This window comes from Microcaecilia unicolor, chromosome 1, assembly GCF_901765095.1.
Source record: "Microcaecilia unicolor chromosome 1, aMicUni1.1, whole genome shotgun sequence".
Lineage (NCBI taxonomy): Eukaryota > Metazoa > Chordata > Amphibia > Gymnophiona > Siphonopidae > Microcaecilia > Microcaecilia unicolor.
The window spans coordinates 137,602-244,761 of NC_044031.1; the positions used below are offsets into that span (position 1 = coordinate 137,602).

General features: G+C 45.5%; 1 protein-coding gene across 1 annotated transcript; it reads right to left on the bottom strand.

The window, feature by feature from the left end:
• Positions 1 to 13,743: 13,743 nt before the first annotated feature.
• Positions 13,744 to 100,806, bottom strand: LOC115460003 (regenerating islet-derived protein 4-like). The gene is made up of 8 exons (XM_030189865.1): positions 100,716 to 100,806; positions 79,302 to 79,439; positions 78,953 to 79,002; positions 45,744 to 45,826; positions 39,865 to 39,962; positions 17,901 to 18,038; positions 17,321 to 17,435; positions 13,744 to 14,023 (listed from the first exon to the last, which is right to left on the bottom strand). The coding sequence occupies exons 1-8, from the start codon at positions 100,740 to 100,742 to the stop codon at positions 13,956 to 13,958; spliced, it is 717 nt and encodes a 238-aa protein (XP_030045725.1). The 5' UTR covers positions 100,743 to 100,806; the 3' UTR covers positions 13,744 to 13,955.
• Positions 100,807 to 107,160: the final 6,354 nt, after the last annotated feature.

Sequence of the window (107,160 nt, forward strand, 5' to 3'; positions counted from 1 at the left end):
AGCATCAGTTTCCAGCTCAGAGTGGGTTGCAGCTGGAGATGAGAAGGGCACATACGCTGTAGGAATGAAACATGTGAAAGTGGCGATGCAGCTGCTTGATGAAGGGCCTAGCTTCCTACTACTACTTGTTCCTATAGCGCTACTAGATCGACCTACCAACTAGAAACACATCCGAATCAACATGAACGTACCTAAACCTGCATTACCCAAGCTGCAAAGGACTCAAATAGAAATCAACTTACACATCCAGTTTCTCCTACATAAGCACACAACTGTGGAACGCACTACCAAAAGCCGTGAAACCTACGTACGACCACTTAAACTTCTGGAAGAGACTAAAAACTAACCTGTTTTAAAAAGGCATACCCTAACAATCCACCATAAATGCCTGATCTCTGCAACACAACAAATCCAAAATACGTAATGAACATATTTATGTATTTTATTTATTAGGATTTATTTACTGCCTTTTTGAAGGAATTCATTCAAGGCGGTGTACAATAAGAATAGATCAAACTTGAGCAATAGACAATCACAGCAGTCAACATATTCAAACAACAATACAAAGTATGGCATGGTATACTATTTGCAATGTCAACACAATATGTACTAGAACATTATAATTGGTAGTGAAGGGTAAGGCAAAGTTGTAACATATAGATGAGTAAGAAAGTAGGAAGAATTAGAAAGTAAACTGATTGATTTGAAGAAAGTTGCACATGAGGTCAGAGAGATGGTTAAATTTATTTATTTATTGCATTTGTATCCCACATTTTCCCACCTTTTTGCGGGTTCAGTGTGGCTTGCAATATGAGATGAATGATGGAAATACAGTTTGTTACAAATTAGTTATGGATTACATTGTGCAGATTTATGCGAGACAATCGAAGTGTCGTTAAGGAATGTAACAATGGAACACAAACGTTGGAAGGAGACAATGGGAGCTTAAAGGGCGATAATAAGGTATAAAGACATATGGTATGCATATTTCTGTGAGTAAAGGTATGAGTGATGTGAGATTACGGGGGATGAGAGTTCAGAAGTTGGATGTATGATGCATTAGTGAACAGTGAGTGAACAGCTAGGGTAGGAGTGGATAAACATGTCCCACTGCAGTATGTGCATAACACAACTCTTCCGTTGTACGATGCCCTTATGTGGCTGTACCACATGAACTTTATCTTACCTCAACATCACTTTTGTATTTGTTTACACTGGAGTCTGCAATCGCATCTCCGGTACTATGTAAGCCACATTGAGCCTGCAAATAGGTGGGAAAATGTAGGATACAAATGTAATAAATAAATATGCAGTGCAGTACACAGTATATGTAGTAAGTAGAGGGCTCACAATCTAAGTTTTTTGTACCTGGGGCAATGGAGGGTTAAGTGACTTGCCCAAGGTCATAAGGAGATGCAGTAGGACTTGAGCCCAGGTTGCCAGGATCAAAGCCTGCTGTACTAACCATTAGGCCACTCCACAGCCTCAATCCTGCTTTGCTAAACTCTGCCACCCACCACATGGTAGAAATCTTACCCAGGGCCCACATCAGACAGAAAAGGAACTGCAATAGCAGAAAAATGTTGGAGTGGCCTAGTGGTTAGGGTGGTGGCCTTTGCTCCTGGGGAACTGAGTTCGATTCCCTGCACAGGCAGCTCCTTGTGGCTCTGGGCAAGTCACTTAATCCTCCATTGTCTGCCGCATTGAGCCTGCCGTGAGTGGGAAAGCACGGGGTACAAATGTAACAAAAAAAAAAATAGGGTAATACAGCATACAAAGAAAATATACAAACACAAAAAGCACAACTGGGCCTTCAAGACTGACACAACAGGAGTCCTTTATTAGTGAACTAGAAAAAAATGCCCGTTTCTGAAGGGAAGGAAACGGGCACTAGCAAGGCCATCCCCCACCCTCCCTCGCTGTTCCAGACTCTGTCCTCCCTCTGCTTTCACCCCCTGCACCACGTTACGGACCCCTGTACCCTCCTTCCGTGACCCTGTCGACCCCCCCCCTTCTCGGCAAAAACCGTCCCCCGCCGCCATGGAGTACCTGTGCTGATGGGGGACCCCAACCCCCTCAGCCGAAGTCCTGTGTTGGCCTTCACGGCGTTGCTTCCTCAAAGATCTTCTGTTGAAGTTCCTCTGCATGCGTCTGACGTCAGATGCACTCAGAGGAATTTCAACAGAAGATCATTGAGGAAGCAACGCCGCGAAGGCCAGCACAGGACTTCGGCTGACGGGGGTTGGGGCCTTCCGTCAGCAGAGGTACTGGACAGCGGGAAGGGGGTACAGGGGGCCGTAACGAGGGGGGGTGTTGAAATCGGAGGGAGAGCGGAATGTGGAACTTGGTGGGAAGTGCGTGAGGGGACACGGGGTGTTGATGCTCAACGGGTGGGGGGGGCGGGTTGGTGATGTGGTAAGGGGGGGTTCTGTGTTGCCCCGCTCCCTGCCACTTGCTCCGAAGTGGCAGGGAGCGGCGAACTGACAGCTGAGTCCCATGCAGGTGGAGGAGTACTCCTTCTTGCTTTGGAATCAGCTGTCACTGACGTCAGTGCATGCCTGCCTAGCAGACCACCTCTGAGGGAGGCACGGTCCCAGGCACATTAGAATATTGGAGGTGAGAATTATTATATAGGATGACCCGACATGGGCCGCGTTTCGGCGTCAACAACGCCTGCCTCAACAAAAACATGAAATTAAAAAATAGAAACAATATTAAAAACATATAATATAATCATACAAAGCATCACATTACCAAATAATTTAGGAGATACTTAGTATCTTTTGCTGGTATTTTATAATATTAGTGCAATATATATGGAATATATGTGTTGTCAATTTGTTGATTTAATATTGTTGATATAGTTACACATTTTGTGTATATTTAAATGCATCTCTATATTATATTTTTGATAGTTAATGTCTATTATTTGACTTGTCTACTGTATATATTTTAATTTTTGAATCAAGGGACTCTCAATGTTTATAATTCATATTTGTTTTTTATATTATAGTTCATATTGATGTTTTACATATTTTTAGACATATGCATGATTCATGTCTGTTTCACATGTATATTATAATTTATAATGTCTTATCTATTTTAGATATACATATATATACTTTTAAGAATTTTCATGTTTTATAATTTGACATGTTTTATAATTTAATATGTTTATCGTTTATTATAGCCCCTGATGCAGCCCTATCGTTGGGCGAAACACGGCCTGTGTCGGGCATTTGTCTTATACACGGTATCTTCAATAATGTTTTTTTGGATATTATACTAATAAACATCCATATCCAATAATGATGAATAATAAATCAACATATAGATCTGAGTTGAGATTGCTGTGCCATGCTTGATAAAATAAACAGAAATAAACATGCTAAAAGTATCTATATATATAAAAGGCAACCCCAATGTTCTGAAGCCTCCACGGAAGTTGAGGCGCCCGAGATATCCAGTGTGCCCTGGAGTATCTGCACCGCCCTCGCGTCAAAACGTCATGACGCTGAGGGCGGAGCTATTGACACTCGAGGGCCGAAACGGCCCACAGCGAACAAGGCAAGTAGCTTCGACGGACGGAGGGAGGGGGCCCCTTGCTAGTGCCTGTTTCATTCCAATCAGAAACGGGCATTTTTTCCTAGTATAATAATAATAGAGGAATCACTTCTTACAAACTTAAAATACATTCCAAAATAATTACTTGAAAAAATATATCCAAATTTCGTGAATTGAAAGATATAACATCCAAATAATGAGTAAAGACATTCAGAACATCAATCATCATAAATCTAATACACTGAAAGAAGAGAAGTAGAGGGTATTCTTACCAAAATGTAATTATAAAATATGCAAAAATGATGAAATTCAAATCCTATGGAGCGAAGGGAAATATCAACGGGAGCTGAAAGGAGATCTACTAGGTGCGGTATCTTTGAATGCAGAATGTCAAGTCTCAATACAAGGAGTGAGTCTTATATTAACAATATCGTGATCATCGATAAATGTGCCACACACAGTTATTATGTGCTGGAAACAGAGACTAGAGGTGTCACGTCTCAAAACAAAATCAACATATATTCCGCATAACTATATAAGAAGAAACGTAAAGTCATTTCGTGATTTAGTTGTGATGGTACAAACATAAGTTGTAGTGAATGGCAGAGCTGGAGTCTTAAGGACTAATAAAGTGTATATCGTTCGCAATCTAATTCGAGAATATATAGCTGTTATTAAAGTATTAAGATGTATCGCAGTAGAATGCAAAGTTCAATTAAATCTACTGTCTGAAGTGTTATACTCCTGGAGCATGGCAATTCCTAGTCCACCAGCAATTTAAGTAATATAAATAAAGACGCCATCAATGCGTTATCTAAACATTATCAACTTTTTAGGGATAACAAAAGCAGTTGAGGACGCCCAAAATTGGCTTTTGATTATGCCAATTTGGGCGACCTTGCGAGAAGGATGCCCATCTCCCGATTTGTGTCGAAAGATGGGTACCCTTCTCTTTCAGTTATGCCCCTGATAGTGTACAAACCCTTTTCCCATAATTTTAAACTGAAATTTTCTCAAGAAACAGGCATTTTCCCCCCATAGTTTTCAAATGAAACCTTTTGTAGAGGTAGAAACTAAACAGCCAAAAACTCTTGTTCTAAAAGGCAGTTATTTTCTGTTCCTTGGCTGCTGGAGAGGTAGCTCATCCAGTGACCTCAATTAAGTGTTAATTAAGGTGTGGGGAAGTAGAATACTTGCATAGGTTGCTGAGTCAGCTTCAAGGACCCTGTTTAAAAAAAGGCCCCTTAGATTCAAAACTATATAAAGAGGAAAGATCCTACTGAACTTTCTTTCTGAGAAGTTCCAAGAGAAGAGGACATTTCTCTGGTAAGTGAACGCTATTTTGCTTTGTGCTTTGGGAACTTAAAGATTGGGGTTTAAAGGAGGAATTGTAGGTTAGTGTTAGGCAAAATAAAAAGTATAAAAAGCAATTTTATCAACTAATCTCCATAGATTTTTCCACTTAGTTTTAAAAACTTTGTATCACATCATCAACAGATAGAATCTAGCAGGCACTGCAGGATCTAGTTTAGTCTTCCCACCACTCTTCATTTATAGTCAGTTATTGTAATTAGGGTAACAAGCAAGGAGTGCTCTTACAGAGTTTTAAATACATTTCATTACCATCTAAGAAGGAAATACTAAATAAATCATACAATATACTATATAAACTAAAAGACATTTTTATGTTAGGCTAATATCCTTAATATTGTAGCAAGCTTTAAATGATTGAAAAACTCAAAAACGCTAAGATGGAGTTGGCAGTCCAGCAGCGAGAGGGGTGCTATCCAGTCTTTTGCACTGAGTGTCACATGTATGATTATCTCCTAGTTGGTGAGATGTCATATGTGTGTGCCCGATGCAAAGAGCTCCTAGCTCTCAGAGAACGTATCCGTTCTCTTCAGGCTAGAGTAGCAAACTTGGTGGAGCTGAGGGAGACAGAGAGGTACATAGAGGAGACCTACAGGGATGTTGTAGAGAAGTCCTAACTCCAGTCTGGTAGCCCCTGTGCTACCTTGGAGGAGGGAGGTCTCCTAGAAGGAAAGCAGCACCCTGGTGAAGTAGGAAGTACTCCTGTAGCCAGGACCTGCCCACCAGGGGATATACTATCATCTCCTACTGAGGATATGTCTCCAAGTGCTGCCCATCTTTCATTTCGATAATACGGTCGGGGATGCCCAAATCAGCAAATTTAGGTCGACCTTAGAGATTGTCGTCGCCAGCAGAGATGGTTGTCCCCAGAACTTGGTCATTCCTGATTTTCGGCGATAATGGAAAGCGAGGATGCCCATCTCAGAAACGACCAAATCCAAGCCATTTGGTCATAGGAGGAGCCAGCATTCGTAGTGCACTGGTCCCACTAACTGAACGGAAAAAGCCCTTCCCTTACCGATCTCTTAGCGATTCGGAAAGGAACGGGCATGCATGAAAGAAATCGCATGCAAATAAGCTGCTCACTGTAAGCTCATTTGCACACGATTTCCTTCCTAAGGAGGGGAAGCCAGTGCAGAGCACCAAGTATTATGCGTGACTGCTCTGCGCATGCCAAAGATGACTTCATATATGCAGACAAGCTGCGTGTATAATAGCCATCTACAACCTTAAATAAATTGTCATCTACTACCTTAGAAAAATGCAAGTCCAGGTGAAAATGTCCAAGTGTTTGTCAGGAATGTCTCTTTTTTTTTGTTACATTTGTACCCCGCGCTTTCCCACTCATGGCAGGCTCAATGCGGCTTACATGGGGCAATGGAGGGTTAAGTGACTTGCCCAGAGTCACAAGAGCTGCCTGTGCCTGAAGTGGGAATTGAACTCAGTTCCTCAGGACCAAAGTCCACTTTTTTGTTTTTTTTGAGTATGGGTGAAGGATGTCCTTCGCTATGCCTCCGTCCCTGCGATGGCAGTTGAGGATGTCCAAAATGTGATGTTTCTGTGAGAAGGACGTCCATGCCTTTGCTGTGCCTCTGACACCCCTTTTATTTGGATATTAGATCACAAGGCACAGCAGTGGGATTTACTAGGGTGTGTGTGTGTGTGTGTGTGTGTTTTTTCCAAAATGTTTGAAAGAAGGACGTCCACGCCTTCGCTATGCCTCAGCTGACACACACATACCTCCGTTCCCCCTCCCCAGGGACCTGCATACTGCTGCGATGGACCTCAGTATGACATTTCAGGCTGGCAAAAAAAGTTTTTAAACTTATTTTTTTCAGGGTGGGAGGGGGTTAGTGACCACTGGGGGAGTCAGGGGAGGTCATCCCCGATTCCCTCTGGTGGGAAAAAAATGGCCCAAGTAAAGTTGCCCATGTGCTCATCAGGGACGCCCTTCTTTTTTCCATTATCGGCCGAGGACGCCCATCTCTTAAGCACGCCATAGTCCCACCTTCGCTACGCCTCCGCCACGCCCCCATGAACTTTGGTCATCCCTGCGATGGACTGCAGTTGAGGACGCCCAAAATCGGCTTTTGATTATGCCGATTTGGGCGACCCTGAGAGAAGGATGCCCATCTCCCGATTTGTGTCAGAAGATGGGCACCCTTCTCTTTCGAAAATGCCCCTGATAGTGGAATTAGAAAAGGTGCATAGAAGGGTGACGAAAATGGTAAAAGGGATGGGATGACTTCCCTATGAGGAAAGGCTAAAGCGGATAGGGCTTTTCAGCTTGGAGAAAAGGCGGCTGAGGGGAGATATGATAGAGGTCTATAAAATAATGAGTGGAGTTGAATGGGTAGATGTGAAGTGTCTGTTTACGCTTTCCAAAAATACTAGGACTGGGGGGCATGCGATGAAGCTACAATGTAGTAAATTTAAAACGAATCAGAGAAAATGTTTCTTCACTCGACGTGTAATTAAACTCTGGAATTCGTTGCCAGAGAATGTGGTAAAGGCGGTTAGCTTAGCGGAGTTTTAAAATGTTTGGACGGCTTCCTAAAGGAAAAGTCCATAGACCGTTATTAAATGGACTTGGGGAAAATCCACTATTTCTGGGATAAGCAGTATAAAATGTTTTGTACATTTTTGGGATCTTGCCGGGTATTTGTGACCTGAATTGGCCACTGTTGGAAACAGGATGTTGGGCCTGATGGACCTTTGGTCTTTCCCAGTATGGCAATACTTATGTACTTATATCTGTAAAAAAGGAAAACCACAAGTGAATCCTTCACTTACTCCTCAACAAAAGAGGAATTAGAAGTAAACAACTCTCATTACACATGAGATACATAAAGAACCATGAAAAATAGTCCATTAGAGGCCCTATATTTATTTATTTATTGCATTTGTATCCCACATTTTCCCCACCTATTTGCGGGCTCAGTGTGGCTTACAATACATTGTGAATGATGGAAATACAATTTGTTACAATTAGATTATGGGTTACATTGTGAGGGTTATGGGAAGACAAAGTCAAAATATCATTAGGGGAATAGAACAATCGAATGTAAGAATGGGAAAATGATAGGGCGATAGAACAATAGTAAGAAACATTCGGGTATAACAATTTTATCTGTGGGTAGTGTTTTAAATGTGGTGAGAGTACGGGGGAAGAGAATTCAGAAGAGAGTGTATTGATACATTTCTATTAGTGTGTATGGACTTCATGTGTTTTGATCCTTGCTATAAGTTTTATCAAAGAGATGAGTCTTCAATAGTTTGCGGAAGTCGGTTAATTCGTAGGTCGTTTTCAGGTTGCGTGGTAGTGTATTCCAGAATTGCGTGCTCATATAAGAGAAGGTTGATGCGTGCAGTACTTTGTATTTTATGCCTTTGCACTTCGGGAAGTGGAGATTGAGAAGAGTTCGGAATGATCTTTTAGCTTTTCTGGGTGGCAGGTCTATTAAATCAGACATGTATGCAGGGGCTTCCCCGTGAATGATTTTATGAACTAGGGTGCATACTTTAAAAGTGATACGTTCCTTGAGTGGGAGCCAGTGTAGTTTCTCACGTAAGGGTTTTGCACTTTCGTATTTTGGTTTTCCGAAGATGAGTCTGGCTGCTGTATTCTGGGCTTTGAAGTTTCCTCAGTATTTGTTCCTTGCAGCCTGCGTATAGTGAGTTGCAGTAGTCCAGATGACTGAGTACGAGTGATTGCACTAGGTTGCGGAAGACAGATCTTGGAAAAAATGGTCTTATTCTTTTCAGTTTCCACATGGAGTAGAACATCTTTTTGGTTGTGTTGTTCGCGTGAGTCTCAAGTGTTAGGTGGCGGTCAATAGTGACTCCAAGTATTTTTAAAGTTTCTGAGATTGGCAGATTTAGTTTAGGTGTGTTAATAGCGATAAAATTTTTGTGTTGTATTGGGAGGTAAGTATGAGGCATTGAGTTTTTTCTGAGTTTAGTTTCAATTGAAATGCATCTGCCCAGGTGTTCATGATGTGTAGACTTTGGTTGATTTCGTTGGAGATTTCTTTAATGTCTTGTTTGAAAGGAATATATATCGTTACATCTTCGGCGTATATGTATGGGTTAAGGTTATGGTTTGATAGAAGTTTTGCCAAGGGGATCATCATTAGGTTGAAAATAGTTGGTGAGAGGGGGGATCCTTGCGGTACTCCACATTCAGCTGTCCATGCAGCAGACGTACTACTACTACTTAACATTTCTAGAGCGCTACTAGGGTTACGCAGCGCTGTACAAATTAACAAATAAGGACGGTCCCTGCTCAGAAGAGCTTACAATCTAAAGGACGAAATGTCAAGTTGGGGTAGTTGAGATTTCCTGAGAAGAGGTGTAGTGATTAGGTGCCGAAGGCGACATTGAAGAGGTGGGCTTTGAGCAATGATTTGAAGATGGGTAGGGAGGGGGCCTGGCGTATGGGCTCAGGGAGTTTGTTCCAAGCATGGGGTGAGGCGAGGCAGAAAGGGCAAAGCCTAGAGTTGGCGGTGGTGGAGAAGGGTACTGAAAGGAGGGATTTGTCTTGAGAGCGGAGGTTACGGGTAGGGACGTAAGGGGAGATGAGGGTAGAGAGGTAAGGAGGGGCTGCAGATCGAGTGCATTTTTAGGTGAGTAGGAGAAGCTTGAACTGTATGCGGTATCTGATCGGAAGCCAGTGAAGTGACTTGAGGAGAGGGGTGATATAAGTATATCGGTTAAGGCGGAAGATAAGACGTGCGGCAGAGTTCTGGATGGACTGAAGGGGGGATAGATGGCTACGTGGGAGGCCGGTGAGGAGTAGGTTGCAGTAGTCAAGGCGAGAGGTAATGAGAGAGTGGATGAGAGTTTGGGTGGTGTGCTCGGAGAGGAAGGGGTGAATTTTGCTAATGTTATAGAGGAAGAAGCGACAGGTCTTGGCTATCTGTTGGATATGCGCAGAGAAGGAGAGGGAGGTTGCGGGCAGATGAGACGGGGACGATGAGGGTGTTATCAACTGAGATAGAGAGTGAAGGGAGAGAAGTGGGTTTGGGTGGGAAAACAATAAGTTCAGTCTTGGCCATGTTCAGTTTCAGGTGGCGGTTGGACATCCAGGCAGCAATGTTGGATAAGCAGGCCGATACTTTGGCCTGGGTTTCCACAGTGATTTCTGGTGTGGAGAGATAAAGCTGGGTGTCGTCAGCATAAAGATGATAGTGGAAACCATGAGAAGAGATCAGGGAGCCTAAGGAAGAGGTGTAGATTGAAAAAAAGAAGGGGCCCAAGGACAGATCCCTGAGGAACTCCAACAGAGAGCGGGATAGGGGAGGAGGACAAACCATGAGAGTGTACTCTGAAGGTACGATGGGAGAGATAAGAGGAGAACCAGGAGAGGACAGAGCCCTGGAACCCAAAGGAGGACAGTGTGTCAAGAGGTAGGTTGTGATTGACAGTGTCAAAAGCAGCGGATAGGTCGAGGAGGATGAGGATGGAGTAGTGACCTTTGGATTTGGCGAGGAACAGGTCATTGCAGACCTTAGTGCCATTTCTGTCGAGTGTAGGGGGTGAAAGCCGGATTGAAACGGATTGAGGATGGCATGAGAGGAGAGAAAATCAATGCAGCGGCTGTGAATGGCGCGTTCAAGTATCTTGGAGAGGAAGGGTAGGAGGGAAATGGGGCGGTAGTTGGAGGGACAGGTAGGGTCAAGTGATGGTTTTTTGAGGAGTGGTGTGACCACAGCATGCTTGAAGGTGTCCGGGACAGTTGCAGTGGAGAGAGAGAGGTTGAGGATATGACAGATGGTGGGGGTGATAGTAGGAGTGATGGTGTTAAGTAAGTTGGTGGGGATGGGGTCTGAGGAACAGGTGGTGGATTTCGAGGAGGAGAGGAGATGGGCGGTTTCCTCTTCGGTGATAGCAGGAAAAGAGGAGAAGGAGGCCTGGGTAGGTTGGTTGAGAGAGTGGGTTATAGGATGAAGAGGAGGAGAAGGTTTGGTGGTGAATTCGAGGTTGATCTTCTGGACCTTGTCACGGAAGTAGTCGGCCAGAGATTGAGGAGAGAGTGAGGGAGGGAGAGCGGAGGGCACTTTGAGGAGGGAGTTGAGGGTGGCGAAGAGACGACGAGGGTTAGAGCTGAGGGAATTAGTCAGTTGGGTGTAATAGTCCTGTTTAGCGAGGAATAGGGAGGATTGGAAGGAGGATAGCATGAATTTGAAGTGAATGAAGTCAGTATGGGCGCGAGATTTCCCCCAGAGGCGTTCAGCCGAACGGGCGGAGGAGCGAAGGTATCAGGTGCAAGGGGTCAGCCAGGGCTGGGGATTGGTACGCCTTGTGGGACAGGAGATGGATGGTGCAAGGGTGTCTAGAGCAGAGGAGAGAGTGGCATTGTAAGTGGAGACAGCTTTGTCAACAGATTTGGAGGACATGATGGAAGGGAGGAGATCAGAGATACTAGAGGATAAGGTGGGGGGGTCAACAGCCTGGAGATTTCTGGACGTAGTAGTTAGTGTTGGGCGAGATTGAGGGGGAGGGTGCTGAAGTGTGAATGTGATTAGGTGATGGTCAGAGAGAGGAAGAGCTGAAACGCAGAAATTGGAGGGTGAGCAAGTAGAAGAGAGGACAAGATCAAGACAGTGGCCAGATTTGTGAGTAGGGGTGGTGGGGCTCAGTTGGAGGTTGAAGGAGGAGGTAAGAGTGAGGAACTGAGAAACATATGAGACGGATGGGTTATCAGTGTGAATGTTGAATGTTTGTAATTACTGATTGTATTTTGATAATATACCCTTTTACCTTTTTATTATGGATTATGATATTTTATATTTTTATGATTTGTGTTGATTGCTTTATTTGTGTAGTTGTTTGTAGACCCCTGGTGCAGGCCGGTAGGACCGAAACACACCTCGTGTTGGGTTGCTTTTTGCTTACTGTTTTTGAATAAAGAGCTTTTTTAAGGACACCATCTGAGCAGTGGCGTACCAAGGGGGGGGGGGGGGCGGTCCACCCCGGGTGCACGCCGCTGGGGGGTGCCGCAGCGCGCGCCTGTCATCTCCGAGTTCGCTAACTTTGCTCGTTCGCTGCAGCTCCCTCTGCCCCGGAACAGGTTACTTCCTGTTCCGGGGTAGAGGGAGCTGCAGCGAACGAGCGAAGTTAGCGAACTCGGAGATGACAGGCGCACGCCGCGGCACCCCCCCCCCCCCCCAGTGGTGTGCACCCGAGGTGTCATTTCGCCAGGGGGGGAGGTGTCATTTCGCAGGGGGGGCACGCTGCCCGGGGGGGGGGGGGGGCGCATCGGCGATCCGCCCCAGGTGTCATCCAGGCTAGGAACGCCACTGCATCTGAGAAAGGTTGTTTTTCTTCACTTGTTCGCTTGGCATTGATCTTCAGTGGAGAAGTTACCTTCTGTTGGAGTTGACTTTGTAACGTGCTGTCCCACACAGGTGGCATCCTGGTTGGCATTGGAATATTTAATATTGTATCTATGTAAATTGAGCCTCTGGCTTGTTTCTCAATTATAGCACCCTTTTTCACACTTTTTGCATTGAATTATTGAGGATGAGCATGCAAAGGATCCCTTTATGTTGAAAGTTTTTCACATGTTCTCATTCATTATGTTTTATTGTTCATCCAAAATAAATGCAGATCCCTATTACTGGCTAAGGACCAAAGAAGGGAGCATGGTTTTCTGCAGCCGAAGCTTGTATGGCTGACAGTAGTGTGGATGGGGTTAAAGGGTGAGGAATGAAGGATGATAGCCACAGTTACAACAATGTAATTGGTCAAGCCTGTACAACTTACAGGACATAACTTTAACTGGTATAGTATAGAGAGAGGCAACTGGACTATCCAAATAATCCTTTTACATCTCATTCACCAAAATCCAACGCATACATCACAGGGAGCATCACAGCATATGAAAGATGAGTCATGTTTTGTACCCATATGCATTTTATTCAGAGCGGAGACAGAGCTCAGGCACAGGGGTAATTGAATTTGTGTGTGTCAGAATCACTTCCCTTGTAAAAGTCTGGCACACTCTGTGGGTCCTTGCAGACTGCCAACTGACTGACTCACTACACAGTCTCTCCTCTAATACTGGAAATGGTTGTGTTCTGAGCGTTGGGAGTTTTCGTGCTGAAGCTGGTGACACTTCAGCCCCCTCTTGGGGTCTTCATTCCATCATTGGAGCCATAAGTACATAAGTACATAAGTAGTGCCATACTGGGAAAGACCAAAGGTCCATCTAGCCCAGCATCCTGTCACCGACAGTGGCCAATCCAGGTCAAGGGCACCTGGCACGCTCCCCAAACGTAAAAACATTCCAGACAAGTTATACCTAAAAATGCGGAATTTTTCCAAGTCCATTTAATAGCGGTCTATGGACTTGTCCTTTAGGAATCTATCTAACCCCTTTTTAAACTCCGTCAAGCTAACCGCCCGTACCACGTTCTCCGGCAACGAATTCCAGAGTCTAATTACACGTTGGGTGAAGAAAAATTTTCTCCGATTCGTTTTAAATTTACCACACTGTAGCTTCAACTCATGCCCTCTAGTCCTAGTATTTTTGGATAGCGTGAACAGTCGCTTCACATCCACCCGATCCATTCCATTCATTATTTTATACACTTCTATCATATCTCCCCTCAGCCGTCTCTTCTCCAAGCTGAAAAGCCCTAGCCTTTTGCTCTTTTTTTTTTAATAAGGAGAGTGGGGAGAATTAGACCATATGAAAAGGGACAGGACGAGAGAGGAGATGTTATATTCTTCTGGAGAAAGGAGAAGCATGAAAGGAACAATTCAACAAAAACAAATTCTGTGAGACCCTCAATGCCAGTCAGAGTTTATTAACATAATATTATACTCAAAAATCTCCAGTAATAGTGTTCTTATAGATTACAGGCTTATTCAGTTATCACAACTGGTTTACAAAAGTGTAAAGATTCCACTGGGCACCAATCACATTCACTTTTTATGAAATAAGAGACTTGTGTGTTTTATGTAATGCACAGAAAATATGGATCAGCTATATCAAAGCAATCATCATTTTCCTCCTATGGTTTGAATTTGCAGATGAAATGACTAGCTGACTCACAAGGACTGTCATTCCATTTTAGAAATTCTGCAAAAGAAAAACAAAGATTTATAAATATTTAACTTTTTGGTTAAAATCTCTTTTCAAATCTAAATGAGACATCATCAAGTTGAAGAGAAGCTATTGAACACAGAAACAGAGATAAATGTAGGCAGATAAAACCATATGGCCTATCCATGCTGTCTAATAAGTACATAAGTAATGCCACACTGGGAAAAGACCAAGGGTCCATCGAGCCCAGCATCCTGTCCACGACAGCGGCCAATCCAGGCCAAGGGCACCTGGTGAGCTTCCCAAACGTACAAACATTCAATACATGTTGTTCCTGGAATTGTGGATTTTTCCCAAGTCCATTTAGTAGTGGTTTATGGACTTGTCCTTTAGGAAACCGTCTAACCCCTTTTTAAACTCTGCTAAGCTAACCGCCTTCACCACGTTCTCCGGCAACGAATTCTAGAGTTTAATTATGCATTGGGTGAAGAAACATTTTCTCCAATTTGTTTTAAATTTAGTACACTGTAGTTTCATCGCATGCCCCCTAGTCCTAGATCCTATGCACTTGTCCAAAGCTCTCTTGAATTTTAGACCCTGTTTTTGTTGCCACCACTTCCACTAGAAAGCCGTTCCACAAAGAAGTATTTTCTCAGGTTACTTCTGAGTCTGTCCCCTCTCACCTTCAACCTGTGCCCCCTCATTCCAGAGCTTCCTTTCAACTAAACGAGACTCGCCTCCTGAGCATTTATGCTGCATAGCTATATAATTGTCTCGATCATATCTCCCCTCTTCTGCCTTTCTTCCAAAATCTACATATTGAGATCGTTAAGTCTGTCCCCATACGCTTTATGAGGAAGACCAGTGAATGCAGGAATCATTATTATTATTATTATACACTAGTAAAAAAGGCCCATTTCTGAAAGAAATGAAACGGGCACTAGGAAAATGATGATGTAATTGCAATTATCTTTTTAAGGGAACCATTACCAAAAATCAGGGTATATAATGAGTAATATCATGTTTTTTAGAAAATTGTATGTATAGTATTTTACTATTTAAACAATTTTTATTGATGACAGTTCCAAGTACACAAAGCCAACATTGTAAATAATATGTACAGGTAACCTTCTACCTAATACAACAAGTTATCTTTTAAAATAAACAAAAATCGCCATCAATTTTTAAACTTTAACAGAAGGACCCCCTTTTTTTTTATCCCTATCCATCTATGTTATGTATGTAAACTGATAGTAAAGTTATCAAAAACATCATCAACTAATTCCCAACGCATTATAACACCCTATCGCAGCCCTTAACAAAATCCACAGTGCGCTGGATGTTTATTCTCAATATGGATTGAAATATCCCCCTCCTCTCCTCCCCCCCAACCCTACTCATCCACTTCTCTCTTAGCTTTATTGTACTTCTTCCCTCCCCCCCCTTTCCCCCCCTGAGGCATCAGTTTCCTTAGTCACAGGGATGTATGGTCACCTTTTATGTTAGAGTTTGTCATGTAGGAATGCGAGGGTCCCCCAACCGGTTAACAATATAGCTACGGGCGCGAGGCGCAAGGGCATGTATATAATTTTTCTAAGTAAGATATAGTTCTTTTTGTCTTTTGAATCTCAAAGCGACAGCTCGGACGTCCATTAACAATAAGGCGTGAAATCTGTTACGCCATTGCCAGTATGTAGGAGGCTCCTGTTTAACCCAATTGACCAGTATGCATTTTTTACCTACTAAGCAGGGCCGGTCTTAGCAAGTGCGGGGCCCTATGCAGACCAATTTACGGAAGTTACATCAGAGGGCGGGACTTGAGGGAAGGCCGGCCAACGACGAAGCGAGTTTTCTTCTCTCAGACGCGAGGCACCGCCGCTTGGAGGTTTTTTAAAAATGCTGGGTCAGGTGAGGTGCGGGCGGGTCGGGTGGCAGAAGAGGGTCGTTTGGCGGGTCGGGGAGGGGGAGGCTCAGACGGGAGGGGTCTCAGGTGGCTGGAGGGAGGGGGAGCAGCAGGGGAACGAAGAGACTCGCGTGGCGGGACATGGGTGGAGGGCAGGCGAGTGTGGTCAGAGAGGTGAGGCAGAGGCGAGGCAGAGGCGAGGCAGAGGCAAGGCGCGGGGCCCTATGCGGCCACCTCGGTCGCCTCTGCCTAAGACCGGCCCTGAGTAGTGGAGTGCCTCAGGGATCGGTGCTGGGGCTGATTCTGTTCAATATATTTGTGAGTGACATTGCTGAAGGGTTAGAAGGTAAAAATTTGCCTTTTTGAGGATGATACTAAAATTTGTAACAGAGTGGATACCCGGGAGGGAGTGGGAAACATGAAAAAGGACCTACGGAAGCTAGAAGAATGGTCTAAGGTTTGGCAATTAAAATTCAATGTGAAGAAATGCAAAGTGATGCACTTAGGGTGTAGAAATCCACAGGAGACGTATGTGTTAAGCGGGGAGAGTTTGATAGGTACGGACGGGGAGAGGGATCTTGGGGTGATAGTAGCTGAGGATCTGAAGGCGACGAAACAGTGTGACAAGGCGGTGGCCGTAGCTAGAAGGTTACTAGGCTGTATAGAGAGAGGTATGACCAGTAGAAGAAAAGAGGTGTTGATGCCCCTGTACAAGTCGTTGGTGAGGCCCCACCTGGAGTATTGTGTTCAGTTTTGGAAGCCGTATCTTGCTAAGGATGTAAAAAGAATCGAAGTGGTGCAAAGAAAAGCTACGAGAATGGTATGGGATTTGCGTTACAAGGCGTATGAGGAGAGACAAGGCGGACAGATTAAGAAAAAACTATGAAGCGCCTCGCATCTGCTCTGCTCTGCTGTAAAGGAAGCAAATCGCCTCATCACGTCGGCCTTTCCCTCACTGTGTCCAGCCCTCGTGGAAATAGGAAGTTACATCAGAGGGCAGGACACAGTGAAGGAAGGGCCGACGTGACGAGGCGATTTGCTTCCTTTACAGCAGCGCAGAGCAGATGCGAGGCGCTTCATAGTTTTTTTTTAAGGCTGGGTGCCGGATGGCAGGAAAAGAGGGTCATCTGTCACACCAGTGGAGCACCCCCTCACCTGCTGACACCTGGGACAGACCGCCCCACCCTTGGTACGAGGGTGTTGGCTGGGCAGGCCTGGAGGGAAAGTGGCTGGGCCTGGGCCCGTCCAGGCCCGCCCGCGGCTACGCCCCTTTTTATCATCTTCATGCATACCTGTGAACTCTGCCTGTGCTCTCCTCAAACTCCACCCCTCTACACGCCTACTGACAAGTACAAGTTCACAGTTTTAATCTTGAGTTTTCCACCAGGTCTCCTCCGTCTCTCCTTCTCCCAGTTCATTAATGTACTCACTTTCATTGCACCGTAACTCCACACAGTATTCATTGTTTTCATGGTTGTCTGGTTGTTGTGCTTCCCAAGATCTGTAGTTATACATGGAACCATCAGCCCATTTCCAGCGACGGTTCTAGAAAGATCAATCCAGGAAGAGCAGAATCTTAAGATCACGTTATCTTACAACGGTGATCAGTGAACAGCATATTCCCTTGAGAAATAGATCTTTCCAGTGTGTGTTAGGCTAAGAAAGATATTTCTTAAGAAAAGGTTACCCTACCAGTGTGTGTTCATAAAATTATTCTTAAACAATAATTTTTTCATTTTTCGAAGAAATTATGGAGGAGTAGCCTAGTGGTTAGTGCAGTGGACTTTGATCCTGGGGAACTGAGTTCGATTCCCACTGCAGCTCTTTGTGACTTTGGGCAAGTCACTTAACCTTCCACTTTGAATGTAGTTGCAAAATACCACAGAAAGGCAGTATATCAAGTCCCATTTCCCTTAATAAAAAAGGGCTCTGATAAGAGCAGATTAATATAAGCATTCATTATCCTAAGGTAAAGGTTTGCCTTGAGAAAAAGAATTAAGATCACAATACCTCCTCAGGATCATGCAGCCCAATCCACACAACCTGATTTCTTTGATAGGCTAAAATATGTGACGCTAAGATGGCTGCCTCAGACGAGTCAAGAATGGAAGCCAAGTGTGCTCCGTGCCCATAGGACTGGCATTCGAACTGTAGGAAAAGAAACAAATTCTCCAGTCAGCTATACAGAAAGGAGAGAGTAGTCAGTGTACATACTTACAATGACAGGAGGCAAAGGGGAGAGATATTAGAACATAAGTATTGCCATACTGGAACAGACTGAAGGTCCATCAAGCCCAGCATCCTGTTTCCAACAGTGGCCAATCCAGGTTATAAGTACCTGGCAAGGTTCCAAAACAGTACAATACATTTTACAATGCTTATCCTAGAAATAAGCAGTGAATTTTCCCCAAGTCCATTTTAATAATGGCTTATGGACTTTTCTTGTAGGAAATTATCCAAACCTTTTTAAAACCCCGCTAAGCTAACTGCTTTTACCGCATTCTCTCGCAATGAATTCCAGAGTTTAATTACACGTTGAGTAAAGAAATATTTTCTCAGATTTGTTTTAAATTTGCTACTTTGTAGCTTTGTTGTATGCCCCCTAGTCCTAGTATTTTTGGAAACAGTAAACAAGAGATTCACGTCTACCCATTCCACTCCACTCTTTATTTTATAGACCTCTATCATATCTCCCCTCAGCTGTCTTTTCTCCAAGCTGAAGAGCCCTATCCGCTTTAGCCTTTCCTCATAGGGAAGTCATCCCATCCCCTTTCTCATGTTCTTTGCCCTTCTCTGTACCTTTTTTGAGATGCGGTGACTAGAACTGCATACAGCATTCGAGGTGCGGTCACACCATGGAGCGATATAAAGACATTGTAACATTCCTAGTTTTGTTTTCCATTCTTTTCCTAATAATTGCTAACATTATATTTGCTTTCTTAGCCGCCGCTGCACATTGAGCAGGGGTGACAGGGGCAGTTGGACAGGGCCCCACGCTCCTAGGGGCCCCGCACCTCTGGCACGTCTGTCCTGCTGTCTTGGAACAACTCCCTGCTCCGTTCCTTAATGTGCATCCACATTTCAGTAGAGAGCATCAGGCAGCGGGAGCGATTTTCATATTACTATAAATCATTTCTACAGCGCTACCAGTCATACGCAGCGCTTCACAATTGAACATGAAGAAAAGACAGTCCCTGCTCAAAAGAGCTTACAATCTAAATAATACAGACAGACAAGACAATTAAGGGCGAGGGAAGTACTGGGTGAGAAGGAACAAGGGGGGGGAGGCAAATGAGTAGTGGCTAGGAGTCAAAAGCAGCAGTGAAAAGGTGGGTTTTCAGCATAGATTTGAAGACAGGTAGAGCTGGAGCTAGACGCACAGGCTCAGGAAGTTTATTCCAGGCATAAGGTGCTGCGAGAGAAAAGGAACGAAGCCTGGAGTTAGCAGTGGAGGAGAAGGGGGACAGCAAGAGAGATTTGTCCAGCAAGCGGAGGTCACGGGAAGGAATGCAGGGAGAGATGAGAGTGGAGAGGTAATGGGGGCTGCAGAATGGATGCATTTAAAGGTGAGTACGAGAAGTTTAAACTGAATGAGGAAGCGGACAGGGAGCCAGTGAAGTGACTAGAGGAGTGGGCTAGTGTGGGTATAACGATTTTGGCGGAAAATAAGCCGTGCTGCAGAATTTTGGACGGACTGGAGAGGAGAGAGATGTCTGAGCGGAAGACCAGTAAGAAGTAAATTGCAATTATCCAAGCGAGAGGTGACAAGGGTGTGGATAAGGGTTTTGGCAGTGTATTCCCTTATCCTTATTGATCCTGTCTGTTTGTCCTGATTTAGATTGTAAGCTCTTTTGAGCAGGGACTGTCTTTCTTCATGTTCAATTGTAAAGCGCTGCGTACGACTGGTAGCGCTATAGAAGTGATTTATAGTAGTAGTAGTATTCAGAAAGGAAGGGGCGAATTTTGCTAATGTTGTAGATAAAGAAACGACAGGTTTTGGCGATCTGTTGAATATGTGCAGAGAAGGAGAGAGAGGAATCAAAGATGACACCAAGATTACGAGCCGAGGAGACAGGGAGGATATGAGAGCCATTAACAGAGATAGAGAATGGGGGAAGAGGGGAGGAGGGTTTAGGGGGAAAAATGAGAAGTTCAGTTTTAGTCATGTTTAGCTTCAGATGACGAAGAGACATCCAAGCAGCAATGTCAGACAAGCAGGTTGAAATTTAAGGATGAGATTTCAGGGGTGGAGATGTAGATTTGAGAATCGTCTGCGTAAAGATGGTACTGAAAGCCGTGGGATGAAATCAGGGTACCAAGGGAAGAGGTATAGATGGTGAAGAGGAGGGGTCCAAGGAGAGAACCCTGAGGCACACCAACTGTAAGAGGGATGGAAGTTGAAGAGGAACCGCCAGAGTGAACACTGAACGTGCGAAGTGAGAGATTGGAGGAGAACCAGGAAAGAACAGGACCCTGGAATCCAATCAAGGATAGCATATCTAGGAGTATGTTGTGGTCAACAGTGTCGAAAGCAGCAGATAGGTCAAGAAGGATAAGGATAGAATAGAGACCTCTGGATTTAGCCAGCAGTAGGTCATTAGAGACTTTGGTCAGTGCAGTTTCAGTAGAGTGACGAGGGCGGAAACCAGATTGGAGTGGGTCAAGGATAGGTTGAGAAGAAAGAAAGTCAAGACCTTTCTTCCCAAGGACTGTTTTCCCCGTAATCTGGTACAATCAATGGTGCTCAGTCATCTAGACTACTGCAACGCACTCTACACCGGCTGTAAAGAGCAAATAATCAAGAAACTTCAGACAGCCCAGAACACTGCAGCTAGACTCATATTCGGTAAAACAAAATATGGAAGTGCCAAACCTCTACGAGTAAAGTTACACTGGCTCCCACTTAAAGAGTGCATCACGTTCAAAGTATGCTCCCTAGTTCACAAAATCATTCACGGAGACGCACCAGCCTACATGTCAGACCTGATAGACTTACCACCCAGGAATGCTAAAAGATCATCCCGCACATTCCTTAATCTGCACTTCCCCAACTGCAAAGGTCTAAAATACAAACTAATGCATGCGTCAAACTTTACCTACTTGAGCACACAGTTATGGAACGCATTGCCGCGCAACTTAAAAATGATTTACGAACTAACCAACTTCCGCAAACTACTGAAGACCCATCTCTTTAATAAGGCATACCACAAAGATCAACAAATGTGAACATACACCACTCCTCCATATATACTCAGAACTGTCTTATAATATCTGCTTGTTATATTATTATCATGTTCTAACACTATCTTGTTACCCATGATTCTTCTGTAATACTAAATGTCTAGTTTCTAATATATCTTCACCATTCACGATGTATTGTAAGCCACATTGAGCCTGCAAAAAGGTGGGAAAATGTGGGATACAAATGCCATAAATAAATAAATAAGACAAGGGCAGTGAACAATGCATTCAAGTAATTTTGAGAGGAAAGGGAGAAGGGAGATGGGACGATAGTTGGAGGGACAGGTAGGGTCAAGTGAGGGTTTTTTAAGGAGTGGAGTGACAACAGCATGTTTGAAGGACGTAGGAACAGTTGCAGTGGAGAGTGAAAGATTAAGGATGTGACGGATGACAGGAATGATAGTAGGAGAGATAGTGTTAAGTAGGTAAGTGGGGATGGGATCAGAGGAACAGGTATTACATTTAGAGGAGGAAAGAATAAGGGCAGTTTCCTCAGTAGAAACTTCTGAGAAGGAGGGAAAGGAAGGAGAGGAAGGAGAGTAGGGGGTGAGGACTAAGGGAGAGAGAGGTGGGGAGGGTTTGGATGAAAATTCAAGGTTAATCTTACGGATTTTATCGTGGAAGTGCTCAGCTAGGGTCTGAGGAGAAAGAGATGGGGGAATTGGGGGCGGAGGTACCTTGAGAAGAGAGTTCAGTGTGGCAAAGAGATGTCGAGGGTTAGAGCCAAGGGAATTTGTCAATTGGGTGAAGTAATCCTGTTTGGCCCATGAAGGGGAAGACTGGAAGGAGTTAAACATGAATTTGAAATGAATGAAGTCAGCAAGGGTGCGGGATTTAAGCCAAGAACGCTCAGCAGAGCGGGCACAGGAACAAAGGTAGTGGATTTTAGAGGTCACCCAAGGCTGGGGTTTGGTACACCTAGTAGGACGGGGCATGGAAGGGGCAAGAGTGTCCAGAGCAGAGGAGAGGATGGTATTATAGGAAGAAACGGCTTCATTGACAGATTTAGATAGAGTGGTGGAAGGGAAAAGGTAAGAGACACAGGAGGACAGAGTAAGGGGGTCAATAGCTTGAAGATTCCTAGATGTGGGGGTTGAGATTGGGTGGGGGTTGAGATTGGGTGGGACTGGGGAGGAGGGAGCATTAAATGTCATCTGCCATTTAGATGCCCAGTCTCCCAGTCTCGTAAGGTCCTCTTGTAATTTTTCACAATCCTCCCGCGATTTAATGACTTTGAATAACTTTGTGTCATCAGCAAATTTAATTACCTCACTAGGTACTCCCATCTCTAGGTCATTTATAAATGTTAAAAAGCAGCGGTCCCAGCACAGACCCCTAGGGAACCCCACTAACTACCCTTCTCCATTGAGAATACTGACCATTTAACCCTACTCTCTGTTTTTTATCTTTTAACCAGTTTTTAATCCACAACCGATATACTCATATCACCCTTCTCCTCAGGTCACTTCACTGGCTTCTAATCAGATACCGCATTCAGTTCAAGCTTCTCCTTCTTACCTACAAATGCACTCAGTCTGCTGCCCCTCAATATCTTTCTACCCTCATCTCCCCTTATGTTGCCGCCCGTAATCTCCGTTCACAGGATAAATCCCTCCTCTCAGTACCCTTCTCCACCACCGCCAACTCCAGGCTCCGCTCATTCTGCCTCGCCTCACCCTCTGCTTGGAACAACCTTCCTGAGCCCTTACACCAAGCCCCCTCCCTGCCCATCTTCAAGTCTTTGCTTAAAGCCCACCTCTTCAATGCTGCGTTCGGCACCTAACCCTTACCGTTCAGTGAATCCAGACTGCCCCAATTTGACTGCCCCTATCAGACTTACTGTTCACGTGTCCTTTAGATTGTAAGCTCTTTGAGCAGGAACTGTCCTTCTATGTTAAATTGTATAGCGCTGCGTAACCCTAATAGCGCTTTAGAAATGTTAAGTAGTAGTAGTAATAGGACACTACCTCCTTTTGAATATGCTTTGTAATTTTGTTCTTTATAATAGTCTCTACCATTTTACCCAGCACGGATGTCAGGTTCACCAGTCTATAACTTCCCGAATCACCTCTGGAACCCTTTTTAAAAACTGGCATTACATTGGCCACCTTCCAGTGCTACTACTACTACTTAGCATTTCTAAAGCGCTACCAGGGTTACGCAGCGCTGTACAATTTTAAACGAGGAAGGACAGTCCCTGCTCAAAAGAGCTTACAATCTAAAGGACAAGTATGCTCTGGTACCATGCTTGATTTAACTGCTGGACCTGTAGTAAGACTATTTTCTTGCAATGTATTTAGTTTAAATGTTTAATAGTATGAATCAATGATAATGCTTCTTTTTATTATAAGACATACCCCTTTTCTCACATCAAAGTTTTCACCTTCCCCCGATGAAGCTTATGGTGAAACATTACTGTTGATGCTTTAATTATTTGTCCATTCAAGAACTGAGATGCATTTCAGTGAGTCCGTCATCGTCAGTGGCATTGAACACTGTTCGGTTTATACAGCAGAAGGCTAGCTGCACTTTGATTTCTTGAATTACATCTACCATAAGAGAGCGTATGTGAACTGAATGTTTTAGCTGTTGGTACAATGTGCTGTGAACAACATTTGCCATCTCATTCAATTAATATGTGGCTTACAGAGTATGGAAATGAAAACATCGTTACATGATTTGAAAAAAAAAAACAGTCAATCATAAGCTGAGGCGAAAGAGGAATTCAGATGGAAAGGTGTTAGGTAAGGTCGTGTGAGAGGTGTCTTAGGTGTACTTGGGTAGTTTAAGGAATGATTTGTTTCATTGAGGGTGACTTTTGTAGGCTCTGTTGAAGAGATGTGTTTTCAAAACTTTGCGAAAGCTTGTTAGATTGGTTATGGTTTTCAGGGCCATGGGTAGTAACATAACATAGTAGATGACGGCAGAAAAAGACCTGCACGATCCATCCAGTCTGCCCAACAAGATAACTCATATGTGCTACTTTTTGTGTATACCCTACTTTGATTTGTACCTGTGCTCTCCAGGGCACAGACCGTATAAGTCTGCCCAGCACTATCCCCGCCTCCCAACCACCAGCCCTGCCTCCCAACCACTGGCTCTGGCACAGACCGTATAAGTCTGCCCAGCTCTATCCTCGCCTCCCAACCACCAGCCCCGCCTCCCAACCACTGGCTCTGGCACAGACCGTATAAGTCTGCCCAGCTCTATCCTCGCCTCCCAACCACCAGCCCCGCCTCCCAACCACCGGCTCTGGCACAGACCTTACAAGTCTGCCCAGCACTATCCTCGCCTCCCAACCACTAGCCCTGCCTCCCGATCTTGACTAAGCTTCTGAGGATCCATTCCTTCGGCACAGGATTCCTTTATGCTTATCCCACGCATGTCTGAATTCCGTTACCGTTTTCATTTCCACCACCTCCCGCGGGAGGGCATTCCAAGCATCCACTACTCTCTCCGTGAAAAAATACTTCCTGACATTTTTCTTGAGTCTGCCCCCCTTCAATCTCATTTCATGTCCTCTCATTCTACCATCTTCCCATCTCCGGAAAAGGTTCGTTTGCGGATTAATACCTTTCAAATATTTGAACGTCTGTATCATATCACCCCTGTTTCTCCTTTCCTCCAGAGTATACGTTTAGTTCAAGTAGTGCGTTCCAAGACTGTGTGCTTTTGTATGCAAAGGTAGTAGCATAAGCCTGTTTGTATTTCAATCCTTTACAGCTGGGGAAATTCAGGTCGAGGAATTTGCAGGCCGATCTTTTGGCATTCCTGGGCGGTAAGTCCACTTGGTTTAGCATATAGAGTGGGGCATCTGCATGAATGATTTTGTGTACAGTCGTGCAGATCTTGAACTCAATTCGTTTCTTGAGCAGGAGCCAGTGCAGTTTCTCTCTGAGGGGTTTCGCACTTTCATATTTAGGTGTTCCAAAAATGAGTCTGGCTGCGGTGTTCTGGGCTGTCTGGAGTTTTTTGATGGTCTGTTCTTTACAGCCTGCGTACAGAGCGTTACAGTAGTCCAAGTGGCTTATTACCAATGACTGTACTAGGGTGCGGAAGATGTTTCTTGGGAAGAAAGGTTTTATTCTTTTGAGTTTCCACATCGATTGGAACATTTTTTTCGTCGTATTCTTCGCGTGGGTGTCAAGAGTGAGGTTTTGGTCAATGGTGACTCCAAGAATTTTCAGATTTTCTGAGATAGGAAGTGTGCAGTAGGGTGTGGTTATTGTAGGGTAGTTGTTTGTATTGTATTGGGAGGTGAGAACTAGACATTGAGTTTTTTCTGCGTTGAGTTTTAACTTGAATGAGTCCTCCCAAGAGTGCATAGTCTGGAAGCTCTGGTTGATCTCATTGGTTATTTCATTTAAGTCGCTTTTGAACGGGATATGGATCGTAACATCATCGGCATATATGTAGGGGTTAAGGTTTTGGTTGGCTAGGAGTTTGGCTAGTGGTATTATCATTAGGTTGAAGATAGTTGGTGAGAGGGGGGATCCTTGGGGAACTCCGCATTCTGGTCTCCAAGGTGGTGATCTGTCCATATTCGTTATTACTTGGTAGGATCTGGTGGTGAGGAATCCTTCAAACCATTTGAGAACTGGGCCTCCAATTCCGAAGTACTCTAGTAGGTGTAATAGTATTCCATGATCCACCATATCGAAGGCACTAGACATGTCGAATTGTAGAATGAGTATGTTCTTGCCGGTTGCGATCGTTGTTTTGAATGTGTTCATTGCCGACACTAGTACAGTTTCAGTACTATGATTTGATCGAAATCCTGATTGAGACTCATGTAGAATTGAGTGTTTGGACAGGTATTCCGTGAGTTGTTTCATCACTATGCCATCCATCAATTTTGTTGTGAGTGGGATGGAAGCAACTGGTCGGTAGTTGGTTAAGGCCATTGTGCTTTTCTTGGTATCTTTAGGCAGAGGAGTGAGTAGGATATTTACATTTTCCATGGTGAAGAGTCCGTTTATGAGTCTGTACTACTACTATTTACTACTATTTAGCATTTTTATAGCGCTACAAAGCATATGCAGCGCTGCACAAACATAGAAGAAAGACAGTCCCTGCTCAAAGAGCTTACAACCTAATAGACAAAAAATAAATAAAGTAAGCAAATCAAATCAATTAATGTGAACGGGAAGGAAGAGAGGAGGGTAGGTGGAGGCGAGTGGTTACAAGTGGTTACGAGTCAAAAGCAATGTTAAAGAGGTGGGCTTTCAGTCTAGATTTAAAGGTGGCCAAGGATGGGGCAAGACGTAGGGGCTCAGGAAGTTTATTCCAGGCGTAGGGTGCAGCGAGACAGAAGGCGCGAAGTCTGGAGTTGGCAGTAGTGGAGAAGGGAACAGATAAGAAGGATTTATCCATGGAGCGGAGTGCACGGGAAGGGGTGTAGGGAAGGACGAGTGTGGAGAGATACTGGGGAGCAGCAGAGTGAATACATTTATAGGTCAGTAGAAGAAGTTTGAACAGGATGCGAAAACGGATAGGGAGCCAGTGAAGGGTCTTGAGGAGAGGGGTAGTATGAGTAAAGCGACCCTGACGGAAGATGAGACGGGCAGCAGAGTTTTGAACCGACTGGAGAGGGGAGAGGTGACTAAGTGGGAGGCCAGCAAGACGCAGATTGCAGTAGTCTAAACGAGAGGTGACAAGGGTGTGGATGAGGGTTTTGGTAGAGTGCTCGGAAAGAAAGGGGCGGATTTTACGGATGTTGTAAAGAAAGAAACGACAGGTCTTGGCAATCTGCTGGATATGAGCAGAGAAGGAGAGAGAAGAGTCAAAGATGACCCCAAGGTTTCGAGCTGAGGAGACAGGGAGAATGAGAGAGCCATCAACAGAAATAGAAAACGGGGGGAGCAGGGAGGTGGGTTTGGGGGGGAAAATGAGAAGCTCGGTTTTGGTCATATTTAATTTCAGGTGGCGTTGAGACATCCAGACAGCAATGTCAGACAAGCACGCTGAAACTTTGGTTTGGATGCAAGGTGAGATATCAGGGGTAGAAAGGTAGATTTGGGAGTCATCAGCATAGAGATGGTAGGAAAAGCCATGGGATGAGATTAATGAGCCAAGGGAAGAAGTGTAGATAGAAAAGAGGAGGGGACCAAGAACAGAACCCTGAGGTACGCCGACAGGCAGAGGGATAGAAGTAGAAGAGGATCCACCAGAGTGAACACTAAAGGTGCGGAGGGAGAGGTAGGAAGAGAACCAGGAAAGGACAGAGCCCTGGAATCCAAGTGAGGACAGGGTATCGAGAAGTATGCTGTGATCGACAGTGTCAAAAACAGCGGAAAGATCAAGAAGAATGAATATTGACCTCTGGATTTAGCCAATAATAGGTCATTGGAGACTTTAGTAAGCGCAGTTTCGGTTGAGTGGAGAGGGCGAAAACCAGATTGTAGTGGGTCAAGAATAGCATGTGAGGAGAGAAAATCAAGGCAGCGGCGGTGAACAGCACGCTCAAGTAATTTGGAGAGAAAAGGAAGGAGGGAGATGGGTCAGTAATTAGAGGGACAAGTAGGGTCGAGTGAAGGCTTCTTAAGGAGAGGTGTGACCACAGCATGTTTAAAGGCAGCAGGGACAGTCGCAGTGGAAAGTGAGAGGTTGAGAATGTGACAGATAAAAGGAATAAGAGTAGGAGAGATGGCATTAAGAAGGTGGGTGGGAATGGGATCAGAGGAACAGGTGGTACATTTTGAGGAAGAAAGGAGAAGTGTAGTTTCCTCAATAGTAACTTCAGGAAAGGAGGAAAGGGAATGAGGGGAAGGAGAGAGAGGGGAACGGACTAGTGGAGGGAGAGCTGGTGAGGTAGAGAAAGCAAGGTTTATCTTTTGAACCTTGTTGTGAAAGAATTCAGCAAGGGTCTGAGGAGATAATGCAAGTGGCAGATGAAGTTCAATGTTGACAAGTGCAAAGTGATGCATGTGGGTAAGAGGAACCCGAATTATAGCTACGTCTTGCAAGGTTCCGCGTTAGGAGTTACGGATCAAGAAAGGGATCTGGGTGTCGTCGTCGATGATACGCTGAAACCTTCTGCTCAGTGTGCTGCTGCGGCTAGGAAAGCGAATAGAATGTTGGGTGTTATTAAGAAGGGTATGGAGTCCAGGTGTGCGGATGTTATAATGCCGTTGTATCGCTCCATGGTGCGACCGCACCTGGAGTATTGTGTTCAGTACTGGTCTCCGTATCTCAAAAAAGATATAGTTGAATTGGAAAAGGTACAGCGTAGGGCGACGAAAATGATAGTGGGGATGGGACGACTTTCCTATGAAGAGAGGCTGAGAAGGCTAGGGCTTTTCAGCTTGGAGAAGAGACGGCTGAGGGGAGATATGATAGAAGTGTATAAAATAATGAGTGGAATGGATCGGGTGGATGTGAAGCGACTGTTCACGCTATCCAAAAATACTAGGACTAGAGGGCATGAGTTGAAGCTACAGTGTGGTAAATTTAAAACGAATCGGAGAAAATTTTTCTTCACCCAACGTGTAATTAGACTCTGGAATTCATTGCCGGAGAACGTGGTACGGGCGGTTAGCTTGACGGAGTTTAAAAAGGGGTTAGATAGATTCCTAAAGGACAAGTCCATAGACCGCTATTAAATGGACTGGAAAAATTCCTCATTTTTAGGTATAACTTGTCTGGAATGTTTTTACGTTTGGGGAGCGTGCCAGGTGCCCTTGACCTGGATTGGCCACTGTCGGTGACAGGATGCTGGGCTAGATGGACCTTTGGTCTTTCCCAGTATGGCACTACTTATGTACTTATGTACTTATAATGAAGGGGGAGTTGGGGGAGGGGGCACCTTGAGGAGAGAGTTCAATGTGGTGAAGAGAAGTTGAGGATTAGAGCCAAGAGAGTTGGTCAGTTGGATATAATAACCCTGTTTGGCACGTAAAAGAGCAGATTGGAAGGAGGTCAGCATGAACTTAAAGTGTAAGAAATCAGCAAGGGCCCGAGATTTCCACCAGAGGCGTTCTGCGGAGCGGGTACAGGAACGTAGGTAGCGGATATTAGAAGTCAGCCAAGGTTGGGGTTTTGTACGCCTTACAGAGCGGGTCATCAAAGGTGCAAGAGTGTCTAAGGCAGAGGATAGAGTATTGTTGTAAGAAGAAACAGCCTCGTTGACAGACGTGGATGGTGCCACAGTAGAGAGGAGGTTTGAAACATGGGAGGATAGAGATGAAGGGTCAATATCGTGAAGATTCCTAGATAAATTAGATAGGATAGGATGGGACTGGGAGGGAGGAGATTTAAGTGTGAAAGTTATAAGATGGTGATCAGAGGAGGGATGATCAGAGGCAAGGAAACTAGAAGGTGAACAGTTGGAGGAGAAGATGAGATCAAGACAGTGACCATTTTGATGAGTGGGGAGTCTGTAATTTATTTGGTTCATGAGGTCTTGTTTGAATTGTTTGGGTACGGATCTTATTAGGCTGGTAGGGCAAGTGTTATTTGCATTGAGATTTGGCATATTTACTGAGCCAGTGTGTGAATTCATTTATTGAGATCAGGTCAAAATTGGTCCATGATCGATCGGCTGGGTATTCCCCAGGATTTGGGTCTAAGCATTCAAGGATGCTTGTGTATTCAATGGTATTGCTCGGTATCATGCATCGTAACTTTGTAATTTTTTCGTTGAAATAGTTCGCTAGTTTGGTTGCCGATGGGGTGTCTGTGCTATTCGAGGTGACCCGTGTGGTATTTAGGAGATTGTATACAAGTGAAAAGAGTTTGTGCGTGTCTTTGTAGTTTGGTCCTTTTATAGTTTTGTAATGCGTTCTTTTGGTATGTCTGATTTTGTATTTGTATTTTCTTTGTACTTGTTTCCACTCTTTGAGTGTGTGTTCATCTTTTTTTTTGCTCCATACTCTTTCTAGTCTTCTGACCTGTGTTTTTAGTTCTTTCAGTTCTTCATTAAACCAAGGGATTGAGTTGTTCCTATGTGAGGTTCTCGTTTGGAGCGGTGCTATTTTGTCTAGCACTGTTCTGCATCTGTTGTCCCATTCTTGTAGGAATTGGGATGATTCTGTAGTTGTACTCCATTCCTCAGTATATATTTGTTGCCAGATTGTTAGAGGGTCTATTTTGCCTCTCGTAGTATAGGTTTTCTTTTCTTGTTTTAGTTGTTTCTCTTTTGTTTTCCAGAGGAGGGAGGTGGTTGCCTTGTAGTGATCTGACCATGGTGTGATTGTCCATTTTGTATCCCTGAATATGAGGTTCGCTTCTGATGAAAATTTATGAGTTATGATGTCTAGTGTGTGTCCTTTTTTGTGGGTGGGTTGCATGTTGTATTTTATTAAATTAAATTTAAGTTTCTGACATAATTAATTACCCTTCATAATTTTTAGATAAATAGTATTTCTAAATAACAGGTTTGTTGTGATTTTCTCCCACAGTTTGTAGAATAAAGAATGGACTAAAGTCTTGACATCCAGAGGTAGCCGGTTCAGTTCCCACTGCTGCTCCTTGTGATCCTGGGCAAGTTACTTAACTCTCCATTGCTGCACCGGAAAATGATCTAGGAGTCATTGTTGATGATACTTTGAAACCTTCTGCTCAGTGTGCTGCGGCAGCTAAGAAAGCAAATAGAAAGTTAGGTATTATTAGGAAAGGAATGAAAAATAAAAACAAGGATGTTATAATGCCTTTGTATCGCGCCATGGTGTGACCGCACCTCGAATATTGTGTTCAATTCTGGTCGCTGCATCTCAAAAAAGATATAGTGGAATTAGAAAAGGTGCAGAGAAGGGCGACAAAAATGATAAAGGGGATGGGACGACTTCCCTATGAGGAAAGGCTAAAGTGGCTTGGGCTCTTCAGCTTGAAGAAAAGGTGGCTGAGGGAAGATATGATAGAGATCTAAAAAATAGAGTGGAGTGGAATGGGTAGACGTGAATCGCAGAATGGGTAGACGTGAATCGCTTGTTTACTCTTTCCAAAAATACTAGAACTAGGGGCATGCAATGAAGCTACTAAGTAGTAAATTTAAAATAACCCAGAGAAAATATTTCTTCAGTTAACGTGTATTTAAACTCTGGAATTCGTTGCAAAAGAATGTGGTAAAAGCAGTTAGCTTAACAGGGCTTAAAAAAGGTTTGAATAATTTCCTAAAAGAAAAGTCCATAAACCATGATTAAAATGGACTTGGGAAACTACACTGCTTATTTTAAGCAGCATAAAATCTTTCAGTTCCTCTGCATTGTCACCCTTGAAAACCATCTCTGGCACATCTTTTTCAGTAAAGGCCAAGGGAAAGAATTCATTCAGCCTCTCTGCTATGGCTCTGTCCTCCCAAAGGGTCCCTTTTACTTTTTGATGATCTAACGATCCCACAGAGTCCCTCAAAGGCTTTCTGCTTCTGATATAGCTGAAAAAGTTATTACTATGAGAGTTTGCCTCTGAGGCAAGTTTCTTTTGAACCACATGTAAGCCAGTTGAAATTATTGGACTGAGACCCCTTCTTGGTCCCGAGAGAGATGTCTGGCCACAAAATCTTTATCCTCTCTGGCACCAAGATGGCAGCCTGAGCCGGCAGCCCCCCACTCACTGGGACAAACAACAAGGTATTAGTGGCAACCTGCACCTTGTAAGGTGCCCATCATCACTGGATGAGCCCCCACCAAATCAAGCGGAATAGGTATTGAACTGAAGTGGGTCAATCCAGCTCAGTTCTCATGTTCAGTGACTGAACGGGCACAACGCATGGAGACAGGCAGTATGGTGAAGACTAGAACACAGGCAGGACAGGTCAGACAGCGGCTGTGACCGCCCCGATCCCATGCCCTTACCTCACACCACGGAGAAAGTGGAAGGTCGCTGCTTCTATCGGGCAGCACCAACTGATAATGGAAAAAAAATAGCCGTTTTTAGCGAGAATTTAGGGCACTTTTTTTTTACCCTTTTTTTTTCACGAACAAGTTCCAAAAAAAGTGCCCTAAATGACCAGATGACCACCAGAGGGAATCGGGGATGACCTCCCCTGACTCCCCCAGTGGTCACTAACCCCCTCCCACCAAAAAAAAAACAACTTTTAAAACTTTTTATTTCCAGCCTGTATGCCAGCCTCAAATGTCATACCCAGCTCCCTGACAGCAGTGAAAAAAAAGGGTGCCCTAAATTCTTGCTAAAAACGGCTATTTTATTCCATTATTGGCGAAAGCCACCCATTTCTCTTCGGCCGATAACCACACCCCAGTCCCGCCTTCACCACGCCTCCGACACGCCCCGTCAACTTTGGCCGTTTCTGCGACGGAGTGCAGTTCAAGACGCCCAAAATTGGCTTTCGATTATACCGATTTGGGTGCCCATGGGAGAAAGACTCCCATCTCCCGATTTGGGTCGAAATATGGGCGTCTTTCTCTTTCGAAAATAAGGCGGATAGTAACCGTGATGGCGATTGCCAGTTCCGGTATAGCAGATACAGAGTGACAATGTAGAAGGTTCGTGTAGGATAAGCACATCAGGGAATAAGGAGGGATTCGAGTCTTAGTTTCATTGTGTTGTGGGATTGAGGCATTTAAGTTGGGTCATCAGGGTATGCCTTTTTGAATAAGTACGTTTTTAGTGATTTCCGAAAGTTTGATAGGTCGTGCGTTGTTTTCAAGGTGTTTGGTAGTGCGTTCCATAGTTGCGTGCTTATAAAGGAGAAGCTGGATTCATAGGTTGATTTGTATTTAATTCTTTTGCAGCTTGGGTGGTGTAGGTTTAGGTATGTGCGTGTTGATCTTGTGGTGTTTCTGGCTGGAAGGTCAATGAGGTCTGTCATGTATCCCGGGGTCTCACCATGGATAATTTTATGCACTAGAGTACAGATTTTGAAGGCAATCCGTTCTTTGATCGGGAGCCAGTGTAGTTTTTCTCGTAGGTGTTTGGCACTTTCGTATTTCGTTTTTCCAAAAATCAGTCTGGCTGCGGTGTTTTGAGTGGTTTGGAGTTTCTTTATGATTTGTTCTTTACATCTCGCGTAGATTGCATTACAATAGAAATACAATACATCAGAAACTTGATCAGATTGAGAACTTTAATAGACTTTTAAATCTCAGAATTTTGAATTTTCCTAAACCTATTGGGCTTTGTCCCTTGGATTTGTTGAAGAAATTTCAGTTTACATCATATTCCTCCATTAAATAGAATGTATTATTAGCCAGTGAAGAAATTTGCAGAGAAGGCCCAGGTACAAGGTCAGCAAATGTTAGAACAGAAGGAAGATACAGACTTAAAAGATTTGTCCTGCTATATTAGAAGATTCTCTTTCGGATTTCTCTACTAGAGCAACTTTATTGATTTCATTTGTATTTGAGCAGGATTTAAATGTAGAACTACGACTCCATTTTAAGAACTCTCCAAAGTTATTTTGCAGTCAGAAATTGTAATGTTACTAAGTTAATTTGATTTTAAAAAAATTGCCCAAGTACTTTAAAATTGCTTCACTAAATTGATAGGTGAACCTAGTATAACCCCCCTGTTATATGGGGTTACTAAGAGGATAGAGCCCTGGTATAAGGTCACTGGAGGGAGTATCCTGGAGGTCCCTGGGTGGGGAGTAAGGTCAGCCCAAGGGGATGGGTTAGGAAATAAAATGCTGAAAGATGGTGCATTAGGAGAGATGAGTGACATGTTGGGAGGAGTTAGGAGGAGATGAAAGTGTTATCATATGCTTTGCACATGGGTCTGTTGGTTGCCCTAAAATTCCCCTGCCATTAGATCAGAGAGGAGGAGAAGGGGAGTCCCTGGTTAAGATTTGGAAACCTTTGGCTAGAGAAACTGAGGAGTCATTGCCAGCAAAAACAGAAACTGATGAGTGAACCCTGAATAGGGGTCAAGAAGACCAAATCCAGGAGTGGAAGATGGGATCTAAGGAGAGCCCCATCTCATAAATACGTGGAGGGGCATAATCGAACGGAAACGCCTATCTCCAAGGACGTTTATCTCCGAGAACGGGTCCGTGAAGGGGCGGACCAAACCGAATTTTCAAAAAATGGACTTTTTGAGCTGGGCGTTTGTTTTTTTTTTAGCAATAATGGAAACTAAAAACGCCCAGCTCAAAAACGTCCTAATCCGAGCCATTTGGTCGTGGGAGGGGCCAGGATTGGTAGTACACTGGCCCCCTTGATATGCCAGGACACCAACTGAGCACCCTAGGTCAGTGCGGTGGACTTCAGAAAAAGCTCCCACATGCATAGCTCCCTTACCAAGGGTGCTGAACACCCAACCCCCCTCCCCCAAAACCCACTATCCACAAATGTACAACACTACCATAGCTCTTAGGGGTGAAGGGGGCACCTACATGTGGGTACAGTGGGTTTTAGAGGCCTCCCATTTACCAGCACAAGTGTTACAGGTGGGGGGGATGGGCCTGGGGCCACCTGGCTGAAGTGCACTGCGGTACCCACTAAAAGTGCTCCAGGGACCTGCATACACGCTGGCCTCTAGGACTTGTTGCTGCTATATAACATTGGCACACCAGCTGACACCTGAAGACTAATCTCTCCGAAAACGTCCTTTATTGGAATAAGCACGCTTACTCACAGTTAACTGCAGATCAGAGGTTGTGCCCCACTGGCAACGAGTCTCCCTGGTACTGAGATTAGCAGTAGGTCAGAGCTGGCAGAATGCTGTACAATGCCCTCTTTCAGCCACATTCAAGGTAATAACTAAGTTCTCTAACATGGCTAACACATGGAAGGGATCTAAAACTGGCTTACAAAAATGGCCACTACCTCATGGACTACCGGAAACAAAACTGGACACACTCTGACCCAGTAGGCAGGGGGAAAGCACCATGGGAGAAGAGCCTACCAACTACCAACATCATGAGACTGTAACACAAGCTAATGAAATCACGGAGCCCAATACCCTACACCCACCACAATGCACCCGAGAGCCACATCTGACCCAGGGAAAGGCTGACAGGATCGAACACATTCTGCTGTCATGGAGGTGGGTATGGCATTTGAGGCTGGCATACAGGCTGGAAAAAAAGTTTTTAAAGTGGGTTTTTTTTTGGTGGGAGGGGGTTAGTGACCACTGGGTGGGTCCGGGGAGGTCATCCCCGATTCCCTCCAGTGGTCATCTGGGCAGTTGGGGCACTTTTTTGGGACTTGTTCATGAAAAAAAAGGGTCCAAAAAAAAGTGACCCAAAATCGCGGTAAAAACGCCTTTTTTTTCAATTATCAGCTAAAGACGCCCATCTCTCCTCAGCTGATAACCACGCCCCAGTTCCACCTCCACCACGCCTCCGACACGCCCCCGTCAACTTTATTCGTTCCCGCGATGGAGTGCAGTTGGAAACGCCCAAAATCGGCTTTCGATTATACCGATTTGGGCGCCTTTTGCGAGACAAACGTCTATCTCCCGATTTAGGTCGCACTATAGACGTTTTTCTCTTTTCGAAAATAAGCTGGATAGTAACATAATATTAGTAACATAGTAGATGACGGCAGAAAAAGACCTGCACGGTCCATCCAGTCTGCCCAACAAGATAAACTCATATGTGCTATTTTTTGTGTATACCTTACCTTGATTTGTACCTGTCCTTTTCAGGGCACAGACCGTATAAGTCTGCCCAGCACTATCCCCGCCTCCCAACCACCAGCCCTGCCTCTCACCACCAGCTCTGGCACAGACCGTATAAGTCTGCCCTGCACTATCCCCGCTTCCCAACCACCAGTCCCGCCTCCCACCACCGGCTCTGGCACAGACCGTATAAGTCTGCCCAGCACCATCTCCGTCTCCCGCCACCGGCTTTGCCACCCAATCTCGTCTATGGGTCAGATGAGGTCAGATACAGAGATCCGGACCAGAGTGAGAAAGGAGTATAGCCATTTGGGATTTATTGCCATCAGAAGGGACGGGCAAGTAGAGGAACTGTATAAAATGTTCAAAGTTGTTTTGGCAGTCCTGTAAATATTTTCACTACGAACAAGCTAATTTCACTTTTGGCTGTGTTGGACAATTATCCACTTTTGGATTGACTGAGTTGCAGATGCTGAATTAAATACATTTCCAGTTATTTTTCATATAATCACTTGGACAGTAGAGTGATTTAATTCTTGGAGGCACCTTGGAAATCAACGGCTCTCTTGGGTCGGTTTTATTAATTGCCTCTGTCGTGAGTGGAGGAGTGGCCTAGTGGTTAGGGTGGTGGACTTTGGTCCTGGGGAACTGAGTTTGATTCCCACTTCAGGCACAGGTAGCTCCTTGTGACTCTGGGCAAGTCACTTAACCCTCCATTGCCCCAGGTACAAATAAGTACCTGTATATAATATGTAAGCCGCATTGAGCCTGCTATGAGTGGGAAAGTGCGGGGTACAAATAAAATAAATATATATATATTGCCTGCTTGCATCCCACAGAGAGTTTTTACCCAAGCGGAGAAGAGGGTCTCTAAACCCAATAACCACTTCTTTTTCCCAGCTTGAGGCACTGAGCGTCAACTGTGAAGATAACGAATCCTAAGGAGTCTGCCTAGCGTGGAGGCTTCCCACCCACTCAGACCCCGGACCTGGAGAAGTGCCCGAAAACGGGTGTTTCACTAGTAAGGTTGGAGCCAAGGGGGGAAACAAAGGTATATCAGTAATCCAGAAGGCAACAGATTTAGAAGGATTTAAAACCAGACGGTGAGAAAGAAGCCAAGAAGATAAACAGTCTTCAAGCTTTGCGATAACAGAAACTAGTGAGTATGAAAGTATGAAAAACCATTTTCAAACTGGTTTAATTTTGACTGCTTTTGCAAACCTTTTGCAATCCCCCTCCCATGAGCTGCCTGAAGTCAGTAGCGTGCTTTCCAGCCGCCAATGCAGGTACACTCCACCCATGCTTAGTTCATGCTCCCTGCCAGTCAATCAACAGGTGCTGCAGTGTTGGAGGAGGCCTAAGCCCAAAGTGGTCTAGGCCCCCTGTAGCTCTCCAGCTCATTTTCGAAAGAGAAGGGTGCCCATCTTTCAACACAAATTGGGAGATGGGTGCCATTTTCGCAAGGCCACCCAAATCGGCATAACCGAAAGCCGATTATTTGACACCCTGGACAGCTTTCCGTCACGGGGACGACCAAAGTTCAGGGGGGCGTCTCGGCAGGGTAGTGAAGGCAGGACTGGGGCGGGACTGGGGCGTGATTAGGAGATGGGCGTCCTCGGCCAATAACGGAAAAAAGAAGGGCGTCCCTGACGAGCACTTGGCCGACTTTACTTGGCCCATTTTTTCTTGTGACCAAGCCTCAAAAAGATGCCCAAACTAGATGACCACTGGAGGGAATCGGGGATGACCTCCTCTTACTCCCCCAGTGGTCACTAACCCCCTCTCACCATAAAAAACAGGTTTAAAAAACTTTTTTACCAGCCTCTATGCCAGCCTCAAATGCCATACTCAGGTCCATCGCAACAGTATACAGGTCCCTGGAGCAGTTGTAGTGGGTGCAGTGTACTTCAGGCAGGCGGACCTGGGGGGGAGCGTTGGGGGGCTCAGCACCCAAGGTAAGGGAGCTATGCACCTGGGAGTAATTTCTGAAGTCCACTGCGGTGCCCCCTAGGGTGTCCTGGCATGTGAGGGGGACCAGTGCACTACAAATGCTGGCTCCTCCCACGACCAAAGGGCTTGGATTTGGCCGTTTTTCAGATGGATGTCTTTGGTTTCCATCAACGGCGAAAACTGAGGTCGGCCATCTCTAAGGTCGACCTAAATGGCAAGATTTGGGCGTCCCCGACCGTATTATCGAAATGAAAGATGGATGCCCATCTTGTTTTGATAATACGGTTGGGGACGCCCCTTTACGGGGCCGTCCTTAGAGATGGGCGCCCCCGTTCGATTATTCCCCTCCATGTCACTGATCTGCATATATAACCATAAACAGCCGTGTAACTCTATGAACAGGCTTCACATGTAGGAAAACCTTTATAAAGTTACTCCAAGGGTAGGGAATTTTCAAATAACCCTTTTACCTGGTACCCTACCACTTAGAGCAATGAGCTGAGAACCAAAGAAGCCAGGCTCAAATTGCTGCTCCTCGTGATCTTGGGAAGTCACTTCACCTTGCATTGTCTCAGGTACAAATTCATTGTAGTAGGTCCTGCCTGGATAAATTCTGCTTATCTGGAGCCACCCTTTGATTTTCAGCAGGCATCGTTTGAACAATTCCACTGAAAATGATTACTGACGGCACCAGTGCGATCTGGAAAGCACCAAGAGTGATCTGGGTGCAGGGATTGGGCAGAGTTTACAGTTAAGCTGTTAGTGGTAATATTCAGTCCTCTAACCTGGATAATGTTAGAATAGCAAAAAAAAGTTGTGATAATTTTATTCAGAGAGTTATCTAGATATCAGTCTGAATGTCACCTGTATCGGGATAACCGCCAGCATCTGCCTTATACCAGGATTTTCAACCTGGTGCTGAAGATCCAGGCATAAATTATTGAAGTCAACATTTGAAATCAATTCTGACGCTGGTGTTTATATTGTAAGCCCTCCAGGGACAGGCAAATACCTCCTGTGTATGAATGTAACTCAACTTGAACCACTGAGAAAGGTGTGAGCAAAACATTGATTGTAATCCAGAGACAGTAACATACATAACATAGTAGATGACGGCAGAAAAAGACGTGTATAGTCCATCCAGTCTGCCCAACAAGATAAACTCATATGTGCTACTTTTTGTGTATACCTTACCTTGATTTGTATCTGTCATTTTCAGGGCACAGGCCGTAGAAGTCTGCCCAGCACTAGCCCCGCCTCCCAACCACCAGCCCTGCCTCCCACCATTATGAGCTTTGGTTTCATTGTGTTGCAGGGTACAGGCATTTAAGTTGGGTCGGTGGGGTATGTCTTTTCGAACAGGTTAGTTTTTAATGATTTCCGGAAGTTTAGGTGATCATAAGTTGTTTTCACGGCTTTTGGTAATGAGTTCCATAGTTGTGTGCTTATGTAGGAAAAGCTGGATGCATAGATTGATTTGTATTTGAGTTCTTTGCAGCTTGGGTAGTGGAGATTTAGGTATGTCCGTGATGATCCAATTGTGTTTCTGGTTGGTAGGTCTATGAGGTCTGTCATGTATCCTGGGGCTTCGCCGTAGATAATTTTATGAACCAGGGTGCAGACTTTGAAAGCAATATGTTCTTTGATTGGGAGCCAATGCAGTTTTTCTCGGAGGGGCCTGGCACTTTCGAATCGCGTTTTTCCAAATATAAGCCTGGCTGCCATGTTTTGAGCAGTCTGAAGTTTCTTTATAATTTGTTCTTTGCATCCCGCATAAATTCCGTTGCAGTAATCTACTAGGACTAGGGGGCATGCGATGAAACTACAGTGTAGTAAATTTAAAACAAATCGGAGAAAATGTTTCTTCACCCAACGCGTAATTAAACTCTGGAATTCGTTGCCGGAGAATGTGGTGAAGGCGGTTAGCTTGGCAGAGTTTAAAAAGGGGTTAGACTGTTTCCTAAAGGACAAGTCCATAAACCACTACTAAATGGACTTGGGGAAAAATCCACAATTCCGGGAATAACATGTATAGAATGTTTGTACGTTTGGGAAGCTTGCCAGGTGCCCTTGGTCATGGACAGGATGCTGGGCTCGATGGACCCTTGGTATTTTCCCAGTATGGCATTACTTATGTACTTATATGACTTAGTGAAGAGATATATCCTTGATGGAGCTGTTATCACACACTCTCTGATCTAACAAGGTGCTGAGTCTGTGTAGGAAGTATCATAAGATCACATGGAACAAGAGTTGTGCTACCTACCTCAGCATCAAACCATGAAGCTTTAAACCGAAAGTATCCATAGCAGTTAGATTTGTAGTAGAACCATCCAGGTGGGCAACTGGATCGAGCTGCAGGTCCTTCATGATAGAAATGAAGAAACAAGAGTGTCAGGTAGCCGCTCACAAAACCCAGGAACTCCAGATGCACCTTACAATTGGTTAACACGATTAAAGCGTAAAGGAGAAACATTAAAAGGCAGAAACTGTTAGAGGTGTATTTGCATTTGAAACAAAACAGGACATTAAAGTTTCCCATTTCATTTCGAAAGAATAAAAGCAATACCAGACAGTGGCTGTTAAATTAGGCATGTAATATTCAGCAATGCTATCTGAATACCACTGCTTTCTTTAGTTATCAGGAATGCTGGGTAAGGGGTACAGCCCCTGGCCACAATTTAACCTGTGCATCACAGAACTTAATCTGGCCAAGCTCCTGTTGCAGGCTCATGATGTCACATGGATGCTCTGTGCTAAATGACTTTTACCCTACCTTGCATCAGATAAGGGTAATGGCTGTAACCCTGATGAAACCATCTATCCAGTGACCCAATGAGGAATCAAATTGGAACAATGCAGACAACCTAGGATAAGGACAATTGTTTATGCAGATCCACTGGTTACCCTAGTATTGGGGATATCTGGAGAAGATGTGAGGAAGATTCCTGTGGTTAGGCTTAGTCACAACGAAAGGCCACACACCACCCTTTCCCAACATGGAGAAGATGTACTCGCCAGCTGACCATGTCCTTTTTCAAACTCACCCAGCTTTGGACTATTTCTACCTGTTCAACTACCTTCTCCTCCCCCTGCAATACAACTACCTCTCTTCAGATCTCCACCTCCCACAGCCTCCAGATTCAGAAGTCTCTGTATCCTGAACATCTATCTGTGAGTAAATTATCTGTGATTTATTCAATAAAGAGACTTTATAAAATAATAGAGACTTCAGGTGATTGCTGTGCCAGGGTTATACTCCATGATATTGGGGCTTCTAATTACCAAGCTCCAAGAGTCATGACATGCCTTCCCTGGCAATGTGCTCCCCAGCCCTTGAGGCTGGCATCTGTTACCACCAGGCACCAATTGGGAAGGGCTAACGGCATTCCTTGCCGCAGCATGCTGTCTGAGAGCCACCACTCCATGCTGAGTCGGGCCGCAGGGAGCCACATGAGTCTGCACTGGAAATCCTGAGATATTGGACACCATCTTTGAAGCAGGGAACTCTGCAGAGGTCTCATGTGCGCTCTCGACCACGGCACCACTTCCAAGGTGGCCGTCATTGACCCCAACAGCTGGACAATGTCCCAAGCTCTTGAGCGAGGCATCCTCAGGAGCTGACAGACCTGGTTCTGAAGTTTGCACCGCCTTTGCTCAGGTAGAAACACATACCCCAAGGCTGTGTCGAACCGGACTCCCAAATATTCCAGAGATTGAGAGGGAGTCAGGTGACTTTTGGCTATATTGACGACCCAGCCCAGAAACTGCAGTACTGAGACCACTCTGGCTGTTACATTTCATTTTATTACATTTGTACCCCGCGCTTTCCCACTCATAGCAGGCTCAATGCGGCTTACATATTATATATAGGTACTTATTTGTACCTGGGGCAATGAAGGGTTAAGTGACTTGCCCAGAGTCACAAGGAGCTGCCTGTGCCTGCAGTGGGAATTGAACCCAGTTCCCCAGGACCAAAGTCCACCACTCTAACCACTAGGCCACTCCTCCACTCTCTTCTGCAGAGTCCACTCTGAAGAGCCAGTCGTCTAGGTACGGGTGAACCCGGATACCCTCTCACCTGAGAAAAGCAGCTACTACCACCATAACCTTGGAAAAGGTTCGGGGAGCTGTGGTGAGGCCAAAAGGCAAGGCCCAAAACGGGAAATGTTTTCCCAACACCGCAACCCGGAGAAACCGTTGGTGCGGGGGCCAAATAGGAATGTGCAAGTAAGCTTCTTTCAGGTCCAGAGACGTGAGAAACTCTCCTGGCTGTACCACAGCAATGACGGAGCGCGGGGTTTCCATGTGAAAATGCCGCACTCTTAGAGACTCGTTGACTTTCTTTAAGTCGAGCATGGGTCCAAAAGACCCGCCTTTTCGCGGCACCACAAAGTAAATATTGTAACAACCGAAGCCGTGCTCAGCGGGAGACACAGAGATCATCACCCCAAGGTGCAACAAGACTTGTAAGGTCTCCTCTACCGCCGCCCGTTTGACGGCAGTGCCGCATCGGGACTCCACAAACACGTCTCTCACCGGGGCGCATAATTCCAGACGGTAGCCTTCTCTGATCAGGTCCAAAACCCACTGATCTGAGGTTAATTTGGTCCAGTCCTCGAGGAAGAGGGAAAGACGTCCTCCTGCAATAATCGAGGAGTGGACCAGCGCACCATCATTGAGAGGGTCGCCCTTGAACTCCGGGCCTTGAGCCACCTGCTGCAGAACGTTTGTTCGAACGAAAGGAGTTCCTCTGCTGAAAGAGGGCACGACGAGTGAACCCAGCAGAGCGCCCCGGGCGATACCTACGAGCTTCACGGAAGCGAGGTCTTGAAGAGGAGGGAACCACTTGACCCTTGGAAGAAGGCCGTGGCCTATCCTCGTGGCAGCCTCTGGGGTTTAACTTCTCCCAGGTCTTTCACAATTTTCTCCAACTCCTCTCCGAACAGGAGAAGGCCCCAGAAGGGCAACTTCATCAACCTTTGCTTAGAGGCCATGTCAGCCGCCCAATGCTGTAGCCATAGAAGGTGGCGGGCAGCCAACGCCACAGACATCTGTTTAGCCGAAGCTCTGACCAGATCATAAAGGGCGTCAGCTAAAAAGGACAAGGCCGACTCCATTCGCGGTACCACCTCCGCACCATCTCCGGGCTGTTCCACTGCCTGTTGCAACCAAGAAAGGCAGGCTCTAGCAGCGTAAGAACTGCACACAGACGCCCGTAAGGTAAGGCCTGAAATCTCAAAGGACCGCTTAAGTGCTGATTCCAGCCGCCGGTCCTGCATGTCCTTCAGGGCAACCCCTCCCTCTACTGGGAGGGTGGTCTTCTTTGTTACTGCAGTGACTAAGGCGCCCACTTTAGGCATCCCAAAAGGGGCCAAGTGCTCCTCACTCAGAGGCCCCTCGGGGTCAGCCCATTGAGCCGAAAAAAGCTCTTGGATGGAGTCATGCAAAGGAAAGGCTCGAGCAGGCTTCTTAGTACTCGTCATCCTCGGATCACCAGAGGAGGCCTCGCCAACCGCAGGATCATCAATAGAGAGGGCCTGCAAGGCGTCAGACATAAGTGCTGGCAGCTCATCGCGGTGGAAAATCCGAACCGCAGTGGGATCATCCAGATCCAGTGGCAAACCTGCACCGTCCTCTGGCTCCTCCGGCCACGAAGGCCTGCCAGATCCCTCAGAGTCTCCACACCCCGACCATGGGGGGGGGGGTGCACCACTCTCCGACGGGGAATTCATCCGTCTGCACTTAGCGTGCATCCAACACTCAGGGGAAGCCACATCTACCAGCAATCCCGGGCCATCATCCCTTAGGGGGGAACCAGGCAGCAACGCAGTGCCAAGCAGAGCCGGTGGTTGGGAGATGGGGATAGTGCTGTGCAGACTTATACGGTCTGTGCCAGAGCCGGTGGTGGGAGGCGGGGCTGGTGGTTGGGATGCGGGGATAGTGCTGGGCAGACTTATACGGTCTGTGCCCTGAAGAACACAGGTACAAATCAAAGTAGGGTATACACAAAATTAGCACATATGAGTTATCTTGTTGGGCAGACTGGATGGACCCTGCAGGTCTTTTTCTGCCATCATCTACTATGTTACTATGTTATATGTTACCTGCGGCAGGGCTGTTTTTAACATGAAGACTTTATGCAAAAGCAGCACAAACTCAGGGGAGAAAAACTCACCCTGGCCTCCCGGTTCCATTGCAGGAGTTGTGGGGAAAGAAGCCCCTCTGGTCAACTCAGCCCGACACCCCCCCCCCCCCGCCTCTGACTCCACCACCACCGCAGAAGTCGTGCCATGCGGCGCATCCAAGATGGCGCCGGCTGCCAGGTCCGTCGAGTCACGAGTGGGAATAAACATCATTCACCATGCTTGTTCTGGCTCTACCGTCTGAAAAGCACGCTTTACAGAGCCCCGCTGCATTTTTGCGCTTGCCACAAACGGAGCAGCGCTTTATATTCTCAGCAGCCATCGCTGAAAATGGCGGAAAAAAAGTCAAGATGGTGGAATTCGCCCCAAAATCACCCCATAACGGGACCTCCCCGGAGGAGCAGGAAAAGCGCTCTTACCTCAAGAACCGAGTCCAGGTGCTTCGGAGACGCTGTACAACAGAGAATCAAGCCTCAGGAATAAAAGCGCTAAAGCGCGTTTTTTTTTAAACGCTGTGAGGAAAGTTGGAGGCAGACAGCTAGAGAGGTACTCCGGAGGCAGAGAAGGGTGGGAAAGGCAGGGATAGGGTGAACCTATGTGCCTGCTTCCACACACGGGTAGGAAAAGGCAGGGAAAGGGCAAGCCTATGTGCCTACATCCACCCTGGGGGGAGGGTAAGGCAGGGAAAGGGCGAACCTATGTGCCTTTAAAGTGGGCTCTCAAACAATTACAGAACCACAGCACCCCTGCTACAACTGGCAAAAGCACAGGAGCCACCCCAGGCAGAATTTTGCAGGAGCTGAACAAGCTGCATCCGATCCACCCTGCTGGGGAGACAGAGAAATACTGAAAGGCAGATGAAGCTAGCCGTCCTAGAGGCACTATGTTTTTCAGTGTTCTCTATCTCCCCCTGCTGGTAGGTGGACACAACCCATTCGTAATGGATTCACCTGCTTGTTGACAAGGAAATGCAGATGAGCTACAAGTCCTCCTCAGCACCTGAAAGGCAGCCGGTGGTAGAGCTGGGCACCTCTCAGCCGAGGAAAGGCTTACCAGGGGTTAGGCCGAAGTCAGACTTCCTCCCCCTGAGGGGAGGAATGCTGGCTTCGGACTTTCTGTTGTATGATGAAAGGCTACAGACGGTAAGGCTCCAGCTTGGAAAACAGACAGGGGAAATATGATTGAGGTCTACAAAAGCCTGTAGACCTCAATGAGTCTACAAGTGTAGAATGAGTAGAACTCAAATCGATTTTTTTAATCATTCCAAACATACAAAGACTAGGGAATACTCAAAGAAGTTACATGGAAATACTTTTAAAACAAATAGGAGCAAATAGTTTTTTCACTCTACGAATTGTTAAGCTCTGGAACTCTTTGCTAGAGGATGTGGTAACAGCGGTTAGTGTATCTGGGTTGAAAAACGTTTTGGACAAGTTCCTGGAGGAAAAGTCCACAGTCTGCTATTGAGACAGACATGAGGAAGCAAATGCTTGTCCTGGGATTGGTAGCATGGAATGTTGCCACAATTTGGATTTCTGTTGGAAACAGGATACTGGGCTAGTTGGACCATTGCTCTGAACCAGTATGGCTATTTGTATGTTAAGTCTTAAATATTCCAGTTTATTGGCATGGCGAGCAGGCACTTCTGATGAATGGCGACTGGTGCTACCTTCTCTGGGGGGTGGGGGGGGGGGGGGACTGTGTATGCAATGGCCCCAGTCTGAGCTAGAGTTAGGAATCAAATTCAGATTGCCCTGATGTTGTAGGAAGAGCAGTATATCATTTTTTTAAAACCCATAAACATCACTTGCACGGTACTGCAGAAATCTACCACTGTGAGTGCTGAGGAAGTTAAATGGTTCTAGCAAGGTCACAGGATGAGTGATGGATGAAAAACAGTGTAATCTGGGTCTTGAGGGTTGTCAGATCTCACCATTATGCTACACCACCAGTTTAACCTCACTGATGTGTAAAACCAAGAGGAGAAAAGAAGACTCACCAGCAAGGACTTCGGTGAGAGCGATACAGCTCAGCAACAACCCAAGGAACATGACAGACATCATTATCAGCAAAGTCTTCTCCCTGTAAAAATCAAACAAATACTCAACATTTGAAAATGGATTCAAATTAAGAAGCTTTATTGGTATGGCAATTTGTGCAGGGAGAAGTAATTCATTAATGCACCATGAAAGGACAAGGAATGGAAGTTGCATGGAGGAAGGTTCACATGAAACACAAGAGAATACTTCGTCTTCATATGTCGATTATCAAGTTTATTTGATATAAGGAGGGGGCAGGGAAGGACATACACAGAGACTGGGGTTAGACAGATTGCAGTGGAAGGACAACAAATGGGAAGATTACAATATTATTGTTCAGGACCATAAGGAAGAGAAAAACTATAGTATGGGTTGATGCTCCCGTCAATGAGAGCAGGGTAGGCCAAGAGGAGAGGAAGAGAAGAAATACTCTCACAGAGGGGCATAATTGAACGGGGACGACCATCTCTAAGGACGGCACCACAAAGGGGCGGGGAAACCCGTATTACTGAAACAAGATGGATGTCCATCTTTCATTTCGATAATACAGTCAGGGACGCCAAAATCTCAACATTTAGGTTGACCTTAGAGATGGGTGGCTGCAATAGCACAATCTCTTTTCTTTATGTATCACAGGGCCCTTTGGACGCCTAGAAAGAGTAAATTGTCTGGGTCCTCTAAGTGTGATTTGTGTTTGTCATGCAAAAAAACCACCGGAACTCTTGTACATCTTTTGCTTGAATGTCCTAATCTTGTATTATTTTGGTCAGATGTCTGGGGAAAATTAAAAGAGATATTTGGGTTTCAAGAATCTTTCTTACCCAAGTATATAAATCCATTTGCATTCCATTTCTAAAGTACTGTTTGACTTCTTGGTCTCAGTTGCACTGAAACTGATCATATCGCATTGGAAAGACAATTCTCAAGTTAATGTTGTTGTTTGGTGGAACTGGATTTTACTATACAAAAAAAATATGAACAGTGCGCATAAAACTGGTCTTCAAAAATGGAGAACTTTAGACCTTTTTCTTTCATCTATGGAGTAACTTTCCGGCTTGGACTCAGCTTTTTGTATTTTCTTCTGTTGTACTAAAGTACATGTTGTTGTTTTTTTTTTCTGTTTGATATATCTTTAATATCTAATAAAAATGTTTAAAATAAAAAAAAAGCAGTCTGATAGCTTTGCTCTGTACAAGTTGGAATCTTCTAAGTAGTGTAACCCCAATCTTGCTCCCACTGGCTTAGCTCCCTGGGCCGTACGTGACCAGGACACACAAAACACACCACGCCAGACTGGGAGCAGCGCAGTCTGGGTCTAGATGAGCTGGTAGGATGAAAGGTACTCTCTACGGTCACATTTTCATTCACTTTCACCCCCCAAAAATAGTCAGCAGTCTCTGTATTCAAACTTCAACATGTTTTGCTAAACAGTAACTTGGAAAAAAGTTTAGAGCTTGCCAACTTACTACTACTACTACTTAACATTTCTAAAGCGCTACTAGGGTTACGCAGCGCTGTACAATTTAACATGGAAAGACAGTCCCTGCTCGAAGAGCTTACAATCTAAAAGAAGAGCTTACAATCTTGGTCTGTACAAAAACCACAGTTCAGTTCCACCTTAATCTCCTCTATTTGCAAGCCAGAGAAACAGTATGTGGTAATATCTGAACCATTTCTCTTTCAGTCCTTAATCATCTCGACACAATTCTTTCAACTCTTCTGTCCCATCAAGCACTCTGACTCCCATCTCTTCTACCTGGGGTGTCTTTTCCCCCCAACCACTCTAACTAGTCCCCAAGCCGGAAAAACACCACAGCCACCCTCTGCCCTCTAACAGGGGCTCTGAATGCCACACACTGCAAACATTACCTGTTCACCCTGATGCTAGGCTCTTGGCGGGGTGGACAACCAAAGACCGCACAGTTAGAAAATTAGTAACTTTTACACCCTCCTTCCCTCATCCACTTGGGCTGGACTTCCTCCTATTCTCCCCCTGGTCTGTCAGTTCCAAACCTGTTTCCTTAGTGACCCCCCCCCCCCCCACCAGAAAATACTCCCACCTCTAGCCTTATGCCAGAGCTCTCTTTTTCGGGGGGGGGGGGGGGGGGGTCGGGGACACAGTATAATAACTTGTAAACCATTATAAATGGGAGGAAACAAGGCAAAGGGATGTCTTATTAAAATGGCCACCCAGACTTCCTTGCAGAGTAAAGGAGTAGCCTAGTGGTTAACGCAGTTGACTGTAAACAAAGGGACAGATGTTCAAATCCCCACTGTAGCTTTTTTGGCAAATGTAATCTCTCCAGAAACAGAAAAATATCTACTGAACCTGAATTTACACCACAGCAATAGTCTTCAGGTTTGCAGGTGTCTTATATATTTAGATACTGTGAAGAAAGTGTGTTTTAAGCCTGTAAAATGTATTGGATATTTTCCTCCAGCAACAGGAAAAAGTGGGTGATGGAACGTCATTATACTACAGTGAGACCCTCCTACAGTCCCTTATTCACCCTCTCTGATTATACTACAGTGAGACCCTCCTACGGTCTCTTATTCACCATCTCAGATTATACTACAGTGAGACCCTCCTACAGTCCCTTATTCACCATCTCAGATTATACTACAGTGAGACCCTCCTACAGTCCCTTATTCACCCTCTCTGATTATACAACAGTGAGACCCTCCTACGGTCCCTTATTCACCATCTCAGATTATACTACAGTGAGACCCTCCTACAGTCCCTTATTCACCATATCAGATTATACTACAGTGAGACCCTCCTGCGGTCCCTTATTCACCATCTCAGATTATACAACAGTGAGACCCTCCCTACTGTCCCTTACTCACCATCTCTGATTATACTACAGTGAGACCCTCCTACGGTCCCTTATTCACCATCTCAGATTATACTACAGTGAGACCCTCCTACAGTCCCTTATTCACCATATCAGATTATACTACAGTGAGACCCTCCTGCGGTCCCTTATTCACCATCTCAGATTATACTACAGTGAGACCCTCCCTACTGTCCCTTACTCACCATCTCTGATTATACTACAGTGAGACCCTCCTGCAGTCCCTTATTCACCCTCTCTGATTATACTACAGTGAGACCCTCCTACGGTCCCTTATTCACCATCTCTGATTATACTACAGTGAGACCCTCCCTACATTCCCTTATTCACCCTCTCTGATTATACTACAGTGAGACCCTCCTGCGGTCCCTTATTCACCATCTCAGATTATACTACAGTGAGGCCCTCGTACATTCCCTTATTCACCATCTCTGATTATACTACAGTGAGACCCTCCCTACAGTCCCTTATTCACCCTCTCTGATTATACTACAGTGAGACCCTCCTGCGGTCCCTTATTCACCATCTCTGATTATACTATAGTGAGACCTCCCTACTGTCCCTTATTCACCATCTCTGATTATACTACAGTGAGACCCTCCTACGGTCCCTTATTCACCCTCTCTGATTATACTACAGTGAGACCCTCGTACAGTCCCTTATCCTTTTTCTCACATCATATTGCAGTAAGGGTTTTTCCGTTTGGTGATCTCACCCTTTATCTAATGTTTAAGTTTTACCTGGGTCTCCTGTGCAGCTGTGTTGGTTTTCCCTCCTTCTTCCCTATCTGCAGTCTTGTGGAGCAGGTTGCCTTAATCCTTTAAATACTCTTTCTGGAGACTTCGATTTTGCCCATAAAGTAAATGATCATAAAATTATAAAGAAAGTTCTTGAAATTCCTCTTGACTATAAAATGGTTTATCTGGGACCAAGCCTATGATCACTAACCTGTAACATTAACGCCCTGTGTTATATACCATCTGCTGTCTAATTTGTAATTTACTTCTGAAACATTTATTTATTTACATTAATAATATTTGAAGAAACCAAACCCTTTGCAGATCATGTATCCATATCAGCAATAAACATAGGAAGATCCTAATATAATCTATGGTGTCCGAAATGAGGAAGCCACACCTGATATAGTGTGCTCAGATACTGTTCTCTCCTCCTAGATCCCCCTCCTATACGGTAGATTTTACAGCCTTTCTTCCTAGGTAGAAAGGGAAGAGTAGAGTTGGAGATTCGGGCGGGGGAGGTAAATGTTGCTGTTTTGTAGGGTTTTTCATAAACACAGGCCACCTCTCAACATGTGATAGTTAATGATGTGGTGGAGTCATTTCCTACTGAGGTTCAGATGAATCCTTTCCTCTTTTCCATGCTAGTCTTTTCTAATATATTTGTGAGCGACATTGCCAAAGGGTTAGAAGGTAAGGTTTGCCTTTTGTGGCTGATACCAAGATTTGTAATAGGGTGGACACCCTGGAGGGAGTGGGAAACATGAAGTAACCCAGGTCTCACTTCCAGCATAGCATCTTCGAGCACCAACTTGTTCCTGTCGAGGTCAGGTACCCCTTGACCTGGGCCACAAAACAAATCTCTCTATATATCTCTATATCTCAAAAAAGATATAGTGGAATTATACCCTGAGGTATAGTGGCCTAGTGGTTAGAGTGGTGGACTTTGGTTCTGGGGAACTGGGTTCAATTCCCACTACAGGCACAGGCAGCTCCTTGAGACTCTGGCCAAGTCACTTAACCCTCCATTGCTCCAGGTACAAATAAGTACCTAGGCCGCATTGAGCCTGCCATGAGTGGGAAAGCACAGGGTACAAAAAAAAAAAAAAGGTACAGAGAAGGGTGACGAAAATGATAAAGGGGAGTTGGCAACTTCCTTATGAGGAAAGGCTAAAGCATCTAGGGCTCTTCAGCTTGGAGAAGAGACAGCTGAAGGGAGGTATGATAGAGGTCTATAAAATAATGAGTGGAGTGGAACAAGTAGGCGTCAATCACTTATTTACTCTTTCCAAAAATACTTCCAAACCTTTTTTTTACACCCAGATACAATAACCACTGTTACCACATTCTCTGACAGCAAGTTTCAGAGCTTAACTATTCTTTGAGTGAAAAAATATTTCCTCCTATTTGTTTTAGAAGTATCTCCATGTAATTTCACTGTGTCCCCCAGTCTTATATACTCGACCATGGTTCAAGTACATAATAGAGGATGGACAATGGACAGTCCACCACAGGAACGGAACTAGTGCTTAATAGATACTTTATTTAATGCTTGTACAGCAGGAACCGACGCGGTTCGTGTTTCAGCGTGATAAAATGCTTACCTCAGGGGGTCACAATGATGTTCTAAAAATATATAAAAGAAATAAAATCATATCTTGCAATATAAATATATAAATATCATAATCAAAGAATGTATACTTCACATAAAAATACCACATGTAGGATATGTAAATATAAAATTAAATATGAATAAAACACATAAAAATGCAATATAAAAGGACAATATGGATGGATCATTTTACACTCACGTGAATAATCATGAGATCCCATTATGAAAAATATGTCAATGACATTCTTCGCTTTTTGTTTTGTTGCTGTGTACCTGACACTGCAGTTTTTTCCCTCTATTTTTCTGTTCATATCATGGTTTCATTTATTTATATTTGTCATTGACATATTTTTCATTTTGTTTCCCCATTGGTGCACTGTCAGGCTTATTTTCGAAAGAGAAGGACGCCCATCTTTCGACACAAATCGGAAGATGGGCGTCCTACTCACAGGGTCGCCCAAATTGGCATAATCGAAAGCCGATTTTGGGCATCCCCAACTGCTTTCAGTCGCAGGGATGACCAAAGTTCCCGGGGGCATGTTGGAGGCGTAGCAAAGGCGGGACTTCGGCGTGCCTAACACATGGGCATCCTTGACCCATAATGGAAAAAAAAAGGGCTTCCCTGACAAGCATTTGGACGACTTTACCTGGTCCAGTTTTTCTTACGACCAAGGCACAAAAAGGTTCCCAAACTGACCAGATCACCACCGGAGGGAATCGGGGATGACCTCCCCATACTCCTCCAGTGATCACTAACCCCCTCCCACCTTCAAAAAAGAACTTTAAAAATATTTTGTGCCAGCCTCAAATGTCATACTCAGGTCCATCGCAGCAGTATGCAGGTCCCTGGAGCAGTTTTAGTGGGTGCAGTGCACTTCAGGCAGGTGGACCCAAGCCCATCCCCCCTACCTGTTACACTTGTGGTGGTAAATGTGAGCCCTCCAAAACCCACAAGAAACCCACTGTACCCACATCTAAGTGCCCCCCTTCACCCGTAAGGGCTATGGTAGTGGTGTACAGTTGGTGGTAGTGGGTTTTGGGGGAGTTCAGCACACAAGGTAAGGGAGCTATGTACCTGGGAGCTTTTTCTGAAGTCCACTACAGTGCCCCCTAGGGTGCCCGGTTGGTGTCCTGGCATGTCAGAGGGACCAATGCACTATGAATGCTGGCTCCTCCCACGACCAAAGGGCTTGCATTTGGTTGTTTCTGAGATGGGCGTACTTAGTTTCCATTATCGTTGAAAATCTGAAACGACCAAGTCTAAGGACGACCATCTCTAGGGACGACCTAAATGTCAAGATTTGGGTGTCCCCAACCGTATTATCGAAACAAAAGATGGACGCCCATCTTGTTTCGATAATACGGGTTTCCCCGCCCCTTCGCCAGGACGTCCTGCGAGGATGTCCTCAGGAAAACTTGGGTGCCCCTTTCGATTATGCCCCTCCACATGATCTATTCACTGGGTGCCATTGTTTCTTCTTCGTTTGTGTCATGATTTGCTTGTTATTTAAATGAGATCTTATGGTTATTCACGTGGGTGTAAAATGATCCTTTTATATTGTCCTTTTATATTGCATTTTTATGTGTTTTATTCATATTTAATTTTATGATTACATATCCTACATGTGTTTTAATGTGAAGTATACATTCTTTGATTATGTTTTGATATTTATGTATTTATATTGTTGCAAGATATGATTTTATTTCTTTTATATATTTTTAGAACATCATTGTGACCCCTGAGGTAGGCAGTTGAGGGTGTCCAAATTGCTTGAAAGAAGGACGCCCATGCCTTCGTTATGCCTCCGCTGACACACACATACCTCCCCCCCCCCCAGGAACCTGCATACTGCTCCCCCCCCCCCACACACACACAGAGGGATGGCCAAATTTGAAGGGCATGGAGTGGAGTGGCCTAGTGGTTAGAGCACTGGTCTTACAATCCAGAAGTGGCTGGTTCAAATCCCACTGTTGCTATTTGTGATCCAAGATCTACATAAATAAATAAAGAGGGTGTTGGAGGCATAGCAAAGGCATGGATGTCCTTCTCACAGAAACATCCATATTTTGGACATCAACTGCCATCGCTTCCCCTCCTTAGGAAGGAAATCGTGTGCAAATGAGCGAGCAGCTCATTTGCATGCAATTTCCTTCATGCATGCCTGTTCCTTTCCGAATCAGTAAGGGAAGGGCTTTTTCTATTCAGTTAGTGGGACCAGTGCACTACGAATGCTGGCTCCTCCCATGACCAAATGGCTTGGATTTGGTCATTTCTCAGATGGATGTCCTCAGTTTCCATTATCGCCAAAAAACGGGGACAACCATCTCTAAGGTCGACCTAAATTTCATGATTTGGGCGTCCACGACCGTATTATCGAAACGAAAGATGGACGTCCATCTTGTTTCAATAATACAGGTTGCCCCGCCCCTTTACAGGGCCCTCCTTAGAGATTATGCCCCTCCACGTTACTATATTGTTTGCAGTCTCTCCTACCTCCTCCTCCCCCCCCCCCCATATCTTAAAATTCTGTCTCCAGTGATGCAGTATTCACCCAGACAATGGCAGAAGCACTCAAAGAGTGGCTGTGATCTGCACCCCTGTAACAATCCTGCCCCTTTATCTCTAGTAAAGTGTTATATATCTCTGTGTCCCAGGAACAGCTACATGTAGATCACATGAAAGCAGAGGAACTCTTTCTATGCACATCCTCATACATTCATATGAACTGGGTAAACTGTTCTTATCTAGCCCAGTATCCTGCTTCCAGCAGTGGCCAATCCAGGTCGCAGGTGTCTGGCAGAGACCCAGTTGGTGGCACCATTCCATGCTGCCAATTGTGGGGCAAGTGGTGACTTCCTCCATGTCCATCTCGGTAGCAGACTGTGGACTTTTCCTCTGGGAAGTTGTCCAGGCTTTTTTTAGACCCAGATATGCTAACTGCTGTTGCCACTTCCTCTGGCAACGATTTTCACTTGTTCAGAACCCTTATTTTATCATCCTCACTTTAATATTCCCTTATCTCTTGTTTGTCCTGTTTGTCTGGCCTAATTAGATTGTAAGCTCTGTCGAGCAGGGACTGTCTCTTCATGTTCAAGTGTACAGCGCTGTGTACGTCTAGTAGCGCTATAGAAATAATAAGTAGTAGTAAACTCAGTTAGATACAACTGCAGCTGCAGGCTTTATCTCTGATAAACTGCACAGTGGCAGATGGTAGATGTTCCTTCCTGTTACCCATTCCTCGCCCTTCTTAAACTGACAATGGTGCACTCTTATGACTTACCTCTGCTATCCATATGCCTGTATTAGCTCCTTCAGGCACTGACCACAGACACAGAAAAGAATATATTTATTAGATTTCTACTCTTTCACTGGTAGTTTTAAGGCCTTCATTTTGGATAATCTATGATTCACTTCATTAGTAGATTCAGATCACCATTACTATCTACTCCAGAAACAAAACAACCCTGATAAGCTGTTCCAGTTCAATCTCCTTCCCACAAGTCCACAGATGCAGTGAAGACAAAACCAGAGCAGGATTACCTGGGTCAATACTAAAGTTTTTGGAATCCAATGGATTGCAGGACCGAAGGCAACATGGCTTCACTACAGCCAGGTCTTGTCAGACAAATCTGATTAATTTCTTTGACTGAATGACCAAGCTGTATCAAGGGAGAGAGTTAGATGTGTGGGGGGGGGGGGGGGGGGGGGGGGGGGAGTCAACAGTCACCCAGGAGCACATGGTTCGGTGTTCAGTATCCTTGAAAGATACTATTGAAACAGGACATTTAGGGAATTCCAGTAGAGAGGTTTCAACAGTGTTAGAAAGAAAGCCAGGTATGCTAAATGAGAGAGCAGGATAAAGGATGCACATTATCCCCTTCAACGTCTAAGCAGATTGTAGATCAAAGGAAAAAAAACACAATCTGAAGTGCCTGTATTCAAATGCTAGAAGCCAAAAAAATAAGATGTGAGAGTTAGAATATATAGCACTAAATGATGAGGTAGATGTTATAGGCATCTCGGAGACTTAGTGGAACGAGGACAATCAATGGGACACTGTGTTAACAGGGTATAAATTGTATCACAATAATAGGATCAAATTGGAAGGGGGAGTTGCATTATATATTAAAGAGGGAATTGAGCCAAATAAAATAAACATTCCACATGAAACAGATAGCAGCTTGGAATCATTATGAATAATCCCATGTGTGAAGGGAAGGAGTATTCTCGTAGGACTGTACTACCATCCACCAGGACAGAACGAACAGATGGATGAAGAAATGTTTACAAAGATGAGGAAAACTGGCAAATTGGGCAACACTATAATAATGGGTGATTTCAATTACCATGATATAGACTGGATAAATGTTTCATCAGGGAGTGTCAGGGACATAAAATTTCTAGTTGTAATAAAGGGCTGCTTCTTGGAGCGACTATTCCAGGAACCGACAAGAGGGGGAGCCATTTTGGATCTGGTCCTTGGTGGCGTGCGGGGCATAGTGCGAGAGGTGGCAGTGTTGGGTCCCCTGGGAAACAGTGATCATAACATGATCAAGTTTGAGCTACTATCTGGAATGAACCCACAAAGGAAATTTACTGTATCTGGTGTTGTTTATGACTTATATCTGGGATTAGTATAATCACTATGTAATCATAGGAATTTTAGGCCTCTTTTACAAAGCCGCATTAGTGGAAGCTGCGTGGCAATGCTGACACAGCCCATTCAAAGTGTCGGTATTACCACACCACCAGCCACTAGCTTGGCTTTGTAAAAGGGGGCCTTAGTTGTGAAAATATTATTATATTACCTTAGTTTGTCCAAGACTTCTTCCATTTAATCTGCACAGATCCTGAAAAGGAAGCTGCGGGCTATAATAATAATCTTCTCATAACGCCTTTTGGTGCAAACCCCAAACTACTTTTGTTGCCTTTCTCTGAACCACTTCAAGTCTTTTTTATTTATTTATTTGCTGCACTTGTATCCCACATTTTCCCACCTATTTGTAGGCTCAATGTGGCTTACAAAATGTTATAACATGTACACATTATAGGATAAGAATTTCAGAATATAGATACAGATGGGTACATATACGCAGACGACGTAACGATCTACATCCCATTCAAACAAGATCTAAAGGAAATCTCCAATGATATCAACCAAAGTCTCCAGATCATGCACTCATGGGCGGATGCATTTCGGCTGAAACTGAATGCAGATAAAACCCAATGCCTAATACTCACCTCTCAACATAATAAGAACAAATTCACCGCCATAAACACACCAAATTTGAACCTTCCAATTTCGGACACCTTAAAAATTCTTGGAGTCATCATGGATCGACACCTAACACTCGAGAACCACGCGAAAAACACAACCAAGAAGATGTTCCACTCTATATGGAAATTAAAAAGAGTAAGACCTTTCTTCCCAAGGTCAGTTTTCCGCAACCTGATACAACCTATGGTGTTCAGTCATCTAGACTATTGCAATGCACTCTACGCCGGCTGTAAAGAGCAAATAATCAAGAAACGTCAGACAGTCCAGAACACTGCAGCTAGACTCATATTTGGTAAGACAAAATACGAAAGTGCTAAACCCTTACGAGAGAAACTACACTGGCTCCCACTTAAAGAACGTATCAAGTTCAAAATATGCTCTCTAGTCCATAAAATCATTCATGGAGATGCACCAGCCTACATGTCAGACCTGATAGACCTACCACCCAGGAATGCCAAAAGTTCATCCCGCACATTCCTTAACTTGCACTTCCCTAACTGCAAAGGTCTAAAATACAAACTAATGCACGCGTCAAACTTTACCTACTTGAGTACATAGTTATGGAACGCATTACGTCGCAAATTAAAAACAATCCATGAACTAACGGAGTTCCGCAAACTACTGAAGACCCATCTCTTTAGCATGGCATACCACAAAAATCAACCAATATGAATATACACAACTCCCCCACATATATTCAGAACTGTCTTACAATAACTGCTTGTTATACTACTACCATGTTCTATCATTATCATGTTACCCAAAATCTTGCTGTAACACTAAATGTCTATTTTCTGATATATTTCCATTACTCATGATGTGTTGTAAGCCACATTGAGCCTGCAAAGAGGTGGGAAAATGTGGGATACAAATGCAATAAATAAATACATACATAGAATATCATAGCAATCATATTAATGGAATAAAAATTTTACAATTGTTACAAATAAGAGTGCATAAGTAAATCATATTGGATTGGAAGTGGATTGAAAGATCAACATAACATAACATAATGATATCAGGACAAGATATAATATTCAGTCGTGAGGATGTAATTAGGATGGACAGATAAGAGGGTTCCTTAATAGTTGTGATTGGAAAAATTAGGAAGTCAGATCGTTATGGGGAATCTTTATTGTATGCCTTTATGAATAAGTAGGTCTTTAATAACTTTCGGAAGGTTGTCAGGTCGTGTGTTGTTTTAATGGCAATCGGTAATTCATTCCATAGTTGCATGCAGGTGTATGAGAAACTGGATGTATGTACAGACTTGTATTTAAGTCCTCTGCAATTGGGACAATGAAGGTTTAAGCAGGTGCGTGATGAACTTTTGTTGTTTCTCTCTGGTAAGTCAATTTTTATGTCCGTAATGAGATACAACCCCCACCTCTTTTCTTGTCCTCTATGTAGCCTAGCATCCTCTACCTTGTCACCTTGGTTTACACCTTGAAATTACTATTACCTCAAGGTTCCTCTCCTGCTCCATGATAGCCTCGCGCCTCTCTTAAGTACAACTTCTTTGGATTTCTACAGCCCATGTGCCTCACTCTTCAGATCTTCACATTAAATTTAACTGCCAAACATTAGACCATTCTTTTAATTCATTTGTAACTATTTTCATTGTTACCTTGGACTCCAAGAAGCCCACTATCCTTTTCTTCAACAGTGCCTCCATTAGTTTTCCAACCACCGAAGTGAGGCTTACTGGTCTGTAGTTTCCCATTTCTTCACTGTAATCATTTTTGGTGAGATGGACCACCACATCCACTCTTTTCCAATCCCGTGGAACCTCTCCTTCTCTAAGACCCACCAGAACTTCCTTGACCTCCCTCAATCTCCTGCATGTATCTCACCAGGCCCCAGAGCTTCATTCATTTTCAGTATTTCAAGTTGTTCATAAATACTTTCTTCTGTGATCAATGCAATTATCTATCTCATTCTCATGCATATCTTTGTCAAATGACCGAGGGCTTTGTCTGGAATTTTCTTCCGTGAACATAGAATAAAAGGATTTGATTACCGTGTCCACTTTTTCCTCATTATTCTCCACATTGCAGTTCTCAGCACTTTTCAGTCTTACAATTTCATTTCTAGCCTTCCTATTTCCTCCAAAATACTTGAAAAAGTCTTGTCATCTCTCGTTACATTTCTAGCCATTTTTTCTTCCGTCTGTACTTTTGTCTCTTTGCTTCTTTGAGCTTTGTCCGGTATTCTTTTCTGTCTCTCTTCTTGCATTCCTCTGTATTTCATGAATGCTATCTCAACAACAATGTGACTCAGGTGTTGTGCTGTCATTTTTGCAGGACCATTCTAGTGTTCTTGTACGATTCTCTATTTTAGCCCTACTGGACTGCGATATTTCTTCTTACCTAGGGGTGGCAGCAAAGTATATTTCTAAGCTCCAGCTGGTTAAAAGTTCTGCACCCAGATTAATTCTTTATAAGTCAAAGTTAGATCATGTCTCTCCTTTGTGGAGAAAGTTGCATTGGCTGCCAGTTCAGGTCAGGATTTCTTTTGAAATGCTTTGGGGCTTTTACAAAGGTGCGTAAGGGGCTACAGGCGTGCAGCACACATCAAATCGTCATTACTGCCCGGCTACCGTGGGCACCTGGCGGTAATTCTGAGTTTGGCGCACACCGAAAACACAAAGTAGAAAGTAATTTTCTACCTCGAGGCGTTCCCAGCGGTATCTGGCTGGTTTTCATTGTGCCGCACGTCCATTTCCTGGCCCCCCATAAACCCCTTTTTTCAGACATGCTGGAGAAATGGTCCAGCGCACGTCCAATCCACGCGCTCACTCTACCATAGGTCATTTTTTGGCATGCCTTTGTAAAAGGTCCCCTTTGTTTGGTAGTTAAAATATTAAATGGTGTTTGTTCTGAGAATTTAGCTCAAGCAATTAAGGTTTTAAATGTTAACCCTACCTCTCAGACCTGCAACTATCTTGTTTTGGCTTTTCCTTCTGTGCAGAGTGTTCGATTTACAGCTGTTTTTTTTTTCCACATTCCTTCTGTTTTCTAACTGTTCCTCTTTGGAACAGTCTTCCTGTAGAGATCTGCCTTTGAGAAATTATTTTATTTTTTGCAAGGCGTTAAAGATTGTTTCCTGTTTTGTCAACATATCTTGTTATTCCCGATGATTGTATTAGTTTTATTTGCCTTGTTTCTCACCTTGAATCTCATACGAAGGAGTTAGCGGGTTAGAAATTCTCTGTAACACAACATAACAACTCTTTTACCTTTGTTTTTTCAGCCTTTTGTTTGAAGAACCATATCACTTTCCTTTTTCTCTTCCTTTTGTTTGTTTTCCTTACATAAAGAGCCACTGCTATTTTTATAGCTCCTTTCAGCCTTGAACCACTGTCTTTCCTCTTTTTTTTTTTTTGTAACATTTGTACCCCGCACTTTCCCACTCATGGCAGGCTCAATGCGGCTTACATGGGGCAGTGGAGGGTTAAGTGACTTGTCCAGAGTCTTCAAATCCAATCAGGTATTCCCCCATTTTACTAAAGTTAATGGGCCCGAAGCAGCCCGCATATGTCCTGTGGTCAGTGCTGACCCCAGATATTCAATGCCGGGCTGTTTACAGTGACCAGCATTGAATATCTGAGGTTTCTTTGGTCGCCTCTTACTTAACTGGCTATCCTGCTTATTTTCGAACGAGAAGGCTGGCCATCTTCCGACACAAATCGGGAGATGGCCGGCCATCTCCTGAAACCGATCAAATCTGTATAATCGAAAGACGATTTTGGCCGACTTCAACTGCTTTCCGTCGCGGTGCCGGCGAAAGTTCAAGGGGGCGTGTCGGCAGTGTACCGAAGGAGGGAAGGGGGCGTGGTTATGAGATGGCCGGCTTCAGCCGATAATGGAAAAATGAAGGCCGACTCTGATGAGCACTTGGCTTGCTTTACTTAGTCCATTTATTTTTAGGACCAAGCCTCAAAAAAGTGCCCCAACTGAGCAGATGACCACCGGAGGGAATTGGAGATCACCTCCTCTTACTCCCCCAGTGATCACCAACCCCCTCCCACCCAAAACAAAATTATAAACATTTTTGTGCCAGCCTCAAATGTCATACCCAGCTCCATGACAGCACTATGCAGGCCCCTGGAGCAGTTTTTAGTGGGTACTGCAGTGCACTTCAGGCAGGCGGACCCAGGCCCATCCCCCCTACCTGTTACACTTGTGGTGATAAATGTGAGCCCTCCAAAACCCACCCGAAACCCACTGTACCCACATGTAGGTGCCCCCATTCGCTCATAAGGGCTATGGTAGTGTTGTACAGTTGTGGGGAGTGGGTTTGGGGGTTTTTGGGGAGCTCAACATACAAGGTAAGGGAGCTATGCACCTGGGAGCAATTTCTGAAGTCCACTGCAGTGCCCCCTAGGGTGCCCGGTTGGTGTCCTGGCATGTGAGGGGGACCACTGCACTATAAATGCTGGCTGCTCCCACGACCAAATGGCTTGGATTGCGCCGGGTTTGAGAAGGCTGCCATTGGTTTCCATTATCGGTGGGAAAACAATGGCGGCAATCTCTAACGCCAGCCATCTCTAACGCCAGCCCAAATGTTGAGATTGGGCCGGCCCCAACCATATTATCGAAACGAAAGATGGCCGGCCATCTTGTTTCGATAATTCGGTCGGGTATGCCGATTTGCGGGGCCGGCCTTAGAGATGGCCACCCATATAAATGGCCGGCCCCGTTCGATTATGCCCCTCTATGTTACTTAACCTCAGCGCTTCATAATAGACCGAAATCTCAAACTAGAAAACCATGCGAAAAACACAACAAAGAAAATGTGCCACTCAATGTGGAAACTCAAAAGAGTAAAACCTTTCTTCCCAAGGGAAATATTCCGCAGCCTGATGCAATCAATGGTGTTAAGATTACTGCAATGCCATCTATGCCGGATGCAAAGAACAAATCATTAAGAAACTCCAAACTGCCCAAAACACAGCAGCCAGACTCATATTTGGAAAAACGAAATACGAATGTGCCGAATCCCTAAGAGAAAAATTACATTGGCTCCCACTAAAAGAACAAATTGCGTTCAAAATCTGCACCCTAGTCCATAAAATCGTTCATGGTGAAGCCCCGATCTACATGTCAGATCTCATAGACCTGCCAACCTGGAACACAAAAAGGTCAGCACGCACATTCTTGAATCTTCACTACCCTAGTTGCAAAGGACTTACATACAAGTCAACATTTGCATCCACTTTCTCCTACATAAGCACGCAACTATGGAACGCACTACCAAATGTTATAAAAATAATGCACGACTTAGTAATCTTCTGAAAACTACTGAAAACCAACCTGTTCAAAAAAGCATACCACAATGATCCATCCTAAACACCAAAACTAGACAAATCCGACCTCTCTACGCCTGACTGCTTCATTTACGCAGCCACTAAGGAAAGTTATGCATTACTCACTACCATAGAAAGTTCATATTCTGCATGTGAATTAGATTGGTAGTAATATAGAATTTGGTGGTAATATAGAATTTGATCGTCTAACTTACTCTTTAATCTACTCTATCATTTATGAACTCTAATGCAATATCACTTTGTACTTCTCAATCTGGAAACGGCCACTCCGGCACAATGTAAACTATATCATAGTAACATAGTAAATGACGGCAGAAAAAGACTTGCATGGTCCATCCAGTCTGCCCAACAAGATAAACTCATATGTGCTACTTTTTGTGTATACCCTACTTTGATTTGTACCTGTCCTCTTCAGGGCACAGACCATATAAGTCTGCCCAGCACTATCCCCGCCTCCCAACCACCAGCCCCGCCTCCCACCACTGGCTCTGGCACAGACCGTATAAGTCTGCCCAGCACTATCCTCGCCTCCCACCACTGGCTGGCTCTGCCACCCAATCTCAGCTAAGCTCCTTAGGATCCATTCCTTCTGAACAGGATTCCTTTATGTTTATCCCACATGTGTTTGAATTCTGTTACCGTTTTCATTTCCACCACCTCCCGCGGGAGGGCATTCCAAGCATCCACTACTCTCTCCGTGAAAAAATACTTCCTGACATTTTTCTTGAGTCTGCCTCCCTTCAATCTCATTTCATGTCCTCTCGTTCTACCACCTTCACACCTCCGGAAAAGGTTCGTTTGCGGATTAATACTTTTCAAATATTTGAACATCTGTGCTGGGTCCGTTGCTTTTTAATGTATTTATAAATGACCTAGAGATGGGAATAACTAGTGAGGTAATTAAATTCGCCGATGACACAAAATTATTCAGGGTCGTCAAGTCGCAGGAGGAATGTGAACGATTACAGGAGGACCTTGCGAGACTGGGAGAATGGGCGGCAATTGGCAACCAGTGAAGTTTCAGATAGAAAGGGAGCACGTGATCACCTCTCCTTAACCATTCATGTGTCAAGTTTTGATCAACGAATGGTTCCTGGGGTTACACGTATTTCCTGCTGTGCTTAAGCATCTTCCACTTGTTGTTCCTTCCCTGCTGATCTAATTCCTTGAAGAATTTCTTTTCTTTTCCTTCGCAAATTCTGTTACTTCCTTCCTTTTTGGTGCCAATGGATTCTCACCACAAGTAACGTTTATCTTATAAAGTTTTTTTTTTTTTTTTTTACTTTAAAGTTTTTATTGAGAGTTTAACAAGCATAACACCTCAAAATACTGAACACACGTTACATTCCTTGTAGAACAATATACCTCCAAAGTTAGACATATACATGTATAAGTGCATAGTTCTCTTTTCGACCTACCCACTCTCCATTTTTGTCCCACCCTCCTCCCTTCCTTGAATCTATTTATTCCCCTTCCCCCTCCCTCCCTCTCCCACCCAAACTAACTTTCTTCCCTTCCCCTATACATAGTAACTTAAACTTTACATTTCACCCAGTATGTTATCCAAATGTACCCACTCCTCAGCATCCAATTTTAAACGCCCCAGTCTGCGATCTGTTAGTTTCTCCATCTCGGCCACTATTTTAATTTTTGCTGCCCATTGCTGTCCAGTCGGTCCCAATTTCGATTTCCAATGAAAAGCTATGGGGGACTTCGCTGCCGCCAGACTTATGCGTTTTACGCGTCTATGCCATTATATACCACTTACAAATTAATAAAAACAATTGATGAGGTTGCTTTTTAATGTATTTATAAATGACCTAGAGATGGGAATAACTAGTGAGGTAATTAAATTCGCCGATGACACAAAATTATTCAGGGTCGTCAAGTCGCAGGAGGAATGTGAACGATTACAGGAGGACCTTGCGAGACTGGGAGAATGGGCGTGCAAGTGGCAGATGAAGTTCAATGTTGACAAGTGCAAAGTGATGCATGTGGGTAAGAGGAACCCGAATTATAGCTACGTCTTGCAAGGTTCCGCGTTAGGAGTTACGGATCAAGAAAGGGATCTGGGTGTCGTCGTCGATGATACGCTGAAACCTTCTGCTCAGTGTGCTGCTGCGGCTAGGAAAGCGAATAGAATGTTGGGTGTTATTAGGAAGGGTATGGAGTCCAGGTGTGCGGATGTTATAATGCCGTTGTATCGCTCCATGGTGCGACCGCACCTGGAGTATTGTGTTCAGTACTGGTCTCCGTATCTCAAAAAAGATATAGTAGAATTGGAAAAGGTACAGCGAAGGGCGACGAAAATGATAGTGGGGATGGGACGACTTTCCTATGAAGAGAGGCTGAGAAGGCTAGGGCTTTTCAGCTTGGAGAAGAGACGGCTGAGGGGAGATATGATAGAAGTGTATAAAATAATGAGTGGAATGGATCGGGTGGATGTGAAGCGACTGTTCACGCTATCCAAAAATACTAGGACTAGAGGGCATGAGTTGAAGCTACAGTGTGGTAAATTTAAAACGAATCGGAGAAAATTTTTCTTCACCCAACGTGTAATTAGACTCTGGAATTCGTTGCCGGAGAACGTGGTACGGGCGGTTAGCTTGACGGAGTTTAAAAGGGGTTAGATTCCTAAAGGACAAGTCCATAGACCGCTATTAAATGGACTTGGAAAAATTCCGCATTTTTAGGTATAACTTGTCTGGAATGTTTTTACGTTTGGGGAGCGTGCCAGGTGCCCTTGACCTGGATTGGCCACTGTCGGTGACAGGATGCTGGGCTAGATGGACCTTTGGTCTTTCCCAGTATGGCACTACTTATGTACTTATGTACTATGTATCATATCACCCCTGTTTCTCCTTTCTTCCAGAGTATACATGTTCAGGTCTCCCAAGGAACCTTAATCCACCCTGTTAAAATGTCCAAGGGGACAAAATAAACCCACTCTATAAGCCCTACGCAGCACTGTTATGATTTTTTAATCTGTGGATTGTACCATACTTTGTGTTATCTCGGTAATACTTTGCACCATACATTGAGCCTGCAAACAGGTGGGAAAATGTGGGATACAAATGCAACAAATCCTATATAATAAAAAGCACCTCCAACGTTCTGAAGCTGACTGCGTGGACAAAAACCTTGAGGCATTCATGCACTTCCTGGTACGTCATCATCGACATCCTATCCGGGTACGTCTCCAACACGAGGCCCTGCCCCTGCCGCCCTCACCACAACGCCATGCCCCCAGGTCAACCGAACACTATTTGAGGCCCCCGCCCCTGCCGCCCTCGCCGAAACGCCACGTCCCCGCTCGATACAGCAGGGGGAGAAGAAACGAAAATCGCGGTTCAGAGGTGGGTGTGTAGCAGGCAGGGGGAGGAGTAACGAACATCGCGGATCACGAGGCAGGGAGGGCCGGAGGAGGTTCTCCTTATCTCCTGGCTGAAGGAAACTCACACAGCTAAGACTTGTGCTGGCTAAATCCCTGTTTATCGCTATCCTTTGGCTGTGTTTTCTCTGGGCATCTCTTCCTTCTTTCCTTGTCTATCATTGTCGCTGCATTTCTATCTTTCCTAGGAAAAAAAAAACAACAACCTCTTGGCTCTGAAAATAGTGTGATCTGACTGTTTCATTCTGCTCTGCAAATAGTGGAATCTGTTTTATTAATCTTCTCTGCATATAGTGTGCTCTGACTGTTGTGATTTGATTGTTGTTGTTTCTAACTGGTTTATTGAAATCTGTAAATCTGAAAAGGAGATTTCAGATTTCAAAACTGCTAGCAAGTATTAGAACTTTTTTCTTTTCCTGGAGATAGGTTTTAAAACAAACACATTCCACAGGTTTTAAACTTTAAGCCCCCCCACCCCAAGACTGACACTTCCTAAATAAATTTCCTAACTATTCTACTTATTACAAATTAACTCCACCCAAATTACAACTGCCTCTGGTGGCCTATGTATGGCTGAGGAGTAAAGTTAATCTTGCACAGTATTAACCACATCATAGCATACCTGTTCATTCCCATTCCAACGAACAGGATGACTTTTATTCTCTGTAATAATTGTGGTGTTTCAGTTTCAAGGCCAATTATCTGGAGACTTAAGGCTTGTCCTGTCTGTCATCAGCTTGCTAGTTTAAAACAGGAGCTCAGTAAGGTAAAACAGGAATTAGATGCACTTAAAGCAGCCACTGCTCCCCCCCCCCCCCGAGATCGCCGCCGCCGCTTCCCCCCTCCGTCCGCCACTGGGCCGGGCCCCCTGCATTGAAATCGCAGTCTCACCTCCATGAATGCAGCGCTGCAGGCAGCAGAACGCCTCCCTTCGGCCCTCCTTCCCTCCTTGTGTCCCGCCCTCGCGGAAGTTATGTCAAACGAGGGTGGGACACAGGGAGGGAAGGAGGCCCGAAGGGAGGCGTTCTGCTGCCTGCAGTGCTGCTTTCACGGAGGTGAGGCTGCGATTTCAATGCAGGGGGCAGACGGTCGACGACGGAAGGTGGGTGGGACTGTGGCGCCGGGCCCCCCTTGGAGGCCCGGGCCTGGGAAATTTTGTCCCCCCTGCCCCCCTCTCGGCAGCTATGACTGTGAATATTCAGAGGACATAACTGGCTGTCTCCTGCTGAACATTATCAGTTAGCTGGCTAAAAGCTATTTAACCAGACTGGATGTGCTCCTAGCAAGTTAAATAGCGCTCAACATCCGGAGGGGGGGGGGGGGGGGAGAATATTTGATATCCAGGACTTTGCACTCCGCTTTTGCTCTTAAACATTTTTTTTCTTGGTGATCAAGACAGAAAAATACAATTAGGAAGCATGGGCTTGGGGAAAATCCACTGCTATTTCTGGGATAAGCAGCATAAATGTTTTTTACTTTTTGGGATCTTGCCAGGTACTTGTGACGTGGATTGGCCACTGTTGGAAACAGGATGCTGGGCTTGATGGACCTTTGGTCTGTTCTAGTGTGGCAATACTTATGTACTTATGTAAATGACATCCAGCTCCTGGAACAACTGGAAGGTAGAACCAGGGTTGCCAGGTGGAAAATTTTTTTCCAGCCTGAAGGAGCCCAAAATCCAGCCCAAAACCCGCTCAAACTCAAACCCCGCCCCTGACACCCCCGCCCCCGCGTCATCACCCCCGCCCCCGCCGTCATCAACCCCGCCCCCGCCGTCATCGGCCCCGCCTCCCCCGTCATCGGCCCCGCCTCCCCCGTCACTAACCCCGCCTCCCACGTCACTAACCCCGCCTCCCACGTCACTAACCCCGCCTCCCACGTCACTAACCCCGCCTCCCAACGTCACTAACCCCGCCTCCCACGTCACTAACCCCGCCCACCGCGGCCGAAAAGCCGGCCAAAAAACCGCCCAAAAAACCGCAACCCGCCGCGGGCAAAAATTCCCGCGGCGGGTCGCGGAAAACCGCCCAATTGGGCGGTAAAACCGCCCACCTGGCAACACTGGGTAGAACATTTCGTGTTAAAGTACAGGAAGCAGTTTTCACAAGGGGTACCGCAGGGCTCTGCTCTTTCGGCAGTTCTGTTTAATTTGCTTACAGTGTCTCTTAGGAAAGTGTATCAAAGATTGAAAGTTTCTTATAGAATGCATGCAGATGATGTGCAGGTCTTCTTTCCACTTGAGAAAGGTTCTAATGATCCACTTTTAAAACTGAAGGAAATTCTGGATGAAACAACATAAATTGGCTCTGAATGATGTGAATACAGAGATAATGTATGTGGGTAGAACATTAGATCCATCTTTGTTGATGAATTTTGATTATAGAGGAAAGAAGATTGATATTAAATCATCCTCTTGTGGTCTTGGAGTGTTTCTTGATAATAATCTGACAATGCAAAACATTTGGATCATGTCATCAACACATCTTTTTTTCAGCTCCGAGTTGTAACTAAATAGAAGGGAACGGTATCAGAGCAGGATTTCCGAACGATTGTGCAGAGCCTGACTTTAACCAAGCTTCATTTTTGTAATTGGTTGTCCTTAGGTATTTCTTCTTTTTGACTTCAAGCACTGCAGGTCATTCAGAAACAGCTCCACAATTAATTATGAGAGTTTCGAAATCTGAACATATAACCCCAGTGTTAAAACAGCTTCATTGGCTTCCTGTTACATACAGAGTTTTGTCTAAAGTGCTTGAGCTGCTCCATCAGCGTATATATGGGTCTGTGCCTACATATTTCTGTAATGTTTGGAAGATGTATAAACCAGGATGTGCTTTAAGAGCTGATATTTCTCAGCAGCTTTGTCTAACTTCTCCAAAATCATATCATTATGTAGAGACAAAATTGCGAGCCTTGTCAACTGCTGTCCATGCTTTACCGGGACATTTGAGAACCTGTGAAAATACTTGACAATTTAAACGTTTTTTAAATACTCACTATTTTGTAAAGGACTTTTTTAAAGAATCACATAGATTGTTAAGGGTCAGATTTTTTTTTGACTGTTTATGTTTTTATGTATGTAATAAGATAAATAAATAAACCTTTTATAGTACATTACTAAAAAACGTTTTAACTCATCCTTCCCCTCCCAAATCCTCCAAACAGCAGTGAAAATCAACCTAAACCCCTGACAGACTTCCCCTCTCAAGCTTAGCAGAGTTTAAAAAAGGTTTGGACGGCATCCTAAAGGAAAAGTCCATAGACCGTTATTAAAATGACGTGCAAAATCCACTGCTTATTTCTGGGTGCATAAGCAGCATAAAATGTATTGAAATTTTGGGGGATCTTGCCAGGTATTTGTGACCTGGATTGGCCACTGTTGGAAACAGGATGCTAGGCTTGATGGACCTTTGTTCTGTCCCATTGAGGGGCATAATCGAAAGAGACGCCCAAGTTTTGCTGAGGACAAAATGTCCCGATGGAGTGGTGGGGAAACCCGTATTATCGAAACAAGATGGACGTCCATTTTTTGTTTTGATAATACGGTCGGGGATGCCCAAATCCTGAAATTTAGGTTGTCCTTAGAGATGGTCGTCCCTGGACATGGTCCTTTCTGATTTTCAGCGATAATGGAAACCAAGGACACCCATCTCAGAAACGACCAAATGCAAGCCCTTTGGTCATGAGAGGAGCCAGCATTCGTAGTGCACTGGTCCCCCTGACATGCCAGGACACCAACCGGGCACCCTAGGGGGCACTGCAGTGGACTTCAGAAAAAGCTCCCAGATACATAGCTCCCTTACTTTGAGAGGTATAATCGAACGGGGCGCCCAAGTTTTCCTGAGGGCGTCCTCACAGGATGTCCCCGCGAAGGGTCGGGGAAACCCATATTATCGAAACAAGATGGGTGTCTCATCTTTCATTTCAATAATACGTTCGGGGACACCCAAATCTCATAATTTTAGGTCGACCTTAGAGATGGTCGACATAAATGTTGAGATGGTCGACCTTAGAGATGGTCGTCCCCGGTTTTCGGCCATAATGGAAACCGAGGACGCCCATCTCAAAAATGCCCAAATCCAACTCATTTGGTCGTGGGAGGAGCCAGCATTCGTAGTGCACTGGTCCCCCTCACATGCCAGGACACCAACCGGGCACCCTAGGGGGCACTGCAGTGGACTAACTGATGCACTAACTGAACGGAAAAAGCCTTTCCCTTACCGATCCTTTAGCGATTCGGAAAGGAACGGGCATGCATGAAGGAAATCACATGAAATCAGATGAAAGTTGGGTCAGGTGTTGTACCATCTACACTACATTCACCAAAATCTTTTAAACAAGGAGACTGGAGAGAATTGTACCATAGGAAAAGAGGCAGGACAGGGGGTGGGAAGGAAGGGGAGATATTACAATAAAGACAGAGAAGTGTCAAAGATCACAGTTAAATAACTTTTGTGTGAGACACTAGTAACTGAGAACATTAATGCCACAGTCAGAGTTTATTGACATAAGATTATTACTGAGCTATCTTGAAATTTTTAATTATACTGTTCATATATACCAAACTTCTATAAAATATAGATTCCAGGTTTATTTACTGATCTATATAGTTATCACAAGTATAAAGATTCCTTTCGATACCAATCGCAGACACTTTTTATGAAATGAAATACAGAAACGTTTGGATGCTATATGTAATGCTGAAAATATAAAGAGCTCAAGATTGTTTTAATGAAAGATGTGGAAGTGTCATCCATATGAAAGAAATGAACATTTTCCTTCTATGCTTTCCATTTGCAGATGAAAGGTCTAGCTGACTTGCAAGTACTGTTATCCCATGTTATAAAGTCTGCAAAAGGAAAACAAAGATTTAAAAATATTTAATATTTCTGGGTAAACTCTCTTTCCAAATTCAGGTCAGCCATCAGCAAGTTGAAGTGAAGCTACTGAACAGAGGTATCATCATAATTGTTATTGTTATTTCAGTCAATATTCAGCCGGCAGTGGTCACAAGCAGAATTAGACCCAGATATCTGAATATCCCATTATGCTGCTAGTTGCATTACTGAAATGCACAAACTGCTTTTTACCAAGGAGGTGAAGTGGCTTGTAAATACCGCTTGGCTACTTTAGCCCATGATGCAGCCCTTGCGTGGGCGAAACACGGCCAGTGTTGGACTTTTTCATAGACTTTTTTCAAAGGACCTTTTCCTGTGTGATCTTCTCCTTTCATGCTGCTGTTTTGGATTTTGTGGATCACCTGCCCTGTTGTTTTCTTGGACTATTGAATATCCAGGATCGTGCAGGCATGTCCTGGCTGCCAGAGCTTATGTGGGTCCCAGCTGATATTCAGCTAGGAGCCCCATACGACATTTATGCAGGCTCGAAATGAATACCGGCCAGGATCCACATAAGTAGAAACAGGTTCTCTCACCCCCCCCCCCCTCCAATTCCCCCTCTCCCCCCTCATCAGGATCTCACCTCCCTCCCAGCTCTGACATCAGCAAGCATCTGACCAGCACCTCCCCACCCCTCCCCCCGGGCTTACCTTCTACATCCCTGGTGGTCTAAGGAATGATATGGGTAGGAACGATGCCCACTCACTCCCCTGCCTGTCAATTGGTCTTGTAGTTGTTTGGTTTGGGTACCTCCCACAATTTCCTTCACGTCACACACATCTCCCCTTTTACTATCTTTTTCATTTATTTTATTGTCCATTTTCCTCTTTTCTTTAGAGATATAGAATTATATCATTTCATTTATTCATATTTTATCTTTATATTTATTTTCTATATTTCCTTTATGAAACCCCCTGATAAAGGCATATTTTGGCGAAACACAGCCTGTGTTGGGTATTGGTATAACGTGCATCCTGGGTACTGGATTTGAAGATGTTTGTCTGCACACGCCATTACTACTACTACTATTTAGCATTTCTATAGCGCTACAAGGCATACACAGCGCTGCACAAACATAGAAGAAAGACAGTCCCTGCTCAAAGAGCTTACAATCTAATAGACAAAAATAAAGTAAGCAAATCAAATCAATTAATGTGTACAGGAAGGAGGAGAGGAAGGTAGGTGGAGGCAAGTGGTTACAAGTGGTTATGAGTCAAAAGCAATGTTAAAGAGGTGGGCTTTCAGTCTAGATTTAAAGGTGGCCAAGGATGGGGCAAGACGTAGGGGCTCAGGAAGTTTATTCCAGGCGTAGGGTGCAGCGAGACAGAAGGCACGAAGTCTGGAGTTGGCAATAGTGGAGAAGGGAACAGATAAGAAGGATTTTATCCATGGAGCGGAGTGCACAGGAAGGGGAGTAGGGAAGGACGAGTGTGGAGAGATACTGGGGAGCAGCAGAGTGAGTACATTTATAGGTTAGTAGAAGAAGTTTGAACAGGATGCGAAAACGGATAGGGAGCCAGTGAAGCGACTTGAGGAGAGGGGTAGTATGAGTAAAGCGACCCTAGCGGAAGACGAGACGGGCAGCAGAGTTTTGAACCGACTGGAGAGGGGAGAGGTGACTAAGTGGGAGGCCAGCAAGAAGCAGATTGCAGTAGTCTAAATGAGAGGTGACAAGGGTGTGGATGAGGGTTTTGGTAGAGTGCTCGGAAAGAAAGGGGCGGATTTTACGGATGTTGTAAAGAAAGAAATGACAGGTCTTGACGATCTGCTGGATATGAGCAGAGAAGGAGAGAGAAGAGTCAAAGATGACCCCAAGGTTTCGAGCTGAGAAGACAGGGAGAATGAGAGAGCCATCAACAGAAATAGAAAACGGGGGAGTGGGGAGGTGGGTGTGGGGGGAAAAATGAGAAGCTCGGTTTTGGTCATGTTTAATTTCAGGTGGCATTGAGACATCCAGACAGCAATGCCAGGCAAGCAAGCTGAAACTTTGGTTTGGATGCAAGGTGAGATATCAGGGGTAGAAAGGTAGATTTGGGAGTCATCAGCATAGAGATGGTAGGAAAAGCCATGGGATGAGATTAATGAACCAAGGGAAGAAGTGTAGATAGAAAAGAGGAGGGGACCAAGAACAGAACCCTGAGGTACGCCGACAGGCAGAGGGATAGAAGTAGAAGAGGATTGGTGCGGAGGGAGAGGTAGGAAGAGAACCAGGAAAGGACAGAGCCCTGGAATCCAAGTGAGGACAGGGTATCGAGAAGTATGCTGTGATCGACAGTGTTAAAAGCAGCGGAAAGATCAAGAAGAATGAGGATGGAATATTGACCTCTGGATTTAGCCAGTAATAGGTCATTGGAGACTTTAGTAAGAGAAGTTTCGGTTGAGTGGAGAGGGCGAAAACCAGATTGTAGTGGGTCAAGAATAGCATGTGAGGAGAGAAAATCAAGGCAGCGGTGGTGAACAGCATGCTCAAGTAATTTGGAGAGAAAAGGGAGGAGGGAGATGGGTCGGTAATTAGAGGGACAAGTAGGGTCGAGTGAAGGCTACTTAAGGAGAGGTGTGACCACGGCATGTTTAAAGGCAGTAGGGACAGTTGCAGTGGAAAGTGAGAGGTTGAGAATGTGACAGATAAAAGGAATAAGAGAAGGGGAGATGGCATTAAGAAGGTGGGTGGGAATGGGATCAGAGGAACAGGTGGTACATTTTGAGGAAGAAAGGAGAAGTGTAGTTTCCTCTATAGTAACTTCAGGAAAGGAGGAAAAGGAATGAGGGGAAGGAGAGAGAGGGGAACGGACTAGTGGAGGGAGAGGTGGCGAGGTAGAGAATTCAAGGTTTATCTTTTGAACCTTGTCGTGAAAGAATTCAGCAAGGGTCTGAGGAGATAATGAAGGGGGAGTTGGGGGAGTTGGGGGAGGGGGCACCTTGAGGAGAGAGTTCAATGTGGTGAAGAGAAGCCGAGGGTTAGAGCCAAGAGAGTTGGTCAGTTGGATATAATAATCCTGTTTGGCGCGTAAAAGAGCAGATTGGAAGGAGGTCAGCATGAACTTAAAGTGTAAGAAATCAGCAAGGGCCCGAGATTTCCGCCAGAGGCGTTCGGCGGAACAGGTACAGAAACGTAGGTAGCGGATATTAGAAGTCAGCCAAGGTTGGGGTTTTGTACGCCTTATAGGGCGGGTCATCAAAGGTGCAAGTGTGTCTAAGGCAGAGGATAAAGTATTGTTGTAAGAAGAAACAGCCTTGTTGACAGACGTGGATGGTGCCACAGTAGAGAGGAGGTTTGAAACATGGGAGGATAGAGATGAAGGGTCAATATCGTGAAGATTCCTAGATAAATTAGATAAGATAGGACGGGACTGGGAGGGAGGAGATTTAAGTGTGAAAGTTATAAGATGGTGATCAGAGAGGGGAAGATCAGAGGCAAGGAAACTAGAGGATGAACAGTTGGAGGAGAAGATGAGATCAAGACAGTGACCATTTTGATGAGTGGGGGAGGTGGAGCATAGTTGGAGATTAAAGGAGGATGTTAAAGCGAGTAACTTGGAAATATAAGAGTTGGAAGGATCATTAGCAGGAATATTAAAGTCACCAAGGATGAGAGAGGGGGAGGAAGGATCATGGAAGAAGGCAAGCCAGGCATCAAAGTCACTGAGAAAGGATGAAAGGGACTTATCAGGGGGACGATAAATGACCGCTATTCGAAGAGGCAGAGGAGAGAAAAGGCGGATACAGTGGACTTCAAAGGAGGAAAAACAGTGAGATTGAGGTGGAAGAAGGGGTTGAAATCTGGAGGAGGGAGAGAGAAGTAGTCCAACACCGCCCCCGCGACCAGCAGGGCGAGGAGTATGTGAAAAAAGATACCCGCCATGGCAGAGGGCTGCGACTGAAGCAGAGTCATCAGGGCAGAGCCAGGTTTCTGTTATGGCGAGCAGATGGAGGTGACGCGAGATAAAGAGGTCCTGGATATAGGGGAGTTTGTTACAGATAGAGCGGGCATTCCATAGGGCGCAAGAAAGGGCAGAGAAGAGGAGGGGAGTAGAGGAATAGAGATGAGGTTAGAGAGGTCGCGGTGAGATCTGTAGAGTTGAGATAATAGTTGGTGAGGAGGGCCAGGATTGGGATTGATGTCACCGGCTGAGAGTAAGAGAAGGAGTAAAAGAGAGCGGAGGAGAGTCGAAGAGGTGTGGCCACGAAGGCCATCCTGGATTATATTAATAAACTAAACTTTTTGAACTAATTGGACTCCTATGGAACTTTGGAAGGCTAAGTGCTTTGAAAATATGCCTCCAGGTCTTCCTGGTTCTTTTATTTGAACCCGTCCACCCTCTTCATCTGACTCTCCTTTTCTCAAAATGGCAGAATGGTGAGCAGACTACGATATAAATGTGATATATAAATTTAATATATCCAATCCAATCCAATGCAGACTGGAACAGACTTAGGCAGACCAAAGTAATCCAAATATGATTTATTAGCAGAAAGGGTGAATACTATGCCTGACTTGGCTGAGTTTCACCCTTCATGGGCTTCCTCAGGGGCTAAGTAAACTAAACTAAAAAATACATTTATACTGCAATTACCTTGTCAGCTCTATACAGTTTACAAATAAAAAGAGGCCAGGCATACCTGGGAAATAAAGTCAAACCAATCAACCTGACCATTAAAAACAATTTTAAAATGATCATACACCCATAATATTCAATGCAGGAATTTCTCAAATAACCATGTTTTTAGCAATTTCTGACCAGCAGAAGAAAGGGGGTGTTGATGCCCCTGTATAAGTCATTGGTGAGGTCCCACTGGAGTATTGTGTTCAGTTTTGGAGGCCGTATCTTGCTAAAGATGTAAAAAGAATTGAAGCGGTGCAAAGAAAAGCTAGCTCCAATCTCAAAATGGCTGCCACAACCTGCCCTAAAGAGGCCACTAGACCACCAGGGCTTCTAAAAGTAGACCCAGGAATGGCCTCCAGATGGTGGAAGTGCAGAGCTTGTGATGGGGGGAGAAGGCAGAGAGTGGTTGCCTTGTGGGAGCAGGAGGGGGGGAGAGAGAGTGAGGAAGACAATGGTCTCTGTGGCTCTGCAAGGGGAGGGGGCTGAAGGGAAGGGAGAGGTTCTGGATGTGTGTTGGTGGGGGCGTAAGACAATGAGGTGCTGGCCCTGCAAGAGGAGGGGGCTGAAGGGCAGGGAGAGGTTCTGGATGTGTTTGTGGGTGGGGGGGGGGGTGAGGAAGACAATGGGGTGCTGGCCCTGCAAGGGGAGTGGGCTGAAGGGAAGGGTGCTGGCCCTGCAAGGGGAGTGGGCTGCTGGCCCTGGCCCTGCAAGGGGAGTGGGCTGACCCTGCAAGGGGAGTGGGCTGAAGGGAAGGGAGAGGTGCTAGACTTGTGAGGGGCAGGGGGTTGGAGAGAACGGAAGGGAGAGAGGTGCTGGATTTGCAGGGGGAAGGTTGGGGGGAAGAGGAGAGGTGCTGGATTTGCAGGGGGGTTGGAGGGAAGGGGAGTGGAGCTAGATATGCGTGGGGGGGAGGGAAAGGGGAGATGTGCTGGATATGCAGAGAGTTGAAATGAAGAGGAGAGGTGCTGGGCATGTAGGGGGGCTGGATGAAAGAGAGAGAGGTGCTGAACATGTAGTGGGGGGGCTGGATGAAAGGGAGAGAGGTGCTGGACATGTAGGGGGGGCTGGAAGAGAGGTGCTGGATATGCAGAGGATGGCTGAAGGGAAAGGAGAGAAATGTGGACCTGCAAGGAGGGCTGGAGCAAAGAGAGAAAGGTGCTGGACCTATGGGAGGGGTTAGACGGAAGGGAGAGAGATGCTGGATAAGGGGATAAAGGAAGAGGGAGTCAAATGCTAAACCCACAGTGGGAGAAAGAGCCAGATGCATAAGGGGAAGGAAAGAGACAGGAAGAGAAGCTGGTTGGGGTGGGATCAGAGAGGAGAGGGACACATTGGTGTGGAGGAGGGAGAAAGGGGACATAGGGAGGTGTACAGATACAGAAGGGAGATGATGGGCATTAGGTGGGAGTATGAGGAAAGGCACACAAATGTGAGATACTGTATGGGGATGGCAATGGCATATGGGCACAGAGAGGCAATGCCTGACAAGGGGGGGATATGGAATAGAATACAATGCTGGACACTGGAGAGGGGGGAGAGATACCAGACAAGGGGGAGAATAGGAACACAGAAGGGATATGCTGGGCATAGGGTGCATAGGTGCATAGAGGAATGATGATGGATGAACACAGGGGAGATACTGGACAAGGAAATATAGGAAAACAGAGATGGGCGATGGATGATGGACATGGATAAAGAAGAAATGTCAAATGGACAGGAGACCCTGGCAAGTGAGTTAAGAGAACATAGTAACATGGTAACATAGTAGATGACGGCAGAAAAAGACCTGCACGGTCCATCCAGTCTGCCCAACAAGATAACTCATATGTGTCTTACCTTGATTTGTACCTGTCTTTTTCAGGGCACAGACCGTATAAGTCTGCCCAGCAGTATCCCCGCCCCCCCAACCACCAGCCCCGCCTCCCACCACCAGCTCTGGCACAGACCGTATAAGTCTGCCCAGCATTATCCCCGCCTACCAACCACCAGCCCCGCCTCCCACCACCAGCTCTGGCACAGACTGTATAAGTCTGCCCAGCATTATCCCCGCCTCCCACTACCGGCTCTTGCCACCCAATCTCGGCTAAGCTCCTGAGGATCCCTTCCTTCCGAACAGGATTCCTTTATGTTTATCCAACGCATGCTTGAATTCCGTTACCGTTTTCATCTCCACCACCTCCCGTGGGAGGGCATTCCAAGCATCCACTACTCTCTGTGAAAAAATACTTCCTGACAGAGGGAAGCAGAAATCAGACACTGGGACCGATATTTATTTATTTTATTACATTTGTACCCCGCGCTTTCCCACTCATGGCAGGCTCAATACGGCTTACATGGAGCAATGGAGGGTTAAGTGACTTGCCCAGAGTCACAAGGAGCTGCCTGTGCCTGAAGTGGGAATTGAACTCAGTTCCTCAGGACCAAAGTCCACCACCCTAACCACTAGGCCACTCCTCCACTATGACTAGACAACAAAAAGGTACAAAAATTATTTTATTTTTAATGTTGTGAATATAATATGTTGGATTTGCACTGCTACCCTCATTGAAGTTATGGGGAGCATGGTAGGGACAGAGCATGGGTGCATCAGGTTGCTGTTTTTCCTCTTTCAAAAAAGTTGTAGTGCCAACCCATCCAACCTGTTGGCCCACCCAAAAATTGCCTTCTGGCTACGCCACTGTTTTACACAACTTGTTCTGAGGCAGAGTTTGGGCAGAATGCTGGCAGTCATAATTTTATAAAATATGAACATATGCAAGTACTTTATGCCTATACCAGGTCTGTGGCTTCAGTCTAGCCATGATTTCAACCAGTTTACTCCTAGTATTTATAAAGAAACATAGGCACCCCTTTCCTGATGTAATAGGCTAAAAATAGACATCTATCCTGCTTATTTTTGAACGAGAAGGTCGGCCATCTTCCAACACAAATCGGGAGATGGCCGGCCATCTCCTAAGCCTGGCCAAATCGGTATAATCGAAAGCCGATTTTGGCCGGCTTCAACTGCTTTCTGTCGCAGGGCTGGCCAAAGTTCAAGGGGGTGTGTCGGCAGTGTACTGAAAGCGGGACGGGGGCGTGGTTAAGAGATGGTCGGCCTCGGCCGATAATGGAAAAAATAAGGCCGGCCCTGACGAGCATTTAGCCGGCTTTACTTTTTTTGTTCACGACCAAGCCTTGAAAAGGTGCCTGAACTGACCAGATGACCACCGGAGGGAATTGGAGATCACCTCCCCTTACTCCCCCAGTGGTCATCAACCCCCTCCCACCCTAAAAAAAAAAATTTTAAAAACATTTTTTTGCCAGCCTCAAATATCATACCCAGCTCCATGATAGCACTATGCAGGTCCCTGGAGCAGTTTTTAGTGGGTAATGCAGTGCACTTCAGGAAGGCGGACCCAGGCCCATCCCCCCCTACCTGTTACACTTGTGGTGGTAAATGTGAGCCCTCCAAAACCCACCCGAAAACCACTGTACCCACATCTAGGTGCCCCCCTTCATCCCTAAGGGCTATGGTAGTGGTGTACAGTTGTGGGGAGTGGGTGTTGGGGCGGTTTGGGGGGCTCAGCACCCAAGGTCGATGACCTAAAGAATGATACAACCCAATTTCGTACTCAGGAACGTTCATGTATTACTATAATTTATTCTTCCAATTTCTTACTCAGGAACTTTCATGTATTACCATAATTTATTCTTCCTTAACATATATATGCACATGATATATATCTATACCATGATCTGTTCATGTATGTTATGTTACATGTATGTTACCATGTATGTATGCAACTTAACACATTACCATTTGTAATTCTGTTACCCGGAAATGGCAACTGCCATTACGGCAAATGTAAGCCACATTGAGCCTGCAAATTGTTGGGAAAATGTGGGATACAAATGCAACAAATAAATAAATAAATAAAAGGTAAGGGAGCTATGCACCTGGGATCAATTTGTGAAGTCCACTGCAGTGCCCCCTAGGGTGCCCGGTTGGTGTCCTGACATGTGAGGGGGACCAGTGCACTACAAATGCTGGCTCCTACCAAGACCAAATGGCTTGGATTTGGCCGGGTTTGAGATGGCCGCCATTAGTTTCCATTATTAGCGAAAACCAATGGCGGCGATCTCTAATGCCGACGATGTCTAAGGGCGGCCCAAATGTTGAGATTTGGCCGGCCCCGACCGTATTATAGAAACGAAAGATGGCCGGCCATCTTGTTTTGATAATACGGTCGGGTACGCCGCTTTACGGGGTCCTTATAGATGGCCGGCCCCGTTCGATTATCGCCCTCTATGTTGCTTTCACACTTAAGCCATCTGTTATTACATTACCTCCAATCAATGCCAGACATGCATATGTCTTACAAGCTTATAGTTTCTCTATAGGGTAACTTGTGGCACTTACGGTGGATGGGTAATAAGTCTGCACAGTATTCAATATTCCCACTGGACTCTGATTGATTAACATACCAAGCTCTGTACTTGTACATGGAACCATCACTCCATTCCCAGAGATGTGTCTAGAAATGTCAATCCAAGGAATAGCAGAGTCTTAGTAACATGCTACCTTCTAGAGAACATTACTTTGAGAGAAAAATCTTTTCCTGCTGTGGTGCCCTGACAGAGATTTCTAAACAGTATTTTACCCTAACAATATGTTTTCATAAAATTAACCTAAAATAATAATCTTTTAATTGTTTAGAATCCTAAGAAAGAAATATATTAATAAGTAAGGGTTCTCGTAAGAGCATATTCATATAAGCATTCGTTATCCTAGCTTACAGATCTGCCTTGAGAGAAAGAATTAGGATCATAATACCTGAACAGGGTTATGGAGCCCAATCCATACTGGTTTGTTCTTGTCATGTGCTGCTATGTATGAACCTATGATGTTTGCCTCAGATTTACCATGAATGGAAGCCAAGTGTACTCCACGCCCCAAAGACCGGCAATATGACTGTAGGGAAAGAAAAAATTCTCCAGTCAGCAATATAGAAAGGGGAGAGTAGTCTGTATACATACCTACAATGGCCAAGAGGCTGAAGGGAGAGACATCAGTGCTGTGTACAGGCTATTAAAATGGCAGACAGGTGAAAAGGGAGAGGGTTGTGCTCTGTAAAGGGTTCTGTAAAAATAGAGAAATGAGGATTGTGGGATGTATTTCATTCAGGTTTCAACAGCCTCAATTCTGTAAATTGAGAATTCTGTAAATCAGGTACCCAGACAAGATTTCTTGGTCCTCAGTGACCTACTTCCAATCAAAGAGCTACATCAGAAGACTATAAAAATGAAAATGTGCTCCCAGTTAGCTTGGCAGAGTTTAAAAAGGGGTTGGATGGTTTCCTAAAGGATAAGTCCATAGACCGCTACTAAATGGACTTGGGAAAAATCCACAATTTCGGGAATAACTTGTATAAAATGTTTGTATGTTTGGGTAGCTTGCCAGGTGCCCTTGACCTGGATTGGCCGCTGTCAATCCATGCTGGGCTCAATGGACCTTTGGTCTTTTCCCAGTATGAGCCGGGTGGTGGAAGCACCCAGACAGGACTGATGAGGTGCAAGGCCACTTTGTTACAGGCAGAGGTAACTGTATAACAATGTAAGATTCATTTGGTGAACTGAGTTGTTAAGTGAATGGTTGGGTTTGACTGTAAGTGGGGGCGGATGGGGAGAGGTAATTGTGCAACAGCTGGTATGAATGGAAACCGTTGTAATGGGTGGGCAGTTAATGGGAGGAAGCGGGACTAAGGATGGAGTAGCAGATAGGAGACCGACCCAGGCGAATGAAAAGCTTTGAATGACAGACATCATCCCCGGGGGATGAGGTTTAGGCTTTCCACGATTTGAGAGGGGGGAGGGGGGAACCCGAAATCATGAGACCTACACGCTCCTACCAAGTGGGAGATATCCAGGGATTACATATGGGGCAGAGGGTTAGAGGGTAAGGGATGAAGAAAGGGGGGTGGGTAAGGGCGGGAAGGAAGTGGGTAGAGGGGAGGGAGGTAGTAGAACGCAGCTTTTCGTAGCCACATGCACATACAGACTAATGGGGAGGCGGGCGAGGCTGGGCGTCCGTACCCCACACTTACAAAACGAAAGTAACATAGCAACTGTCCAGAACACTAAACAGCGATGGCCAAGGTGACCCGCTTTATATCTTGGAATTTAGGAGGCATAGCAACGCCAGTGAAAAGATCAAAAATATTACAGGCCTTGCAGAGACATAGGGCAGATGTGGCCTGCCTCCAGGAGACTCAACTCTCGGAGGAAGAACATCGTAAGCCGACTCTGTGGGTGCTGTGGGTGCTTGAGCACCCCCAATATAGCGAATGATACATACCTGTAGCAGGTGTTCTCCGAGGACAGCAGGCTGATTGTTCTCACGACTGGGTTGACGTCCACGGCAGCCCCCACCAACCGGAACAAAACTTTGCGGGCGGTCCCGCACGCAGGGTACGCCCACCGCGCATGCGCGACCGTCTTCCCGCCCGTGCGCGACCGTTCCCGCTCAGTTGAATGACAAGCAAAAATGAGTAAAAACGCAACTCCAAAGGGGAGGCGGGCGGGTTTGTGAGAACAATCAGCCTGCTGTCCTCGGAGAACACCTGCTACAGGTATGTATCATTCTCTTTCTCCGAGGACAAGCAGGCTGCTTGTTCTCATGACTGGGGTATCCCTAGCTCTCAGGCTCACTCAAAACAAGAACCCAGGTCAATTGAACCTCGCAACGGCGAGGGCATAACAGAAATTGACCTACGAAGAACAACTAACTGAGAGTGCAGCCTGACCAGAATAAATACGGGTCCTGGAGGGTGAAGTTGGATTTAAACCCCAAATAGATTCTGCAGCACCGACTGCCCGAACCGACTGTCGCGTCGGGTATCCTGCTGGAGGCAGTAATGAGATGTGAATGTGTGGACAGATGACCACGTCGCAGCTTTGCAAATCTCTTCAATAGTGGCTGACTTCAAGTGGGCCACCGACGCTGCCATGGCTCTGACACTATGAGCCGTGACATGACCCTCAAGAGTCAGCCAAGCCTGGGCGTAAGTGAAGGAAATGCAATCTGCTAGCCAATTGGAGATGGTGCGTTTCCCGAGAGCGACCCCTTTCCTATTGGGGTCGAAAGAAACAAACAATTGGGCGGACTGTCTGTGGGGCTGTGTCCGCTCCAAATAGAAGGCCAACGCTTGCTTGCAGACAAATGTGTGCAACTGACGCTCAGCAGGGCGGGTATGCGGTCTGGGAAAGAATGTTGGCAAGACAATTGACTGGTTCAGATGGAACTCTGACACCACTTTTGGCAGAAACTTAGGGTGAGTGCGGAGTACTACTCTGTTATGATGAAATTTGGTATACAGAGCATGAGCTACCAGGGCTTGAAGCTCACTGACCCTACGAGCTGAAGTAACTGCCACCAAGAAAATGACCTTCCAGGTCAAGTACTTCAGATGGCATGAATTCAGTGGCTCAAAAGAAGGTTTCATCAGCTGGGTGAGGACGACGTTGAGATCCCATGACACTGCAGGAGGCTTGACAGGGGGCTTTGACAAAAGCAAGCCTCTCATGAAACGAACGACTAAAGGCTCTCCAGAGATGGCTTTACCCTCTACACGAAGATGGTAAGCACTAATCGCACTAAGGTGATTCCTTACTGAGTTGGTCTTGAGGCCAGACTCTGATAAGTGCAGAAGGTATTCAAGCAGGTTCTGTGCGGCAACTGATGGAGAGGCGGATGACATCTTCTAGATTCCCGGTGGCCTGGCACCACTGGGAAGCTAGGGTCCATTGAGCAGATCTCATGTGAAGACGAGCCAAGGGAGTCACATGAACTGTGGAGGCCATATGACCTAGGAGTCTCAACATCTGCCGAGCTGTGACCTGCTGAGACGCTCTGGTCTGGGAAGCGAGGGACAGGAGGTTGTGGGCCCTCGCTTCGGGAAGAAAGGCCTGAGCCGTCTGAGAATTCAGCAGAGCTCCTATGAATTCCAGAGATTGGACTGGCAGGAGATGGGACTTTGGGTAATTTATCACAAACCCCAGCAGCTCCAGGAGGTGAATAGTGCACTGCATGGACCGGAGAGCTCCCGCCTCCGAGGTGTTCTTGACCAGCCAATCGTCGAGATATGGGAACACGTGCACTCCCAACTTGCGTAGATACGCCGCAACCACCACGAGGCACTTCGTGAACACCCGTGGGGCAGAGGCGAGCCCAAAGGGCAGCACACAATACTGAAAGTGCCGTGCGCCCAGGCGGAATCTGAGATACTGTCTGTGAGCTGGCAGTATCAGGATGTGGGTGTATGCGTCCTTTAAATCCAGGAAACATAGCCAATCGTTTTTCTGAATCATTGGCAGAAGGGTGCCCAAGGAAAGCATCCTGAACTTCTCTTTGACCAGATATTTGTTCAGGCATCTCAGGTCTAGGATGGGGCGCATCCCCCCTGTTTTCTTTTCCACAAGGAAGTACCTGGAATAGAATCCCTGCCCTTCCTGCCCGGGTGGCACGGGCTCGACCGCATTGGCGCTGAGAAGGGCGGAGAGTTCCTCTGCAAGTACCTGCTTGTGCTGGAAGCTGAAGGATTGAGCTCCCGGAGGACAATTTGGAGGAGGGGAAGCCAAATTGAGGGCGTATCCGCACCGCACTATTTGGAGAACCCACTGGTCGGAGGTTATGAGAGGCCACCTTTGGTGAAAAAATTTTAACCTCCCCCCGACTGTTAGATCGTCCGGTACGGACACTTTGATGGCGGCTATGTTCCCATGGATCCAGTCAAAAGCCCATCCCCGTTTTTTGCTGTGGAGGCGCAGGGGGCAGCTTAGGCGCACGCTGTTGACGGGAACGAGCACGCTGGGGCTGTCCCTGTGCCTGATGAGGCCTTCGGGCCGGCTGGTTGTACCTACGCTTGTTGTAGGCGTAGGGCGCAGCCTGCCTGGCCCGGGAAAAACGTCCACCAGCTGAGGTGGATGCTGAAGGCGCCCGGTGGGAGAGTTTGTCGAGGGCGGTTTCCCGCTGGTGTAGTTGGTCCACCAACTGCTCGACCTTCTCACCAAAAATATTATCCCCCCGGCAAGGGACATCAGCCAGCCTCTGCTGGGTGCGGTTGTCCAGTTCAGAGGCACGCAGCCATGAGAGCCTGCGCATCACTATACCTTGGGCCGCAGCACGAGATGCCACATCACAGGTGTCATATATACCCCTGGACAGGAACTTTCTGCACGCCTTCAGCTGCCTGACCACCTCCTGAAAAGGCCTGGACTGCTCCGGGGGGGGGCTTGTCGACCAGGTCCGCCAGTTGCTTCACATTATTCCGCATGTGTATGCTCGTGTAGAGCTGGTAGGACTGGATGCGGGTCACGAGCATTGAAGATTGGTAGGCCTTCCTCCCAAACGAGTCCAGAGTGCAAGACTCCCGCCCCGGGGGCGCCGAGGCGGTATCCCTCGAACTCCGTGCCCTCTTGAGAGCAGAGTCCACGACCGCCATGAGGCAATTGAGTCCGCATTAACTCTGGGTCAGAGTGGATCCTGTATTGGGACTCCGCTTTCTTGGGGATGGTGGGATTAGATAATGGTCTCAACCAGTTCCGAAGCAGTGTCTCTTTGAGGACATTGTGCAACGGCACCGTGGAGGACTCTCTAGGTGGTGATGGATAGTCGAGGACCTCGAGCATCTCAGCCCTCGGCTCATCCACAGAGACCACGGGGAAGAGAATGCAAATCGACATATCCCTGACAAAGGAGGCAAAGGAGAGGCTCTCAGGTGGCGAGAGCTTTCTCTCTGGTGAAGGAGTGGGGTCGGAGGGAAGGCCCACAGACTCCTCTGAGGAGAAATATCTGGGGTCCTCCTCCTCCCCCCACGAGGCCTCTTCCTCGGTGTTGGACATGAGCTCCTGCAGCTCAGTCCTCAACCGGGCCCAGCTCGACGTCGAGGCACCGAGGCCTCGGTGGCGTCGTTGAGCGGTGGACTCCCGCGCCGGCGGGGATGAAGCTCCCTCCATCGACGTTGACGGGGACTCCACCTGCGTGGCGGTCGAGACCGGCGCTGCAAGCGGCGTCGGCGTCGAAGGCCTCGGCACCGGGCTAGAGCACGCCAGCGCCTCCCTCAACGACGCCGAGGGCGCAAGCACTCCCGGCGCCCGCACAGTCTGGCGCATCAGCCCTTCCAGGATCCCCGGAAGGATGGCACTCGTCTAGGCCCGCTGTCGGGAAAGGCGAGGGGGCCGGTAGAGGTGTCGATGCCGGAAGCTGGTCGGGTCCAGGAGACGGCACTGAAGTGCTGGCACCCTGGCGTGATGATACCTCTACCACAGAGGGGGACCTCTCCTCTCGGCGCTGTCACTTCCTCGGCGTCGAATCATCCCTGGCGCCGGGAGCCATATGCGCCGTGGGTGACCGATGACGGTGCTTCTTTGCCTTTTTTCGGTGCCCGTCATCGGCGCTTGGTGGAATTGAAGAGGAGGAAGTAGATCCCCCCCGGCCTCGAGGGATCGGGTCTGACAGGGTTCGGTCCCGAGGGCCCTGGGTAGAAGGAGTGACCGGGGCCGATTGCCCATGTGGCCGCTCACCCCTGCCGTCTCCGGAAGACCGGCGGGCCGACGGGACCTGTGCTCCTGGGGTCGGTGCCGTCAGTGCCGATTTCGTGGACATCGGTACCGGTACCGAAGATCCAGCCGTCGACACCGATGCCGTCGAAGTCGACGTCGAGGGGCCGGCGCAAGTTCCAAAAAGATGGTCCCGTAGAACTTGCCTCGCCACCTGTGTCCATTTCCGGAGACCGAGACACAAGGTACACGTCTTGATATCGTGCTCCAGCCCGAGGCACTGGAGGCACCAAGCGTGAGTGTCGGTCTGCGAGATATGCCGGCCGCACCGACCACACTTCTTAAATTCACTCGGGACTCGAGGACATCGACGGAAAAATCGCGTCGGCGAAGTCAAAGTCGTCGATGGTGGCGGTAAAATTCATGCCTCGAAAAATAAATCGACCACGCGGCCACAAGGCCGCAACGAGACGTCCCCTCTAAAAAGACGAGGGAAACAAAGTTCTTTTTTTTTTTTTTTAAACAAAATAAAACAGAAAAGTGAATAAAACAGAACAAAGAAAAGCTCGCGGCGAACGCGCGATCCGATTTCCGGGGCTGACAGAGAGAGAGACGAACGCGGCTCTCTCCAGCGCGGAAAAGAAAAGAGCTGAGCGGGAATGGTCGCGCACGGGCGGGAAGACGGCCGCGAATGCGCGGTGGGCGTACCCTGCGTGCGGGACCGCCCGCAAAGTTTTGTTCCGGTTGGTGGGGGCTGCCGTGGACGTCAACCCAGTCGTGAGAACAAGCAGCCTGCTTGTCCTCGGAGAATGAGAAAATTCCTTGTATGTGTCCAAGGAAGGGTTATTTCCACTGGGCTTAGCACCCCCAATAATTTTGAAAAGTTGGCTCCTATGGCTGAAACGGTCGTGGGTGGGGGAGGTCTTCTCAGCCTCGGCGGAAGGCAGAGCACGGGGAGTAGCTATTTTAATCAGGAAAGGCATTGCGGCAAAGGCAGAGCTAGTCACGGCAGATCCCCAGGGGAGATATGTCCTGGTTCACCTGTGGCTCAAGGGCAGGGAATTCCTGGTGGTCTCCTTCTACGGCCTCAATACTTACATGCCAACTTTCCTCCAGTCTATAGTAAAGCAATGAGCCCCATATCCCACGCTGAAGCTGCTGGTGTGTGGGGATTTTAATTTAATAGCAGATCCGGGGGTAGACACCACAAATCCACAGGGCGCACCGCAAGGAGGGAGTAGAAAAAGGGCCCTCCAGACATTTATGTGCACTCTGAATCTGGTGAATGCTTGGAGAGCCTTGCACCCAGAAACAAAAGACTATACCCATTTTTCTAGGGCACATGGCACCAGCTCTAGGATCAATTACATATTGATGGACAGACTGGCATTTTCATGGGTGCGAAACACAGGAACAGGCCCTACAGAGGTATTGGACCACGCGATTGTATGGCTGGAGATAGAGGTCCCAGAGTATTATCAGCGCACAGGGGGATGGAGATACCCAGGGTACTTACATGGGGACAAGGAATTCGCACATTATTTAAATGCTAAATGCGGGGAATATGAGAGGTTTAACAAGCAACATGCAATAAACCCGAAGCTTTATTGGATGGCCACTAAAGCGGTTATAAGGGGAGACATAATAGCATTTATCCAAGCACGCAAGAAAAAGCAGGCTAGAGCGATCTTACAATTGGAGGCCCAACTCCAGAAGACCAAAAGAAAATACATAAGGGCCCCGACTGCGGCAAATAAAGAACAGTACTTAGTTGCTCAGGTGACTCTCAATTCCCTTACCCACAGCCAAACCACGAGATCTTTAATGTATTATAAGTGCAGATTGCAGCGGTTTGGCAATAAAGCAGGCGCTATGCTAGCATGGCTGATTAAAACGGGTGGATCGGGGCGGGTGATTACTACAATACAGGACCACAGGGGTGTGTGTGACAAAACATAAAAGTGAGGACATAGGGCAGATATTCCATGATTATTTTAGTACGCTCTATGGGGGTGTGCGGGGAAGGAATACAGAAACCCTAGTAGGCTATTTAGAACGGGTAGGCCTCCCTAGACTCCAGACACAGCACATAGATATGCTAAATAGCCCCATTACCAGAAAGGAATTGCAGGATACCATCAAAACACTGGCTTTGAGCTCAGCCCCAGGACCGGATGGCTTCATGGGAGAATACTATAAGATCTTACCAAAGCCAGGGCTGGAGGCGATGGGGAAATACCTGGAACAAGTGATTGAGGATAAGGAATTCCCACTATATGCGAACGAAGCCCTGATTACCTTGGTACCAAAACCGGGGAAAGATGGAGCACTCCCCGGGTCTTATAGGCCTATCTCCTTGATCAATGTCGATGTAAAAATCTTGGCCTGTATACTCGCTACCCGCTTGGGGCAATTGCTCCCTGATCTTATAGGAGAAGAACAAGTGGGTTTTGTGAGGAACAGGCAAGTAGGAAGCAATGTCAGACGCCTCTTGTTGGCGATGGCAAAGTGCCAACAAGAACAGGAATCAGCATTGATCCTTAGTTTCCTTAGTTTGGACACCGAACAGGCGTTTGACAAGGTGGACTGGGGATACCTGTTTGGGCTGTTAACCTATATGGGATTACAGGGGTGGTTTGGAGACACACTATGGGCACTGTATAATAACCCCCGAGCAGCTGTTCTGGTGAATGGAGTAAAAGGAAAATCCTTTGAGGTCCGACAGGGAACTAGGCAGGGATGCCCCCTTTCACCCCTCCTCTTTGTCTTGGCAATGGAACCCTTGCTCCGTGCTTTGCGGATGGATGGGGAGGAGAGGGGGGTACCGCTGGAGGGAGGCACAGTTAAAGCTTTGGCGTTTGCTGATGACCTCCTTGTGATTACCCAGCGGCAGGAACACTCAGTAACCAGGATTTTAGGGGTGGTGGGAGACTTTGGGGCCCTCTCAGGATACACATTGAATATTCGAAAATCTAGAGCATTGCAGGTGTTGCAGGGTGATACCATCAGGCAAAGGTTGACATTGCCCATGGAGTGGGAGACAGAGGCAATAAAGTACCTAGGAGTCACAATTCCCCGAGAGCTCCCACAAATGTATGAGTGGAATGTGAGAAAGTTGTTGAATGACACAAAGCTGAGGCTGCAAATGTGGCAAGGATTCCCCATTTCACTCCTGGGTAGGATAGCTCTCTATAACATGGTGATTGTACCCAGGTGGCTGTATGTATTCCAGACTTTGCCTTTATACCTGGCCAAGGCGGATGAAAAGAGACTCAATAAAATTTTGCAGGCTTTCTTGTGGGTGCAGAAAAAGCCAAGAACAGCACTGTCAACTCTGTACTTGCCGGTGGAATTTGGAGGCTTGGGATTGTTGAACTTGAACTATATGACAATTCCCAGTGGACTGAGACACTTGAATGACTGGCTCAGACGTACACAATACTTTACCCCAACCTGCCTTGAATTGGAGGAGGTGAATCTGTTGCTTCTTCCTCTTCAACATCAACAAATTTCGCCCTTTCCTCACTGAGCACACCACCCGAACTCTAGTCCACGCCCTCATTACCTCTCGCCTCGACTACTGCAACCTACTCCTCACTGGCCATCTATCCCCCCTTCAATCCGTTCAGAACTCTGCCGCACGTCTTATATTCCGCCAAAACCGTTATTCTCATATCACCCCTCTCCTCAGATCACTTCACTGGCTTCCGATCAGATACCGCATACAATTCAAGCTTCTCCTCCTTACTTACAAATGCACTCACTCTGCTGCTCCTCACTACCTCTCTACCCTCATCTCCCCCTACGTTCCTGCCCATAACCTCCGCTCACATGACAAATCCCTCCTCTCAGTACCCTTCTCTACCACTGCCAACTCCAGGCTCCACCCATTTTACTTTGCCTCACCCTATGCCTGGAACAATCTTCCTGAACCCCTACGCCAAGCCCCCTCCCTACCCATCTTCAAATCCTTGCTTAAAGCTCACCTCTTCAATGCTGCTTTCGGAACCTAACCTTTCAAACATATAGGCTGCCCCAATCTGCCTGACCTATCAGATTGACTGTACATTTGTCTTTTAGATTGTAAGCTCCTTGAGCAGGGACTGTCCTTCCATGTTAAATTTGTACAGCGTTGCGTAACCCTAGTAGCGCTTTAGAAATGTTAAGTAGTAGTAGTAGACTCTTGTAGGCTTTGTTGAAGAGATGTGTTTTCAAAGCTTTGCGGAAGCTGGTTAGATTGTTCATGGTTTTCAGGGCCATGGGTAAAGCGTTCCAAAACCGTGTGCTTTTGTACGCAAAGGTAGTAGCATAAGCCTGTTTGTATTTCATTCCTTTACAGCTGGGAAAGTTCAGATTGAGGAATTTGCGGGCCGATCTTTTGGCGTTTCTGGGCGGTAGGTCCACTAGGTTTAACATATAGAGTGGGGCATCTGCGTGAATGATTTTGTGTACAGTCGTGCAGATCTTGAACTCAATTCGTTCCTTGAGCGGAAGCCAGTGCAGTTTCTCTCTTAGGGGCTTCGCACTTTCATATTTAGGTTTTCCAAAAATGAGTCTGGCTGCAGTGTTCTCGGCTGTTTGGAGTTTTTTAATGGTCTGTTCTTTACAGCCTGCGTACAGAGCGTTACAGTAGTCCAAGTGGCTTATTACTAATGACTAGGGTGTGGAAGATGTTTCTTGGGAAAAAAGGTTTTATTCTTTTGAGTTTCCACATCAATTGGAACATTTTTTTCGTTGTATTCTTCACGTGGGCATCGAGTGTGAGGTTTCGATCAATGGTGACTCCAAGAATTTTCATATTTTCTGAGATAGGAAGTGTGCAGTAGGGTGTAATTATAGTGGGGTAGTTGTTTGTGTTGAATTGGGAAGTGAGAACTAGACATTGAGTTTTTTCTGCATTAAATTTTAACTGGAATGAGTCCGCCCATGAGTGCATGATCTGGAAGCTCTGGTTAATCTCGTTGGTTATTTCGTTTAAGTTGTTTAAGTGACATGGGAGTGGAAGTCAAGTAGCTAAAGCATGAGAGCTGCGGACTATAACTGTGACAGGGAGCGGGAGGGGAGCTGGGTAAGAGGGGGAAGGGGAAAGAGGGAGGGAGGGGGAGGGAGAAAAATGTAAAAAAGTTATTGGAGAACGAGCAGTAGTAGGTCAGATCAGGGGTGAACGGCAGAGAGCATTGGGAGGCTATTTGGCAGGTAATGCGTTTAAATGACTTAGATACTGCAGTGACCTGTGTTAGATATGCAAACTGTTCATAACCCTAATGGAAATGTTGTTTTGTGGTTTTCCAATAAAAAATTATTGAAACATAAATTTGATCTTACGGGGAGATCACGTGATGAGTTGAGGAGAGCAGGCATGTGAGAGCTCTTCTCAGGGACCCTATTACCTACCTGACCGCTCATGGCTACCACTACATTTTGAAAATAATCCTTCCTCGTTGGATTTAGCGCCCTTGGTGTATGGATCTATTTGTGGTGCAAGTCAATGCGGCAATGCTGGGAAAATCTAGCAAAAAGGAACCAGAGAAGCCCTGGGGAGCAAGTGACTCCAAGATGGCGCCGAGCCCGCATGCGGCAACACTGATTTTTACATCACCTCAGTTAAACCAACTCACGGAGGCGGTCAAGAAAACAATGGAACCACAATTATTCCAACTCTCTGAACAGCTCTCCAGTTTAGCAAACTTGCTGGAAGACACTACCCACCGAACTGGGGAGCTGGAGAAGAGGGTGTCAGCAATAGAAGACACAGAGGGAGACATTTCAGATCAACTGAAAATGCTCCACAAGCTGATTAAAGAACAGTCACAATATCTTGATCACCTAGAAATTAGATCATGCAGATTTAATCTTCGGATTAATGGACTTCCAGAAACACTTCCAGATCAAAACCTACCTGCTTTGTTGGAGCGATGGTGAGATGTGTACCTGGGGGCATTTTATAAAGTCCACTGCAGTGCCCCCAAGGATGCCCTATTGCTTTCCTGGGATGTCACTTTTCCACTATTCTACCTGATGCCTTGTGTCTACTGTTTATCAGTAGATTTGGGCTTTGAATTCAGATCTATAGATGTACCTCTCGCCTTGACTACTGCAACTTACTCCTCACCGGCCTCCCACTTAGCCATCTATCCCCCCTTCAATCTGTTCAGAACTCTCATATTCCGCCAGAACCGATATACTCATATCACCCCTCTCCTCAGGTCACTTCACTGGCTTCCAATCAGATACCGCATTCAGTTCAAGCTTCTCCTTCTTACCTACAAATGCACTCAGTCTGCTGCCCCTCACTACCTTTCTACCCTCATCTCCCCTTACGTTCCCGCCCGTAACCTCCGTTCACAGGACAAATCCCTCCTCTCAGTACCCTTCTCCACCACTGCCAACTCCAGGCTCCGCTCATTCTGCCTCGCCTCACCCTATGCTTGGAACAAACTTCCTGAGCCCCTATGCCAAGCCCCCTCCCTGCCCATCTTCAAGTCTTTGCTTAAAGCCCACCTCTTCAATGCTGCGTTAGGCATCTAACTCTTACCGTTCAGTAAATCCAGACTGCCCCAATTTGACTGCCCCTATCGGACTGACTGTTCACTTGTCTTTTAGATTGTAAGCTCTTTGAGCAGGGACTGTCCCTCTATGTTAAATTGTACAGCGCTGCGTAACCCTAGTAGTGCTTTAGAAATGTTAAGTAGTAGTAGTAGTAAAAGGAGGACTCATTACATATATCTAAATACCAGAGTACTATTTTTCCATACTTCATAGCAAGTGTGTACATTCCCTGATTACCTGTCCCAATAAAACTGAAGCTTTTACCTCCTCAGTGCAGGTAAATGGTTTCAGTCCTGTGTGGATTGTCTGATGCCTTGTGAGGCTTTCTTTCTAACCAAAGCTTTTACCACACTCAGGACATGTAAATGGTTTAACTCCTGTGTGTATTCTCTGGTGCATTGTGAGGTTTACCTTCTGACCAAAGCTTTCACCACACTTCTATACATGCAAATGGTTTCTCTCCCGTGTGGACTCTGATGCACTTTGAGATTTACATTACATCCAAAGCTTTTACCACACATGTGAATGGTTTCATTCTATTGTGGATTTTCTTGTGTATTTTGTATGTTTTGCATTTGGACATTTTTTGTTTAAAAATGTACCAAAAAATAAAACATCCGAATCACAAAACGTTTTTCCTCACAGCATTTTCAAAAGGAAAAGATAGACATTTTTTTAGTAGAAAATGACCTCCTTTCCTGTTCTGATTTTGGACGTTTTACAAAAAACGTCCAAATTCAGACTTAGAAGTCATATCCAAAATACACCCCTTGTGCATTTGACTTGTCTTTTAGACAAGGTCACAAGGAGCTGCAGTGGGAATCAAACCCATGTTGTCAGGATCAAAGCCCACTGCAGTAACCATTAAGCCACTCTCCATTTTGGACATTTTTTGTTTGAAAATGGACCTAAAAAATAAAACGTCCAAATCACAAAACGTTTTTGCAAACAGTATTTTCAAAAGGAAAAGGTAGACGGTTTTTTATTGTAGAAAATGACCTTTCCTTTTCTGATTTGGGACGGGAAGGCGGTAGAACTAGAGGACATGAATTGAGGTTGAAGGGGGGCAGACTAAGGAGTGATGTCAGGAAGTATTTTTTCACAGATAGGGTGGTGGATATGTGGAATGCCCTCCTTCAGGGGGTGGTGGAGATAAAAACGGTAATGGAATTCAAACATGTTGGGATAAACACAAAGGAATCCTGTTTAGAAGGAATGGTTCCATGGAATCTTAGCGGACATTGGGTGGCAACACCAGTAATTGGAGAGTAAAACCATTGCTGGGTAGACTTCTACGGTCTGCACCCTGATCGTGGCTGAATAGATATGGATGGGCTGCAGTGTAAATTTTAAGGAGCTTCAACGTTAGCTTCAGAACTTTTAGTACAAGAACAGTGGTGGACAGACTTTTATGGTCTGTGTCCTGAGAAAGGCAAGGACAAATCAAACTTGGGTATACATATAAAGTATTACATACCATGTAAAATGAGTTTATCTTGTTGGGCAGACTGGATGGACTATTCAGGTCTTTATCTGTCGTCATTTACTATGTGACTATGAGGCTTATTTTTGAAAGAGAAAAACGCCCAAATTCCGACCTAAATCGGGAGATGGACGTCTTTCTCTTGTGGGTGCCCAAATCGGTATAATCGAAAGCCGATTTTGGGCGTTTCCAACTGCACTCCATCGCGGGAACGCATAAAGTTGACGGGGGCGTGTCGGAGGCGTGGTGAAGGCGGGACTGAGGCGTGGTTATCGGCTGAGCAGAGATGTGCGTGCTCGGCCGATAATGGAAAAAAGAAAGGCGTTTTCAGAGAGAATTTAGGTCACTTTTGTTGGACCCGTTTTTTTCACGAACAGGTCCCAAAAAAGTGCCCTAAATGACCAGATGACCACCGGAGGGAACCGGGGATGACCTCCCCTGACTCCCCCAGTGGTCACTAACCCCCTCCCACCAAAAAAAAAACGAATGTTAAACACTTTTTTTCCAACTTGTAAGCCAGCCTCAAATGTCATCCCCAGCTCCATGACAGCAGTATGCAGGTCCCCGAAGTAATTTTAGTTTAGTTAGTGCTGTGCTGGACCCGACGTCCCTGACTGCACTTGCTTGCTTGTTTTTTTTTTTCTTCCGATTTTTCCTCTCTACATGGGTCCCGCGCAGCACCAACTAAAGTAAAATTGCTCTGGGGACCTGCATACTACTGTCATGGAGCTAGGTATGATATTTGAGGCTGGCATAGAGGTATCTCAGGGGGACCAGTGCACTACAAATGCTGGCCCCTCCCACAACCAAATGCCTTGGATTTGGTCGTTTTTGAGCTGGGACGCTTCGGTTTCGATTATCGCTAAAAAACAAAAACGCCCAGCTCAAAAAACGCCCTAATCCAATGTATTTTCGAAAAAAAAGATGGACGTCCATTTTTTTCGAAAATACAGTTCGGACCCGTTCTCGGAGATGGACGTTTTTACAAATGGGCGTTCGCGTTCGATTATGCCCCTCTATGTATATGTAAATATCTGCCTAACGTACATGTCATGTCTTTGCAGAATATATTTAAACACTGTGTCTGGAGACACATTGGCCGACATTCAGTGTTATTTTACCGGCCAGGAACAATCTGAATATTGGGCCCTCTGTGTCCCACATGTTTTTAACATTTCATGGGTATCTAGATAATTTATTTGTGGGTTTTATTTTGGGGTAATAAGTGATATTGAATTTTGCTTCCTACATTAGATAATGCATTTTTATTTGTATTTCTCCTGTGCTGTATTGCTTATAGAGAATGTGATTTCTTAGTGTTTCTTTTTCTAATTGTCGGTCCTTTATTCTGTCATTGGTGAGGACCGGTCTGTGCTCTGTGAGTGACTGAAGTAAGAGATTTAAAAACGTCAGTGTTTCCAAAGTTTCCATAAGTGTGAATGTGGTTTATGTTGACGCAGAACTGTTTACTTAGAAATCCATCAAAAAGTTCACTCTAAGGCATTATTTGGTATTCTCCTAAAAACACCTATATGCCTAGTGCCCCCCTCCCCCCATGTTAACTCTGGACCCCTGCTAACAATTCAGGTTAACAGTAAAGTAACGTGTCTCATCTGCTCGTAACCTTGGGGTCATCTTCGACTCCTCCCCCTCCTTCTCTGCACATATTCAACAGATTGCCAAAACCTGTCGTTTCTTCCTTTATAGTGTCGCCACAATTCGCCCTTTCCTTTCTGAACACTCTATCAGAACCCTCATCCACACTCTCATCACCTCTCGCTTTGATTACTGTAACTTGCTTCTCACAGGTCTTCCACTCAGCCACCTCTCCTCTTCAATCTGTTCAAAATTCTACTGCATGACTAATATTTCGCCAAAGTCGTTATGCCCATATCAGCCCTCTCCTCAAGTCACTTCACTGGCTCCCTATCCATTTCCGTATAAAATTCAAGCTCCTCATTGACTTATAAGTGCATTCACTCTACAGCCCCTCACTACCTCACTACCTCTCCACCCTCATCTCTCCCTACACTCCTTCCCAGGAACTCCGTTCACTAGGCAAATCTCTCCTAATTGCACCCTTCTCCTCCATCGCTAACTCCAGACTCCGTTCCTTTTGTCTCGCCGCACCTTATACCTGGAATGGGCTTCCTGAGCCATTATGTCTAGCTCCATCCTGGCCGCCTTCAAATCCGGGCTAAAGGCCTACCTGTTTGATGCTGCTTTTGACTCCCAACTTGTCACTTGCTCGTAACCTTATAAGTACATAAGTACATAAGTACATAAGTAGTGCCATACTGGGAAAGACCAAAGGTCCATCTAGCCCAGCATCCTGTCACCGACAGTGGCCAATCCAGGTCAAGGGCACCTGGCACGCTCCCCAAACGTAAAAACATTCCAGACAAGTTATACCTAAAAATGCGGAATTTTTCCAAGTCCATTTAATAGCGGTCTATGGACTTGTCCTTTAGGAATCTATCTAACCCCTTTTTAAACTCCGTCAAGCTAACCGCCCGTACCACGTTCTCCGGCAATGAATTCCAGAGTCTAATTACACGTTGGGTGAAGAAAAATTTTCTCCGATTCGTTTTAAATTTACCACACTGTAGCTTCAACTCATGCCCTCTAGTCCTAGTATTTTTGGATAGCGTGAACAGTCGCTTCACATCCACCCGATCCATTCCACTCATTATTTTATACACTTCTATCATATCTCCCCTCAGCCGTCTCCTCTCCAAGCTGAAAAGCCCTAGCCTTCTCAGCCTCTCTTCATAGGAAAGTCGTCCCATCCCCACTATCATTTTCGTCGCCCTTCGCTGTACCTTTTCCAATTCTACTATATCTTTTTTGAGATACGGAGACCAGTACTGAACACAATACTCCAGGTGCGGCCGCACCATGGAGCGATACAACGGCATTATAACATCCGCACACCTGGACTCCATACCCTTCCTAATAACACCCAACATTCTATTCGCTTTCCTAGCCGCAGCAGCACACTGAGCAGAAGGTTTCAGCGTATCATCGACGACGACACCCAGATCCCTTTCTTGATCCGTAACTCCTAACGCGGAACCTTGCAAGACGTAGCTATAATTCGGGTTCCTCTTACCCACATGCATCACTTTGCACTTGTCAACATTGAACTTCATCTGCCACTTGCACGCCCATTCTCCCAGTCTCGCAAGGTCCTCCTGTAATCGTTCACATTCCTCCTGCGACTTGACGACCCTGAATAATTTTGTGTCATCGGCGAATTTAATTACCTCACTAGTTATTCCCATCTCTAGGTCATTTATAAATACATTAAAAAGCAACGGACCCAGCACAGACCCCTGCGGGACCCCACTAACTACCCTCCTCCACTGAGAATACTGGCCACGCAATCCTACTCTCTGCTTCCTATCTTTCAACCAGTTCTTAATCCATAATAATACCCTACCTCCGATTCCATGACTCTGCAATTTCTTCAGGAGTCTTTCGTGCGGCACTTTGTCAAACGCCTTCTGAAAATCCAGATATACAATATCAACCGGCTCCCCATTGTCCACATGTTTGCTTACCCCCTCAAAAAAATGCATTAGATTGGTGAGGCAAGACTTCCCTTCACTAAATCCGTGCTGACTTTGTCTCATCAGTCCATGTTTTTGTATATGCTCTGCAATTTTATTCTTAATAATAGCCTCCACCATCTTGCCCGGCACCGACGTCAGACTCACCGGTCTATAATTTCCCGGATCTCCTCTGGAACCTTTCTTAAAAATCGGAGTAACATTGGCTACCCTCCAGTCTTCCGGTATTACACTCGATTTTAGGGACAGATTGCATATTTCTAACAGTAGCTCCGCAAGTTCATTTTTTAGTTCTATTAATACTCTGGGATGAATACCATCAGGTCCCGGTGATTTACTACTCTTCAGCTTGCTGAACTGACCCATTACATCCTCCAAGGTTACAGAGAATTTGTTTAGTTTCTCCGACTCCCCCGCTTCAAATATTCTTTCCGGCACCGGTGTCCCCCCCAAATCCTCCTCGGTGAAGACCGAAGCAAAGAATTCATTTAATTTCTCCGCTACGGCTTTGTCCTCCTTGATCGCCCCTTTAACACCATTTTCGTCCAGCGGCCCAACCGACTCTTTGGCCGGTTTCCTGCTTTTAATGTATCTAAAAAAGTTTTTACTATGTATTTTTGCTTCCAACGCTAATTTCTTCTCAAAGTCCTTTTTTGCCCTCCTTATCTCCGCTTTGCATTTGGCTTGGCATTCCTTATGATCTATCCTGTTACTTTCAGTTGGTTCTCTTCTCCACTTTCTGAAGGATTGTTTTTTGGCTCTAATGATTTCCTTTATCTTACTGTTTAGCCACGCCGGCTGACGTTTAGTCTTTTTTTCCCTTTTTTCTAATACGTGGAATATATTTGTCCTGAACCTCCAGGATGGTGTTTTTAAACAGCATCCACGCCTGATGCAAGTTTTTTACTCTGCGAGCTGCTCCTTTCAGTCTTTTTTTCACCATTTTTCTCATTTTGTCGTAATCACCTTTTCTATAGTTAAACGCTAGCGTACTTGATTTCCTAGTTTCACTTCCTTCAATGCCAATATCAAAACCGATCATATTATGATCACTGTTATCAAGCGGCCCTCGTATCGTTACCCCCTGCACTAGATCATGAGCACCACTAAGGACTAAGTCTAGTATTTTTCCTTCTCTTGTCGGCTCCTGAACTAGCTGTTCCATGAAGCTGTCCTTGATTTCATCAAGAATCTTATGTCCCTTACGTGTACAGATGTTACATTAACCCAGTCTATATGCGGGTAATTGAAATCCCCATTATTATTGTGTTGCCCAGTTTGTTTGCGTCCCTGATTTCCTTTAACATTTCCGCATCCGTCTGTTCGTCCTGGCCAGGCGGACGGTAGTACACTCCTATCACTATCCTTTTCCCCTTTGACCATGGAATTTCAATCCACAGTGATTCCAAGGAGTGGTTTGCTTCCTGCAGAATTTTCAATCTATTTGATTCAAGGCTCTCGTTAATATACAATGCTACCCCTCCACCAATCCGATTCACCCTATCACTACGATAGAATTTGTACCCCGGTATGACAGTGTCCCACTGGTTATCCTCCTTCCACCAGGTCTCAGAGATGCCTATTATATCTAATTTTTCATTTAGTGCAATATATTCTAACTCCCCCATCTTATTTCTTAGGCTCCTGGCATTCGCATATAGACATTTCAAACTATGTTGTTGTTCCTAAGTACATCATGCTTAGTACTTGACAGTATTAACTGGCAATCTTTTGTCTGATTTTTATTGTTATTTAAAGATACCCGATCTACTACAATCTCTTTTGCAACCTCACTATCAGGATACTCTATCTTCCCTGTTATGGTGATATCTTTGAAAGATACCTTATCCCGAACCATGCTCTTTTGAGCGACTGTCGGCCTTCCCCCCTTTATCTTGTCTTCCTCTCTTCAATAGTCCCTTCCCTATGTGTCCTTCTATCTGTCCTACCCTTATCCTTATTGGTCCTGTCTGTCTGTCCTGATTTAGATGTTAAGCTCTTTTGAGCAGGGACTGTCTTTTCTTCATGTTCAATTGTGAAGCGTTGTGTACGACTGGTAGCGCTATAGAAATGATTTATAGTAGTAGTAGTAGTCTTAACTGTAGCCCACCGTTGCTAAGTTCTCCCCTAAGAGACTTATAAAGATTTTCTGTACATTTATTTGACAATATGATATGTTCTGAATTTTCCAGTGAATGTAGTATGAACAAGGCCTCTGACCTTTTAACTGTATCTCCTGCAACTATTCTATACTTTTCTAAGGTATGTTATCACATTTTAGGGGGAGGGGGGGTTATTCTGATTATTCGATTTAATCATTTTGTTTATGTGATGATTATTTATACAGTTCTTTTATTTTTGGAACACATTGTTTTAAAATGCTGACCGTCGCCAGCTAAATTAGCCCTTTTCCATAATTCTGGTGGTCCCTGATTGCCAGAGGCTTACATGGCTCATGGCTGATATACAGCTGGGGACATCATAAGACAGCCCCTCCAATCTCTCTCTCACCCTTTCCCAATCCTCTCCCTCCCTTTCGCTCCACCCTCCTTCAGGCAAGGTTAGAACCCCTCCTCCGGCCTACCTAAAATCTCTGGTGGTTGAGTGGGGGCAGAAGACGAACCCACTAGTTCCTGTTCCTAGGAACAAAACCTGTCGGGGCAGCCTCAAGGTTGTACCAGTACCAAGATATTGAGCCAGCTTTGAAGTTCCTCCCCAACTCTGGCCCCTCTACTACCCCCTGACCTGCCCACTTCATAACGTCAGGGCCGCCGAGAGACTAGGCCGGGCCTGGGGCAAGGCCGCCCCACCTCCGCCCCCCCCCCCCCCCCGCCGCTGCCGCTCCCCATCACTCCCCCTGCTGCTGCTGCACCCTGTCGCTCCCCACGCTGCTGCTGCCCCCATCGTACCCCCGCCACTGCAGTCCCCAGTCTCACCTGCCTGCCTGCACGGCTCCGGTACCCCTGAATTCGAAGCGGCAGTCACAGATCGCCTCTCTACTGGCCTTCCCTCCCTGTGTCCCGCCCTCGTCTGATGTAACTTCCGGTTTCCGTGAGGGCGGGACACAGGGAGGGAAGGCCCGAAGGGAGGCGATCTGTGTCTGTCGCTTCGAATGCGGGGGGCCCAGAGCCGAGGAGGCAGGCAGGTGAGACCGGGAACTGCAGCGCCGGCGGCCTGACCCCGGCGCTGGGCCCCCCCCTGGAGGCCCGGGCCCAGGGAATTTTGCCCCCCCATGCCCCCGCTCTCGGTGGCCCTGTAAAACGGGACCGATCAGAGACGATATTCAGTGACACTCCTAGTTACATAAAACTAAATATCAACACTTGGGTGCTCCCAAGCAATTTAAGGGGGCAGGAGCCTCTCCTGTATCTTGATATGTAATTAGAATGACTATTAGCTTTATTGCTTTTTACTGATAACTAGCCTACGATGTTTGCACCCTCTGTGTTCCTTTGGAGTAGCTTAGCGGTTAGTGCTGTGGCCTGGGAACCGGGATGAATTCTCACTGCAGCTCCTGCAAGTCACTTATCTCCGTTGCTCCAGAAACAAATCAGTATCTGTATGCAATATATAACCACTTTGATTGTAACCACAGAAAGGTGATATCAAATCCCATCCCCTTTACCCTTCCTTTCTTTTTTGGTTGAATAGAATTTTTTTGTTTTTACTCTTTCACACTCCTGATGCAGTTTTTATGAAACAGGGCAATGTTAGGGTTTTAAAATAAATATCTGATTAATAAAAGTAATATAACATAAGAAAATATGGCCAAATATGGCCGCCTTACTTGTGCCGAAAATCAGCAGCGCTGGTTATCATGTGATAAAACCACCTATCCACTAACAGCAAATTTTCAGCAGGTCATGGCCGGCCATGTCCCACTGAAAATTGGTGGATAGCCGGTTACGGGGCATTAAACTGGCCAGGTGCTGATCCTGGCTGGTTAAATGGTTTTGAATATCAGGAAGGTATATGTTAATCTAAGGAAAAGTGAGGAGAAGCATTTATCACATTGTCTCTGATTTAACAAGCTATCAAGTCCATAACAATCACCATAAAACAAGAAAACATAAACTTTACTGCTTACCTCAGAATTAGACCAAGTTTTACTCATCCCAAAGAAGCCGTAGCACTTAGATCTGTAGTAGAACCACCTCGGTGGGAAAATGGATTGAGCTGCACGTCCTAGATGAAAAAAAAAAGATTTAGGGGAAAAGTTATCGATGAGGAAACATGAAGACAGATGAAGACCATGTGGCCTGTCCAGTCTATCCATCCATGCCATCTACTCTCCCTTTCACTCTATTAGAGATCTTACGTACTAGTCCCAAGTTTCTTGAATTCAAATCCAGTTTTATCTCCACTACCTCCACCAGGAGGCTGCCATCCTTTCTGTGATGAAGTATTTCCTCAGGTTAATTCTGAGTCTATCCTCTTTCACCGTCATCCTGTTACCCCTCGTTCCATAGCTTCCTTTCAATTGAAAATGACTCACCTCATGTGCATTTATGCCGCATAGGTATTTAAACGTCTCTATCATAACTCTCCTCTTCCACCTTTCTTCCAAAGTCCTCTGAATGACTCCATCCTCTTTATATCGTTTTGATGTCTTGGTCTTCAGAATTGTACACAATATTCAAAATGAGGTCTCACCAGAGTCTTATACAAGGGCATCATCACCTCCTTTTTCCTACTGACCGTTCCTCTCCCTATGTACTCAAGCATCCTTCTAGCTTTCGCTGCTGCAGTTTCTATCTGTTTAGCCACCTTATCACATATGATCACACCCAAATCCCACTCCTCTTTCATGGATGCTTTTCAGACAGCACTGCTTAGACAAGTGATGAAGGAACCCACAAAGGGAAGGACGACAGTAGATATTCTGCTCACAAATAAAGATAGTGTGTCCAACATTAGGGTGACTGGCCACCTAACCAATAGTTATCATCACACTGTATGGTTTGATGTAAGAGCTGAAACAGAATATGGACACACAAAGTTCAAAATCCTGGATTTTCAGCATGCTGACTTTGTTAAAATGGGGGTGTACCTGAAGAAAGAGCTGATGGAATGGAAGGATATAGGAGTGGTGGAGGATCTGTGGTTCAAACTGGAAGCGGCAGATGACGTTTAATGTGAACAAGTGAAAAATGATGCAGGTGGGAAAGAGGAACCCAAACCATGGCTACATGATGCGAGGTTCCACATTAGGTGTCATTGTTGAGGAAACCCTTTGTTCAGTGTGCAGCAGCAGCTAAGAAAGCAAATAGAATGTTAGGAATTATTAGGAAAGGAATGGAAAACAAAAATGAGGATGTTATAATGCCTTTGTATCGCTCCATGGTGCAACTGCACCTCAAATATTGTGTTAAATTCTACTCCCTATCCTTGATTCACCTAACACTAACCACCCACTCGCTGAAAACAACATCATACCATAACATAACCACCAAAGCCTGAACAGACACACCACCCTCACTAAACCGACTACCACCAAAACAAAGGAGGAACACCTACTAGCGGACAACCTCAACACAAGGGAAAAAAAGGTCATAACACACAGTTATGAAACGCATGAGTCATGAGCACACAGTTATGGAACGCATTGCTGCGAAACCTAAAAATGATCTATGAACTAACGAATTTTCGCAAACTGCTGAAGACCCATCTCTTCAACAAGGCATACCACAAAAATCAACCAATGTGAACATACATAACTCATACACATATATTCAGAACTGTCTTACAAAATCTACTTGTTATACTACTATGATGCTTCTTCTTTACCATGTTGCCCAAGATCCTAATGTAACACTAAATGTGTATTTTCTGATACATTTCCACTATTCATGATTATTGTAAGCCACATTGAGCCTGCAAAGAGGTGGGAAAATGTGGGATACAAATACAATAAATAAATAAATTAACCCACACCAACTAAAAACAGACAACTGACAAAAATCCACATAACACCGAAGACAGATAACCCTTATGAAAACATTCAAGTGGGCTACATCAACGCCAGATCAGTAGTAAATAAAACAGGTATAATAACAGATTGGATTACATCAGAAAACCTCAACCAACTTTTCATCAATGAAACTTGGATCCATGTCCAAAAGGACCCTATAATCCTAGACCTTTGCCGCCCGAGTTACAAAATCACTCACTGGACTAGAAAGGAAAAGAGAGGCGGAGGCATAGCTCTGATCCATTGATCACACTTCACTACCGTAACCACTGCCGAGTCCATATCACCGCAACTTGAAATCGCCTCCATCAGAATCAACCACACTACCCTGCAGGACCACCTAAACTGTGTCTTGTTTTACAGACCACCAGGCAACTGGAACAAATGCCAATCACACTTCATGGACTTCATATCAAACACTTGTGTTGCCCACCCCAACATACTAGTACTAGGAGACATCAACCTCCACAGAAGACCCTAACTCTTCTAACGCACGCGAATGTAAGGAATTCCTCCAACTATGGGATCTCAAGTGCCCACATACTTAGGCAAGCCATGTCAAAGGCCACACACTCAACCTTATCTCTCACAAACTGCCCTCAGACCAGAGCCTAATAATATCAGACATCAAATGGACAATTACACCATGGTCAGACCACTACAAACTAAACCTGTCCCTACTTTGGCGAAAAAAGAGCTCACACCGTATACAAGAATGCACAACCTACAGCACAAGAGGCCAAATGGATACATTCTGGCAACGGATGTACAATAATGAATGGACAGCACAAACGGACTCAACACACTATCTCTCAGACTGGGACATAAGATGTAAAAACATACTAGACGAAATAGCACCCTTACAAACAAGAACCTCATGTAGTCATAACTCTATACCATGGTACAATGAAGAACTGAAAAAACTAAAAACACAATCCAGGAAACATGAACGAGCATGGAAAAAAATAAAATACAGAAACATTCATGCATGGAAATAAACCCAAAGAAAATACAAATACGCAACGAGACAAGCCAAAAGATTATACTATAAAACCAAAATAGGGTCTGACTACAAAGACATGAAAAAACTATACCAACTCGTGAACAATCTACTAGACATCACCATGGTCACCGCAACCAACACAGACATCCCATCAGCAGATAAACTTGCCAAATACTTCAATGAAAACATTTTAAACCTACGAAACACGCTACCTCAAAACATTACTGGCATCGAAACTTCATTGAGTGTTTGGACCTAATCCCCAGTGAATACCCAGCGGACAGACTCTGGACAAGCTTCGCTCCCCTCACTGCTAAAACAGTCACCAAGCGATTAATAGGTTCTCTAAGACTCACTGCAATTGGATACCTGCCCCAGTTACCTACTAAAATCCATTCCCCATCGCTTCATAGCAGACCTCACATCCCACCTAAACTACATGCTTCAACACGGTCTCTTCCCCAAGGAAAATGGCAACCTCCTACTCACCCCAATACCAAAAGATACCAAGAAAAACAGATGATATCACCAACTACCGCCCAGTAGCTTCAATCCCACTGGTAGTCAAACTGATGGAAAGTGTGGTAAAACCAATAACTCACTGACTACATAAACAATTCACAATACTACACGAATCACAATCAGGATTCCGTTCCAACCATAGCAGCGAAACAGTACTAATTACCCTCTTAGCCAAATTCAAACAAGAAATTGCAACAAGCAAAAGCGTACTCCTCCTACAATTCGATATTTCTAGTACATTCGACATGGTGAACCATAACATACTACTAAACTCCTAGAATACTTGGGATTGGTGGAAGTGTACTTAACTGGATCAAGGGCTTTCTAACACTAAAACATATCAAGTGAAATCAAAATCGACCATATCATCACCATGGAAAGCAGACTGTGGAGTACCTCAAGGATCACTACTACTACTACTACTACTACTATTAGCATTTCTATAGCGCTACAAGGCGTACGCAGCGCTGCACAAACATAGAAGAAAGACAGTCCCTGCTCAAAGAGCTTACAATCTAATAGACAAAAATAAATAAAGTAAGCAAATCAAATCAATTAATGTGAACAGGGAAGAGAGGAGGGTAGGTGGAGGCGAGTGGTTACAAGTGGTTACGAGTCAAAAGCAATGTTAAGAGGTGGGCTTTCAGTCTAGATTTAAAGGTGGCTAAGGATGGGGCAAGACGTAGGGGCTCAGGAAGTTTATTCCAGGCGTAGGGTGCAGCGAGACAGAAGGCGCAAAATCTGGAGTTGGCAGTAGAGGAGAAGGGAACAGATAAGGAGGATTTATCCATGGAGCGGAGTGCACGGGAAGGGGAGTAGGGAAGGACGAGTGTGGAGAGATACTGGGGAGCAGCAGAGTGAGTACATTTATAGGTTAGTAGAAGTTTGAATAGGATGCGAAAACGGATAGGGAGCCAGTGAAGGGTCTTGAGGAGAGGGGTAGTATGAGTAAAGCGACCCTGCCGGAAGACGAGCGGGCAGCAGAGTTTTGAACCGACTGGAGAGGGAGAGGTGACTAAGTGGGAGGCCAGCAAGAAGCAGATTGCAGTAGTCTAAACGAGAGGTGACAAGGGTGTAGATGAGGGTTTTGGTAGAGTGCTCGGAAAGAAAGGGGCGGATTTTACGGATGTTGTAAAGAAAGAAACGACAGGTCTTGGCAATCTGCTGGATATGAGCAGAGAAGGAGAGAGAAGAGTCAAAGATGACTCCAAGGTTTCGAGCTGAGGAGACAGGGAGAATGAGAGAGCCATCAACAGAAATAGAAAACGGGGGGAGCGGGGAGGTGGGTTTGGGGGGGAAATGAGAAGCTCGGTTTTGGTCATATTTAATTTCAGGTGGCGTTGAGACATCCTGACAGCAATGTCAGACAAGCACGCTGAAACTTTGGTTTGGATGCAAGGTGAGTTATCAGGGGTAGAAAGGTAGATTTGGGAGTCATCAGCATAGAGATGGTAGGAAAAGCCATGGGATGAGATTAATGAACCAAGGGAAGAAGTGTAGATAGAAAAGAGGAGGGGACCAAGAACAGAACCCTGAGGTACGCCGACAGGCAGAGGGATAGAAGTAGAAGAGGATCCACCAGAGTGAATACTAAGGTGCGGAGGGAGAGGTAGGAAGAGAACCAGGAAAGGACAGAGTCCTGGAATCCAAGTGAGGACAGGGTATCGAGAAGTATGCTGTCGACAGTGTCAAAAGCAGCGGAAAGATCAAGAAGAATGAGGATGGAATATTGACCTCTGGATTTAGCCAGTAATAGGTCATGGAGACTTTGTAAGCGCAGTTTTCGGTTGAGTGGAGAGAGCGAAAACCAGATTGTAGTGGGTCAAGAATAGCATGTGAGGAGAAAATCAAGGCAGCTCCTTTTCAACCTTATGATGACCCCACTAGCCAGTTTAAACTTCTCGTACTGACCTTTAAATGCATCCACTCTGCAGCCCCCCATTACCTCTCCGCTCTCATCTGTCCCTACATTCCTCCCCATGAACTCCGCTCGCTGGACAAATCTCTCTTGTCATCCTCCTTCTCTTCCACTGCTAACTCCAGGCTTCGCTCCTTTTCTCTTGCGGCACCTTATGCCTGGAATAGACTTCCTGGACCTATACGTCTAGCTCCATCTCTACCTGTTTTCAAATCTATGCTGAAAACCCACCTTTTCACTGCTGCTTTTAGCTCCTAGCCACAATTGCCCTCCCCTTGTCCCTTCTCATCCATTACTTCCCTCACCCGTAACTGTCTTGTTTGTCTGTATTACTTAGATTGTAAACTCTTTTGAGCAGGGACTGTCTCTTTGTATCAGGAGTTCAGCGTTGCGTGCGTCTGGTACGCTATACAAATGCTAATAATAATAATAAGTCCCTATCCAATCATGGCGTCAACCCTTTTATATACGCTGACGTCGCATTGTACATCCCTTACAAAAATGATCTAACAGAAATCACCAAAGAAATCAAACTCAGCCTGAACATCATGAACTCATGGGCGAATACATTTCAACTAAAACTTAACACAGAAAAATCAAATTGTCTCATCCTCTCATCCCAATATAACACTATCAAACCCACCAACATAACCACCCCAGATTACACCCTCCCTAGCTCAGACAGCCTGAAAATTCTTGGAGCTATAATCGACCAAAATCTCACACTAGAGAGCCAAGCGAAAGCCACAACAAAGAAATGTTCCACTCAATGTGGAAGCTCAAACGAGTGAAACCTTTTTTCCCCAAGGGAAATATTTCGCAACTTGGTACAATCCATGGTACTAAGCCATCTAGATTACTGTAATGGTATCAATGCGGGATGTAAAGATCAAATCATAAAGAAACTCCAAACTGCTCAAAACACAGCAGCCAGGCTTATATTTGGAAAAACAAGATTCAAAAGCAACAAACCATTACGAGAAAAACTAAACTGGTTCCCAATCAAAGAACATATTGCGTTTAAAAACTGCACCCTGGTTCATAAAATGCCCCGGGATATATGACAGACCTATAGATCTACAAACCAGAAAACACAATATCAACACGAACATACCTAA

Coding starts and splice junctions, on each gene's coding strand:
- LOC115460003 (XM_030189865.1), bottom strand. CDS start 100,742: ATGAGTAAAACTTGGTCTAATTCTGAG. Junction 79,003..79,301: donor GGCTCCATAACCCTGTTCAG/GTATTATGATCC, acceptor TGACATTTCTAG/ACACATCTCTGGGAATGGAG. Junction 18,039..39,864: donor CTTCATGGTTTGATGCTGAG/GTAGGTAGCACA, acceptor CTTTTCCTACAG/TTCGAATGCCAGTCCTATGG.